The following is a 123,817-nucleotide window of genomic DNA, read 5'->3' on the forward strand; positions in this document are numbered from 1 at the left end:
CGTTTGGCCCGTCCGAATAATGATGTCTGTGATAAATGTGTTGTTCACTTTAGGTCTAAGTGGAAACTCAAAACATGCTGGCTAAAGTGGCCGTGGGAGAAACACATCGGGAGCATAACATCTCCTGCTCTCTGTGCATTGATTTATGAGTCAGGGATCGGCTGCTTCTCCAGAAAACTTTGATTAGTATTGACCTGTGGAGCAGACAAGTTCGAGGGGAGACATGGAGACTGTGGAGTCTTGTGATTGGCACGAAACCCTGGGGGCAGCTGCACGAGTGTTTTGGCAAGTTTACCGAGATTTGCTGAAAAGGGAGGAGTGGAGAAACTGGGTCTGCTCTACAGAGGAGTTCCTGGTGTTGACTCTTGTTATGAATGGGTTCTCTTGGGACACTCGTCCTGACTTCGCACTGGGAAACCTGTGGTAAAGTCTTAGCTGCACAAACCAACGGTTCAGACCTCAGTGATCTCGGACAACTCATTGTTCTGAGGGCAATCTTATTCGTATCAGGTCTCCCGCCTTGGCATTTGATCTTGTACGCATTGCATTATGACTGAGTCTAATTGATCCATGGTATGACTGTTGAAAGGGAGAGTCACACGCTGGAATCTGCTGAGGTTTCAAGGCTCCATCGGAGAGTAATTGCGATCCGTCTAACTCTAACAGATCGCCAGCCGACGACTCTGCATATTTTGCGCCCCTGATAACTAACTACAGGTGGCGCACCAAGGTCGTTGCCTGCAACAGCATTACGCGTCGTGAAAGGTGTTTAGTATTGCTGCTCTGGCTTGTTGAGGCAAACAGAATCAGTCTCGCCACTTTGTAAGGGGTCCGTAGGGCCTTACTATAACTTTGCACTCGGCACAGGTCGATAGGGCGAACAATCGATTGTGACGTTGCGAGAGCGAGTGTCGAGCTGCGCCAGAGTGGTTGGCGGGAATGATGTGTGTGTGGAGGCCATTATTGGAATACAGGGTTTTTAACCGAGAAGGGTGTCACCATCGCCGTGGTTAGACCACTAAATAATAAATAAATAACGGGAAAGTGATGAAGTATCTTTATAAAAGTGATCAGTGACGTTACTAGTGCCGATATTTAGTTTCGCGTCTACCGCGCCGGCCTAACCTTGGGTTGCAGTGTTGGATGCAGTGATGGATGAGCGTGTGACGATAATGGCAAATGAAGAAAGCCTGTGCTTAGATTAGCCGTAATTAGATATGTATGACGAAGGCAGTGGCTGTCTCCTTTTTATGTTTTGAGAAGAGTATAAGTTCGTAATTAGTAAAACTGTGTTGGTGTTCCTTATTACCATACATTCAGTATTATAGTATTGAACAGGACGAACTGGAAAGTAACAACTTCCGTAGCAGTCAATTCCGATTATCAGCCCCATTAGGTTCACGGTCATGTTAATAATAAATATTGGGCTGCTATTCAATCAGATCAGGTTGGGATAAAAACGGAGGTGTTACACCTTGTTCTCAACTGCACCAACGTAGTATAACTTCTGTGTAGAACAAATCCATCAAAGTCTATTCAGCGTTAGATCATGTCAGATTGTGTTATCCTTGTCTTGAGCCAGAGTAAACACATTAAACAGATAAACGTTAGTCTTTGTCACCCAATCGACACCCACTGGAGTGCTGATCATTTGTTATGCCTATTTGCGTTGTCAACAGTTCATGATATATTTGTTATCTCACTTACCTTGTATTGTTTGTCCTGTTTTATGATCAATAAACTTTTGGCATAATTTTTTATAATAGATTAATCCCATGTTGACATATTAAACTCCCATAAATAATTAATTGACTCCAAGAATGACAGGGCCAGCATTTCATTAAATTATTTCTGCATTCGAGTTTTATTTGGTTTCTGATAAAAGTAATAACCCCCAACGCAGGCTAGCAACAATAACCACTGTCAAAGGTCAGAATCAACTTAGCAGACGAGTGGCCAGGTAGACAAGAGGAATGTTTCGAAGTTAAGGTGATTACTGTCAGGACGTAAACTTATAGTCTTCTGTAGCCTTCAAATCAAACTGCAAGATCAGTGTAGGGATAACACCACAGTAAAATTTTCAGAAAATTCATTTAATATCTTAAATGATGAGGCAAAAAAGGATAATCCTGGAAAAAAATTGTTCTGTGGAATTCCGAGCTCCTCTCTAGCGCCTCAGAGGGCCAAAAACGGCCTACTTGCGGCAACTCTATACTCCCTGTAGTGTCTGGGCATAGTGAGAAATATTTCAAAACAATAATACGTTAGCTTGGTGTCAGAAAGCGCCAGTACGTGTACAAAAAAGACAATTCTTTCGCTTCGAATCTGGAATTTTGTGTGCAGTATTAACTTTTGATAGTTTATTTGTGATCTTATAGCATATCTTTATAGCTTTCAAGTAAGAATGTGTGGTAAAAAAATGTACTCTGGCAGAAAATGTAGGAAAACGGCGTATCGAAGGCGAGTGACGAAGTAATATGCCATTAAAGCGTCCAAAGAAAATATATGAAACTAAGAGCAGTTCGGAAGGAGTCAGTGCCTCTTCTAAAAAATTGAAAAAGAATGACCATAATTTGAAGTGAATTAAGGACTGAACTGTAGAATTATAATTGTTCTTTCCGTTCTCTCTTTTATTTCTCAAGACATGATATGTAACACGTGCAAAGCATACATCATGTAGCAAGAACAAAGTTCTCGCAGCACAGCCTTTACAATAATTATTCCTTGTCGAATCTGCCCAAAAGTTGTTATACCAAGTAGTAGGGTAATTCTGGAAGAGGTGGACCACCTTTCCTGTACAGCGATTCCGGGAAACCCCAGCCATTTTATAATAATTAAAAAGAGACGCACAGTTATGTAATAGCAAATATAGTTGTAGTATTCACAGGAACAAACCCTGAAAACTGTCAACTAGGATGCCAGGATAAAAAAAGGTTACTGGTCCATCTAACAAGGACCAGTTGGATGAGATAGACCGGCAATCACTAGGTAACAAAATCAAAACAGTCTGTGAATTTATGAAATGTTTTATTGATTACAACATGAAATAAATTGTAGCAGACGTTCAAAGTAGTTTGGTCGCCGAAAAAAGTCTTATCACTACCCTTTTCCACTCTGAGTGGTAACATTTGAAAATTAAATTTTGTCCCTTCTCAAATTCATCAGATACGTCACAAGTGTTCTCGAACTTTGTGCAGCTATCATGCAACCAGTGGCTGCAGGTAACACATTTCTGCCAGTCAGCCTTGCTGGTTGTGCAATAGTAGTCCTCCCCATAGCCCGCACCAGTGTTGTTGTCACAGTCTTCACTGTTGGGATCAGAGTCTTCTGAGCTAGAAATATCGCTCCTACTCTTCTTCTTCGCTGGTGGAGGTCTTGGCTTCTTCACTTTTTGCCTATTCGCCTTTTTTTCTGTCGGTCCTATTGGTTTTGCCAGTTTGCAGTTTAGTATTTTTCCTTGAAGTTAAAATTGTAGCATTACCTGTAGCAGCACCTCGTCACGTGATTTTTTTTTTCACCTCCTCTATTGGAGAGATTTTATTTAGGACTCTCATTGGTTTTTTATATACTTCCGGATCCGCTAGCTCCTCTAGAATACCTTGAATACTGTTTCAAGAAGCACTGGTAGTGGTGGTGGTGGTGGTGGTGGTTATTGTTTAACGTCCCGTCGACAACGAGGTCATTAGAGACGGAGCGCAAGCTCGGCTTAGGGAAGGATTGGGAAGGAAATCGGCCGTGCCCTTTCAAAGGAACCATCCCGGCATTTGCCTGAAACGATTTAGGGAAATCACGGAAAACCTAAATCTGGATGGCCGGAGATGGGATTGAACCGTCGTCCTCCCGAATGCGAGTCCAGTGTGCTAACCACGCACTGGTGGTAGGAGAGGCTTCATCCAGTGATGATTGTGGTGATTCTATGGTGGTGAGGCAGGAAAGTTCTAGAATAGCTACCATATCGAAAGGTACGATCCCAGTTCCCTAACGCCAGGCACGGCGTTCTCTCCTTTTGCTGCTTTTGCCCAACCGATCCCAGCAATTCACCGAATTTCAGCTGTGTTATTTGTCTGCCAGGGGTATTGTAGATGGAACTGTTACAAGCAGAGCAGTAAAACGTCTTCAGTGACTTGAGGAAACAGCAGTCAAGAGGCTGCTGGAAGTGTGTCATAGGACTTGGCAGACTTAATAATAAAATGTCACTAGCCTCTGAACACTCTAACGTGTCCACCACTGAGCAATGGAAGGCATGTTTATCCAAAATAAGGAGGACTTTCCCAGCTGGTTTTCTCTGAAGAAAATGATCTCTGAGCGAAGCATAAAATATGTCGGAAGTCACATAGGCTATTTTCTCATTCATCACAACTTGTGACCCAGGTGGTATTCCGTCAGTAAACTGTTGGGTCGTATTCTTCACTTTGAAATTCATTAGAGATGAATGTACACTCCTTCAGCACTGAAACAAGCAAAAACTGAAACTGTTTCGCCCTTCTCACCACTAGTAATAGTGCTTACATTTTTTGAGCCTCTCTTCGCTATTTATTGCCCGGGTTTACTGTTCGGTTGTAAACCACTCTCATCTCGTTAAAAATGTGACCGGCTTTCGTGACTAAATCACTGTCACCGAGAATTCTCTCTAACATGGTGAAATACTTCTATACTGTTTCTTCACTCATGCTTGTAGCTCTGTTTATCGACACTCAAAATGGTACAAATGGCTCTGAGCACTATGGGACTTAACATCTGAGGTCATCAGTCCCCTAGACTTAGAACTACTTAAACCTAACTAACCTAAGGACATCACACACATTCGTGCCCGAGGCAGGATTCGAACCTGCGACCGTAGCAGCAGCGCAGTTCCGGACTGAAGCACCTAGAACCGCTAAAAAACCACAACGGCCGGCTATCGACACTCCTTCAGCTTTTCCAACTGATAACTCGGGTTTCCGGTGGAACGCCGGCGGGTGTGGCCGTGCGGTTCTAGGCGCTTCAGTCTGGAACCGCGTGACCGCTACGGTCGCAGGTTCGAATCCTGCATCGGGCATGGATGTGTGTGATGTCCTTAGGTTAGTTAGGTTTAAGTAGTTCTAGGGGACTGATGACCTCAGATGTTAAGTCCCCATAGTGCTCAGAGCCATTTGAACCATTTTTCCGCTGGAACGTCTCCATGTGAGTCGTTCCACTGATCGTGGAAAGCAAACTTCGGTTTCGCTACAATTCTTAACGACCCAGATGTTCGGTACAACTATGCCTGAAGAGAAAGATGGACGAGAGAGTGCGTGATATTACAGCGGCATTTCACAGTGGCATTTCAACGTCAAAGGAGAACGTCTTTTTCAGTTTGAAATTCATAACTATGTTCTGTGTGTATCTGTGTAATCTATTGTTATGCATTCATGTCATATCTTTCTTGTCTCCACTGTCGTCTGCAAGTAAGAATGTGTGGTTTGTCTGAGCTGGCACTTCAGGTTTTCTTAGTTACCAGTTTCCTTGAATGTTAAGGACAGTTTAGCCAACCTTTGCAGAGCTTTGAATACGGCTACATTGGGACAGAAAGGCGTCAGTGGCCGCTGGTCAGCATCCATTGTGAAGTTGGTACAGACAGAAACCGCTTACGCTCTGAACCCTTCCGGGTTGCTGTGTAGGGCCCGACGACGGGACAGGTTAGTTTTACTCTTCCCTAGGGCGACGGTGAGCGAGGATGCTCTGAGTAGTATATCTAGTTGCTAAATTGAAATGTGTTAATAGTTGGTTTTATTTAAATTTTCGGTAGCCACTCTGGTATGTGGCATTGATAATCATGCCACACCAATTAATTCAGTCAGGAAAAGGTATTAATTTCATTAGTACTCAGTTTATTTTATAAAATCTTTTGTGTAACTGCAACCTGACCTGGACACCGCCAGTTGTTGCATGGTTGAAGTTAGTTTCGTGTGTCATGTATGAATGTGCTGTGTGCTTTGTGGAATGCTTGTGTTAAATTTTATTTAATTTACCGTCCCATTTGTGCTTCTTTCCCGCAGTCTTAGTAGCCCGTACTCTTCTGCACCACGTGCGTTTCTTTGCAAACCATGAGGCTCCAGTTCGACGTAAACATCTCTCGTGTTCGAAGTGAACCCTCAGTTTCATCGCTGAGTAGTAGTAGTAAAAGCAGTAGTAAAAGACGACAGGTACCATTCACCGTGCCAACGAACTTTCAGGCCAGTCATAACCTCCTTTTTGGCGTTCCTTAATAAAATTATGGGGAATTTTCAGGCTTTCAGCTAACATGAAAACCAATGTTCCAACCGTCTCTCTACCGCGAGAAAAAACCGCTATGCAGTTTTATTACACGCTGCACCATTTTTTCCTCAGCATCTCCTGCAAGGACGGCTGATGGCCCAAGACGAACTTTCGACAAGTTGCCAGATTTTAATAATCTTTTTAGTGTGGTTGACGGTACCTGGTAATGTCTGGCAACTGCAGTGACACCCATTGCGGGGTTGTAGGCGTTCTGCAGAGTTTCTTCGCTGCAACATCCCCTAACAGAAACTACCTTTATTTCGGCATTTTGCTTCACAAATATGAACTAAAAAATATTGTAAGAACCTGCATTTACATTTAGGCAGGTACAGTGAGAAGTACAGGAGGACGGTTGTATATTATATATAAAGGCAAAGGTCCCGAGTTCGAGTCTCGGCCGGTGCACACAGTTTTAATCTGCCAGGAAGTTTCATATCAGCGCACACTCCGCTGCAGAGTGAAAATCTCATTCTGGATTATAATACTAGTTTGTACCAGACAATAACAGTGAAATCAACAGTTACATTAACTGCCTAATTTCAAAAATAAGTTTATTTAATATATTCCAACGAAAATAAAAGACTAATTTTAAATAAAACTATTAAGACACAAACAAAATTAAAGGGCTGATTTTAGTTGTACTTTTTTTTAAAATTATAACACTTAAAGATGGTGCTCGAAACCACTGTTTTGCATAACAGCACTGAACAGCTAGACCAGTCTCTTCGAGTTTCCGGGAGAGATGGACCAAGCCGTCGTGGCGGCCCCAATACTAGGAGAGGGAGGCTTCTAACCTCAAAACTATAATGGTGGACGCTAGTGTGAAGCTACGCAACAAGATGCTGAGGTAGAAAACGTTTATGAGAGGTTGAGAGAAAATTTTCACGTACTCGATTGACGTTTACGCAGTTCATCGACGGAGAGCTTGCACAAAACTGTTGTCTCATCCGCCACGTTGCTACAAGACCGCTGGTGGCGCGCACAGGCGGTTTAGTTAAATAATAATGTCGTGTGAGTAGAGCCTTCCGTCGGGTAGACCTTCCGCCGGGTGCAAGTCTTTCGATTTGACGCCACTTAGAAACAAGAAACAAAAGAGCTGACCCATCTCACCAAGTTGTCCATCTCTCCCGCAATTACTGTAAGTTTACACGGAACACATGTGAAATCAACCGTCGAATCGTCCTAATAATGCACCTGCTTGTCCTACCAACCGATCCCTTCTTCTAGTCAAGTTGTGCCACAAACTTCTCTTCTCCCCAATTCTATTCAATACCTCCTCATTAGTTACGTGATCTACCCACCTTATCTTCAGCATTCTTCTGTAGCACCACATTTCGAAAGCTTCTATTCTCTTTTTGTCCAAACTAGTTATCGTCCATGTTTCACTTCCGTACATGGCTACACTCCATACAAATACTTTCAGAAACGACTTCGTGACGCTTAAATCTATACTCGATGATAACAAATTTCTCTTCTTCAGAAACGCTTTCCTTCCCATTGCCAGTCTACATTTTATATCCTCTCTACTTCGACCATCATCAGTTATTTTGCTCCCTAAATAGCTAAACTCCTTTACTACTTTAAGTGTCTCATTTCCTAATCTAATTCCCTCAGCATCACCTGATTTAATTTGATTACATTCCATTATCCTCGTTTTGCTTTTGTTGATGTTCATCTTATATCCTCCTTTCAAGACACTGTCCACTCCCTTCAACTGCTCTTCCAAGTCCTTTGCTGTCTCTGACAGAATTACAATGTCATCGGCGAACCTCAAAGTTTTTACTTCTTCTCCATGAATTTTAATACCTACTCCGAATTTTTCTTTTGTTTCCTTTACTGCTTGCTCAATATACAGATTGAATAACATCGGGGAGAGGCTACAACCCTGTCTCACTCCCTTCCCAACCACTGCTTCCCTTTCATGCCCCTCGACTCTTATAACTGCCATCTGGTTTCTGTACAAATTGTAAATAGTCTTTCGCTCCCTGTATTTTACCCCTGCCACCTTCAGAATTTGAAAGAGAGTATTCCAGTTAACATTGTCAAAAGCTTTCTCTACGTCTACAAATGCTAGAAACGTAGGTTTGCCTTTTCTTAATCTTTCTTCTAAGATAAGTCTTAAGGTTAGTATTGCCTCACATGTTCCAACATTTCTACGGAATCCAAACTGAACTTCCCCAAGGTCCGCTTCTACCAGTTTTTCCATTCGTCTGTAAAGAATTCGCGTTAGTACTTTGCAGCTGTGACTTATTAAACTGATAGTTCGGTAATTTTCACATCTGTCAACACCTGCTTTCTTTGGGATTGGAATTATTATATTCTTCTTGAAGTCTGAGGGTATTTCGCCTGTCTCATACATCTTCCTCACCAGATGGTAGAGTTTTGTCATGAATGGCTCTCCCAAGGCCATCAGTAGTTCCAATGGAATGTTGTCTACTCCCGGGGCCTTGTTTCGACTCAGGTCTTTCAGTGCTCTGTCAAACTCTTCACGCAGTATCTTTTCTCCCATTTCATCTTCATCTACATCCTCTTCCATTTCTATAATATTGTCCTCAAGTACATCGCCCTTGTATAAACCCTCTATATACTCCTTCCACCTTTCTGCCTTCCCTTCTTTGCTTAGAACTGGGTTGCCATCTGAGCTCTTGATATTCATACAAGTGGTTCTCTTCTCTCCAAAGGTCTCTTTAATTTTCCTGTAGGCAGTATCTATCTTACCCCTAGTGACACAAGCCTCTACATCCTTACATTTGTCCTCTAGCCATCCCTGCTTAGCCATTTTGCACTTCCTGTCGATATCATTTTTGAGACGTTTGTATTCCTTTTTGCCTGCCTCATTTACTGCATTTTTATATTTTCTCCTTTCATCCATTAAATTCAATATTTCTTCTGTTACCCAAGGATTTCTATTAGCCCTCGTCTTTTTACCTACTTGATCGTCTGCTGCCTTCACTACTTCATCCATCAGAGCTGCCCATTCTTCTTCTACTGTATTTCTTTCCCCCATTCCTGTCAATTGTTCCCTTATGCTCTCCCTGAAACTCTCTACAACCTCTGGTTCTTTCAGTTTATCCAGGTCCCATCTCCTTAAATTCCCACCTTTTTGCAGTTTCTTCAATTTCAATCTGCAGTTCATAACCAATAGATTGTGGTCAGAATCCACATTGGAATATGATCTTTCAAAATGGCACGCAACGTAACTCCAACAATTTTAAATCTTTTTATTTCAAAATTTAACTAGCATTTCGAAATAACATTTCAAACTGAATCACACAGAGGATTTTCGATTAGTTAATTTAAACAATATTTATTAACAAAAGACTGTCCTTTTTTGTGAAAGCTGGACGACTTTATTCAAGCGCTTGCCACTTACGCAAAAATCAATATTTCTAAAATATCAGAGGTGGTTTACTAGCTACACTCATGTAGATTACAAGGATTTTTTTCTTTTTTTATTCAAACGGGCAGCAGTTATAGTGTGTGCCGCAGATCGCCTCAAATTCAACATGCCGTGGGAGAACTGCCGTAATTTCGCCATTTTTTTATGTTTTCCGACAGTTTTTTTGGTAACATAATTAAATATGAGCTCAATAACTACCCCAAGTGTTATTTATCTAGCACCTTTCCTTCTGCCCAAAAAAATGGTTAAGAAAAGGTTTTTTTAAGCCGTTACAGTGGTGTTACCCCTTAACAGGAGCACGACTGGCCGTTCAAAAAAAAAAAAAAAAATCTTATAACTAAGTTCCTGTAGATTCAAATGTTACCGTGTGCAGTGTTGTTTATTTCAGATATGCAAAATTAATAGTCTGTGTAAATGTACATGAGCGTTCGTCACGCTGGTGGGCGATTGTGATGTGCCAGCTAACATTATCGCTGATCCTCCTACAACCCTAATCTGTTTGTCCTAACTGAACCCGATTGGTTTTAGAAATCAGCGCGAGTTCTCAAGTTTACGCACATCCGGAAAAAAGTCTACTGATGAATTGAATTAAAAACTATACTTACTAATTGTTAACGTCTGGCGAAAGGGTAAATATTAAGAGTGGTGTCTCCCCCGAAATTCTTGACGTCCTCATTTTTAATTTTACGTCAGTCCTTGTGTTTGACAAACGTGACGCAAAATATTTCCGCAGGCTGGAACAGGAACGGGAAAAACCGAGCGGTTAAAATCGATACCAATATTTTAGTTTTGAACAGCCGGTATTTTTCGGTATTCGTTTGGCTCGGTTGAAAAAGCGTATTTTTCATTTTTTGTTGATAATGGAGCAAAGTAACCAAAATTTCAATTAGCCATAGTAGCAGTGCTAAAATTTTTCGTTTCTAAATAGTCCTTGGTTAAAAAAGGAGTAATTTTTACTCGTAAAAATTGCAGTGGTTTGAATTATTATATTATTGTAGAAAATGCGAATAGTGATCAGTACTGTTTTAACAATGCCGAGAGAAGCGAGCAACAGACCGATAACGTAAGAACTGGTACAGTACTGGTGAGAGAATGATGCCCCTGTTGCGACGTGTCGTGGCTTAAGCACGCGTGTACATGTAGTGGGCACGACTTTCCCCCAGCCGGCCCATACGATAGTTTCTCGCTGTTGTTGCCGGTCATCCGCTATACTGCAGAATGGCACCAACCCTAGCCTGGAAATATTTTGACGAAGTGGAGTAGTATTGAAGTACAATGCTTCATTTGCTATAAAATATTGAAGATTTGTCTGACATTTGTTTGAAATAATAAAAGAGCAAGGAAATTAGGTAATAGTGATTAATTAAAAACTTCACAACGATTCGTTCACAATATACAATAAAAATAGAAAGTAGCTGATCTGCTGTTTGTGTCTACATAACGTGCCGCTATCTGCTTGTAGCCCTTGAAAACGAACAAATTAACACGAAAAATAGTTCTTCAACCTCAAAAAATGGTTCAAATGGCTCTGAGCACTATGGGACTTAACTTCTGAGGTCATCAGTCCCTAGAACGTAGAACTACTGAAACCTAACTAACCTAAGGACATCACAAACATCCATGCCCGAGGCAGGATTCGAACCTGCGACCGTAGCAGCAGCGCGGTTCCGGACTGAAGCGCCTAGAACCGCTCGGTCACTCCGGCCGGCCTTCTACCTCAGTTTTCACCCCGTTGCACTGATTATTCGTAATGCCGTGATAGTGGTATGATCCCAGATCACTACCATAATTTTTGAGGAGAGTTTCAAATAATTGGAATCAATAGGAGAATACAAGTGTTTTTAGTAGTATTCAACCACTTATCATTTTACGAGAAAAGCAGCGAACAGTGAATGGATTACGATGGATGGCCTACGTTTTCTGTTTTTTGCTTTTTTATTTAATATTTTGGTACTATGTATCTTGAAACAGAGTGAGTCAAAATTTTCCAGTTTTTGTTCGATTTCTACGTTTAGTACAGGAAATAATAGGAATAAAAACCCCAAAATAGGTTTCTTGTGCGGTTTTGACAGTCAGGTTAAATTGTCTTGGTAAAAAACCGATATAACCGAAAACCTTTCGGTTCAGCAGTAACCGGCCTCCGTAGTCTGGAACTGGTGAGGGCAACAACTTCAAACCTTGCCTGTGCGCAATGAATCATTTGAATGAGGGGGAGACGCGAGCGGAAATCGCACTATGAAAAAATTCTCGTCGAGCCTTGTTCAGCGGTTGATAGCTTCTAACTGGCGGCTGACAAAACAAATCTCCAAGAAAATGGCTTCTTCCCCACCGAGCTGGGAACTCCTTTTTTTATCGGCGAAAGGCCGTACTTAAATGCGCAACGACCCATATGAACTCCAAAGCATTCTCACGACAACAATTGCAGAACGCCAAATGCCTCTCATATCTGTTGTTGAAACGTGGCAGAGAACTTGCGTCTATTTCAACTAAATAATACCGCAGATTCACAGTAAACAATGTTAACAAAATACTTCAGGAGCTGACAATCATGTGTACAAAGGTAAGGCACGGTAGTGACACGAATAAACACAATTTTAAAATGGAAATGAAAAGATACATGATGTAATGTTACCTTTCGCTGTGCTTTTTTGATACATTTGAAATAAATAATCAGAAACTTCAATCAACAGACCGTCCAAACTTTCCGATCATTCTCGACGTTCGTCACTTCAAAATTTTGTCTGCAACAGTCAAGAACAACTATTAACACACAGTAGAAAATAAGACTTCCACAACATGGGAGAAAAATACGACTAAAATCAAGTGTCTACACAGACACACAAACCTCCAAAGATACGTGCAGAACATAGACACACTCCTGTAAAAACACAACAAACGTAATTACATGGTAAGACTACTTCCCAAAAGGCAAAAACGTTTCAAAAACTGGGCATTGGCAACACTGAACTAAAATAACAAGCTAATCTATAACCGATGCTATGTACAACTTATGGGCAAGGAGCATTTTACTATATACTAAACACTGTTTACATCAGACTTAGTATTAAATTACTTCTATTGGACGAAGGCCTTCAGACTGGAGAAGTGGTGCGTTTCAGCAATTGTATTCCCCCGTTGAGTTTCGGCGAGCAATGCTGCATTTGCGGAAACCACACGCTTTACGCGGTTTAAGCCCCAACGTACATGGACAACAGTTGTGTGTTTTATCCTTTATCCAGACAGGCAGTTATTTCTAAGACCTTCTGCCCTGCGAAGAAGAAGCGCTGCTTGGCATTTCTCTTATTTCTTTCCCGCCGTTGTAGTGCCGCTTTTCTGATGTTAGCAATTTCCTCGTCGATCATTTGCCTATGCCGTGCTGGCTGTCGTGGCGGAAATGAAACCGCTTTCCTTATGTAGTCCTCTGGATCTCGATTCTGTACGCTTTGGTTGGTGAGGCTTGCTCTGTTCTAGATGCTGGCACAGAAGGCACAGATTAGATTCCTCCCTAATTACACCTGATGACGCTGAGTCTTTCGACTTTAACCTCCCGCGCGCAACACTGCATTCTTTTCCATATCTGCTTCGGCTTTCTCCTAACGGTAGGAGCGGTTCCGGCAACCGCAGTCGCCCTCTTTCTTTCTTTACCATTTCCGTGGCTTGTTTAAGATTCTACAATTTGAACTGGCGCTGTCTCTTCTGAAATCGGATGCTCCTCTAAATTTTTCAATCTTTGTGCAAGGTCTGAGTTTGAGTTCTCAACCTTTTTAACTTTTTTAGCGGGAGAAAGAAAACTGCTTCCACCTTCTTTATTTTATTTTCGGCCTCGATAAGTCTGTCTACGTCAATCTGAAACGTTTTTGTGACACCCTTTATGCGTTTAGCATAGGTTTTAAATGCGAGTTCTAGATCATCCATCTTCTTCAAACATTCCTTTTTATCTTCCTTCATTTTTTATCCTACCTGCCTTCTTCATATCGGCTTCCGTGTTCCTGCTATCGGCTTCTGATTTCTTCCTATCAACTTCTGCCTTTCCTCACATCGTTCTACCTTACGGTGTGGTGGCATATCTCCCATATCTTCAAACATGGACTGACTTGATGCCACATTGGTTTATCTGTCGTGTGACTGATTGTCCGCATTTTCTTCACGAACCGTAACGTTTGTAAGTAGGCTGTTTAGGTTTTTATGTTGGTAACGCCACGTAGCGCTCTGTATGAAAATCAGACTGTGCTGTGTGCAGTCTGTGGCTGGTTGTCATTGTTGGAATATTCGCTATTGTAGTGTTGGGCAGTTGGATGTGAACAGCGCATACAGCGTTGCCAATTTAGCGACTTTGTCGCTAGAAATGGCGACTTTTGCCTTCGTCTTAGCGTCAGAAAAGAACTTTTTAGCGACAAAAATTATTTAGCGACTTATCTGGCGACTTTTGGAGTACTGACGACTTTTGAAGTACAAATCAAAAACAATTTTGGGCCAGTATTTTCATTAACAAAACTAAGGTTTGAACTATAGAATGGGTACTACGCTGACTTTGTTCTAGATTTACCAAGTTAAATTAAGTTCTTAGCAGATCATGTAGCATTGTTCAGCATTTAGTAAACCTGAATGTGGGAATTGCCTACAGAGTAAGAAAACCTTGACTATAGAACAATTCATTTTTCATTACCCACTAGCCTGTTATCATCGATAGCGTATCGATCTATAATTCTTCAACTTTTTAACTCCCTTTATTTTTCTAATTGACAAAAAACATATGTAATATGAAGTATAATAAAATACATTTCTGTCCAGCAACCTCTAATTTTTCGAAATGTTAACTCGCAGTCAAATTATCACCACATGCACAGTGGTAACGCAAGAACAATTCGGTGTGGGTATCTCAGACATTATTACGTTTTAAACAATGAACAACAGGACTGATATCGTGTTACTGAGTGAGTAGATTGTTTCATGACCTCTAGTTCGCCTGAGTTTTAATGTATTTTCAGTGACTATAAATTGGTGTAACTTATGTTGTGGTGGCTTACATGAGGGATTTACCGCAGGAGAAGAAGCAGTACGCTCAAAAATATCGGGATGCGTGGGAAGCAGAACCTGAATTCAATGGGTGGCTGAAACCAGTCGCTGAAGACTTATCCAAGGCAAGATGTCAAGTATGCGCAACAGAGTTTTATGCTAAATTGTGTGATATTAGAAAGCATTCGAAAACCATTAAGCAAAAACAAAAAATTGATTTAAAAGAAACCACCTTACCTGTGAAAATTGTTCCGAAAACTACAGTTAGAATAGCATATTTTACACAATCATTGGTTGAAGATATAGGTAACCAAAAATACAGTATACTAATAGATGAATCCACAGATGTATCAATATCTAAAATGCTAGGTATCGTTATACAGTACTACACTGTAAACAACCATACCATTAGATCAGCATTTCTCAAACTCGCTGTAGTAGAAACTGCAGATGCAAGAAATCTTGTGAATTCTTTGAAAGATCGCAAACTTCCAAGCGCTAATATGGTAGGAACTGGCACAGATAATGTTTCTGCAATGGTTGGAATAAAGAATGGGCTTTTCGAACAACTCAAGAGAGAATATGGTTTGAAGCATTTGGTATTGATCCTTTGCATTTGTCACTCTCTTCAGCTTGCAGTTTCGCACGCCTCGGTGAATACCATACCTAAAAACATAGAGTTTCTTGTACGGGAAACCTACAATTGGTTCTGCATTCACCCAAAAGACAAGAGGAATATAAAAAGGTTTATGAGACAATAAATTGTGGAAAACAGCCACTAAAAATTTTGAAGGTCTGTGCAACACGTTGGCTTTCAATTGAACAAGCAATACGAGGAATTCTGGAGCAGTGGGAAGGGGTAAAGCTACATTTTTCACTTGCCATGGTTCAAGACAATTGTTAGACTGCCGATCTTTTGTACAAGATGTATTTTGACGACTCAAATCATCTTTACATGTTTTACCTTAAACATGCTTTAAAAGACGTACAAATAGCAATAAAAGCTTTTGAAGGAGAAGATAATGACCCCACTAAATTACTAGATGCACTTTATTTCTCATGCAATCACTCGGACAAAACATAGTTTTTCCAACTGTTGATTTGTTGACAACACTAGTTCCAAGCGAATGTATGTACGCAAATCCAAACCTTGGCTTTATGTTTGAACAGAAATTGTCTGAGTCAAGTTTGTCTGAAGAAAATAAAGTTTATTTGAAGAAGAGATGCATTCAGTTTAGTCTGAAACTCATAAAAGAAATTCAACAAAGACTGCCAAATAACGTTACGAAACTGAAAAAAATGTCAATGCTGAATGTTGAAGAAACGCTAAAAGTGAATACAAATAATGCTGTAGCGGATGTAGCCAAAGAATTGGGTTTTAGTGGCGTTTTCATAGACGGTATGCTGCAAGAATGGCATAATATCAACTTCATTAGGTGGAATAACACTACTAACACTGTTTGATTTTGGAGTGAGGTTTTGCAGTATAAAAATGCCGCAGGGGAGAATCCTTTTTCTTTGATTTCACAGCTAGCAATGACTGTTCTATGCCTACCGCATTCAATTGCAGGCGTGGAAAGAATATTCAGTGCTATGAACATTATAAAAACTAAACAACATAACAGATTATCGTTAAAGACAATTAATGCTTTGATCATATTGAGAGACCAGCTGACAAAACAAAATAAAGATTGTGCATTTGGCATACCGTTAGACGTATTGGAGCTTATTGGAACGAACAAAAGTTACCCTTTTGCGACAAAACAGTCGAACTGCAACATCACCTTTTGAGCGACGTTCGACCCTCTACACCAACTACAGTTCTGTCAGAGCATGAAACGGAAGAGTTATTCGATCTTCTGACTGACGACGATGAATAGCTCACAAACCGGTATGTATATATTTTGTAACCTAATTTGAGTTCTTGGTTTCTTTTATTCCAAATATAGTTGTATATTTCTAGTATATTTGACTACTGTGATTGAAACAACAATTTATTTGTTGTGTCAATTATGATAACATGTTTAATTTAACTTTAACGTATTTTATATGTATGTTGTTGCAAGCGATGCGTCATTTAATTAAGACAATATAGCAATTACGTATGAGACAATTTTTATTAATATTTTATTACCACCACCCACCCCCCCCCCCCCACACACACACACACACTGGCTTATTGCACCATTCACAGCACGAAATTTTCAGTACACCCTTAGTAAAATCAGTTTTAGCGACTTTCTAGTGACTTTTGATATTGAATCTAGCGACTCTGATTTTTTAGAGTTGGCAACACTGAGCGCATAGCGTTGCGCAGTTGGAGGTGAGCCGCCAGCAGTGGTGGATGTGGGAAGAGAGATGGCAGAATTTTGAGAGCGGACGATCTGGACGTGTGTCCATCAGAAAGAGTAAATTTGTAATACTGGATATCCTGAACTGATATATAAATCTTTCATTTGCTAACTATGCCTGTCAGTCGTTAGTGCCTTCAGTAGTTAGAAAATCTTTTATTTAGCTGGCAGCATTGGCGCTTGCTGTATTGCAGTAGTTCGAGTAACGAAGATTTTTGTGAGGTAAGTGATTCATGAAAGGTATAGGTTATTGTTGGTCAGGGCCATTCTTTTGTAGGGATTATTGAAAGTCAGATTGCGTTGCGCTAAAAATATTGTGTGTCAGTTTAGTGTTGATCAGAATAAGTAAAGAGACAAATGTCTGAGTACGTTCAGTACTGCTCAGCTGTTTGAAAATCAAATAAGGTAAGAGGTTTATCAGCACAGTAATTCACCAATTTTTCTAAGGGGACGTTACACGTTCTACTGCGTTTCAGGCGGTTTTTTTTTTTTCAACTGATTCTTCCACGGGATATTCTGCAAAGTTAGTCTTATATTCTAATGGCGTCTAGTACCACGTGGTCTTTCTCTCTTAACGAGAACAAGTTCTATTGGCGCATTCCATGACTCACTGACCAATAAACTGTCCTCTCTCTCATTAAATATTTACTGTCAAACAATTTAATACGCAAACAAAATAATCTAAACATATAGAAACCCTTCACACGGTGGATGTTTACTCACCTAACGTGACGTAAAAGGACATAGACAACTAAAATACCCCAAAAATACACAAATATCTATAACTATTACAGATGCCGCTGCTGAAAGAAAAATTGCATTTTAGCAAGGCGACAAGCACACAGTAGTCACCACAATGCAATAAAATTTACTCCAAAACGCAAACTCGCAAATTCTGAGCTTCACAGAGGAAAGGCGCGCAAACGCTAAACGCGACACCTACACAAAAAACGGCGAAAGAATCGCCAGGCTGGTGGCAGACATTTCTCGAGATCTCTTCGACGAACCGTGAAACGTCCCCTTTCGAAAATTATGAATTACTGTGCTGGTAAACTTCTACGCTATTTGATTTTCAAACAGATGAGCAAAACTGAACGTACTCAGACATTTCTTTCTTTACTTATTCTGATCATCACTAAACTGACACACAATACTTTTAGCGCAACGCAATCTGACTTTGAATAATCCCTACAAAAGAATGGCCCTGACTAACAATAACCCTTTCATGAATCACTGACCTCACAAAAATCTTCGTTACTCGAACTACTGAGATACAGCGAGCGCCAATACTGCCAGCTAAATAAAAGATTCAAGCTACTGAAGGCACTGACTACGGATAGGCATATTTAGCAAATGAAAGATTTTGATAGATAACAAACAATGTATTTACCTTAATAATGTTCAAAAGTCATCATATATATTTATCTATCAATTCATGACATCCATCTTTACAAATTTCCCTTTTCTGGCGGACACACGTCCAGATCGTCCGCTTATAGCAACCTCTCAAAACTCTGGCATCTCTCTCTCCACACCAACCACTGCTGGCGGCTCACCTCCAACTGCACGACACTACGCGCTGTTCACATCCAACTGCCCAACACTACACAAGCGAATATTCCAACAATGCTAACCAGCTACAGACTGCACACAGCACAGTCAACGATTTTCGTAGAGAGAGCTACGTGGCGTTACCAAAAAAATCTAAACAGCCTACTTACAACCGTCGCCCTGCGATCCCAAATACCAAGTGAAGTGTCCTGTCAATGTTCCACCCTATTCCTAAACGTCACCAGTTGAAGGAGAGGATTCGCGATTTTTATCACCGTGACAACTGAGTATTTCTCCGCACAGTCCAAAATGCAGGCAAGCCCGCAGAATTTTCTCAACAGCTGCTGAGTTCACGCTGTGTATCGTAAAATGACAGTGGCACATTATCTGCATATGCATCTAGGGAAGTCTTTGTGTATTTCTGGCATCTCCCAGGGACCTCTCGTAGTTCGCACAGCTCTGAAAAGGTGCTCGCCTTTCTCACCATCTTCCAGAATTGGGGAATTTTACAAGCTCGGATTTCAGACTTCAATAGCCCTGTTACTCCAACCGCCAAATTTAGAATAATACAGCAGCAAAGAATTTATTTATCACCCCTTAACGACGAGTGATTAACTAGTTACGTCACGACAGGTACAGAGAGAAAATTTGGCCAGTATATAAAACTAAATCTAGACTCGAAGAAAATTTCGCAGTTTACAAATCGAACATATTTTCTTCAGTCTTGTACATCAGTGTACTTCCACTGGTATTCCACTAAGGGTGTCGCTTTTCGTGTCTCTGTAACACTCACAGCGTGAGTTTCAACTCCGCTGCTGGACTGGTATCCTCGTCGCCGGGCAGAACTCTTTGGAAGGTGAACTATTTCAGCGTGTACTGTCCGTTAAGTAAGATTGTGCTTGTGTTTCTCAGTAGAAAAACGTATTTGACAGCAAACTAAAACATATACATACATTATACAAGAAGAAAAGAAAAATGCAATTACAATTAATGGTACGTCTAGTCACCCGCAGGGCCGCTAATTGCTTGGCATCTCCGAGGCATGCTTGAATCCAAGTTTTCCGCGTATTCACGTGAAAGAGACCTCCAAATGCGTCGAATTTGCGTTGACAGCTGTTTCAAAGTGATCTCTGCCTTCCCTTGACGCAATGTTAAAAATAGGTATCCCAAAAAAAGGTTAATAAATTTTATTTTTTTTATACTTTTGGAGCCACTTTACCGGCTGAATCACCTTCCTCAAAGTCATCCACGTTTTTAAAAAATTTATTGCGTCTTAACCATTTTTTGTACAAATGACTTTTATTTCCCCCCCCCCCCCCCCCCCCCCCCGCATACGAGGGTTGGAACTTAAATAGTGGCAGCTATTTATTCACAACCGATACAAAAGAGTTACATGTTGGCATCTGTTACTGTCCTTTAGAGTAGTCACCAGCGTTGTGTAGAACCCGTTGCCAGCGATGTGGAAGGCGTAATATACCGTTAGCAGAGCCTGTTCTGTTGAACCGGGCCAAATATCTCACGAAATAAGCGTCAAACGAAAAAACTACATAGAACGAAACCTGTCTAGCTTGAAGGGGGAAACCAGATGGCGCTATGGTTGGCCCGCTAGATGGCGCTGCCATAGGTCAAACGGATAACAACTGGGTTTTTTAAAATAGGAACCCCCCCCCATTTTTTTATTACATATTCGTGTAGTACGTAAAGAAATATGAATGTTTTAGTTGGACCACTTTTTTCGCTTTGTGATAGATGGCGCTGTAATAGTCACAAACATATGGCTCACAATTTTAGACGAACATTTGGTAACAGGTAGGTTTTTGAAATTAAAATACAGAACGTAGGTACGTTTGAACATTTTATTTCGGTTGTTCCAATGTGATACATGTACCTTTGTGAACTTATCATTTCTGAGAACGCATGCTGTTACAGCGTGATTACCTGTAAATACCACATTAATGCAATAAATGCTCAAAATGATGTCCGTCAACCTCAATGCATTTGGCAATACGTGTAACGACATTCCTCTCAACAGCGAGTAGTTCTCCTTCCGTAATGTTCGCACATACATTGACAATGCACTGACGCATGTTGTCAGGCATTGTCGGTGGATCACGATAGCAAATATCCTTCGACTTTCCCCACAGAAAGAAATCCGGGAACGTCAGATTCGGTGAACGTGCTTGGACGACCAATCCACCTGTCATGAAATATGCTATTCAATACCGCTTCAACAGCACGCGAGCTATGTGCCAGACATCCATCATGTTGGAAGTACATCGTCATTCTGTCATGCACTGAAACATCTTGTAGTAACATCGGTAGAACATTACGTAGGAAATCAGCATACATTGCACCATTTAGATTGCATCGATAAAATGGGGGCCAATTATCCTTCCTCCCATAACGCCGCACCATACATTAACCCGCCAAGGTCGCTGATGTTCCACTTGTCGCAGCCACCGTGGATTTTCCGTTGCCCAATAGTGCATATTATGCCGGTTTACGTTACCACTGTTGGTGAATGACGCTTCGTAGCTAAATAGAACGCGTGCAAAAAATCTGTCATCGACCCGTAATTTCTCTTGTGCTCAGTGGCAGAACTGTACAAGACATTCAAAGTCGTCGCCATGCAATTCCTGGTGCATAGAAATATGGTACGGGTGCAGTCGATGTTTATGTAGCATTCTCAACACCGACGTTTTTGAGATTCCCGATTCTCGCGCAATTTGTTTGCTACTGATGTGCGGATTAGCCGCGACAGCAGCTAAAACACCTACTTGGGCATCATAAGTTGTTGCAGGTCGTGGTTGACGTTTCTTATGTGGCTGAACACTTCCTGTTTCCTTAAATAACGTAACTATCCGGCGAACGGTCCGGACACTTGGATGATGTCGTCCAGGATACTGAGCAGAATACCTAGCACACACCCGTTGGGCATTTTCATCATAATAGCCACACATCAACACGATATCGACCTTTTTCGCAATTGGTAAATGGTCCATTTTAACACGGGTGATTTATCACGAAGCAAATACCATCCGCACTGGCGGAATGTTACGTGAGACCACGTACTTATACGTTTGTGACTATTACAGCGCCATCTATCACAGAGCGAAAAAAGTGGTCCAACTAAAACATTCATATTTCTTTACGTACTATACGAATATGTAATAAAAATGGGGGTTCTTATTTAAAAAAACGCAGTTGATATTTGTTTGACCTATGGCAGCACCATCTAGTGGACCAACCATAGCGCCATCTGGTTTCCCCCTTCAAGCTAGACGAGTTTCGTTCTTTGTAGTTTTTTCGTTTGATGCTTATTTCGTGAGATATTTGGCCCGGCCACTATCAATGGACTACCCTGTATATAGCCTCATGTGTCAGTTAACCTCTATGCCGACGACATGGCTTTCCTCACCACTTCGGAAAACATGGACTAACTCATCACATGGATGCAGCGCAAATCGACGTGATGGAGCCTGGTCCCCGACGCAAAAAAATCATTATCAACCCGACGAAGACAGCGGTTATGCTTTTCATGAAACGGAAGCCAATCCTGAACACGCGGCTCACAATCAACACTCAACCTATCCCACGGTCTTTAGTAGTGAAATACTTAGAAATCCATTTTTATTAAAAAAACTTCTCTTCACACGTGGCAGGGAAGAAAAAAGCGGGACTTCCCATGCTTCAACGATTGGTGCCTTTATTCAAGAACACTCATCTGAACAACGGCACGAGGATACGGCTTCACAAAGCAACAGTCGAGCCTACGTTGCTCTATGGTTCGACATCTTAAGGTGTTCAACGAATTTCATGTCACTTCAGGTGATACAAAACAGATGTCTGCGGGAGGCAATGGGAGCCCGCTGATGGACACCCACAACGGAACTTCCCGACGCTTTATGGGAAAATTACATGCAGCAAAAAGTCAAACACAAAGCGTAGGAACTGTTCGACACCATCAACAGCTTACGCGGCACAACATGGCAGCTCAAGACGGTAGGAACAGTCCAGCTGGATAGATGGCAGAAGTATCGGCTGCCACGGTCTATACTTCACACCTAAGGCAACAAACGTGCCATCATCACTATACGCAGCTACATACCACCTTCAGCCCCACCATCAAAGCGGGTGTAAGGGCTCAAATACAAGCCCGAGGCCTGTCTTATAAGAGTAATAAGTAAAATAAGTAAAGAAGTGTCCCCTCTTACCCTACATCCCACACAAGCAAAAAAATCTGCGAGGTCGATAACCCTGGAGCGCTGGAGTAAAAAAAAAAAACTCCCTAGCAGCTGGCGTTCGTTGGATCACAACACCTGCGTCGTTCACTGGCACCACCTATCAGCATGGATATAATTTCTGCGTTGCCTGGTGAAACGTTGTTGTGATGCCTCGTGTAAGGAGGCGAAAAGCGTACCATCACGTTTCCGACTTTGATAAAGGTCTGATTGTAGCCTGTCGCGATTGCGGTTTATGCTATCGCGACATTGCTGCTCGCGTTGGTCGAGATCCAATGACTGTTAGCAGAATATGGAATCGGCGGGTTCAGGAGGGTAATACGGAACGACGTGCTGGATCCCAACGGCCTCGTATCACTAGCAGTCGAGATGACAGGCATCTTATCCGCATGGCTGTAACGGATCGTGCGGCCACGTCTCGATCCATGAGTCATCAGATGGGGATGTTTGCAAGACAACAACCATCTGCACGAACAGTTCGACGACGTTTGCAGCAGCATGGACTATCAGCTCGGAGACCATGGCTGCAGTTACCCTTGACGCTGCGTCACAGACAGGAGCGCCTTCGATGGTGCACTCAACGACGAACCTGGGTGCACGAATGGCAAAACGTCATTTTTTCGGATGAATCCAAGTTCTGTTTACAGCATCATGATGATCGCATCATTGTTTGGCGACATCGCGGTGAACGCACATTGGAAGCGTGTATTCGTCATCGCCATACTGGCGTATCACTCGGCGTGATGGCATGGGGTGCCATTGGTTACTCGTCTTGTTCGCACTGACGGCACTTTGAACAGTGGACGTCACATTTCCGATGTGTCACGACCCGTGGCTCTACCCTTCATTCGATCCCTGCGAAACCCTGCATTTCAGCAGGATAATGCACGACCGCATGTTGCAGGTCCTGTACGGGCCTTTCTGGATACAGAAAATGCTCGACTGCTGCACTGGCCAGTACATTCTCCAGATCTCTTACCAATTGAAAACGTCTAGTCAATGGTGGCCAAGCAACTGGCTCGTCACAATAGGCCAGTCACTACTCTTGATGAACTGTGGTATCGTGTTGAAGCTACATGGACAGTACCTGTACACGCCATCCAAGCTCTGTTTGACTCAATGCCCAGGCGTATCAAGGCAGTTAGTACGGCCTGAGGTGGTTGTTCTGGGTACTTATTTCTCAGGATCTACGCACCCAAATTGAGTGAAAATGAAATCACATGCCAGTTCTAGTATAATATATTTGTGCAATGAATACCCGTTTATTATCTGCATTTCTTCTCGGTGTAGCAATTTTAATGGCCAGTTATGTATGTTATTCCCTCTAAATCCATATTGTATTCATAATTCAGTATAAATGCCCTGAAGATGGTCACATTCTGACTGAAACAAGTAACCATTGGAAATAAATATTTTATTACTGTCAAGGTTGTTTCTAATCCGTTTAAAAAAAGTTATTTCCATGTATATGTATTGAATTTATATGAGAGACTTCATTATGCGAATGCTACAGTACCTTTTTTATGTTTCTCGTAAAAGAGTTTGTTTATAACTATAATATGATCATGGTTAAACAGTTAGTCAAAAATGCAATCGAATAAAGTCTGAGATTAGACAAATAAAGAGTAAATTAAGTAAATTAAAAAAAAAGCAGCTGGCTACAAGAAATAGTTACGAGTAGCTCTTAATATAGAAGGGCAGGAGATAATGGCTACTCGCGGGAATTTCACACACACTATCTCCTTGTCCTGTGACCCTGCAGTGCCAGAGAGAGAAACCGCCCACGCGTTCGCCAGATGCCCGGCCAGCAGAGGTCAACTGCGCGCCAGCCGCTAGGCAACCCACCTGGCAGCGGGCTGGCGCGGCTTGCCTGCGTGGGTGACGGCCGGGTTGACCTCAGCGAAAGTGCTGCACTTCGTACCGGCGATAGCGGGGGCAGGTGAAGAGGTCACGCTGTGGACACACGGCCGTGACATCCTAGCGAAATGAATTCCCGGCGGGCGCGAGCGTCGCAAACACAGCTTGCGTGGGCAGCAGTTCGCTATCTTTTCTCGCGCTACTGCTCACGTGGCTGCAGACGATTGTAATTCGGGCACGCGAATGTCACTAATGCATAACGTAAATTAAGATAAAGGTAATAATTTGAAAAATAGTTTGCAGAGGTAACAGACGTAAGGTTCCTTCGACTGGAACTCAAGCAGTAAAAAAAAAAAAAAAAAAAAAAAAACCATAGTGAAATTTGGAAACGGGATTAAAGTTCAGGGAAAAGAAATAAAGACTTTGAGATTAACGGATGACATTATATTTCTGTCAGAGACGGTATAGGACTTGGAAGATCAGTTAAACATACCGGATACCTTCACGAAAAGTATTAAGATGAATATCAGCCAAAGTAAAACAATGCTAATGTAATGTGGTGGTAAGAATACATGACAAAGAGCGGATGAAAGTGAAAATAACAGACAGTCAAATTGAATAGTTTGCAGAGTACAGATATTTGGGGAGCATGCTGACTGATAACTGGACGGTGAATTAATTACAATAACTGAACAGTGTGTCTTGAAAGGAGGATATAAGATGAACATCAACAAAAGCAAAACGAGGATAATGGAATGTAGTCGAATTAAGTCGGGTGATGCTGAGGGAATTAAATTAGGAAATGAGACACTTAAAGTAGTAAAGGAGTTTTGCTATTTGGGGAGCAAAATAACTGATGATGTTCGAAGTAGAGAGGATATAAAATATAGACTGGTGAAGGCAAGGAAAGCGTTTCTGAAAAAGAGAAATTTGTTAACATCGAGTATAGATTTAAGTGTCAGGAAGTCGTTTCTGAAAGTATTTGTATGGAGTTTAGCTATGTATGGAAGTGAAATATCGACGATAACTAGTTTGGACAAGAAGAAAACAGAAGCTTTCGAAATGTGGTGCTACAGAAGAATGCTGAAGATTAGATGGGTAGATCATATAACTAATGAGGAGGTATTGAATAGGATTGGGGAGAAGAGAAGTTTGTGGAACAACTTGACTAGAAGAAGGGATCGGTTGGTAGGACATGTTCTGAGGCATCAGGGGATCACCAATTTAGTATTGGAGGGCAGCGTGGAGGGCAAAAATTGTGGAGGGAGACCAAGACATGAATACACTAAGCAGATTCAGAAGTATGTAGGTTGCAGTAGGTACTGGGAGATGAAGAAGCTTGCACAGGATAGAGTAGCATGGAGAGCTGCATCAAACCAGTCTCAGGACTGAAGACCACAACAACAGCAACAACTGAACAGTTCAAATTTCTTTGTGTTTAGATAGATTAGTAAGCTGTCGTGGAAAGCCCACGTTCAGGATCTTGTTCAAAGACTTAATACTGCCATTTTTACTATTCGAACGGTATCAAAAGTGAGTGATACTTCGACACGAAAATTTGTCTACTTTGCTTATTTTCATTCACTTATGTCGTATGGTATTACATTTTGGGGTAACTCTTCCCATTCTACAAGGATATTTTAGGCTCAGAAACGGGCGGTTCGGGCAATAAGTGGTGTGATTTCACGAACCTCTTGTAGACCTCTGTTCACGAGTCTGGGTATTTTGACATTAGCCTCTCAATATGTATATTCCTTATTGTCGTTTCTTGTTACCAATATTAGTTTATTCCCAAGAAGAAGCAGCTTTCACTCGGTTAATACTCGGCAGTAATCAAACCTGCATTTGGATCGGACTTCCTTAACTCTTGTGCAAAAAGGTGTGCAGTAAACTGCTGCATCTATTTTCAGTAAGCTGCCACTCGAATCCAAAAATCGTAGCAGTAATCCAGGCGCTTTCAAATCAAAACTGAAGGGTTTCCTCATGGGTCACTCCTTCTGTTCTGTCGAGGAGTTCCTTGAAAAATTAAGCTAATTCTTCTTGTATTGCTGATAGCTTTTACTTAAACTTATGGACTGGCTTTTCTCAGGTTCACGAACATTTTATTTTTATCTGTTATTACTTTTATGTTGTAATTTCATGTACTAACATGTTCCATGACCTTGGAGATTTGCTCCTCAATTTGGTCCTACGGGACTTGACGTGTAAATAAATAACTAAATAAATAAACTACATTACTTCACCAACATTACTCATAGGACAATTTTATTTCCATAATGACAGAACGGTATACATTAACACATGGTTTGACACTTTCAAATACATGCGGAAAAGTCGTTATTTTTTAAAATGTATCCATGTTGTCTACTTTTTAGTAAACTCAGTTAATCAGATAAATACAGTTAGTGTTCCATACCAAAACTGCCATTCTGCTGGAGATAGCGTATAAAATTTTAAATTTATTTGTATATCTCTAAATGTATTTTGCAGCCAAGAAGAAAATTATGTAATATTAAGTTCTGTTAAAAGTACCAGGCTGAGAGACCGTCATGGATGCACCAAGCTGTTTAACAATGTTTTGTCCCCCTTTGCTCGAGAAATCTCAGAGATATAAAACTAGCAATTTCGCCGAAATCCCAAATTATAGGCGTGTTATGAGCTGTATAGAGGCCACCACCATACGTCACGGGTTGCCGGATGCATAATTACCTTTGACAGGAGACATCGTTCTCGATTAACTGTCTTAACAGAAGAAAATCCCTGCCGTGAACGCCTTTACTGCATTTCATAATATTTAATTTAGCAAGAAAGTTATGTAACTGGTGCAAATTTTAAGCAGAACCTCTTCAGACCGTTAGCTGGCTCTGAGACCTTTTACAAAAAACGTGTCTCAGTTTTGCAGTGTGCTAGGGAAGATGTTTAGCGGATTCAGTTTCGCAACATATCAGCTGGGTTGATCCAGCCGTAATGTAAGCAGTAATGACGAATAGTTCATGTTTATAGAAAAAGTACCCAATATAAAAAAAAATGTTTCTCGTAATCAACTAGTTGCCACCAATCAACCGGGGCCTGTGTTTCCTAAATTGTACCCGGGGACCTATAACCTTGGACTACGCAAACAAAGATAAACATCGACGACTATGTGGTGCCCATAAACTTTAGAGTAAAATTAGACAGACACTTCAGGTTCTGAAACTGGGTTATTTTGAGATAGGAAACTAATGCTCGGAAATGAACATGTACACTTATTAATGTTAGTAAGCGGCCAGGGTGTGAATTAAACTTCCATAGTAGCAAACAAACCCCTGAAGTTGTCCTCTATAGATGGTTTTCTCCAAGAAATTTTTTCAATCACAGTGCAAGCATTACAACGTAATACAACAACCCCAGCCTAGTGGTGTAGAAACAGACTTCCAGATCTTACGTCACGGTAACCATCTGCATCATTTATTAACAAGAGGGAAAAAAAACTGTCACATCCAAAAAGCTATCATACTGGGCAAAAATGTCATCAGTGATAAAACGGTAGTCTGCAATAGATCATTATTCAGCAATCTAAGAGAACTAGCAAACAACGCACAATAAACTCGCCCACATACACGCACGCACACACACACACACACACACACACACACACACACACACACACACACAAAGTGAAAAAAAAAATTGAACAAACTCAAATTTCGCGACCGTTAACTGAAAACAAAACAGTGAAAGGAACGACTATAAACAGCGTATCTGACTATTAATGTGCAATGAAATGTATTTGAAAGCCACATAATGAAGTAACATCAAGAATTCATCAATGAGTACGTGGAGACGAAAGTAAACAATGTTACAAATCCGCAAAGTAATCTATAAATAGCGAATCACACTAAATACTTCCCCAGAAAAAGAGCACACGAAATTTCATCGATGTTCACAGGTCACTTTAAACATAAAAATAATAACAACAACACTTCTGGGAGGCAACTAGTAATGATTTAAAGCTCAGGACAGGTCAACTAGAGCAATGGTAAGCGTAAAAAAAGCACGTGTGCCACTATTTTACCGGAATACATAGCTTAAAAGTTATATTTTAAACAAAAATAAAGTTCAGACGTTACACTACCATATCTGTGTTCCTGATGACATGGTGTATTAATTACACATTTTTGAACACAATTAATACATAAGCTTTTATCGTGGCTGACTATGCACGTCCAGTACACGTACTCTCAACAGCAGTTCAACGTCTAATAAACAGTCACTATTTCGAGTCTCTCCATTTGTTTTTCAACAATACAAAGCTACATTACTCTTTGCAGCCGGCCACGGAGCTTCCGGGCCGTATATGTTTGTTTGTTCTTGGCAGGTGGCGCTGAACACTTGCCAGCGCCGACGAATTATCTCCCTTCCAGTTTCGCCTGCACAAACAATAAATGGGTGCAGTATCCCATGCTCATCCTTACGTCCTGCTTTAAAATAACGTGTGTTCGGAACGGCTGGAACACTAGTGTATCCAGACTTTCGTAAAATTCTGGGGACACTACAATCTCTGTCTGGATCATCAGTTTAATAGGTCATTTAGAAACATGGTTTCATTTCAATGGATAAACTCTTAACATCTCAAAAGCCCATGTGATCTCGTTCCGAACAAAACAGTCAACATCCTATGAAATTAAAATAAACCATAAAAATCAAAATCTAGAAGTGGATTTTTTTAGGATTAAGCCCAGATAAGAATTTAAATTAGAACAAGCATGGGGAGTATCTAGTAAACAAACTATATAGTTTCTCATTTGCAATGAAAATATTGGCAAATGCCACTGAAATGAACACCAGAAAAATTGCATGCCATAACAACTTGAGCAGGATGTAGCTTATCACTTGCCCTGTTATGTGAATATGTAAAGGTATCTTTTCGCAAAAAAGTTACTTAATGATTAAATACAACTCCATCATATTAACTATTGTTTTATATAAGTGAAATTGTATTAAGCGTATTTTGGTGTGTATCCTGTACTCCATTAGCATCTGTACATTATGAGGCCAGTAAATCACAATTCACAACTGTCTTGATCCATGGCCTTCACGTTGTCATGTGAGAAAAATGTGAGTTCCATTTGCCATTAAAATTTTTCTTCTTCTTTTGGGGATGTTAATTAAATCAATTCTTAGAGCTCCGTGCCTTTCTATTAGTCCAGTACTACTTTGTTCTTTCAGATCTTGCTTTCCTTTCTTCTTCAGAGATTTGGTTTGTTCATTTTTTTTCATTTTGATATGGAATCACTGTTTCTTGTCTTTGCTGTTTTTGCAGCTTTATCTATGAGTGTATTTTCTCTGTTTCCTTAAACTAGGTCGGGTTTTTTTGTTGCAGAAGTAATCAAAATTTTGTTGTTGATCTATTTGGGTTCATTCTGAGGATGTAACCATAAAAATCAATTCTTCTTTTCCTCATTGTGTCTGAGACTTTTTCAGTAGTTTGGTAAAGGGTTTCATTTTTATGTGAAGCAGTTTGTTGTTGTGAAATCTGGAACCAAGAATTTTTCTTAGTATCTTCCTTTCTTTGATCTACAGCCTTCCAACTGGGCCACAGTCGGGGATGGAAAATGTTTCATGAATGCTTCCAGTTTCATTATTACATTGTAGAGTCTTATTTTTGCATCCCAAATGGTTCAAATGTCTCCGAGCACTATGGGACTTAACATCTGAGGTCATCAGTCCCCTAGAACTTAGAACTACTTAAACCTAACTAACCTAAGGATATCACACACATTCATGCCCAAGGCAGGATTCAAACCTGCATCCGTAGCTGCAGCCCATCAGAGGGACTTTTTGTTATGTGTTTTGGTGAGCTGGAAGGACAGTCTAACTTCACTTCTTCTAGATTCGATTGGTTTTTTTCTTGAAGGCATTCCAGCTAATCCATTCTCAAAGGTATTTGTATTCTTTGATGATCTCTATTTTTTGTTCTCCCATTTTAATATGTTTTGGTGTTTTTTTATGTTTGTCATTATCTTGGTCTTTTCAAAGAAGATTTTCAGACCTATTTTTTCAGCTTGTTTCTGTAGTTCATGGGTCCACTCTTTGGCTCCTTCTTGGCTAGTAGGGATATATCATCTGCAAAGGCTACACAGTTGACTTTCATGCGTTTGTTTTTTGTCCCCAGTCATATTCAGTTATGGATCTCTGTGTTCTACCCTCTGACTACTTTTTCTAGGGTGCAGTTAAACATCTTCTTGCCTTACACCAGTTTTTATCTCAAAGGGGTCAAAGAATTCTCCCACTGATTTAGCTTTGGTGTATGTGTTTGTAAGGATTTCTCTGATTAAGATTGTGTTTTTGTTGTCTAGGTTTAATTCTTTTTCTCTACAGATGAGAGATTCCCAGTCTGTTGAACTGTATGTTTTCCAAATGTCAATGAATGTGATGACATGTAATTTTGCTCTTGATGTTTGATAGCCTATGAGGTTTTTGAGGTTTAGGATTTGGTCTGGGCAATAATCTTTCTTTCCTGAAACCCACTTGGCATTTTCCAAGTTGATGGTCTAATTGGGGTTCTATGCAACTTAGTTGTACTTAGAGAAAAAGAGAGTCATCTTCCATTCATCTGGGAGTTTTTTCATTTAATCAGATTTCTTCAAAGATGTTTTGGAGAGACTCTATGGCATTTTTGTTCACATTTTTCCACCTAAGTTCAATTGTGATTTTGTTTTCTCTCAAGGCTTATAGTTTTTGAGTTTTCAAATGACTGTCTTTAGTTCCTCGGTGAAGGGTGGTTGAGAGTTAAGGCTGGTTATTGGTGAAGTCTTAAAGTCCTTTTTTATATGTGTTCTTCACAGTTGTGAAGCTTTCTGAAATATTCTGCCATATTTTGCAATTATCCCTGTTTTAGTGGACAGTATTCCTGTTTCTTTTTTGGAGCTATAGGATCAGTGGGCTGTATTTGGTTGTTATTTGTTTAAAAGTGTGTGGCTGTCACAGGAGATTAGTCAAGAGATAACTCACTTTGATATGAAATATACATTTATTGAACACTTGCGCATATGACAACTATGGCTGTTACAGCTATCACATGCAGAAAGTTCACACCAGATTTCCTAGTACAAAGGACAAGGTTCCTAAAGTTAGGGCACTCTGTGCCAGAGACGCCACAGAGCCCCCCCCCCCCCCCCCCCAATCACCCAATAGTGTGGAGCACGGCGGAGGGAAGGCTCACAGAATGAAGTCGTAATGTCAGTGCCAAATGGCGGGTGTAGGTGGCGGCCAGCGTGGGAAGTGGGGGCGGCAGTGTTGGCAGTGCTACAGCCCGAAAGTTCAACAGCTGCATGTGAGAGGTGATGGCGGGCAGAGATGAGTCGGCCGAAGACAGGGCGGCTGCATCAGGAGGATGGTTGTCATTGAGGGATCACACCGGTTTAAGTCTATTAATTGAGACTGTCTGGGGTTGTCCGTGGAGGTGGATGACAAATGTGTTGGTACCGCAGTGTAGCACATGGTGAGGGCCCGAATAGGGCAGCTGAAGGGCTGCCCACACAGTGTTGACCCACAACATAACAAAGTCTCACGTAGCTAGGTCCTTATGGACGAACACAGAGGCGTGGTGTGGGGGTACAGAGGTAAATTACGTGCATGCGGACATGCTAGACGAGGGCAGGGAGATCCTTGGATGCGGCAGGAGGCGAAACCTCGACGAACTCGGTGGGAAGAAGGAGTGGCTCGCCATACAGAACCTCGGTGAGCGAGGCATTAATATCTTCCTTATAAGCTGAACGAATATCTACCAGGACTCATGGGAGAGCCTTCAACTATAGACCTCCTTGGCACATCAGGGTGGCTTTGAGTGTGTGGTGTCACAGCTCAATGAGGCCGTTCGCCTGTGGGTGGTAAGCCGTGGCATGAAACTTGGTGATGCCGCAGAGTTTGCAGACTCATGCGAGGAGTTTGGTCTCAAATTGGCATCCTTGGTCAGTGATGAGAGATAGGGGACAGCCGAAGTGAGCAACCCCCACCAAGATGAGTGAACGGGCGATGGCCTCAGCCGTGATGTCACTAAGGGGGACCGCCTCAACCAAGCAGGTCACACGATCGATGACCAACAAGATAGATCTGTAGCCCTCGGATTGAGAAAGGGGACCAAAGATGTCAATATGGACGTGCCAGAAATGCCCCTTATAGATGTCAGACTTGACCAGAGGAGGTTGGGCGTGCCTGCCGACCTTGCTGAGAAGGCACAGAACATGTGGATGGCTCCAAGTGCAACAGTCGTGCTGGACACCAAGTGAGACAAAGCTTTCCATAACCAACCGTGTTGTGGCTCGTGTCCCAGGGTGAGCTAAGCCATGCAAGGCTGTAAAGACTCTATGGCAGAGAGCGGCTGGGCCCATGGGGGTGAAGTGTGCTCATAGAGGTGTCACGAAGGACAGGAATTGCTGAACCAGGTTGTATATGGGGCTGGACAGAGAGTGATTAACTGTTGCCTGATCTTAGTTTCTGTATATCATCATCATCGGCTTGTAGTTGGGCGAGCTCCTCCAGATTCAGCGGTGCGGTTAGCACATAGATCTGGGAAATGTAGTCTGCCACAAAGTTCTCCATGCCGTGGATATAGCATGCATCGGAAGAATGCTGACAGATGTAGTCCATACGGTGGAAACACCTGGGCAGAAGGTCTTTAGCCAGATTATGAATAGCGTGCACAATTGGTTTGCGAGCAGTATAGATCGTGAAGGGTCACCCCTCGAGGTCACTATGAAAATGTTTAATTGCCTCGTACACTGTGAGCAGCTCACGGTCAAATGCCGACCACTTGTAGTGGCTCTTAGTCAGTTTCTTGGAAAAGAAGTGGAGGGGCTTGGTAGAGTCGGCGGTGTGCTGCTGTAAAATGGCGCCCACAGGTGAATCGCTGGAATCGGTCGTGATTGAGACATGGGCCTCAGGGTCTGGGTGGGCGAATGTAACGGCTTTGGCTAGGGCAGCTTTAAGGCTACCAAATGTGTCGAGCATTGGTTGGATCCACTCCAACTTCCGTTTTCCAGTGGTGTTCTTGCCAGAGAGAGCGTTGGTGAGGGCCATTTGGATGGAGGCAGCTTGAGGAATATGGCGGCGGTAAAAGTTTGCCATACCCAGAAAATGATGGAGCTGAGCGTAATCCTCGGCGAGAGGAAGTTGACGTACGATTTCGACACGAGAATTCATCGGCCGGAGGTCGTCGGCAGAGACGGAATGACTGAGGAAGGTAATGGATGTGGAACATAGTTGAGATTTATCATTGTTGATCACCATGCCGATGGCAGCGACGGCCAAACGGACTGAAACGAGGTGAACTTGATGCTCCTCAGTGGAGGAAGAAAAGATAAGGATATGAGTCTAAGTAAGCATAAGCAGAGGAAGCAAAATGGAATCAATGAACCACTTCCATGTTTGCGCTGCAGTTTTCAGTCCATAAGGCATGTAATAGTATTCAATTAGACCGAAGGGTGTGATAATGGCTGTCTTCGGAATATCTGACGGATGCATAGGACTCTGGTGATACACTTTGGAACAATCTAATATGGAGAAAAAGGTGGATCCATGAAGCAACTGCGTGAAATCTTGGATATGTGTTATGGGGTAATTATCAATAATGGTGAGGGTGTTACATGCATAAGGTGCCGTCCTTTTTGGGAACAAAGTGGACAGGGCAAGACCAGGGGTGGAGGGACAGAGGATGCCTGAAGCCAACGGATCCTGAACGATCTCCATGGCACACAGAAATTTGATAGTGTTAAGGCGCCTGGCCTTATAACCAACAGCTTGGCTGTCGGTGGTGTGAATCTTATGGCAAGTGCCATTGCTGATGGCTATTAATAGCGTAGGGGAGTCGGCATGAGGGGTAAAGAAGGTATTCACAGGCAACATCAGTTCACTGACCTTGATGAACCGGGGCGACGTAGGCGAGGTGTCTGCTGTAGTTGGCGACAGAAGGCATGATGCAGGAGTGAAGCGGCACGAATAATCTTGAAGGCACATGCAGGTGTGTCTTGGAGATTCGTCATCGGCGATGCGAAAAAAACAGCAGTTGCTGGAATGCTCGACACTGGAGCAGGTAGGCGAGAAGACTCTGTAGAGGTGTGTGCTGGGTCACCTCGCTGTAGAGCTGCAGATAGGCAATGTATGGTACACCATGCATGTGACAATTTGGCAGAGGCAGAGGAAGTGTGCGATTTACAGGGGAGGATGGGGGGGATTGCCCCCCCCCCCCTCTCTGCATCAGACCATCCCCTCCTATGGCTTTAGTTTATGCATCCCAACATGGGATGTTTATTTCCCATGCACTGGAGTAAAACTCACATAATTTAAATTTGTGGAGCCGAACACTGAAGGTTTTTAATACAGTCTAATATTAATACTATTAATATGTTTGCTTATTAATTTTGAAAAAGTGTTAGTAGTAGTTAAGCATTTCAAAACATTTAGAACTAAAGCACCATTCTCATGTTGTCACTGTTGCTTTCGTCTAAGGTGCGTCATCCGTTTACTTTCGAGCTTGCGAGGGAAGTAGTGTGGCAGTATTACCGCAGCAGTCGTACTGCAGAGTTGGGTGAGCTGGGGGCTGAAAGTCCCACCCCGGGCCCTGACACAGGGTGGTGACCGGCCAGGTACCTGTGCGAACATTTACCGTTAGGCTACCTTTTGGCAACGGTATGGCGCGGACTAACGCGCCTGGGACGAAAGCACACATTACTAAATAACGCACCATCATGTGCTTCTAGTTCCTAGGATACTATTTCGTGGACCTCCTTTAAATACTCTTCTCTTCCACCATCGTTTTCTTTTCCTTTGGTTTTCATTTCCGTTGCTAGCTGCATGTGCAAGTACCAAGTAGGCCACCGCTGCGATACTTTATCATCCTTTATACTGCAAGACCGACACACGTGTGGCACAAATTCTGTTGCTTTGGTATAAATTAACCTGCCGCATACAACATACGCCGTAAGATGTTGCCTGTTGTAGCATGCTACAAGACGACGCACGACACATTTTCGTAGCATGCCACAATGTTGCAAGACGTCGCCCCAGCGTAAACGAGGTTTTAGAGCCAGGTCTGTATTGTATGGTGGATGTGATGTGTTGCGTACGAAACTAAAACCTGCAGTCAGATCCAAACGTCATGGAAAACTGTGAAGAGGTGTAGTCCTGCAGCAAGATAACGCCCGCCCACATTCTGCCAAACGGACAGCCGACACTAAAAGAAGTTGAGATTCGAGGTGCTGGAACATCCACCATACAGTCCAGACCTGGCTCAAAGCGATTTTCACGTGTTTGGAGCCTTAACGGAAGCACTACAGGGAAGAAGATTTGAAAGTGATGAAGACGTCATTGCTGCGGTGCAAAATTGGTTACAGATGCAACCGAAATACGTATTTTCTGATGAAATAATAATAAAAAAAACTCGTAAAACGTCGGGAAAACTACATTAAGTCCAGGGAGGTTACGTAGAAAAATAACGCATGTTTCAGTTTTCTATCATCAGAAGAAGTACAGCTTTTCACAAATGTGCCTTTACTTTTTGAATTCCCGTCGTATACCTGTATGTAGATGGTTTTGTAAATAAGCTTTACCTATAATGAACTTTTAAAGATATAACAAGGGATGGCTTTTCTGATAGTGCATACGCGTGCATAGTGAGTTTCGGCATTAACATCTATTTATAAATAACTGTTTAACCATGGGTAACGCCGCGGTCCAAGCTAGTAACATATGTAATTATACTAACCCCCTAAGACATCCCCCCCCCCCCCCTACTGATAAAAGCACAAATCGCACCCTGGGCAGAGGCGATGTGGGCACATATGTCATCATTCTGGGTGCGGAGTTCGTCGATCTGGGAGTGCACGTACAACAAATCAGAGAGCCATGAGGCTATGCACTCGACCAGGAAAGCACATGCGAAAAGCACAGACAAGGAGGCAGAGAGCAAAGTGATGCTGAACTTCGGTGTGAACGGAACTGTAGAGCTGGACGCTTGGCAGAGCACAGTGACTTGCAGGTCTGGTGAAAATTTGTAATGGTGTAGGAAATCCAACTCGAACACAGGTTCATCCACGTCAGCAGTATGGAAGGTCCAAGGGAAGGTGTGAACCAGTGAGAGGTGAAGCGACATCTTGATGGAGCCGTGGACCGCAATGGGAGAATGGTTGGCAGCGATTAAGGTGATAGGCGAATAGCACATTGACAGCACACTTGGCTGTGATGACACTAATGTCGGCACCAGTGTCGATGTGAAAGCGGATACCAGTCGAGATATCTGTGACATAGAAGCATTGCTTCGCTTAAGTGGGTGGTACAGCATTGGAAGATAGGCGCTGTGAAGGTATGTGGCGGGATGTGGCGCCTAAATGTGCCAGTCTCATTTGGGTAGGTGCAGGGCATTCAGCAGTTGCGGTTGGCATCCTCGTAAGTAGTGTGGAACCAGCACAACGGGTAGGCTGGGTGGCGGGCTAGTGCGGTGTGGGCGGGGGTAATGGCTGACTGCGGTGGGGCTGGTAGCTGATCAGGCCGCTGCTCGGGTGAGGTCGGGAGCCTGCTGGCAGTACATCCAGTAGGCCGCTAGGTGACAGCTCCTGATGGGCAGCTGAGGCACCGAGGCGAGTGTGCCAGTCTCTGTTGGCTGGGCACACAACCGGAGGTGCAGGTGTGCCAACTGAGTAGGATGTTGTTGGAGATGTTGTTCGTGACAGGTGATGTCGGTGACGAATGATGGCGTAAGCCTGATCCGCCACACGTAATCGAACCTCAAGTGGGTTAGTGATGTGAGACAGGAGATGAAGCTGCAGATCCGAAGGCATTTCGACCATCCACAATGTCCAAAGAGTGGCGTCAGGCAATGCTCGGTTACCCATGTAGACGACGCCAAAATTGTGAGGGGGTGCGGTCATCGAGATGCTCCTCGTGAATAATGTGATGGATAGCCTCCACTGGAGGGTGGGAAAGGTGCTCGATGAGCAGCGATTTGGCCATCAAATATTTGTGGGAGGTAGGCGGTGGGAGGAGCAATTCGCTGATGAGGACTGTATGTGGGTGGAGATGGCTCACCAGGCAGACAAAATGCGTGCTGTCGTTGGAAATACTGTGAATGTCCAGGAGATCGTCCACTAAGGCGAACAAAGTTTTTAGGTTGTCTTTTTGCAATGCAGGTAGCTTAGGGAACCTGCCTGGTAACACATGTTGAGTCTCCGCTGGCAGCTGTAGATCGGTGTGGGCGGAGCAGGACACCTCCAACAAAGAAAGAGCATTAGCGGTGAACAGTATCTAGCCCCTAGGTCTGGGTGGGGTGGTGGGTGCATGCAGCACACGATACAGAGGGAGAGGAGGTGGCAGCGGGCATATAAGCCGGCAAGGTGTGTCCAGTCGGCAAACCTGATGAAGAACGCGGCTTGGGTGTAACGGCCAGTGCCATTGCAACAGCAGGTGGGAGGCAGTCACGGTGGAGCCACGGGTGTTGGACTTGGGGAACTGGCATGGGAGGAACAGCCAGTGCCATTACGAAAGTGAGCAGAAGGTGGTCATGGTGTAACCACGGTGTGACTGTCGTGGAAACCGGTGTGGTTGAGGCAACTGACGTCACCTAAATGGCGTGAAACGCATGTAGGGTGGGGCGGGGGGGGGGGGGGGGGGGAGGGTGCTGTGACCCTATGTAAATGAGAATTTGCTACCCTATGCATTGTAAGTTTCATTCACAGTCCCGGAAATTTGCTGGCACGCCAAGCCGTCCTGAAGGTAACGATGTACATGAAGGATAGACCGCAATGTCTTTAGCTTGAATAGCCTCCATGTTGTGGTTATTAGGCAGTGTGCACTATCTATGTTGTGGCTGTTGTTGTGCTGCCATGCTAGGTGGCAGTCATGTTTAACCAGGTAAAGTTAGGTGGCCGCTGGCATGGCAGTGTGTAAATAACTGTACACTTTTAACCAAGTTCGAATGAGGTACTCTTGTCCTCTCATGGTCACAATCGGCAGAGTTTATGGGGCCTACACATGCACTGAAAGTCACAGGTAGACCCATTGTGGCATAAACAATGCAGTCTGACATGCGATGTGTGTGAATGGTGAAAACAAGCACAAATAATGCTGGATGAGACGCTGATGGTGTAGGGGTCACCACTGTGGTTATCATGGGAGATTAGTCGAGTGATAACTCACTTCGATATGAAATATACACTTATTGAACACTTATGCATATAACAATTATGGCTGTTACACCTATCACAAGCAGAAAGCTCATGCCAGACTTCCTAGTACAATGAAAAAGGTTCCTAAAGATAGGGCGCTAGCGCCAGAGATGCCACAAGTGATATAAAAGGTCCTTGTGTTGTTTTTTTTATGAAGTCTTCATTGATCTGAAAGAGGAGTTGGTCTTCTTGGGCTTTCTTTATTCTTTTGAAATTTTTCCACACTAATATTCTTGTGTTTAAGAAGTTTTGTCTGTTGTGTTCATTTTTCTGTGATTGCCTTTCTTCTTAGTTCAAGGAGTCTGTCACATTTTTCTGTACACGAGGGATGTTTTGTTGGCTTTTGATATGGGAGCTAATTGTTTGGTTTTACTTATTAGGCTTACTTTATTGATCCCAGTTTTTGTTCCGCATGTGTTCAGTTTTGAGGGGAAACTCCTTGGTGTATATTATCTTTTGTGGATTGTATTTTTTTCTTTTAGGTTTGTTGGTCCCATTTTTCCTGTTGGGGATGAGCTTGAGTTTTATTTTAGAAAGGTCATGATCAGAATCTCAGTTGGCTCCTCTGAGGCCACCAGATTCAAAATTGTTTTCATCCATGAACCTGGTTTCCTGTAGGGTCGTTATGAGAATCTTGTGGCTCTTGAGGGTGTATGTAAGATATTTTTATTTTCCTGTTTTTAGAAGAGAATTTACTTAAAAGTAGCTATGTAACCTTGTTTTCTGCACTTCATCTTGCTTGAGGTCCAAGACGTTCAGACTCATCTGCGTAATGCTGCAGACTCCCCAGATTATGATTAACATTTTTGTTATTCGCTACATAGCGGAGATGCTGACTCGCAGAAAGGCACAACAAAAAGACTGTCAGAAAACTAGCTTTCAGCCAAGGACTTTGTCAAAAATAGACAACAGGCACACACACACACACACACACACACACACACACACACATACACACACACACACACAAACACACACAACTCATACACACATGACTACAGTCTCTGGCAGCTGAAGCCAGACTCATTACATTCCATCTTGGATTTTCCATTGTTTAACATTTTTGTTATTTAGATTTAAAAGTTAAAATTAAACATTTGGTTGATGCTAGTTTCTTTGTCCTGACAAACCTTTATGGCATATCTGCTTCTTGCTTACAGTGTTATCCTACTCAGTGGTAGCTACAGTGCTCTTTGTTTGAGTACACATATTATTTGAAAGTTTACCATTACAGGAAATTGAGACCATAAGAGAAGGATGAACTGGATAGAAAAATGGAATGAAGGTGAACATTTGTTACACAGGTGGGTATAAAGATGTTCTGTTGCTTTTGCAATTTTATTCAGCAGAGCTTCCAGCTTTAATAATTCATGGCATAAAACACAAGAATGAGAATTTCAAATGAAACAATGGAAAATCCAGAATGCAATGTAACAATATTAGGGAATACAGAATAATAGAATTTTAAATGAAGCTCATAATATTTGTTAATTATCAACACAAGCTCCAGGTTCTATATACGTGGAGAATTGTTGCCTAGTATAACCAAAATATTGACTCTTCAAAACTAGAGTTTTCACTTTTACCAGTAAAACAAATAGGGCATACATGTTGTAGAACAGTCAATGTATGGAGCTGAATCATAAGATCACATTGTGCTTGCAGACATAATAGACTAACTGTAGGAGACAATCAGTACTTCTGTATCTTACTATATTGATGACCAGCTTCACTGTATAATTTTTTTGTCTGAAACTCCTGCTTCTATACACAGATCTCACCTCTCTTCAAATGTCCTGCAAAATATAAGAAATTTTAATCAACCAAGAAATGACATAGTGTCAGTGCTTCTTAGTCATCCTACACAACTGATCATGAATTGAGGGTGGTCTTTATTATGCTCAACTTCACAATGGGCTGTCCATGTGCTGTTAGCTCATGGCTTGCTGTATAGAGCAGATGTAGATAAAGCATCTTCAGGTGAAATTGGAGGTAGCCAGTGAACAGCTGCTAACTAGGTGCCTTCACACCCATACACATATTACATAATCATATTGTTTGGACAGTCTTTCCACCATATTCTGCATTCACTCCACATTAATGATATTATTATTGATATATTTAATAATGAAATGTTCTTAATAATTTTATCAGAAATATATGAATCTTGTGGTGACAAAATTGTATGAAATACTTGCATTATGTGGACTGCTGTTTGTTCATTTTCTGATTTTGCTTCTTATGGGATTATTATTATTTACTGATAGGTCTATATAGCCTACATTACTCTTGCACTGTGTGTTGAAATGTTATTAACGATTTCATCAGAAAAGCAGAACCTATGTTTGAGTAGCAACATTGTCCAAGGTCTAGGTTAGGTTAGAAGGCGAGAATTTGACTGAGAGTTGGTGAAATCAGTAAATGTGAAAGTGAGATCTTGGATGAGTAGCTGGACTGATATGTAGTGTAGATGCTTGGAAGCTGATAGTTTCATTTTCCGTTGTTTTGTGTTTACTTGCTGAAACAGGTCTTACTTATGAGTTTGTGTTTGCACTTAGTAGGTTGTCATCAGATGCCTGTCGTGTTGCTGATATGTAGTCAACGCTATAATGTAGACAACACAGTACTTGGTTAACTGACTTGTTTCCACATGTATTGTCTCTTATAGCAACATAAGACGTCTCAGATCTCACATAGAATGTTAATAACGAGCAGACACTTTCAGTAACTTACAAATCATTCTGACAGTGGCAAAATGTTTACAGCGCACTTTCTCATATGGATTCTGGTTGATGAGTACCACGAGGTTGGTTTTTGAATCCACAGCCACTGAACATAATAACCTTTCTGATCACCAATAGAAATAAACAGATGCTCATGTTGTTAACATGAAAATACAAACATAATGGAAGAGTTTCATACACTGACTTTTATCAAAGAATTTCACAAAGATAAATGATTACATAGTGATTAACGAGTAAGTGATGAAGAGATGGTAGTGCCGTGATTGCTGTGCACAGACTTGTTACGTATACCTTAGTTGTGTGATTACTGGCATGGGCTCATTAATAATACTGTGTCTACATTATGCTACTGCCCAGATTGACCTAGTGACATTGGTAGATAATCTTCTGGTCACAAAAAAAGAGAAGCACAAGTTATCACAATGACTGCCAAACCCAGAGAGGGAAAATTGGCATACTGATATTTTTGTGGTCTTGGATAATACATATTAGTTTCTGTATATGCATGGTGAAAATTTACTAGTGTAGATGATCTATAGGTTCCAGCAATGGTTTTCTTTAGTTAAAAGATAGCTGGTTAGAAAAGTATAAAAGCTTACAGCACTATTTAATTACCCCACTGTATGCCTCCACAGTGAGTTCTCTATTTGCATGTAAAGTTGCCATATTCAAAATTTTGTTAATTTACGTAAATTCTTAGAGGCTTAATTGAGTAATGAATAGTAGTATCAGGTTTAGAAAAATTAGAGTAAAAAAGTATAATGTCAGATCCTGGAAACTAACCAACATAATGTCTCAGACATCAAAAGTAATTTTGGGTGTGACCAACTTTAATTGTGAATATTATTTAAGTTAATTTGTTTCCAGAAAAATAAAACAGCTTATTGGAAAGCATGAAATCAGGGATTTCCAGTGAGGAGAGGTGTCAACCTTCCAAAACTACTGATTAGGTCACACTAATTTTCATGTAGCATTCTGTTGTAAAGACACTGATTACTAATTTCTCTTAATGAACAAGGTTTTAATCAAAACTAAATACACCAGAATAATGAGAAGAGTGTGAACTATCAAATGACAGTGAAATAATATGAAATATTGTATGAATAGTGTTATTGCATTTTTAGGTACACACTACAAAGTGTTTTTCTGAAAATTCAGTTTGATCACACTGTAGCAACTGTTGTTACATTAAAGGTTCCTCTGTGATTGAAACAAAATATCATTAAATCATTGGCAATACAGATTAGCTGTTCTGTCATCATAGCTGCCAAAGCCTGCTTGTGACATGTGTTACCAACATAAAGTTTGAGGTTTGAATGTGACCCTTCCTTTTCAGCCATATCATTGTTAGAGTATCTTCATCTACTAATTATTTTTCTCAGTACCTCTTGCAGGCAACAGTTCATTTGTTCCAGCTAAACAATTTGTGTGATCTACTGTCACAAGTCTCCTATGTGGGTGAAGTGTTGGTTAATGTTTATCTCTCCTATAAATGAACCACATCTTTAAGCTCTATGCTGCTCCTTGAAATGCTTCCACATTGTCAAAATAAATTGCAAAACAAATGTTCCGAATCCTATCAAAGCTTCTTTGTGCTCATATCTGACAATAGCTCGAGGGAAAGGCTGTTGTCACATTCCTAAAAAGTAGGCTGTAGCAATGCCATGATAAGCTTTGTATTTAAACAAAGAGTGTCACAGAAAAATCAATATTTGTTTGCCCCAGCAAACAGCTTGGTGGGTTAAATAAAATATGATGGCAATAGAGATTCTGTCTCACCTTCCCAGACATTTTTGGCTCTTTTACAATGAAACACCCATGTATTAAACATTTGACTTATCTTTGAGAATTGAACCTCTTTAGATATTTCCAACAGGCTGTAGATACCGGAATTTGAAAATTGATGTGCATCTGCTAAATAAGAAGTCTTGTGAATGGTTGGATGCTTTTTCTGTGCATCTGATTTAAAAACCTGAGGTCTTCACAAAGTCATTTATCTTGTATGAGTGGGTAGTGGATGCCATGTGTAACTTTTGATTTACCTGAAAAGTCAATTTAGTTTGCAGATGAATGATATTCTCCAAGAAATCTGCCTTGTTGCATATCCAGTCAATATCTAACATTGCCGCCCCCCCCCCCCCCCCCCCTCTCATGAACCATGACCCATGGACCTTGCCATTGGTGGGGAGGCTTGCATGCCTCAACGATACAGATAGCCCTACCATAGGTGCAACAATGGAGGCCAGACAAACGTGTGGTTCCTGAAGAGGGGCAGCAGCCTTTTCAGTAGTTACAGGGGCAACAGTCTGGATGATTGACTGATCTGGCCTTGTAACACAAACCAAAACAGCTTTGCTGTACTGGTACTGCAAATGCCTGAAAGCAAGGGGAAACTACAGCCGTAATTTTTCCCAAGGGCATGCAGCTTTATTGTATGTTAAAAAGATGATGGTGTCCTCTTGGGTAAAATATTCCAGAGGTAAAATAGCCCCCATTCGGATCTCCGGGCGGGGACTACTCAGGAGGACGTCGTTATCAGGAGAAAGAAAACTGGTGTTTTACAGGTTGGAGCATGGAATGTCAGATCCCTTAATCAGGCAGGTAGGTTAGAAAATTTAAAAGGGGAAATAGATAGGTTAAAGTTAGATATAGTGGGAATTAGTGAAGTTCGGTGGCAGGAGGAACAAGACTTCTGGTCAGGTGAATACAGGGTTATAAATACAAAATCAAATAGGGGTAATGCAGGAGTAGGTTTAATAATGAATAAAAAAATAGGAATGCAGGTAAGTTACTACAAACAGCATAGTGAATGCATTATTGCGGCAAAGATAGATACGAAGCCCACGCCTACTACAGTAGTACAAGTTTATATGCCGACTAGCTCTGCAGATGACAAAGAGATTGATGAAATGTATGATAAGATAAAAGAAATTATTCAGATAGTGAAGGGAGATGAAAATTTAATAGTCATGGGTGACTGGAATTTGATAGTAAGAAAAGGGAGAGAAGGAAACGTAGCAGGTGAATATGGAATGGGAGTAATGAATGGAAGAGGAAGCTGCCTGATAGAATTTTACACAGAGCATAACTTAATCATAGCTAACACTTGGTTCAAGAATCATAAAAGAAGGTTGTATACATGGAAGAACCCTGGAGATACTGACAGGTTTCAGATAGATTATGGAATGGTAAGACAGAGATTTAGGAACCAGCTTTTAAATTGTAAGACATTTCCAGGGGCAGATGTGGACTCTGACCACAATCTATTGGTTATGGACTGTAGATTAAAACTGAAGAAACTGCAAAAAGGTGGGAATTTAAGGAGATGGGGCCTGGATGAACTGACTAAACCAAAGGTTGTACAGAGTTTCAGGGAGAGCATAAGGGAACAATTGACAGGAATGGGGGAAAGAAATACAGTAGAAGAAGAATGGGTAGTTTTGAGAGACAAAATAGTCAAGGCAGCAGAGGATCAAGTAGGTAAAAAGACGAGGGATAATAGAAATCCTTGGGTAACAGAAGAGATAATGAATTTAATTGATTAAAGGAGAAAATATAAAAATGCAGTAAATGAAGCAGGCAAAAAGCAATACAAACGTCTCTAAAATGAGATCGACAGGAAGTGCAAAATGGCTAAACAGGGATGGCTAGAGGATAAATGTAATGATGTAGAGGTGTATGTCACTAGAGGTAAGATAGATACTGAATACAGGAAAATTAAAGAGACCTTTGGAGAAAAGAGAACCATTTGCACGAATATCAAGAGCTCAAATGGAAACCCAGTTCTAAGCAAAGAAGGGAAAGCAGAAAGGTGGAAGGAGTGTATAGAGGGTCTATACAAGAGCGATGTTCTTGAGGATAGTATTATGGAAATGGAAGAGGATGTAGATGAAGATGAAATGGGAGATACGATACTGCGTGAAGAGTTTGACAGAGCACTGAAAGACCTGAGTCAAAGCAAGGCCCTGGGAGCAGACAACATTTCATTAGAGCTACTGATAGCCTTGGGAAAGCCAACCCTGACAAAACTCTACCATCTGCTGAACAAGATGTATGAGACAGGCAAAATACTCTCAGACTTCAAGAAGAATATAATAATTCCAATCCCAAAGAAAGCAGGTGTTGACAGATGTGAAAATTACTGAACTATCAGTTTAATGAACCACTGCTGCAAAATACTAACACAAATTCTTTACAGATGAATGGAAAAACTGGTAGAAGCTGACCTCAGGTAACATCAATTTGGATACCGTAGAAATGTTGGAACACACGAGGCAATACTGACCGAACGACTTATCTTAGAAAATAGATTAAGGAAAGGCAAACCTACGTTTCCAGCATTTGTGGACATAGAGAAAGCGTTTGACAATGTCAGCTGGAATACTCTCTTTCAAATTCTAAAGGTGGCAGGGGTAAAATACAGGGAGCGAAAGGCTATTTACAATTTGTACAGAAACCAGATGGCAGTTATAAGAGTCGAGGGAAATGAAAGGGAAGCAGTGGTTGGGAAAGGAGTAAGACAGGGTTGTAGCCTCTCCCCGATGTTGTTCAATCTGTATATTGAGCAAGCAGTAAAGGAAACAAAAGAAAAATTCGGAGTAGGTATTAAAATTCATGGAGAAGAAATAAAAACTTTGAGGTTCGCCGATGACATTGTAGTTCTGTTAGAGACAGCAGAGGACCTGGAAGAGCAGCTGAACGGAATAGACAGTGTCTTGAAAGGAGGATATAAGATGAACATCAACAAAAGCAAAATGAAGGTAATGGAATGTAGTCGAATTAAATCAGGTGATGTTGAGTGTATTAGATTAGGAAATGAGACGCTTAAAGTAGTAAATGAGTTTTGCTAGGAAAATAACTAATGATGGTCAAAGTAGAGAGGATATAAAATGTAGACTGGCAGTGGCAAGGAAAGCGTTTCTGAAGAAGAGAAATTTGTTGACATTGAGTATAGATTTAAGTGTCAGGAAGTCGTTTCTGAAAGTATTTGTATGGAGTGTACCCATGTATGGAAGTGAAACATGGACGATAAATAGTTTGGACAAGAAGAGAATAGAAGCTTTCGAAATGTGGTGGTACAGAAGGATGCTGATGATTAGATGGGTGGATCACATAACAAATGAGGAGGTACTGGACAGAATTGGGGAGAAGAGAAATTTGTGGCACAACTTGACTAGAAGAAGGGATCGATTGGTAGGACATATTCTGAGGCATCAGGGGATCACCAGTTTAGTATTGGAGGGCAGTGCAGAGGGTAAAAATCGTAGAGGGAGACCAAGAGATGAATACACTAAACTGATTCAGAAGGATGTAGGTTGCAGTAGGTACTGGGAGATGAAGAATCTTGTACAGGATAGAGTAGCATGGAGAGCTGCATCAAAACAGTCTCTGGACTGAAGACCACAACAAAAACAATCTAACATTATGAGTAAAAGAGAATCTGTGCTTTCTTGCATAATTTTTCCCAGTAAGAACTGAATTTTGAGGGATCGATGGGGTATTCCTGTGCACTAATAGTGGAAGATTTCTGGTGTAGATTGACCTTGTCTCTGGCAAACTCACCAAATAGCAAGCTGTTGTGTAAGCAATGGAGGCCTGTGTCACCATGACATAGAAGACTAGTTTTCCAACAATGTAGGGAAAGATAGATTGCTTCTTACTGTCAAGAAGACACATCAAGTTACCAATAGGCACAATTAAGACACTTACATAAAGCTTTTGACCACAGCCTTCATCAGTAAAAGAGAGACACACACTATTCACACACACAAGCAAGCATACCTCACACACACAATCGCCATCTCCATCATCTGGAGTTGGAGGTTGCATGTGTCTGAGGTGTGCTTGCTTGTGTGTGTGAATGGTGTGTGTCTTTATTTTACTGATGAAGGCTGTGGCTGAAAGCTATAAGTAAGTGTCTTTTAATTGTGCCTGTCTGCAACTTGATGTGTCATCTTTATGGTAATTAGCAATCTGTCTTTTCCTACACTGTTGATATCCCTACCTGGGGTATCCATTGTTTGAAGACTAGTTTTTATGTAGACATTCCATGTGATATGAGGCTATTCACATTTGAACAGTGTAGTCAGTGAGATGGAGTTAAGTTCTCTTGAATTTCTGTTATACTGTTCAAGCCCGGAATTTTCCACTGATTAGGACCACTTCATACACAGCACGTTGTAGGTCTATGATGTTACATTTATAAAAACATATCTACATGACAGGCAGAAATACCTCCCAATTGATGCATGCAGCAAGGCAAGTAACCAAAATTTTGGAAGTGTCACTTTCAAAATAGTAGATGAACCAGATGAAAAAATGTTTTAGCTGTGTTAGTCCTTATACACAGCGCATCTATGGAATCTCTTTTGAAGGAAACACAGTGTATGTGATATTCTCCTGTTTCTGATTTCCTGTACGTAAAGGGTGGTCTTGTGTCTGACAGGTGAGTGAGTGTTAATAACCAAATATCTCATTTGGAGGAAGTATTTTGTCCCATTGAATGTCTCTTCACAATCTACCATGAAAGAAATTTTGTGTTGTTAACAATACTATTATTATTATTACTGTTATTATTATATTAGTGAAGAAAATGGAAAGAGATTCATAGAATAATAACTAGCATTTTCTAGAGGATCTGACATTTCTAAGAACTCTTCAACCAAGTTGTATATTTGTTTCATTATTCTGTAAGCAAGTGATCTTTTAATTAATCAACAGTGCTTTATTACGTCTATAGCCATGTAGAAGTCAAGAAAAATGGGATCAGTCTGAGCTCTGCTACCTACAGCTGTTTAGATCTCACATGTGAAACAGCAAGCTTCGTAATAGATATTTGGACAGAAATACACTCATTGGTACAACAGTGGGTTCCAGGAGGAGCCCAAGTGGATACTATAACACACATATATTAGTTCACTTTATTATAATGTACATAAGAAGAATTACTTAATTTTGTACAATACATGTCAATAGGAATGTCAGGAGCAACTTATTTATAGCTGTCTCTGAACATTAATGTATCACTTGATACAGAAAAAATACAAGTCTCTCACTCAAAATACATTTAACAATAAATTTCACATAGAGTTCTGACTAATGCATTGACCACACTGCTGGCATGCATGAAGATGATGCTGTCATTTTCGTAAATGATCATGGACTGGGCTGAGTGGTACTGTGCTTGGCCATATGACGAAGAGAGCTTGTAACAGTGTAGCGTAACTGTTACGGGTATGGCTATGCTGGTGTCACTCGTTAACTGATGCAGCTTTCAGGGACTCTCTTCTTTTGTGGTTTCACTGCAAGAAACCAACCTTGATCTGGCACATCGCTTTTTGGATGACACTCCAGAATGCATGCTAATTTCTTCAGTGAAGTTGTTCAGTCTGAGAAACACTGGTTTGCAAGAACAAAATGTGTCCCATAATTCCACAAGAAATGGACATAACTGAGATAAGTTTGTTTATGTGGTCATCATCTGCAGCAAGCACAGAAATACTGGAATGAGATTTTCACTCTGCAGCGGAGTGTGCGCTGATATGAAACTTCCTGGCAGATTAAAACTGTGTGCCCGACCGAGACTCGAACTCGGGACCTTTGCCTTTCGCGGGCAAGTGCTCTGCCAACTGAGCTACCGAAGCACGACTCACGTCCGGTACTCACAGCTTTACTTCTGCCAGTACCTCGTCTCCTACCTTCCAAACTTTACAGAAGCTCTCCTGCGAAACATGCAGAACTAGCACTCCTGAAAGAAAGGATATTGCGGAGACATGGCTTAGCCACAGCCTGGGGGATGTTTCCAGAATGAGATTTTCACTCTGCAGCGGAGTGTGCGCTGATATGAAACTTCCTGGCAGATTAAAACTGTGTGCCCGACCGAGACTCGAACTCGGGACCTTTGCCTTTCGCGGGCAAAGGTCCCGAGTTCGAGTCTCGGTCGGGCACACAGTTTTAATCTGCCAGGAAGTTTCACAGAAATACTGATTTTGCAAATAAAAGCCGAATTTTCCTTGCTGTGATGTGTTTTGTTCTTTCCAGACATGTTTTGCCTTTTACTTTAAGGCATCTTCAGTAGTATCTGGAATGATACAGTTTTGGTTTGATATGCATTATTTGTATGTTATGAAACAGTTCACATCTTATTTTATAAGTAAATAAGTGACTGCTTAGGTATTTGCATTTTTGGCTGGCATGTGCATCCCCTCTTATCTGGTCATATGCTGAAGTTGCAATATATTTCAGTTAGATACATAAGCACATTTTTATGTCATGAACATTTTTCTTCACAATTTTCAGGTTTGTTCACTAAGTGCTATGGAGCACTGTTATTCTTCTATCACTAGTTGTTAGTGTACCAAAAACTGTGATTCGGAGTCATACCTACTGTGTGTTCACTTTATGTCTCTTTCAATTATTTTAGGCCTTTCTATTAATGTAAACAGTGAGTTCTTTGTCATGTGTACTTTATCATTCAACAGATTTTTCTTTCCTGCTTTGTTTTTTTGTATGTGGTAATTTTCTGGCAGGTTTGGGAGGTGTTTTTTTATTGTTGTTCTAGTTATTTTCATGTCTGTCTTCTGTAGAGGTTGTCTTGTGATTGTGTCCTCTTTGGGGTTCTGCAAATGTAGAGTGTTTTGTCTGTGCCCTCATGCCTTCTTTGTATCTGACATCAAATGACATTTTCAGAAGACAGGGCATAAACATAGCATACACAACAGACATTTCTATCAAAAAATGCACCCCAAAACTTACAAAATACATATCAATTACAGTATTATAAGCATGATGGGAGATATGTAGGGCAAACAGGCAGAACATTGGATGTCAGATATAAAGAAGGCATGAGGGCCTAGACAAACCACTCTACATTTGCAGTATCCCAAAGAGGACACAATCATAAGTCAACCTCTACAGAAGAAAGTCATGAAAATAATTAAAATTAACTATGAAAATCACCTCCCAAACGTGCCAGAAAATTTCCACACACAAAAAAAGCAGGAAAGAAAACTCTGTTGAATGATTAAGTACACATGACAATCAACTCATTGTTGCATTAATAGATTAATAATAGAGTAACACTCAAACAGAGGATTATTATCATGATCGTACCACCCAACTCCTTTCTGCTCACTCTTCCATGAAATCTTCTCCAAACGTTTCAAACAAAACTCAAATTCGTTGATCACCAATACTTTCATTTGCCCTCTGGCAACAATTACATTCGCTTTCAACTTTCTACAACTTGCCCTGAAGTGGAAATATTGTTGTTATTGATTGGTTTTATGTGCACAGAGGTACTGATGTAGCCATCCTTCAGGTGGAGGTTGACATTGAGAAGATGGCTTCTTGGACTACGCGAAGCAAATGGTGAGAACAAGTTGAGGTTCTGGGGGAATGCGGATAGCATGTCCACACCATTGTTCCAGATCATGATGGTTCCATCAATGGTGTGAACCAGGAGAGGAGTTATGGATTCTGGGTGGGTAGGAAGGATTCCTCCAGATCAGTAGTAGTGAACCTGGTTCCTACAACCCACTAGTGGGCATAGCAGCTTTTGTGGAAGACTGCAGGCTTTTTAAAAACATTTTCATTAGGTTTTCATAAAATTTCTGAAAAAAGTATTTGCTAAGTAATTATTATTACATGCTTTAACTTGCTGTAACTATAAATTTACAAATGTATAACCTCATAAATTTTATAAGGTAAAATTACTTCCTCACTTCATAAATCACCACTACTATGGAACAAGTAGGCAATTAGAAAATTTTACTTCTAACAGTTATAAAAAAAAGTGGGCAGTAGGGTGTAAAAGGTTGATTACAGCTGCTCTAGACAGCCTATGAGAAATTAGCATAGGGTGGTGCCATGCTGATGCCCATTGATGTATCACAGATTTGTTTGCAGGTAGGAGAAGCACTTAAAATCTACATTCCCATAAGTTTTTCCCTCAAATTATGGCCCATGCTTGATACTGTTGGACTTATTTTAAGAGCAACAGCCTCATTGCCTGTGATAGTTTGCTTCTTACTCCCACTTTCTTTCAACAGTCATGTTATTTTGGTTGATGACACACCCATTCAGACCGATAGTCAAAAGAGTGCTTGTAAAATATACAAAAATGAAGAAATTCAAGAGTAGATCCTTTCTGATTTCTCTAGACTAAATATTGATAGCAAGCCCAGAGTTTGCTATTCATATGATCACATCTGTTTATGAGGAAGAGGCAACCAAGCTGACATATACAGTTATTTGCAGTCAGTTATATTCTGAGGTAATCAACCTCAAACAAAGGGAATTTTTACAATTGAAAAGAGGATGTGTCCCTGATGGTCCTACAAGATGTTTTTCAAAGAGTTGGGAATCCTCGTCGTGCCATGACAGAATATTCTGTCACTGGTATTAACTAGAAAAATGAAAAAAAAAAAAAACCCACATACATGTAAGCATGTAAGCAAGCTCACATCACATCACACACACACACACACACACACACACACACACACACACACACACATTTAACAGTGTACAAGGTTTACAGAGAGAGAGAGAGAGAGAGAGAGAGAGAGAAAGTATCAGCATGGGACAGAAAGTATTACATTGCTCATGATTAGAACTCATGTTGTTTCTTTTACTGGTTACTTTAAAAAAATGGTTATAAAATACTAGTAATGATTTACACGCTAAAACTGTGAGTACTGTTAGCATAATAATGAGCAGCTGTACACATTATGATGTGATGTACCACTTCCTGTCACTGTAATTTTCTGCAGATGTTGTTAATATAAAATCATAGCATTTTTATTGTATGTAATGAATCTCCATAGTGGTAAGTGAAAGTTTTTAAAATTGTTAGGATAATGCCTGATCATTAGTAGTGCATTATTCATGTAAATGTTGCTGCATAACTGTCTCTAAAATCATAGTTTTACATGCATGATCATTAGTATTGCATTATTCATGTAAATGTTGCTGCATAACTGTCTCTAAAATCATAGTTTTACTTTATAACATATAATATATCTTTAACATTTGAAACATTCTGCATCCATGCTGAAGGCTTCATGAAACCTCTAGCTCACGCAAAACTCATAAATCACCAAAACTATCTGTAATGCCATTTCGCACAATGCATCTAAGGTGTTCTGCAGCAGAGTCGAAGTGAATATGTTTGGAACTGCAGACCTGTTCACATTGCCCGCTTTCAGGATAAGTTTGGGATGTTCATGGTGCACATCTGCACATGCACACTAGATGGCAAAATGTAAGAAATGCAAAAGGGAATTTCTGACTTCTTGTAAAGCACTCATTCAGAATAAAAATTTCTGATAGCACAAGATCCCTATCTATTAAGTTATTGTTCTTTCACATAGCTGTCATGGAGTCATGTTATTACCATTCTTAATTGTGGATTCAACTGTTGTTTTTTTTTCACAGGTCATGAACATCATTAGTATGTTCTGCAGAAATGATTAGCATTTAAGTCACCTTGGTTCAGCATGTGTCCTGTTGCCTAGTAGGCACAGGGTCTACCATGGGCCCTGATAAGCTGGTCCATGCATCATGGCATTGAGGCATATAATGTGCAAATGGCATCCAGTGTATAGCCATCCATGTGGCATTCACCTGGTCCCAAAGTTCATGTGTAGTAGTTAGCATTGGGTCACAGCATGCATCTGTTGTTTCATCATAACCCACACGTTTTTGATTGGTGACAGGTCTGGTAACCTTTCAGGCCAAACAGCAATATGTGGTCATGCATTGTCTTGCTGAAAAATGGTGTCTGGGATGTTGTGCAATAAGGGTATGGCTGTGGGTCGCAAAATGTCATTCATGTAGGTAACACTGGTCACAATGCCCCGGACACACACCAACTGCGATTTGTGATTGTACCCAATAACACCCCACACCATAAGACCTTGAGTCGGCACTGTATGTCTTGTGCGAGTGCAGTTACTGGGATGCCAATCCCCCTGTCCATGGTGACCCAAAATGTAGCCATCATTTTTAAACAAACAGAACCTGGGTTGATCCACAAACAGTATCTGTCCCCAGTGACGTCATAGCATACACAATTACCATCCTGGATGTTTCTACACATTCATCAAAGATAGGTTGAGAACTGGATTAGGCACACGTAACCCATGCAGTAATAAACAGCGGCTATTGTTCCACTATTGTGCGAGAGCTGAGGAGGATGTAGATCTGTCTTGCAATGCCATTCAGATGCGGTATCGATGTTCTTGGGAGGGGGGGAGTCTGGGTGGTGCGACTTAACACATCTCGTCATTTGAATATGAACATCCTACCTCAAGTCATTCAGTGTGTTCTGTTTTTTCTGAACATGAGTGTAGCTTCCCTGTTATGCTGCAGGCAGGTGTCACAATATGATTCCTGGCAACTGCTGAATCTTTTAAGAGTCTGGCTTTCAGCCACAGAATATATCAATCTACCATTTCAAAGATGTATATGTTAAGATTTGCAATACTTTAGAGGACCAATACAGAAAGGTGCACTAGTGTTATATTTTTGAGTGTGGAATATGGACAAGTGACACTCAGACACTAATTCCATATAAAAGGTTGTAGTCACCACAAACAGGAGAAGAACTGAACAAAATTGCTAATAATTTGATAGCTGTGGCAGTTCCCAAACTGCATTGGTAGGCCACATAATTAAGTTATGTAAAACAACAATTAAAAATACTTAAAGTACTTTTAGTAGAACATACCAGACTGAGGGAATCGGTTGGTAGGACATGTTCTGAGGCATCAAGGGATCACCAATTTAGTATTTGAGGGCAGCGTGGAGAGTAAAAATCATAAAGGGAGACCAAGAGATGAATACACTAAGCAGATTCAGAAGGATGTAGGCTGCAGTACGTACTGGGAGATGAAGAAGCTTGCACAGGATAGAGTAGCATGGAGAGCTGCATCAAACCAGTCTCAGGACTGAAGACCACAACAACAGCAACCAGAATGAGTTTTATGCAGTTTCCTACCTTTTGCACCACAACTGTATGCAGTATTATATAAATGTTCTCAGTTTTATTTTCAGGTGCAATGGATGGGAAACACAGCATATTCCCCACCATGACCTGCTGGATTTGTGTACTTCGATCACAAACAATTTCACAGCATTTTATTCTAGCTATTGTAGATGCTATATACCATTTCACATTGATTGACGTTGGTTGCAAGGGGAGAATGACTATTGGTGGGATATACGCGAACAGCCAGATCAATACAACAAAGGAAAAACTGGCTGGAAGTACAACAGCAAAAATCACTTCTTGGGAGTAACATCACAATGCCACATGTGATAACTGCCAATGATGCTTTTCAACAGAAACTATATGTCATTATGTCCTAGAGAGACTGCTAGCTGAAACAGATTTGAACTATAGAACGTCAGTGGGGAGGTGTGTTGTGGAAAACACATTTGGTGTTCTGACCAACCACTTTAGAATCATCCTGAATACTATTCGGTTACTTATTGAGAAAGTGAGTCAATTGTATGGATTTTGTTCATATTGCACAACTACTTAATTGAAGAAGTTTACAGCACATACCCAACAAATGTTGGTGCAGAGGAACTGACTTGTGCACCACAAACAGTGGTTCTTGGTGTACAAACTAATATCATCCAAGCATACCTCAACAGAATGGAAACTGCACAGTTATTGTGTGCCAGGAATACTGTGAATGTGTGCGAGAAATATTGTGAATATTTCACTTTTACAGGCTATGTTCAGTGCTTGTGGGAAGCAATAAAGAAGTAAAATTTTTAACATTAATAACTTAGAAAATACAATCTTTTATTTTAAAATCAGCGTTAATGTTTCTGAAAAATGCCATCCATGATGATGTTCATACATTGACTTTTGTGTCTACCTTAATTGCTGGGTTTGCCATCTTTCTCAACTGTGCAGTACTGTATTCCAACTCATTATCTTTGTTGCTTCTACTAATTTCCATTTACATACCTTTCATTTCATCTTCACTGTCATTCCTGTGCATTTTGCTTGTTGAAACATAGGGCCCCCTCTGTGGTGAATAGGGTGACCTCTGATGTATAGACAGGGGTGTACTTCCCTCTATACACTAGTGTAAATATTTTTTGTGAGTATTGGAAACAGGAAATCAACATAATATAATACCATATACATGTTAAATATTGTAACATTAATGTGATTATGTAAATTACAGTAGTCTGTTTAAAGTTGTCTACATACAGGGTGAGGCAGCTAAGTCATAACACCCCTTGTATCTCCCCAATCGTAATACACTCCTGGAAATTGAAATAAGAACACCGTGAATTCATTGTCCCAGGAAGGGGAAACTTTATTGACACATTCCTGGGGTCAGATACATCACATGATCACACTGACAGAACCACAGGCACATAGACACAGGCAACAGAGCATGCACAATGTCGGCACTAGTACAGTGTATATCCACCTTTCGCAGCAATGCAGGCTGCTATTCTCCCATGGAGACGATCGTAGAGATGCTGGATGTAGTCCTGTGGAACGGCTTGCCATGCCATTTCCACCTGGCGCCTCAGTTGGACCAGCGTTCGTGCTGGACATGCAGACCGCGTGAGACGACGCTTCATCCAGTCCCAAACATGCTCAATGGGGGACAGATCCGGAGATCTTGCTGGCCAGGGTAGTTGACTTACACCTTCCAGAGCACGTTGGGTGGCACGGGATACATGCGGACGTGCATTGTCCTGTTGGAACAGCAAGTTCCCTTGCCGGTCTAGGAATGCTAGAACGATGGGTTCGATGACGGTTTGGATGTACCGTGCACTATTCAGTGTCCCCTCGACGATCACCAGTGGTGTACGGCCAGTGTAGGAGATTGCTCCCCACACCATGATGCCGGGTGTTGGCCCTGTGTGCCTCGGTCGTATGCAGCCCTGATTGTGGCGCTCACCTGCACGGCGCCGAATACGCATACGACCATCATTGGCACCAAGGCAGAAGCGACTCTCATCGCTGAAGACGACACGTCTCCATTCGTCCCTCCATTCACGCCTGTTGCGACACCACTGGAGGCGGGCTGCACGATGTTGGGGCGTGAGCGGAAGACAGCCTAACGGTGTGCGGGACCGTAGCCCAGCTTCATGGAGACGGTTGCGAATGGTCCTCGCTGATACCCCAGGAGCAACAGTGTCCCTAATTTGCTGGGAAGTGGCGGTGCGGTCCCCTACGGCACTGCGTAGGATCCTACGGTCTTGGCGTGCATCCGTGCATCTCTGCGGTCCGGTCCCAGGTCGACGGGCATGTGCACCTTCCGCCGACCGCTGGCGACAACATCGATGTACTGTGGAGACCTCACGCCCCACGTGTTGAGCAATTCGGCGGTACGTCCACCCGGCCTCCCGCATGCCCACTATACGCCCTCGCTCAGTCCGTCAACTGCACATACGGTTCACGTCCACGCTGTCGCGGCATGCTACCAGTGTTAAAGACTGCGATGGAGCTCCGTATGCCACGGCAAACTGGCTGACACTGACGGCGGCGGTGCACAAATGCTGCGCAGCTAGCGCCATTTGACGGCCAACACCGCGGTTCCTGGTGTGTCTGCTGTGCCGTGCGTGTGATCATTGCTTGTACAGCCCTCTCGCAGTGTCCGGAGCAAGTATGGTGGGTCTGACACACCGGTGTCAATGTGTTCTTTTTTCCATTTCCAGGAGTGTAGATACAAAGATACCATTTGGACAGCGAATTGCAGGGACAGGGGCTACTTGTATGTTCTCGTATCATATTTGTCCTTCAAAGTGGCGTTGTCCAATGCGACCATTCCTGTTGTGTAGAGTACATGGTAAATGTCCCGAGTCCGTCATTAAACAAACACACCCATTTATCCAACAACAGTAATACATACTGCGATATTTTGTGCAAAAATTAATTGATGATGTTGGGCAAATATCATTCAGTTATTTGATAACTGTGATACCAAAATAGCAGACAAAATACAGTATTAAAATAATACAATACGTTAATATATTTTAAGCAACAAAAACAGAAATGTAAATGAGGAGGCCCTTATTGGTCACAATTATTTCATATGTATTTGTTTTTATTTGAAAATATTTACTATTGATCACAATGTGAAGCAAATACACATAAAGATGCAAGATACATACTGTACATGATATGGAACTTCATTGGAGCATTTGCTCAAAATGCTTCCGCTCTGCTGCAAGGTACATTTCTAGTCACCATTTAAATGATTTGTGAATGGCTGCAAGGGTGTCATGTGAGATATCAGTGAGTGCTTCGTCTGGCATAGTTGGTATTTGAGCATACCCTTTATGTTTGATTGCTCCCCACAGAAAAAAACCAAGAGGGTTCAAATCATGAGACCGGGCTGGCCACTTCACTTCAGCATGTTGTCCTATCCAACAATCCAGGAACTTTTCATTTAACAGCTCTGTAGCCACATGGGAAGAGTGAGCAGGACAGCCGTCATGTTGGAAACACGTGCACTGATGCGTAGTTAGTGGTACCTCTTCCAGCAAAATGGGCAGAATGTTTTGCAGGAACTGTGCATAGTTATTGCCACTTAGTATACCTGGAATGACGCACAGCCCCACAATGACATTTCCTATGATGCAGCACCACACGTTAACACTCTGATGCTATACCTGCCAGAGCTAATGAGGGTTCTCTATTGCACAGTAATGCATATTATGCAGATTCACATTACCGTGGTTGGTGAAAGTTGCTTCATCAGTAAAAAGCACCCACTGAAAAAACGTTGGATCATCTTGTAGCCGCTGCAGAGCAAACTGGCAAAATTCCAGGCACCGTTTGAAATCCACACCGGAGAATGCTTGATGTAATGAGAGGTGAAATGGTTGAAATCTGTCGGTGCAATATGCGTAGAACACTTCTCTGCCTTATGTAACATTATGAGACGATACATCATGACAAAACAGTAGAGTTGTTATGCGCCAATGCTAGAACACCCTCTTCATGTACCCGGCCAGTTGCAGTTTTCTGCCTTGTCCTTTGTATGGTGTTCCATGATCCTGATTCAAGTAGTTTCTTGCACATACGTGCAAGAAGCTGATGCATAGGACCCTCACGATCAGGATACAGCTCTCCATATCACTTTATTGCTCTAACAGCACTTCTTCTGCTTTCACGATACACTAGAAGCATATCTAACTTTTCTTCATTGGTGTACATGTCTGCTCCAAGAAACTGTGATGGAAATGCAATATCTCATTACCCCAGCAGCCCATTTATACCCCCCTCTCCAGCTACCTCATGCGTCACCTTGCAGCGTTATCGAGAAGCAGGAAAACAACACCTTCCCTGTTAAGTTCCTCAGTGGTAAACAGGAAAGGTTGCATCAGACAGCGCCACTTCAGAGGACGAATATGATATGAGAACACATCTCTGTCTCAAAAACTATTTGCCAAAATATTATGATATACACATATTTGAAACTGTCTTTTTAAGCCCATCATGTTATGCTAAAATTTAACATAGTGTTCCATTAAAGAAAAAAAAAAAAAGAAAAAAAATGGCCTCATATCTCTGTAATAAAAAATAGCACAAACATGAAATGCGACATATTCAAGTAGCCTCTGTCCCTGCAATTCACTGTTCAAACGGCATCTTTGTAAGTATTATGGTTGGGAAGATACAAGGGGTGTTATAACCTAGCTGCCTCACCCTGTATATTATTGAAACTAGACACACACACACACACACACAGTGGTGGTGTACACTGCATCTGGCAGCTATTGTGGCCTCTTCAGTATTTTGCAACAGTTGATGTGTTATTCACTTGTATCTTGCAATACAATATTTACACAAGTGTCAATAATGTTGCTGCCACAAGACCACTTGACAAAAGTGATTGTAGAATCTGAAAAAATTATGTTAATCAGTTACAAATTGTTCATTTGTGAAGCATTAATGATACTGAAAACTGTCTGTGTACATGTAAAAATGAAAGTGTGACTTGCTTTCCTAATTACAGTTAACTAATAATAACAAATTTACTAGATGAAATGGAATGCTGGAATATTCATCTACATTTGTACATCAGAATTTGTTGTCTTTCATGAAGAATTCCTTTGATGGAAGAACAACAAAATTTTAGTACTCACAGTACACCTTGGAACCTTTCTTACACCTTTCCTCAGTGTGAAATGATCCCTTAAGAATCTCATGTATGGGAACCATCACACAACAGGTCAGTAAGCACCAGATAAGTGTCACTCATCTGTTCACCAAACTTTTCACTTATTCAACTCTTTTTCAGTTTTTCACAATAGTGTGACTGCAGGGACATAAAGGCCACTGTAATCCTCATTTGTTGCCCCAGAAAAACACTGCTCAGATTCTCTCATCTGCTGCTGACAATTTTTCCTTCTTAGTATGCTAAAATAAAGCAAAAGATGCAATCAGACTGGATGTGGACTTTTTTGTCAGTTAAGCTGTTACAAACAGAAACATGTAAGGCAATCAACGCAAAGAATGAATTTCACAGACAGTTTGTATAAAAGAAACTCTGTGGTCAAAAATATTACTTTTGTTTATCTACTACATTCATTACAGATTTACTCACTGAAAAATGCAAAAAAGCTCCAATATGAAACAATGGTCAGTTCAGGGTGGAATGTCAATGAAGTTATGAAAAGAAGAGATGTTAGTTACGGTAAAGATGACATGCTTAGTTGGAGACAGGTACAATAAAATGACTATTACAAATGAGATTTGGCCAAAGCCTTCTTCAGAAAATAAAACACACACACATTAACACAAGCAAGCACACTTCACACACACATACGACCATTATTTTCAGTCAAAATACAACTGTCTTGATAAATAAAAGCAGCAATCCAGAGAGGTATGGGGAAGGAGGATGGACAGCAGGGTACGACTGTGAGGAGAGAAGAGTGCTGTCTGGCAAAGCGTACAGAGACTAGGTAGTGGCAGGATAAGGCTGCCAGACCTTGATAGGACAGAGGCTGTGGGGACAGTAGGTTACCAGAGGGTGATGCCAGGATAATTTCGGGGCAGAGAATGTGTTGGTTGGATAATTCCTATCTGCACAGCTAGGAAAAGCTGGTGGTGGGTGGGAGGTTCCAGATGGCTTGGGTTATAAAGTAGGCATTGGACTCAAGCATTTTATGTTCAACTGCATGTTTTCCACAGTGTGGTATGCTTTGCTCTTTGTCAGAACTTGGCTGTGCCATTCATCTTGATTACAAATCAACTGTCCACCAGGGTGAATGGCCACTGTCAAATTGTGGCAAGAGCAAAGTCAACCACCCTGTGGCACAACATGCAGCTAAACATAATTCTTGATTTCAGTGGCTGCTTCACAACCCAGGCCATCTGGATCCTCCCCTCCACCACCAGCTTTTCTGAACTTCACAGATGGGAAGTATCCTTACAATGCATTCTCTGTTCCCAAAATTATCCCAGAATTACCCTCTAGTAACATATTGTCCCCACACCCTCTGTCCTGTCACCTTCTCCCAGTTCATGTCCCTTCACCCTCATTGTGAGCCACTCTCTGCCAACGCCCCCACCCGTCTTTTCTCCTTCTCTGCTCCTCATCTTTTCTGTTCCCCATTTCTCCCCCCTCTCCCTCCCACAGCCTCCCAATGCTGCATCTGACAGTCTTTCCTGCCACTACCTAGTCCCTGCACACTTTTCCAGACAACACTCCTCTCTCCTTCCACCCATACCCTGCTATTCCTCCCCCTTTCCCATCCCACTCTGGATTGCTGCTTTCGTTCACCAAGACAGTTGCATTCTGGCCCAAGATAATGGTCATGTGTGTGTGAAGTGCATTTGCTTGTGCTTTGGCCGAGAGCTTATGTGTAATGTCTTTTCATTGTGCCTGTCTATAACTCAACGTGTCATCTTTATAGTGAGTAACAAGCTCCGATATGAAAACATGAAGTTAGTTGCTGGCCATAGATATAAACAAAAACAATAAACCATAGATTAGATTAGATTAGATTTACTTTCATTCCAATTGATCCGTAGTGAGGAGGTCCTCCAGGATGTGGAACATGTCAGAAAAACAACAATACATGACAAATATTTAAACTAAAACAAATAAGCTAATGTACCATTCCACAGGTCCCAAGTGGAATGATCGTCATTTTTTAATGAACACTAAGAGTCATTTTACAAATACTATTGCACTGAATTTAAAATAAAAAAGTTTTATATTTATTTATAAGGTAAGAAACATGTAATACAACTACTGTAATACTTATTTACAATGAACACATTACTGCACTGAAATGGTGCAGAAGTTAGATTATACTTACACACACACACACACACACACACACACAAATTTTCAGTGAACACATTACTGCACTGAAATTGTGCAGAAGTTATGTTGTACTTATATACAAATCAGTTGGTTTTCCTCAGAAATTCATCAATGGAGTAGAAGGAGTTGGCCACCAATAAATCCTTTAGGCTTCTCTTAAACTGAATTTCATTGGTTGTTAAGCTTTTTATGGCTGCTGGCAAGTTATTGAAAATGTGTGTTCCTGAATAATGCACACCTTTTTGTACAAGACTAAGTGACTTTAAATCCTTGTGAAGATTATTCTTATTTCTAGTATTGATTCCATGAATTGAGCTGTTGGTTTGAAAAAGTGATATATTTTTAATGACAAATTTCATTAAGGAATAAATATATTGGGAAGCTGTAGTTAGTATCCCTAGTTCCCTAAACAGGCTTCTGCAGGATGTTCTTGAGTTCACACCACATATAATTCTTACTGCACGTTTTTGTGCCCGGAAAACTTTAGCTTGGCTTGATGAATTACCCCAGAAAATAATCCCATATGACATTATGGAATGAAAGTAAGCATAGTATGCCAGCTTTTTCATTTTTATATCCCCTATGTCTGACAAAATTCGCATTGCAAACAGAGATTTGTTAAGACGCTTCAGCAGTTCTGTGGTGTGCTCCTCCCAGTTGAATTTATTATCAAGCTGTAATCCCAAGAATTTAACACCGTCCACTTCTTCTATCTTCTTGTCATCATATGTTAGACATATACTCTTGGGACACCCCTTACAAGTTCTGAACTGCATGTAGTGTGTTTTTTCAAAGTTTAGTGACAAAGAATTGGCTAGGAACCAGTGATTAATGTCTACAAATATTTTATTGGCTGATCTTTCTAAGACTACACTTGATTTGCTATTTATTGCAATGTTTGTATCATCAGCAAACAAAACAAACTTGGCATCTGGCAATGTTACTGATGAAAGGTCATTGATATACACAAGAAAAAGTAAGGGCCCCAAAATGGAACCTTGTGGGACCCCACATGTAATTAGTTCCCAGTTGGATGATGCCTGATAGCTTGATACATGTCTCTTTCCTAATAACACCCTTTGTTTCCTGCCAGAGATATAAGATTTGAACCATTTTGCAGCATTTCCTGTTACACTATAATATTCTAGTTTACTTAAAAGGATATTGTGATTTACACAGTCAAATGCCTTTGACAGATCACAATATATACCAGTTGCCTGCAATTTTTTGTCTAATGAATTAAGTACATTTTCACTGTAAGTGTAGATAGCCTTCTCAATATCAGAACCTTTTAGAAATCCAAACTGTGACTTTGACAGTATGTTATTTGAGATAAGATGGTTATAAAGACGACTGTACATTACTTTTTCGAAAATTTTTGAGAATGCTGGCAACAGTGAAATTGGACGGAAATTTGATGCTATTTCTTTATCTCCCTTCTTAAACAGTGGCTTAACTTCAGCATATTTCAGCCATTCGGGAAATATTCCACTGATAAACGACTGGTTACACAGATAGCTTAATTTGTTACTTAGCTCAGAATCACATTCTTTAATTAACTTTGTTGATATTTCATCATACCCACTAGATGTTTTTGATTTTAAAGATTTTATGATGGATATTATTTCTGTTGGGGTAGTGAGGGTCAAATTCATATTATGGAAGTTACTTGAAATGTCTGGTCTAAGGTAATCCATAGCATAAATAATAACAAGCAGAAAGTACACTCGAAGTACCCTCTTCTGTGCGTGCGTGCCTATTCCCAACACACATGCACAGATTCAAGGAAGTTTAGAACTGTTGTCTATTTCTATGTGCCAACAATGTCTGCTAATTCTCATAGTTCCACTTTTTCTACCACCAGATAGCAGCCATGCTAGACCTGCTTTGTTTGAGTTGGATCATTGTGTAATATCCTCTTTACTCCAACTGTTGTCACCTGTTCCCAGTAACACACACACACACACACACACACACACACACACACACACACACACACACACACAGAGAGAGAGAGAGAGAGAGAGAGAGAGAGAGAGAGGGGGGGGGGGGGGGGGGGCATGCAAGCACGTATGTTTGCATCCCTTGCACATGTGCTGATTAGCTTCAGAAGAATACCACTTTAATCGCTCAATAAATGTAGTCATTTCTTATCAATGGTTTTGATTTTTAAAGCTATTTTTAATTTCTCTTTGCCACTTAATCTTGATCTTCTTTAACTATCTTAAATAGTTTTCAAAGCAGTAAGGTGCTCCTTCTATGAATATATCTTTTCATTTTTGAAGATCCTTTGCCTCATCTAGTGCATAGTCCCCAATTTTCATGTTAAATTTTTACTGCTTTTCAATGCTTTCTTCACTCTTTGATTTACTCTCAGTCTCTATTCTGTGCTCATTAGACTGTTCATTCCATTCAACAGGCCCTGTCACTCTCCATCACTTTTACAGAGGATAGCAATTACTTATATACTTCAGCCTGAATTTTAATTCAACTCTTGAACTTTTCTTTTGTTTCCAGCATGGCTTCTTCAATATAATGATTGAACAGTAGGTGAGAAAGACAGAATCAGTCCCTTATGTTCTTTTCAATCTGACCATTTCCCTTTGTCCACCATTTTGGTAGTTCCATCTTGGTTCTTGTATGTATTGTATACTGCACACATTTCCTGTATAGTGTGTAACTGTTTTACTTGAAAATGTCAAGTTACTTACATCACTGTGTGTTACTGAATGCTTTTTCTAGACTGAAAACTTCTGTGAAAGTGTCTTGATTTTGCTGAAGTTATGCTGTCATTATCAATGTCAAAACTGCTTCCCTGATGCCTTTCCTGTGTCCGAACTCATTGTTTAGTTTAGCTACGAGGGTTATTCCAAAAGTAAGGTCCGGTTATAAAAAAAAAATCAAAACTAAATTGTTTTTTCAAAACAATTGTTTTATTTACATTCCTTACATCTTTATCTATTTTTCTACATAACTTCCATACTTATTTAAACATTTGTCACATCGTTCAACAAGCTTTTGAATGCCCATGTTATAGAAATCGGCCGCCTGTGACGATAACCAGTCCTTAACTGCTTCTTTCACTTCATCATCTGTGTCGAAGCGCTTGCCGCCGAGAAACTCCTTTAAGTAACGGAACAGGTGGAAATCACTTGGCGCCAGGTCCGGACTGTAAGGAGGATGGTCCATCTGTTCCCATCCAAATTTCTTGATCAGAGCTTGCGTTTCATTTGCAGTGTGGGGTCTGGCATTGTCATGCAACAACAAGATTCCAGACGACAAAAGACCACGTCGCTTATTCTGGATTGCACGTCGAAGTTTAGTCAGGGTAGCGCAGTAGGCGGCTTTATTAATCGTTGTTCCTCTCTCCATAAAGTCGACTAACAATACTCCACGTCTATCCCAGAACACAGTCGCCATAACCTTACGTGTTGAGATTGTCTGCTTTGCCTTGACCTTGACTGGCGATGACGTGTGACGCCATTGCATTGACTGACGTTTAGACTCTGGAGTGATGTGAGAAACCCATGTCTCATCCCCTGTGACAACATTGTCTAAAAGACTGTCACCTTCCTTATGATATCGCTCCAAAAAATCAAGAGCAAAAGCCATTCATTTCATTCGTTGGGGCTCAGTAAGCAGCCTGGGAACCCAACGGGCACACAATTTGTGAAACTTCAAATGTTCAGACACAATTCTGTACAAAGTTGTTCTACTCACATTCGGAAAATGCATGTCTACATCTGTAATAGTGAATCGGCGATCTTCACGAATTTTTTTGTCAACCGCATGCGTGTTTTGTCATTGGCGCCAAATTTCAATAGTTACGGCGAATCGGACCTTACTTTTGGAATAACCCTCGTATTTATGTATGCCATGGATCATAAATGTGACCTCTTTCTGTCACATAATGTGAAAGAAGGCAGTTTTATAATTATAGTACAATTTTTCAGTGAAAAATATGGCAAGATGCTGACCATAACATTGCCTTCACCTACTTTATTTTTACATTCAGTGATTTATAGTTAACAGTTTTAAATATCTATCTCTCTTATATAACTAAACATCCTTAATTTTGTTACTCATTCTTCTGTATTTCCATTTGTAATCTTTCACTATTAAAATTCTCATTCTTTGCACAAATTTTGAAAGCTTCAAGAGGCATAAGATACACAAAAGAATAACTTTTTACTTATCTTCATTATCTCGTTGTTGTTTTCGATGGCTCAAAGTCTTGTCTAGGTGTACATTCTTGCATATAAATTTTTGTATTGTAGGTTCTTGATGACTAAATAACTGATGAAGATTTGCCTCTATTATTCTTGAATTTTATTGTTTGTCACATCTTTCAACATCACACCATTTTTACATTTTCCACATGAAAAGAAACAGTAATTACATTGTTGGTGAAAAACTTAGAAAATGTCTACTTCCATCAGAGGCATGCCCACCACTACTTACATTCTGCGGTATTCACATTTTTCCAAAGAGTTTACAAAGCAAAAAGAGTTTATAAAGTTTCATTACCAAAGAAGAATCTTCACCAAATTATATAATTATTTTATAAATAAATCCAGAAATAAATTTAATATTTAGTGTTAGATTGTAAAATTAAGAATATGAATTTTAAGTACACCAAAAATTTCATAATTTCAAATATTTTTAAAAGGAGAATAATTTTAACCGTACATACAGAGTGTACCAAATTATTTTCTTTTTATGCGTTTTAGCCTGAAACATAACACATCATATACAAAATCATATGTAATTCTTTTAGTGAGACAGCCGAGATAATGTTCACCTATACAAATATTGATAGCATACATGCTATCGGTTATCTCTATAAAAGAAAAGGTAATGTTAGGGGAGGGTGATTCATTACAATATCCCCCTCACAAAATTTGGAAACAGGGTGTTTACAATATTTTGTCACAGACTATAAGGTTTGTCAAATGGTGTACAAAATGTTGCCCAGGACAGCAGAAGTACCTGATACATACCATATTACAGAGAACATAAGAAAATGATCTACAGCCAAACTCATAATCTATGCATATATCAGGATATGACATTCAGATTTTCAGATCTGTGGAACATACTCTCACAAGACAAATAACACAAGGTCAAAACTACAACATTAGACCACAAAACTGTAGAAATAATTACAGAGACAATGTTAATTACTGGAATTTATAAATTTTAAGTTAAGATCTATACAATCAAACCTTCAAAATCTTCAAAAGAAGAGAGAAAAAATTTCAGAGCTCAAGTGTACGACGAGAGAGCTCACTCAAAAAACTCACAATGGTGGGTACAGACCAGAAGAATATACTCAGTCATGAGTAGGAATCATTCAGCCATATAAACCACAGTATTTACGGATATGTTGACTCATGAAAGAACAAAATAATGGAAAAATAGTAGGGCCCAAGTTTACGATGTGGGGATCGACCCATGAATCCAAACCTTGCTGGGTACAAACCAGCAAAAACTGTTTCAACACAATAACATTAATAAAGTTCAAAATTGTATCACTAAGTTCACTCATATGCAATGAGTAATTGTGAGATGCATCTAGCTTCAATCAAAGCTTTGAATGATGACACAATCGAGTAAGCTGACAACCAAAGTCACAGTATGAAAGCAGATGTGTATACGTCTCATTATATTGCCCATACTAGTAAATGTCTTCCACACTAAGCTACTTACACAAAGACCTAGAAGATTCATTTACAATTAATAATAAACATACATACTGATTTAAAGTTACATAATGATTGGAAAGTCAAACCTCCAATTAAAAAAATGCATTTATGCTGAATGACACTGCGTTTAGCAGTCTTGGTTAACAATTCACAAATATCAGACACAACACACATTCCAGTCGACAGATGCTAGAGTAAATTACCCAGCACCCACGATCTCTTGCAAGATGATTGGTCCAGCACGGTACAGTCAAACAGCAGTGTGAGGAGTGGATCTGTCCACATCTTTCAGCTTCCTCCTTAGAGTTATCATCACATGCTCCAACGGATAGGTAACTTCTTGTTTAGCATTTGCATCAAATCCTGAAGCATTGTTTTGTGTAATAAATATGTTGTTTAGTACCTCCTTCACATCACACAACTTATGTTCTCTTTGGTAACTTTTCAAAATCAATTATATGGTATTTATGTCAGCTGAAATTAAAAAGTGTGCATGTAAGAAACATTGGTAAGTAAAGTTAAATGCAATGAAAAGAATTGACTAGTAAGTTAATACACACAGATATGCTCCTATACTATTCCTAATCTTTACAGTACAGATTATGGATATTGTCCCTTTTCAAAACTGTAAAAAAAAGATCTTCTCATTTAGTCTCATGGCATATATGTATTAAATTCTAGAGCACAAATATATGACAGAACATAATTATATAGTGTATTATAGATGTTAACCCAGTCAACAGATAAGAAAAAAATTTTAAAAATCACATCTTACATACTAAATTCCAGACAAACAAAACACAGTTATGTAGTCTTTTGAATCAACAGTAAATTTAAACTCAGTCAATGGATAAAACAGAACTCTAGAAATCATGTCATCTTACATACTAACTTCATGACAATGGAAAAAGAACAGACAAAAATTAGATACTTACAGATCATGTCTATCAACACATTAGATTTCTCTTTGTCTTTCACCAACACAAGATCTCCTACTTCAGACTCAGAAAATCTACCTTTATCATCATGTCTCTGCTTTCTCCTATCCCCCTGTTTTTTCATCATCTGCCTCAGTCAATAGGTAAGACTTTAAAACTACATTATCTGACATACTACATTCATGGCAAACACAACACAATCAAATAGTCTTATAAATCTACAGACATAGAGAATATTTTCTTCTAGACTAGGTGTCATTATGCATTGATATTCATATACACTCCTGGAAATGGAAAAAAGAACACATGACACCGGTGTGTCAGACCCACCATACTTGCTCCGGACACTGCGAGAGGGCTGTACAAGCAATGATCACACGCACGGCACAGCGGACACACCAGGAACCGCGGTGTTGGCCGTCGAATGGCGCTAGCTGCGCAGCATTTGTGCACCGCCGCCGTCAGTGTCAGCCAGTTTGCCGTGGCAGTCTTTAACACTGGTAACATGCCGCGACAGCGTGGACGTGAGCCGTATGTGCAGTTGACGGACTTTGAGCGAGGGCGTATAGTGGGCATGCGGGAGGCCGGGTGGACGTACCGCCGAATTGCTCAACACGTGGGGCGTGAGGTCTCCACAGTACATCGATGTTGTCGCCAGTGGTCGGCGGAAGGTGCACGTGCCCGTCGACTTGGGACCAGACCGCAGCGACGCACGGATGCACGCCAAGACCGTAGGATCCTACGCAGTGCCGTAGGGGACCGCACCGCCACTTCCCAGCAAATTAGGGACACTGTTGCTCCTGGGGTATCGGCGAGGACCATTCGCAACCGTCTCCATGAAGCTGGGCTACGGTCCCGCACACCGTTAGGCCGTCTTCCGCTCACGCCCCAACATCGTGCAGCCCGCCTCCAGTGGTGTCGCGACAGGCGTGAATGGAGGGACAAATGGAGACGTGTCATCTTCAGCGATGAGAGTCGCTTCTGCCTTGGTGCCAATGATGATCGTATGCGTGTTTGGCGCCGTGCAGGTGAGCGCCACAATCAGGACTGCATACGACCGAGGCACACAGGGCCAACACCCGGCTTCATGGTGTGGGGAGCGATCTCCTACACTGGCCGTACACCACTGGTGATCGTCGAGGGGACACTGAATAGTGCACGGTACATCCAAACCGTCATCGAACCCATCGTTCTACCATTCCTAGACCGGCAAGGGAACTTGCTGTTCCAACAGGACAATGCACGTCCGCATGTATCCCGTGCCACCCAACGTGCTCTAGAAGGTGTAAGTCAACTACCCTGGCCAGCAAGATCTCCGGATCTGTCCCCCATTGAGCATGTTTGGGACTGGATGAAGCGTCGTCTCACGCGGTCTGCACGTCCAGCACGAACGCTGGTCCAACTGAGGCGCCAGGTGGAAATGGCATGGCAAGCCGTTCCACAGGACTACATCCAGCATCTCTACGATCGTTTCCATGGGAGAATAGCAGCCTGCATTGCTGCGAAAGGTGGATATACACTGTACTAGTGCCGACATTGTGCATGCTCTGTTGCCTGTGTCTATGTGCCTGTGGTTCTGTCAGTGTGATCATGTGATGTATCTGACCCCAGGAATGTGTCAATAAAGTTTCCCCTTCCTGGGACAATGAATTCACGGTGTTCTTATTTCAATTTCCAGGAGTGTATTTTGACCTCTATACTAAACATTAACAGCCCTTGGCACCTTACATATACTTCTGCTTACCAGTAGCATGTCTTATCTTTAAACATACAACAGGCATTTACTATATTGGAATATGTCTCTAAATTGTTCAGATTGTGAGTTAATGAGGATTGCACTCTCATTTAAATATATGGCCAAAATAGTTAGCCTACAGGAATTATGAAATGAACCCTGTCATCCAGGACCATGTGCCACAAAGGGCACAGATTCAGCACGAAGGGGGAAACTCACAGGCATCTATTGTCCATTGAGGCCAAAGCACTGAAGTGTGTGAGTGAGACAGACAAGAACCTACGTCATAGGGAAACCCAGTAGAAGGCTTTTGTTGGGGGTTGTTTTTGGGAAGGAGACCAGACAGCGAGGTCATCGGTCTCAATGGATTAGGGAAGGACGAGGAAGGAAGTCGGCCGTGCCCTTTGAAAGGAACCATCCCGGCATTTGCCTGGAGCGATTTAGGGAAATCACGGAAAACCTAAATCAGGATGGCCAGACGCGGGATTGAACCGTCGTCCTCCCGAATGCGAGTCCAGTGTCTAACCACTGCGCCCCCTTGCTCAGTGAAGGCTTTTGTGGCCAAGGAGATGTAGCAGTGTTAAATGCGCCGGACCTAAGATTGGTCATAAAGGGAAACATTTAAGAAAAATATTTAATTCTGTAATAGCACAGGGAATGAAGCCACAGTAATTTTAATCTGCCATCCTCCATAAAATTTCATGGTGATCTCAATAAAACTTGAATATTGATCATATCTAGGATTTACTGTTAAAGTGAAATTAACAAGTTTTGTAACAAAGATCTGAATGCTAAAATCTGAATGCTTTGGTCGATTTTAACAATTGAGATTTCATATAGAAGCGCATCATTAAAATGACAAACATTGTAAATATCAACTCTGCAACTTTATTTGTTTAAAATATATTGTAAATTTAAATTCTCAGTATTTTTAGTTAAGAATCAGATCATCATTTCCTCCCCACAAAACACATGGAATGATGTCAGCATGACATCTTATTGAATCGTTAGGTAATAGAGTATCTGTTGTAAGGTTTAGTGAATAGTACTTATTTTTGTTCTTTATTTATTTATCAGAAAGCACATTGGTGCAAGGCTACTGCCCGTGACATCCAAAGTTAAGAAGGAAACTGTATTGGTTCTATGTAAAAGAATTTAACATTTATTATGTAATGGCTATTATTGTTACTTTATTTAGAACATGAAAGTGGTCAAGCTTCGATTATTTGAATATGTTAAAACGTAAAGTAATGTAGAATAAGGTGTAGCAATCAGCTGAATGGCTTTAGGAAAGGCAACTGCACTAGACCACAACAACAACAACATTCCTAATATTTACAGTACACGTAAATAAAATAAGTCTTCACCCAATTTACCACAACACCCATGACTGTACCCAAAAGGGTTCCGGACAGTTAAATTAAATCACTTTCTGCAGAATACACAAGAATAATATTAACCTCTTAACATATGTATTATTTACAACACGATGGTTCTTTTTTCAACTAATTTTTTATTGCCAAAATGAAATATTCAGTGAAGCACAATAATGACAGTAACAATTAAATTATTTTTTAGGTGATTAACAATGGACATTTTCATCTCTAAATAGCCCCTGGTTTAAAATCATGAGTATACTCATGATAGGCTTAGCCTTTTTTTTCTTCTTAAAGTTATAGTAATTCTGTGCATCGAAGCACTAAAAGTGAGCTGTAACACATGTGTAAACATGTATCTTGATTCCTTCCATGCCTTCTCCCCTCTGGCATCACGCACACTACTGCACATCCTACACATTCTTGTTGGATTCTGCTTCTTCTTGGTCGGAGGAATCATAGATGGAAAATGACATCCAACAAGTCACGTTGGGGTTGATTTTGCTGATGGACGGCCCACTGCTATGGTTGAACATTCCTCCCCCAGATGTTTGGCAATGAGCTGTTCAGCAACAGCCATGTGAAAGTCAAGGGCAGTGAGCTTTCCTCCATGATTTTATATAGAACAAAGGCATTCCATTCTGCTAATTCCAACAGATGAAAAAATATCTTCTTGTAATACTTTTTACCCCTCTTGCATGGCAATGGATTGTTTGCGACGTGCTGATCAACTTTATCCACCCCCCCCCCCCCCACATTGTGTCATTATAAGCAAATACAGCCACTGGTTTGGCAATATATTTGTTTCTTACTTTCCGTGTTTGTGTTTCTGCATTTTAGATAGTGGACAGCATGCAGACATCTCTCTTTTCTTTCCATTTCAGCGCAGTCGGTTTACCTCACTGGAATGCTGCAACCTCCCCTTTCTTCAGTTTCTTGGTCCGGAAAGAAGGCGACATTTCTTTTCTTGTAGGACGCACGGTGCCATACATATCTGTACTTTTTGTTAGCAGAAAGTCAGCAAGCTGGGGAGAACTATAATAATTATCTAGAGTCAAGCAGTATCCCATATTTAACAAGGGTTGCATTAGTGTCATTACAGTTTGTGACAACATTGGCAGATCCTTGTATTCTTCCTCAAATGTAGTGCCCTTGCCAACATAAATAATTAGGGACAAAACATATCCAGTCTGTGACTCACACAACATGAATGTTTTTATGCCAAACCTAGCTCTCTTGAGCAGCAAATACTGGATCCATCCCTGTTGCCCTTTATATAACAGCAGGCTTTCATCTATGGTGACATCTCTTTCTGGAACACAGCTGTTTCTAAATTTAGCCGACAGGTAGCTCTCAATAGGCCATACTTTATTCAGTTTGGGTTGTGGATGGCTTTCAGCGTTATTGGTTGCATTGTCCGAAAAATGTAAGTTCTTCTTCAAATTGACAAACCTCTTGAATGGTAGAACCTCTCTAAAAATTGATGTGGCTAATTTAGCTCTTTTTGTCCAGTACATCTGATATGTGGGTTTATTCACAATGCTTTGTAATAATATTACAGCAACAGATACGTACATCTCATCAATTGTTGTTGGCTTCCACACCGGGACGTTTGTTTGTGTTGCATATTTGTAGGTCTCGGTAACCAAAATTTGCATGTATCCATCATCAATGAACTGTCTAAAATAATGCAAGACATAGGGTTCACAATTAATTTTACCTGTAAAAGGAAAACGTGGTGGAGCAGGTGGCAGTGGCTTAGATGGATCTATCTCATACCACACTCTGGCGCTCGGAATGTCACACTCAGAAGAAACTGATTCATCGCTTCCTTCTTCTGAACTCTCTTCATAGCTATCTTCAGAACTCTCAGATCCACTAAATTCAATATCAAACTCATCTTCACTCTCCATTTTGATAAAACGCGAGGAAATAACAGGCAAACTGCAAGAACAGATTGTAGAGTGACCGCTAATACAACTGCCTGATTCAGAGACATCTCTTGCCAGAAATATACACTTCAGAGTAATACACCACAGTGACATCTACCGAAAATATCAAGGAACTGCCAAAACACGAGAGAGAACGAATAAATTCGGCCTTTTATAACGTGTGCCAGTCGGAAATGATAAGCCCAAGTATACTCGGCGTTTTATTATTTCGTCAGAATTAAAAAAACCAGTATAATCAGGATTTTATGTTAAGCGGTTAATGTTTAACACTAATAATATTCTAAAATCAGAAATCTGTCACTAAATATTTAATAGCATTGTCACATTTCAAAATTGCAAAAGGATCTACCCATTTAGTCACATGGCCTACATGTATCAAAATTTAAAGCACAAATCTATTACATAACAGGACTATATAGTTGTATGAACCTAAAAATACAGTGTGGCATAGATTTAAACTCAGTCAATAGACAAGACAGAATTTTAGAAATCACATCATCTTACATACTACTTTCCTGACGGAGATGAAGTAAAGAATTAGGTACTTATGGATCAGGTCTATAAGCTTTCAGTTCAGTGATACTGCATAATATAAACAACTTCTGAGATTTAGGATGCACAAGTCCATAAGCATTAGGATGCAGATTTTCAAGAATTTGGAATGGTCCTATTTAAACATCAAAGAATTTCTTTATCTCAGATGTCAACACTTTAGATTTCTCTTTGGTTGTCACCAACACAAGATCTCCTACCTCAGACTTAGAAAATCTGCCTTTACCATCATGTCTCTGCTTTTTTCTATTCCCCTGTTTTTTCATAATCTCCCTGACACACTCTTCTCTGTCTTGCGTTGACAGAATTTTACATGGTGGAAACTCAACATTCTCAGAAATAAAGTTGGCTGGTCTGCAATTAAATGTGATTTCAAATGGTGAAAAAACCTGTTGAAGAATGTTATAAGCTGTTCATAATATGCTCAAAATCACTGACATAATCTATCCAACTGGTATGGTTCTTACTATAATATGTTCTAAAGGGTCTCCCAATTTCTCTCATATATCTTGCTGCAGGATTACTTGATGGATGATACACAGAAGTTAGAATATGTCTTATTTTTGCATGATCAACAAAGTATTTCCAAACATGTAATGTAAACTGAGAACCCTTGTCAGATAAAATTGTTTTAGGAATACCCACCTGCTGAAAATATGTGTTTTAAAACTTAGAAATGATTTGCTTACTGGTAGCTTTCTTAAGAGAAAACAGCATTATGAACTTCGAAAATACATCAACCGCCACAAAAATAACAAAATCCATTCTTAGACTTTGGCAAATGTCCACAGACATGAGGTCTATATCACTATTAAGTAGTATGTTTCGCATTTGATCTCTACTTATTTGGTTGCTTACCTTCATTCTTTGACATCTGTCATAGCTGGCATTCTTCTTCTTGACTCTCCTTCCTATGTTATAAAAATGGATGTTTTCTTGAATCTTCTGTGTACATTTGGTTGATTCACAATGACCAAAACACTCAATATATAAGTAATTTAAGTATCAATACACTGTTCCTGCCAACATAGTTTCCAATCATCTGAACCAGTCTTAAGTCTCCTGAATAAAATACCCATGTGTACCTTATGATATTGTTAAGTCTTTTCTCCTCCTTTCTTAACCAACATACTCACAGCCAATTTCCTTTGCTTAGCTGTAGCTTCTCTTATCTTTACACCTACAGTAGGCATTTCTATAAAATTCTTAATATACTTGATCTTGTATCTAAATTGCTCAGATATACCCCTTACTGGGCTACATGCAACAATAAAAAAGTTGCCTTCCCACTGATCAATCTTAATTTTAATGTATGGATACCTAAAATCTGAATCATCCTCTCTGTTGTCAGACACTTCATGCAAAAGGTCACTTTCAGTTTCATCAAGTGCTCCATCTACGTTGCCTTCACAAGGTTTTATCATCTTTACAGGTATAATAACATTACTTTGATTACTCACATTATCAGGTAAAGACTGAACACAATGAATAGATTCCATGGCACAACTAACATCACTTGTTTCAGAAGGAACACAAAACACGTTGCTGTCAAAATTAAACTCCCTGCTTACATTCTCTTTCACTTCATTCCACCAATTGAGATACAAATTCTGAATGACCATAGCTAACTTATTCCAGAATGCATCTTTAACTAAGTTATCATCAATCTGGTCCCAAACAAACATCAAAAACTTTTCATCTTTATTCTCCAGGCTCACAGGTACCTCACATTCACTGTTTGGATCATTACACTACACAACATTAATGAAAGTCTGTTTTGACTGGACTGGTATTCCATGACCCTCATTTACAACATAATATACATCACTTACCATACCCATATTGCCAATATCATTTACAAATAACTCTTAAACTTCATTATTCTTAAACTCCACAAATACCTGATACTCATCACCATCATATTCCTCCAGAAGTACTCCACCAACATCACTGACAGTACAAGTCACTTACCTCACCTACATTCATTTACCATAAGCCACCAGCCTCAGAGTTATCAACCTCAGTAGTACAATCATCACAATCATCACCTGATTTAAATACGTCAACAACACTGTTTTCCACCCAAGAGAAGTCATTAGTACATACTACACCAAAATTCTCACTACTCTCACATTCTGGTTTGTGATTTGTACTTACACCACCATAAATATAGTATCCCAAAATTTTGATCAAAATATAAATGAGTAATCTGAGATTCCTTCTGTTCAGTTTCAGGTACATGTGCTATATCATTATCACTGTTGTTACTGTCTAGTTGCAAGAGTAACTTACGGGTCCTGAGCTTGTTAGGCTTCCTCGCCCCAAAACTGTGGACCTTCATTGAGGCAAGCTGCTGTTTCCTGAGTAGTTACTTCAGTGATTGTTTCTTCTATTAAAATGCCCATGGTTATTCCCATTATTCCTATCCTGCACTGTTCAGAATTTCTCTCTCTGTTGTCCCTTTGATCCTGATAGAAATTACCATTATCTCTGTTCTGTGATTACTTCCATTGTGATTTCTGTCATTCATATTATTATGGTACATACTTCTTCCTACTGCTCTATCCAGCCAGTCAACATATTGTAAAAACTGTTCAAGACAATCGTCAAGTCCGTGTACTAAATCCCACTGCAATCTTTCTCGTAATCTCCTTTCAAGTGTATCAGTCAAGGTCATTTTGCTCATTGGTTTGCCGAGGTGTGCTAATTTTTTGACTTGGTTCTTACAAAACTCTTTCAAAGTGCCATGCCTTTTCCCATAATCAGGACCATTCAAAAATTCACTTTTGATTCTCCCCTGTTCTGCTTCCGACCAAAATTTATTTAAAAAACTTTTCTCGAAACTCTGATATGTTTCCCTCTGACTTAAATTTAAATTTACTCATGACAGAGCTTCGTCTTCAAGAATTCTTTTAACAGATTTTATTTTTTGATAGTCATTCGTGGGTGACACAAAGCTATCTCTGTAGTGGTGCAGATAATCCACTGGATGTAAATTATCTGATGGAAAACATTTGACAGGAGTGTTGGACCACACAGTACCATTGTTTGCACACAGATTTTTGTTAATATAACTTTTCTGAACTTGTGATGTTTGCTTGCTTTATTTCTTCATTGACAGTCCTCAGTATTGACATACGGCATTGTTATACTGGCTGAAAAATGTGGTGTGGAAGTTCAACACTGACTACTGTAAATAATAATAGCTGACAGCTGCACAGTTGCGTTTCTCAGTTCTTTACTCTCATGGTTCCCCCCCCCCCCCCCTCCCCCCTCCCCCTACTCCACCCCTCCTCCACCCATATTACACAAGTAATAAGGGCAGTTCACTATTCGTTGACTTTGGCCTCATTAATAGCTTGCAGGCAAACATCAGCATACTGGTACAATAGTTTGCTGTTGAACTATGATCAATAAATACCTAACCACATGGTTCACAGTTGCTGAAGAATAATAAGGTGCATGAGACACTATTTTTCAGATAAATTGAACAGACACTGTCATTGTTTTAACACATGATCTATTGGTGTTACACTAATTCCACTGTTAAGTTAATGCATTATTGTTACACTAACTGATACAGACTTCCTGTCTGAGAGTTGGCCATGTTCTGACTGTCTTGGGACCAAAAACCAGGTCTTTATATATCCTCACAATAACAGGTACTGAAACTATACATTGTTCTATGTCTAATTTTCAAAAATTACAATTAAAACATAACTCATTCAATTAACTGAATACATTAAAAATGCCTTCTTTCTAACAGTTTCCTCTGCCACAAATGTTAGCCTGAATTATTTGTTTAAATAGTGAAATTAACAGATGTAATTATACAAACAATATTTTTGACAAATCTGGTAACTATTTTGGAATTAATTAAGGGCTGGCTTGCTAAAATGTTTTCGAATAGAGCCAAATATATACTTTAAGAATCCTAGTAGTTCTTCTTCCAAATGTTTATAATTAGTACAGTATGTTTATAAGTCAGCAATAGAATCTAAGTCATGAAACAATTACTGATTTCACCCCATTTGTTGTTGTTGTGGTCTTCAGTCCTGAGACTGGTTTGATGCAGCTCTCCATGTTACTCTATCCTGTGCAAGCTTCTTCATCTCCCAGGACCTACTGCAACCTACATCCTTCTGAATCTGCTTAGTGTATTCATCTCTTGGTCTCCCTCTACGATTTTTACCCTCCACGCTGCCCTCCAATACTAAATTGGTGATACCTTGATGCCTCAGAACATGTCCTACCAACCGATCCCTTCTTCTGGTCAAGTTGTGCCACAAATTTCTCTTCTCCCCAATCCTGTTCAATACTTCCTCATTAGTTATGTGACCTACCCATCTAATCTTCAGCATTCTTCTGTAGCACCACATTTCGAAAGCTTCTATTCTCTTCTTGTCCAAACTATTTATCGTCCATGTTTCACTCCCATACATGGCTACACTCCATACGAATACTTTCAGAAATGACTTCCTGACACTTAAATCAATACTGGATGTTAACAAATTTCTCTTCTTCAGAAACGCTTTCCTTGCCATTGCCAGCCTACAATTTATATCCTCTCTACTTCGACCATCATCAGTTATTTTGCTCCCCAAATAGCAAAACTCGTTTACCACTTTAAGTGCCTCATTTCCTAATCTAATTCCCTCAGCATCACCCGACTTAATTCGACTACATTCCATTATCCTTGTTTTGCTTTTGTTGATGTTCATCTTATATCCTCCTTTCAAGACACTGTCCATTCTGTTCAACTGCTCTTCCAAGTCCTTTGCTGTCTCTGACAGAATTACAATGTCATCGGCGAACCTCAAAGTTTTTATTTCTTCTCCATGAATTTTAATACCTACTCCGAATTTTTCTTTTGTTTCCTTTACTGCTTGCTCAATATACAGATTGAACAACATCGGGGAGAGGCTACAACCCTGTCTTACTCCTTTCCCAACCACTGCTTCCCTTTCATTTCCCTCGACTCTTATAACTGCCATCTGGTTTCTGTACAAATTGTAAATAGCCTTTCGCTCCCTGTATTTTACCCCTGCCACCTTTAGAATTTGAAAGAGAGTATTCCAGTCAACACTGTCAAAAGCTTTCTCTAAGTCTACAAATGCTAGAAACGTAGGTTTGCCTTTCCTTAATCTTTCTTCTAAGATAAGTCGTAAGGTCAATATTGCCTCACGTGTTCCAGTGTTTCTACGGAATCCAAACTGATCTTCCCCGAGGTTGGCTTCTACTAGTTTTTCCATTCGTCTGTAAAGAATTCATGTTAGTATTTTGCAGCTGTGACTTATTAAACTGATAGTTCGGTAATTTTCACATCTGTCAACACCTGCTTTCTTTGGGATTGGAATTATTATATTCTTCTTGAAGTCTGAGGGTATTTCGCCTGTTTCATACATCTTGCTCACCGGATGGTAGAGTTTTGTCAGGACTGGCCCTCCCAAGGCCGTCAGTAGTTCCAATGGAATGTTGTCTACTCCGGGGGCCTTGCTTCGACTCAGGTCTTTCAGTGCTATGTCAAACTCTTCACGCAGTATCATATCTCCCATTTCATCTTCATCTACATCCTCTTCCATTTCCATAATATTGTCCTCAAGTACATCGCCCTTGTATAGACCCTCTATATACTCCTTCCACCTTTCCGCTTTCCCTTCTTTGCTTAGAACTGGGTTTCCATCTGAGCTTTTGATATTCATATAAGTCGTTCTCTTATCTCCAAAGGTCTCTTTAATTTTCCTGTAGGCAGTATCTATCTTACCCCTAGTGAGGTAGGCCTCTACATCCTTACATTTGTCCTCTAGACTCCCTGCTTAACCATTTTGCACTTCCTGTCGATCTCATTTTTGAGACGTTTGTATCCCTTTTTGCCTGCTTCATTTACTGCATTTTTATATTTTCTCCTTTCATCAATTAAATTCAGTATTTCTTCTGTTACCCAAGGATTTCTACTAGCCCTCGTCTTTTTACCTACTTGATCCTCTGCTGCCTTTGCTACTTCATCCCTCAAAGCTACCCATTCTTCTTCTACTGTATTTCTTTCCCCCATTCCTGTCAATTGTTCCCTTATGCTCTCCCTGAAAATCTGTACAACCTCTGGTTCTTTCAGTTTATCCAGGTCCCATCTCCTTAAATTCCCACCTTTTTGCAGTTTCTTCAGTTTTAATCTACAGGTCATAACCAATAGATTGTGGTCAGAGTCCACATCTGCCCCTGGAAATGTCTTACAATTTAAAACCTGGTTCCTAAATCTCTGTCTTACCATTATATAATCTATCTGATACCTTTTAGTATCTCCAGGGTTCTTCCATGTATACAACCTTCTTTCATGATTCTTAAACCAAGTGTTAGTTATGATTATGTTGTGCTCTGTGCAAAATTCTACCAGGCGGCTTCCTCTTTCATTTCATAGCCCCAATCCATATTCATCTACTATGTTTCCTTCTCTCCCTTTTCCTACACTCGAATTCCAGTCACCCATGACTATTAAATTTTCGTCTCCCTTCACTACCTGAATAATTTCTTTTATTTCATCATACATTTCTTCAATTTCTTCATCATCTGCAGAGCTAGTTGGCATATAAACTTGTACTACTGTAGTAGGTGTGGGCTTCGTATCTATCTTGGCCACAATAATGCGTTCACTATGCTGTTTGTAGTAGCTTACCCGCATTCCTATTTTCCTATTCATTATTAAACCTACTCCTGCATTACCCCATAACAAAAGATATTAACAAGGAATAGTCAAAATAATTTAGGAAATTGATTACATACACAAAACTTGGCACAAAATTTGATCTGGTGCTACATTTCTTAAGGGCCAACCTTTCCCTTTTATGGAAATATAGATTATACTCATGTATGTCAATGGTAATTAGGCAACAAGTGAAATAAAATGAATTTAAGGAGGCAGATGGGAAAACAAGAGGGGAAGTAAAAAGATCCCAGCTTGCTACATCACAAACTGCTGAAATTTTTGTTCTAAAACAGTTATATTAGTTTGCATATTGTTCTCTGTATTTAAAATTTTTTGGCGTAAATTGGCGACATTTTGTTGGATGAGAGCTCCCAACTCACTCAATTTTTCTGCTATGACCTTCTGTTCAACTCTGACATCATCAACATTCTTTAATTGTTTTGCTGACTCATCTACAATTTTATTTTCTAAAGCAACAGATTATTTTCTAAAACATCAACTATTCATTCACACTTTTTAACCCCTCTGACAACCCATTTTTTAACTCGGGAATTTGATTACTAAGTTGACCTATCTGATCTTGTACCCTGTACCCAGTCATTTATCAACCAGCACAATTGCAACAACATGAGTCATTTTACCATGCCATACTACAAGAGACAATCAACAACAATAAATATTATTAGTGACATAACTATATTAGTAATTATTATTTGAAACAATAAACGCAATTTTCAGTTAAAAAGAGCATTATTCATTTATTAATAATTTTCCCTATAAGTAGCTTTGTCCTTTTTAAAACAACAAATTTATATATAATTACAATACAATGTTGTCCACTTTCTCACCTGTATGCTACCTGCTTTGTGATGAAGAAGGGCCAGCACTTTTCAGAGATAACTTTCCAAACAGGTTAATTGCACAGCTAAATTTCATGTCTCCATGACCAGCCTGTAGCCAGAGATAGTAATATCATGATTAGTCTGTCTTCAAACAGTGACATTTAGTCAGTCTTTGAGCAGTGATGGTAGTGGTGTTCATTTTTTTGCAACAGATTTACACAAGAAAACTTAGATTTATCTTAAATGATTTCATCCCATCTTTAACTGTTGGATCTTAGGTTACTTATGCACTACTGCACAATTTTATCCTATGGCCATTTCCAAGTTCCATTTGCTGGCTGTTTGGCCTTCCAATTTTGTGATGGCAAATAATGCCACAGTGGTCTGCTGTATGTGTGGTACAAGAACCATGTCACTTAACATAGTACTTTCAAGTCCAAACAAACTGCAGCACTGGCATAGTAGCCCATCACTTGATTAAACTTGCATGTAATGGTACAGCACTTGAGGTATAGACTAGACTGAACAACAGTTTGTGTGAACTGCTGGTATGACTATATACACCCACACTGGGTCTGTTTATAGTGTACCCCATCATCTGCACAAAAGTGTGCCTGTGTTGTGAATCACTGACAATTTGGGATAGCATGCTGCACTGTTCACCATTTGCCAATAGAAATGCCAACATTCTCAATTGCTCCATTCGCATTAGTATGAGTTTTTCAGGGATGGTGTATAACTTCAGAGTGAAATTCACGAAGACGTAGTGCCCATCATATCAGGTGGCTAGTTGAATTGTTCAGATCCACATGCCATTTTAATGGTAGGTGATCAGTTACGATGTTGAAGCACTTGGAACATGAGTAGCAATGGGAATATGTGGTACCACAAATCAGGTTCACATCTTATTTTTGTGCAGTGGAACAGTTATTTTCAGCCTTGTTTAGTTGCCTAAAGGCATGAGCTATTGGGTGTTTCATTCTGTCTACCTGTTGACTTATAACAGGGGAAAAACTTCCTAATTTATTTTATGACCATTAAATGGAATCACAGGGGCAAGGATTATATGGCACAATGTAATACTAAAGAAACATCCATAAAATACTTGAAAATGGCCTAAGATAAAAATTGTATGATCGTACATGAAATAAAGAGAATGGCAGCTGAAAGCATCACAAAATCACTAAAATAAATAAATAATAATAATAATCCCCAGAAAATATTTGAAGGGTCTTGATGTTTCCACAAAGTTTTGCATAAGTTTTTTGGTAATAATTAGCCAAATCTAAACAGCACTGCAGCTCTGTCTCTGAATAGGACTAGGAGGTGGACCGAGATTTCTTACTCCAAATACATCTTTGCTTACTACACATACCAGTGACACCATACCCAATAAAAACCTCAATATACATCCTCTTACAGAGCCATACAATAATCTGCCATGGATCCTGCACACAGATTTCCTATGACTACATTTATGGGGAATGGTGCACAATGGTTGCAGCTTTCCTGTTTTCATTTAATGGTGGAGTACAAAATTCATCTTGTGTTCCTCTGCCTTTCCCATGCTTAGGCTCTATGCACGTGTCAAATGTGACCAGGCCAACCACAACAATGATATTTAACTTCAGTGTTAAATACCACCAATTTCTATTTAGGTTGGGTTACTGTTTCTGTTTTTGTCATAGTCATTATAGTCGCCACAACTTCATTACATGATTTTTGAAACCCTGCTCACACCTTATGCGAATCTTGTGCAGGCAAATCCCACAGGAATGCATCTAGTGCCCTTTATGCTTTATTTAAAAGTGCTTTATTTATGTCTGCATGTACACTCTACATGTGCACCTTCATATTTAGGACACCTAAAATTTTTGAAGCTTTTTTCCTCACCATGTATTAAACTTATCACTGATGTAGTACCTCCAGAAGTTCAGAACTGTGTACATTGTGCCTTTTTGAAATTTACAGAAAATCAATCAATAATGCTTTTAAGAACATTATTTACCATTTCTTCTGTTGGTTTATGTATGTGTGGATTGAGTACAATACTAGTCACCATCAAAATTCTGCTTGTATTAGATGAGTTGTCACTTCTATATATGGGAGACAATAGTGAACCTGATTGAACAATGTGGAATCCTATAAGTAACTTTTCTGCAAGAAGAAGAAACTCGCCTGCTTTTGCATTCTTTGGTTAGATATGATATTATTCATATAGTTGGCTAGATGATCAGTGCCATAATACTTCAGTTTATCAAGGTGAATATTGTGATTCAGTCAGTTAGATGCCTTAGGCAAGTCATGGAAAATATCAGCAAGTGCTATTTTGTTATTTAATGCTTGTAAAATTTTGGAGTCAATGTATAAATGCTTTTCTCATTTCTGTAACTCCTCTGAAATCCAAATTATAATTTACTGAGGGTATTATTGTTGCTCATGTGAGATACTATTCTAGAATACATCACCTTCTAAAAAACTTTTAAAAATCATCTGTAGTGAAGATTGGCAGTTACTGGTATCTACTCTATTACATTTTTTTTATAGAATGGGTAACCTAACCAATGGCATATTTCAGTCCCTCTGGAAAAAAATGCCCTGAGTTTATGACACATTACATATTTAAGAAAAGACAGCACTTATTATATGGAAACAAGTATTTAGTACCCATTCTGTTGAAAACACCATCAAATCCAGAACAGTTTTGATTTTTGAGAGACTATGTAAATTTCTTAATTTCAGAAGAAGTGGGTGAGATACCCTTTTTGTGTCTGTTGCTCTCTCTCTCTCTCTCTCTCTCTCTCTCTCTCTCTCTGTCTGTCTCTCTCTCTCTCTATCTATCTATCACTGTCTAATTTTTTCCCCAATATACTGCTCTGACAATCCCTTGAGCAGTTTGTGACTATATTTTCCACTCCATTTAAAAATTGTCATTAAACATACCTGCTAGTGGTAACTGAACCTTCTCGTCCTGCCCTTGAAATCAGTAGTGATCTTATCTTGTTCTGTGGCCTGTTGTCCTCTGTCCTGGCTCACATCAAACTGCAAAGGAGAATTTTTATAGCTCTGATATAAAATAGGTTACTCTAATCACTGAACAGGAGAACTGCTTTTTACCTAAGTTTCTTAAAATAGCGAACACTGATGTCAGTGCATGATTTTCCTGCTGTTTACAGTATGTTGTTATGAAATGCCAAAATCAGTTTCAGGCAAATTTAATTATGTCCACATTGTATCGTTAAGGTGCAGAAGTGCTGTAACAAATATGTTTGAGAAGCATGCATGTAGAATGTCAATTTGGGGGGGGGGGGGGCTCTTGGTGCTCATTTCCTATTTGAGCTAGTAGTATGGGGTAAAAAGCTTTTGGCTTGTACTGCCATTCGAATATCAGTTGTACTGTAGCTATGTAAGAAGTATATTAAGCAAGGTTTGAGTGACAAACTAGAGCTGGTGCATAGGCAAATTGTGCAAATTGATGAATTCCATTTGCAAAGGATATTAATTAGGCTGAATTTAATGATCAGCTAATGGCACCTTCTGTATGTGCACTGTTCAGATTTTATGTGCAAAAAACATGTTTTTCTGGAGGTTTCTGAAGTGTGCCACTTCCATACTTTAAACTCTTATGAATTGGTTCAAACTTTGCATTAAGGTAGATAAATGGATAAAATCAGAATGAAATTTATTTTATCCAATAATCTTTATCCATTCTTGAGGTACGATGGTTTTAAGTTGAGGTAAATGTAGCACATAAAAAAATTTTCTCTGCAATGCAAAAAGGAAGTCTCTTACAACAAAAATGGAGAGTATGGTAATATCAAAAACACCTGTAAGATGTAAACTAGAAGTGGATGGTTTGTTAATTGAACAAGTGATGGGCTTTAATTATCTAGGGACTGTTATCATCAGCTATACAGACTTAACTGTGGGAGTGACCTGATTGCACAGAAACAGTTTAAAGTGATTCATATAAATAAAAAAATGCATTCTTACAGTAAAATTGAAAATTTGCTTTCAAAAATCTAGCTCCATTGGGGTTTCATATGCAAAATTCACGTTTTTTGTGAGGTTTTTTTATGCAAGTCACTTATGTTTAAAACTAGTCCGAATTGATTCAAATTTTGTAAGGAGGTAGATGAACACGTGTAATTACTGGTCATCATGTTGTTTTCATGAAAGTTTATCCAGTGTCATGATGTAAGCAACTTGGTTTGAAAGACAATAAAAAAAACTATACTAGATTAGTCATCACACGAGTTAACAAAAATTTACATCAATTGCCGTGCTGTGGTGGTCTAATGTCATAATTATGGTAGTACAAAAGTTTAAAACCAGAATGGAAACTGCTCCTATCATAGGGCAACAAAAAAGGAAAATATTTCCTGGGCAAAGTTAGGGATGTAAAAGAAGGGAACTAGTTTGTTGACTGATGTGGCCGCTTCAATCAAAACATATTGACATGTTCACACTTTTTTGAGTTAACCCTTCTTCCATGGCACAGTGAGCTATCTTAGCTGCAAGGTGTTGACACACCTGCATCTTGCAATTTGTAGGCTAAATTCCTGGGTCTTATGCCCAAAATCAAAAAGATCTGCCAGACATAGTAAACATTATATAACATCTTATGTCTGAAGAGCATACATGCAACAGCTAAAAAAGCTTTTCTGGCGAATAAATTTTCAGGGAATGGATTTTCTCTTTGAGGATGGAATCATCTATCATGTTGCTTGAATCAATGCATTATATTACATGACAAGGATACTAATACTAACAAGTAACAAAGCATGAATATGCCAAGATCTTTTGACTTAAATGTCTTTGAAGCAGCCAAATAAGGTGAAAAGCTGAGTCCCTTCTTTTACATCCCTAACTCATCCCAGGACATAGTCATCTTTTTGTGCTATGATAGGAGCATTTTTCATTCTGGGATGACACTGTAAATAATTAATTCAATTCTTAAGTGTATATCACACTGTATATGCAACATAAGAGTTATTGTTGGCACTGGATTGTTCAACACCTTGATAAATAAATTACCTATCAAACTACATAAACTGACTCATCAGTTTTGTGGCCTGTTATTTACATTACTAAAGCTGTTAAAATTTCATTGGTCAGGTGTACATCCCTTAGACACTATTTTCAAGGAAAACATTATTACATACTCTTATTATAGAATAGAAAATCTGCATCAAGCAGATTTAGCTCATGCAAATAGAGAATAGGAGAAAGTTAATTCAAAAGATGCGAAATTTGAAGACTGTCTGTTAATTAAAAAAATTTAAAGCAGGAGGGGGCTTCCTGTTTCATTAAAATGTACATACAGTTGTCAAAATTTGTCATGTGTTTTTAAAAAAGTCTCCAAAGTTCTCAAAAGGTTTAGCCACACATACTGTAAGTAAGATGGGGAAAAATGAGTATACCAGCATTAATTGCCCATCTTGAAAATCTGTCTGGCATTATTTCATTATCTGTAACTATTGGAAAGATTGTTAAAACAGCAAAAAATGAGAGAGGACTCTTAGAAGAAGAAGAAAACATAAAGCTACTGTCATTAGGAAGAGCCTCTATCTGACTATATTCCTTAGTCATGGGAAGACGTTTGCACTGATGCGGATATCTGAAATGTTTTTTACCCAGGACTTTCCTGTTTTGATATACAGGGTGAGTCGCGTAAGACGTAACATCCCCTTTATTCCGGGGGTGATTGCACGTATCGGCATGCGGTTTTCGGTGATTCATAGTGGACTATGGGGCACATATGTTGGTACATGCACAATAATCACAACGTTTATATTGGCCGATATAATGACGCAAGTACATGTTTTTTAAATGGGTTGCTATACTTTTTTTACCATCATTCGAACGCTCTGGGAAAGATGCGTATAGTGATGTAACACATGTTGCTATTGTGATTCAAACTTTGTTTAAAAGAGGGTGGATGAGGATTTCCCTAGGTAGTGTAGGCTGGGCATGCTGCATAGAGCATGGCAACTCGGCCTGCGGGTCGTGTTTACAGTCTGCAGCCGCTTCTGACCACCTCGACCTTCAATCGCACAATATTTCCCAGCGTCTTTTAAGCAAAGTTTGAATCACAATAGCAACATGCGTTACATCACTATACGCATATTTTCCAGAGCATTTGAATTAATGGTAAAAAAAGTATAGCATCCCATTTAAAAAACATGTACTTGCCTCATTATCTCGGTCAATATAAATGTAATGATTATTGTGCATGTACCAAAGTATGTGCCCCATAGTCGGCTATGATTCACCGAACACTGCTTGTTGATACGTGCAATCGCCCCAGGAATAATGGGGGTGTTACATCTCATGCAACTCACCCTGTATAATCAGCACATAGACAAAATTTATAAACAAGCCTATTTGACATGCTGTGCCCATACAAACCTATGCCATCACGTTGACTTGACTGTAAGGATATTAACTTGTTTTGCACAATTTCATTCTTTATTTCTTTCAGAATTATTGTCTAGAGCAACAAAACAAAACAAGGACTGCAACAACCACTAAAGAAGACACAAAAACTATTTACAAATAGATTGAGCATTCTAGTTGAAGGTTGCAAATATTCAGTATTTGTTAAAATACCTTTAATTCTATGCAGACTGGAATAAAGTAAGAAATCCCTTCTTCTTCTTCTTCTCCTGCTGCTGCTGTTGTTGCTGCTGATGAGTAGGGTTTCCTTCATTTGTCAACCTCATTCCAGGTGTGTATTGGACCAACTGCTGTCCCATCACGTGGGTGTCTGAGCAGTTGTTTCCCTTATGTTGCCCATGCATACAAATTTTAACTACTCATGTGGGGTCCATCCTTTCCACATGAGCCTTCCAATTTCTTTTTCTTATCTTCATCCACTTCTTTATACATTGTATTCCACTCTCTTCCACTGCTGATGCATTTGTTCTCTTGTCCCACATGGTTATGCCTTGGATCTGTCTTAGTACCTTCACTTCCACTGATATTAACTTTTGTTTTATCTTTTTTCTTTCTGCTGCATTGTTTTATAAATTTTTAGTCTCCCCTCAGCTGTCACACATTTGTTTCTCCATCCGGTACGTTGCAGACATCCGACTACCCTTACTGCCTTTGTCATTTGGTTTTATTCTCTTCCATGATTAAGTCTGTATAACTGATGGTAACAGTCACTAGATAATGAAAGCTCATCACTTTTTCAATTGACACACCATCTAATTCTAGTTTACAACTTACAGGTGTTTTTGGTATTACCATACTCTTTATTTTCTCAAATGAGGTTTCCTTGTGGTATTACACAGCAGTTCTATTACACTGGGTCAGATTCAGATTCTTTATTGGTCATTCAGCATTATTACATGCAATAGACTTTGTCAGTTCACTTAACCTATTAATTTTACAAAATAAATTTTTACATATTTAAGTTGATATTGGGCATTTCTAAAAAAATTCTTCTAATGAATAGAATGGATTAGTTAACAAGTAGTTATTTACATTTTCTTTAAATAATTTGTCTGGCTTGACTGATGCATTCTTAGACAATTTGTTATATATTTCATTGTCATATACTTATGACTACTGTTAGTTTTAGCTAACCTATTTTGTGGCAACAGCAGGGAAGTACAGGTTCTTGTATAGTAGTCATGCCTTTGATTTGTTACACTTAAATTAGGTAGTTCAGCAAGTATGTAGTTAGTGCTGTCTAGAATATAAAAATTAATAATTGTTAAAATTCTATATTTAATGAACAATGGTTTACAATGTGTCCTATTACCTACCTTAGCCATTACTCTGATTGCTTTCATCTGAATCACCATAATTTCATTCATTTTTCTGCTGTTTCCCCAGAGTATTAACCCATACCTTAAAACAGATTGAAAAAAGGCAAAGTACATTTTCCTAACATACTCAAATGTCACACAACACATCAGTCTCTTCAACAAATATTTAACTCTTGACAACCTAACCACTATGTGATCAATATGAGAGTTCCATGTTATACTGTTGTCAAGTATGATACCTAAAAACTTTGCCTTTTGTTTTTCTATTTTTGTGGTCTTTGTTAGACTGAACCACATATTCTGGGTCTTTTCCTCATTTAACAGTAGACCATTTGCATTAAACCATGATGTTGCATTTTCTTTTGCCAATTTCATACCACTTAAAAGGTTATCAAATACATGGTTTACAGATAGAAAAGTTGTATCATCTGCATACATATACATCTTTACATCTATCTTTCCTGGTAAGTCATTTATGTGTACAAAGAAGATAAGTGGTCCCAATTTAGATCCCTGCAGCACTCCGTGTTGAATCTCGAGTGTGTTTGACAGATGACTTCCTAAACTCCCCACCTGTTTCCTTTTATTGAGGTATGATTTGATGAGTTTTAAACTTTTATCACATATTCCATAGTACTTAAGTTTAGAGAGCAAAAGTGAGTGGTCAACACAGTCAAAGGCTTTGCTCAGATCACATAAGATTACATGTGTGTGAGCATGGTCCTCAAATGCTGCTAAAATGTCTCTAAGAGCTCTATAGCATGTATAGCTGACCTTCCTTTTCTGTAGCCAAACTGTGATGCACTTAAAATATCATCTGGTATTAGTGAAATTGGTCTGTAGTTTGCAGGATCTGATTTGATACCCTTCTTAAAGACTGGAGTCACCTTGGATAGTTTGAGAGGACCAGGAAAAACCCCTTCTATGAGACACAGGTTTATAGAATATGTTAATGTAATGTATGATTTCTTTCAATAGATTGTTTGACATATTAAAAATATCTGTACTGTATGAATTTTTCATTTCTTTGACTATTTTATGAACTTCCTGTTGGCATACCTCTTTAAAGTGTTTCAATGATGATCTGACCCTATTATGATTTAGGTTTGCACTCTTAAGATAACCTATATATGTTACATTGGATTTACTGATCAACTTTTTGATACCATCAGCACAGCTTACAAAATATTTGTTGAATGTATCTGCTGGTATTCGGACTGTCTTGTCAAAGTTTTGACTTCACCTTTAACAGTACTATTTACTGATCATTTTGCATCGGTTTTTACTATTTTTTATGAGATTTGTGTTGTATCTTTGTTTCACCAATTGTAACTCTTTCTTATACAGTTTCTTAGTGGGTTTTTGAGATCCTTAATTTCATTAGAATTATTTACTTTGCCAAGGTACTTCAACAGCAGTAGCTTATTTTTTAGATTCTCCAGTTCTTTTGTGTACCACAATTTACCCTTTCTTGTTTTATGATATTTCTTTTGAACAAGATGGGCTTTTAAAATACCTATTACGTAATTGTGGAATGTTTCATAAACTGTTTGGGCACTGGAATCACAGTTTTGAAATAATTTGTCCCAGTTAATTATGCTCAGCTGGTGTGTTAGTTTTCTGAGATTGTGCTTTGTTAACATTAAAGTATTAGATCTTGTTAACATTTGTGCAGCATTGCTCTCATCCCCTTTTATAAAATGTCTTAACTCTACTGTTAACATGGAGTGGTCTGAGAAAACAAATTCCTTTACCTTGGTGGAGTGCATATCATGAGCAGAATAACCTTTCAAATTATCTGCATTATTTGCTATAAGCACAGCATAAACAGCATAAAATATAATATTTACCACTTTATTTACCATTACATATCCTAGTTTCTTTCTTCCTGCAATAAAGATGGACACGACAGGAGTGGTCTTAATGAGTCTCCTTGTCTAATTCCTTTATTTGTTACTTTCACCTGTGAATCCTTCCTAAGCTTTAATTCTTGTTTTATTAACTGTATATATACATCTTCCATGATTTTCACTAAACCAATTGGCACTCTCTTTTTAAATAAAACTGAAATTATATACTCTTTTTAATCCTATCAAATGCTTTTGACAAGTCAACGAAACACAGGTAGACTAGGTTATTACACTTTATGAATTTCTACACAATCCATTTTAGAGCAAACATTTCTATATCATTCTGTCTCTGATTACTAATGTTGACAGTTTTAAGGCAGTATCAGCAGGGTAATTCCTCAATAATTATCAAACACTTATTTATCTCCTTTGCTGTACACTGGAATTCTAGTACCTTCTTTCCATTCTCTTGGCATTCTGTCTTTAAATATGATACTGCTAAATGAAGCATAAAGCTGGCAATGTAACACTTCCCCCCTCCTCCCCCCCATATTTTATAAATTCATTATACATGCCATCTGGCCATGGGGATTTCAAATTTTTAAGTCTTTTTACAGTGGTGCAATTTCCTCCAGTGAGAGATGTATTTGGTTTTCATTATCTATGCTTTTGTGTCTAGTTAAATTTTCACATTTGTTACCCCCTACTACTGTAATTTAAAATAATTTTCCCACTGTAGTTTTCTTTGCCTTCTGTACCTGAATGTGTTCATTAATACTCTACTTTTGCTTTTGAAGCATATGCCATACTTTCTTTCATGTCCCATAAAACTCTTGTTTGTATCTTTCGTACATTCAAAGAACAAAAGAAAAATGACACACCACAAAGGAATTATCAGAATGGAATGGAAATATGTTGTGAATAGGAAAATAGAGCAAAGAGTGAATTATTTTGACAAGTTGAGAAGAAGGATTATTCCCACCAGAATAACAGAAAACCAGTAACCACAACAAAGCTTCAGGTATACCTGCCATTGTCACAAATGTGTGTGTGTGTGTGTGTGTGTGTGTGTGTGTGTGTGTGTGTGAGAGAGAGAGAGAGAGAGAGAGAGAGAGAGAGAGAGAGTTCAGTTGAAGAGGGATGGAGATATTTAAAAAGGGCAGCCACAGAAGCTGGGCAGCCATGGCAAGGTACTGTGAAAAAATCTGGGGTAACAGAAAGAATACTTCAATTGATTGATAAAACAAGAAAAGGAAGAAATACAACAAGGCAATTCATTTAGGATTGAAAATGAAATGGACATTGGAAGGACAAATTCTGCATACAGATAAACAAAACTAAAAGGAAAAGTGTCAATTTAAAGGGTTCAAAAGCGAATCCTCTGTTAAAGGTAGTAGAGACAGCAGAAAGATGGAAAGAGCACACTGAGGGCCTCAAGAGGAGTAACCTCATCAGCAGACAGTTCTTCCCATTTGTTGAGGCTCTCAATGTAATCTTTACACCTATCCACTCTCACTTTGGCATTTAACAGTTCTTTTGTGCTCTTAATGTTGATGCCCATGTGTATATTTTTTTACTAAAATACAATTTCAATTAAGTACATGTTAAATCTGACTTTGTGATATCCAATCTTTTGATTTTTTTCACATTTTTCCTACAGCTGTAACCTTCCTGAATTTGATGTTTATTTCATCCTTAAGTGTCACATTGGTGTATTCCTTTCTTTTGCTGCACTTTTTTTTATTTACTTTTTTTGTCAGTTGATTCCTTCTTGTACCCTAAGATTTCTTCACAGTTACTTTCCTTGTACCTATATTTATCTGTCCAACCTCTATGATAGCTCTTATTACATATAACAATTCCTCTTCAACTCAACTGCCTAATGTGGCGTTGTGAATGGCAGAGTCTGCACCTTGGAGAACTTCAAATGTAAATTAATATTCGTTACTACTTCACTATTCCACTTCTTTGCGTATTGACACTTCCTGATCTCATAAACTGCAGCCTATTGTTCAACATCACTACATCATAATGTGAATATACTGTATATCTGCCTTACATCCAGTATCTAATTTGTAATTTCTGCCCCACCATGGTGCTGTGGGAGATATCAGACTATGGGCTGGTGGGATACCACCAGTAATACACAGAACAGTGTGTAGTATGACACATATTTATGAGAGTTACAAAACACGCATTCATTGATTAGCATCATCAGCTATGCACTGCTACCCTATTGTTAGTCAAATTGTTCCTCACTGCCTCCTGAGAGAGGTTCCCGTCACAGTTGAGGGACTACAGAGTACTGTGGTGGATAAAGACAGGGAGTGTGCAAGTGCACAGGTGCACATGACCAGCCAAGTTGTGGCTGGTGTGAATGTGGGATGCAGCCAGACTGTTTCTCGGTGAAAGCTTGGTCAGCTTCCTGGGGAAAGGTATGGTCATCCTGAAGTATCCATGCCATTTTCGTGTTGATGACAGAAATGGTAATTGGTGTACCATGCAATAGAGTGTTATAGGTCTGTGGCCCTTGGCTGACAACTTCTTGTGGCCCTGAGTATAGAGGCTGCAAGGCGGGCCCATATGGAGTTGCCTCACAACAAAACATAATCGCACTGTGCCAGATCCTTATGTTGGTGATGGGACACAAATTGTGCAAACATGCTGGCGTACCTGATGAACCAGTGATGATGGGAGGAGTGCCTGAATGGGATCTGTAGAAAGCTGTGCAAAGTCTCATGGCAGGACAAGAGGTTCACTGTATTGTTGTCCACAGAAATCAGTGTGGTGGACGAATTTATGTGGGGTGGCCACATTGTTACAACACGATAGTCAGTACTAGCAAATGCCACATGGGTGCGTGTTCTGGGGCAGATGTCGGGGTCATCAAAGTTGGAGGTATGGAGCTACCATCATTAATGCATGGAGTGCTATGTGGCATGACATTTTATTTACAAGAGCTACAACACACACATCCATCCATCATCATCTGCGTACTGCCATCCCACCATTAGCCAAAGATCTTCTTCACTGCCTTGTCAGAGAGGTTCCCACACTGGTTGATGTTGATATCCCCACAATGTAATTTAATGAGTATCTTTTAAGGTCCCCAGGCATTTTCCAAGTATACCTCTTTTCCTTGTAATTCTTGACAGCTGTATATGCTATTTCAAAATCAAATTTATTGCAGAACTCAAGAAGTATTTCTTCTCTTGGAAGAATACCCACCTGCAAAATAAATATACTGCACTTTGTTCTCTTTGAAGAAAGTTTGTTGAACTGCTGCAAACTTGGTTTCAGGAACTGCTCTAAAGATGTTCACTGTCCACCAGTTCTTTAATTTTGACTGTTTCCACATTTATTGTCTCTATCAAATTCCAGTTCTCTCAAAAAATACCCGTCACAGGTAGTTTCTTTTCTTTTTGTTTTTTTTTTTTCATCACCTCGTTCATCAGGATGACATACAACAAAATTATAGAACGCTCTCACTACCCAGTTCTAACCTTGTAACATCACAACAGTGCCTTCTGTTTATGAAAAACAGTGAACACATTATAGTCCTTGATAAACAACACAAACAATAAAATTCAGTTACTAGTTCCAATAATGCCTAAAGTGGACTTAATTCTCACATGGTCTCAAAAGAGGAATACATGAAAGATAATGGAAGTCGTGACGGAGCAAGCTGGGATAATTTTAATTCCCCTCTTGACTTGCCATCTGTCTCCTTAGAATTCATTTTTTTCAATTTTAACTAATTATCATTAACATACATGAATATCATCTGCATTTCCAAAAAAGAGAAAGGTTGGCTCTCAGTTTTAAAGAATATAACACCAGATCTAAATTTGTGCTTAGTTTTATGTATCTAATTGATTTTCTAATTTATATTGACTAGTCCTAGTTAGTATCTTTTATTATATAGCGAAATCAGTAACTGTTTCGTAACTTAAATTCTATTGTTGACATATAAACAAATATAAAATCTGTATAATTGTAAACATTTGGGAGACGAAACACTAGTAATCTTAAAGTATTTATTTGGCTCTAATCAAAAACATGTTAGCAAAGCCAGCCCTTAATTAATTCCAAAGTAATTAACAGTTTTGTCAAAAGTATTGTTTATGTAACTATATTTGTTAATTTCATGATTTAAACAATTAAGTCGGCTTAACCCTCGTAGTGGAAGAAATTGTAAAAAGACAGAATTTTTTGGTGTAGTCAGTTAATTTCATAAGTTAAGTTTTAATTGTAATTTCTGTAAATTAAACTTCGAACAATGTGTAGTTTCAACACCTATTATTGTGATGGCATATAAGAGCCCAATTTTTGGTCATGAGATAGTCAGTCTACAGCCAGGTTTCAGATGAGTAACCTGTGCTGGTTAGAACGAGAATAATGCTTCAACTTAACAGTGTAATAAGTGTTAAACGATTAGGCAGTGTGTTAAAACAGTAACAGTGCCTGTTCCATACATACCTATTTATTCTTCAAGAACTGTGAACTTTGTGGTTAGGTTTTTACTGCTCGTAGATGTTTGATACTAAACTGTAGCAGTATATGGAGGTTTGTCTGTTAACCTATTAATGAGGCTTATTGAAAGTTAAACAATAGTGCACTGGTCATAGAAATGTGTATATGGGGGGTTTGTGAAAAAGTAAAAGACAGTGAAATGCAACTGTACGGCACACCTGTTGGCTACATTATTTACAGTAGTCAGTGTCCAAATTACAAACCTCATTTTTCAGCCAGCATAGCAACACAGTACTCTGACACAGAGGACAACAAATGAAGAGATAAATAAAAGCAAGTGGAACCACTACAAAGTCACTTGTTCCCATGATAATTGAGTCATATGGATATAATGAGTGTGCAAGTACTGGCAACAGCCTTTCCCAGGGAAGTTAACTGAATACTGACTTTAAGACATCATTGATGATACTGACAGAGATGCTGATCATTTACTAGTTCACTTGGGACTCATTAAACAGATCTTACTCATATGAGTGCCAGCCATGAATTTTTACTAGTGTGAGTGATATGGAGATGTTAGCATGTTATGAGCAGTAAGCTCATGTAACTTTGCAGACAGAAAATTCTGGGATGGTGTTGGCCTTATAAAAACTGGCGTATGAACATTTTGTGGTTTTGGAAACTAAATTTTGATTTGGAAAACAGCTAGGTTAGATTTTGTTGATTTGGATGGCTATATGCCATGACAGTAGTTTGGTTTACAATGTATTAATGGATTAATAAAATGTAAAAGTCCATGGATCCATGTTGTATGCCAGCGTTGTGAATAACCCATTTATGAATACAGGTGCCATCTTTAGATTGATAATCAATTATGCAAATTTATGCCATTTCTTAATTAATGGGTTAATGAATTAGTGATAGATGTTATTTGGTTTGTAAGAAATAAGGCAATAGAAGTACAGTGGTAAAAGCTAGAATCTAACAAGTACTTCAACTAAATCTGCACTGGAAAATCTAGGTGCTTCTGAACTTTAATATTAATTCTCTGGTAAATTAATTTGTTCCAGGAAAATCAGTGTTGCTACAAAGTATTGACACCAGTCTTTCTAATGAATGGTGTCAACATGTCTAATACGGCTGATTAGCTCAGTCAAAATTCCTCCTAATTTTCAGTTGCTCATAATTTGAATTACTAAAGTTTTCAGTAAAATTAGATTTACTATTGCAATCAGTGGATCAAGAATTAGCATAAGAATAATTAATTAGCAGGAAATATAATGTGAATAATGTTTGGATGGCCTTGTGCATATACTACTAGTGGGCAATTCCATTTCAAATCAACACAAAAAAGTCAATCAATGGAAAATCCAGGATGGAATGTAACACAACATCTGACTGGTCAGTCCTCACTCCAGAGTGGGTGGCAAACAGTGGTGGGCTCACGTGTCACTGGGCGGGAGGCGAAAGAGGGGGGCAGGCCATGCAGCTGGCTCCCTACGTCTTAGCAACAGGTACGAGGTGCTTCCAAGTGTTGATAACAACTCTGAGCCAACACGGGATGTGTCTCCTGTTGAGCCAGCAGTCGATTTTTCTGCCCAGTCTGGACAAGCACAGAGGGTGGGTATGCTAGTCATTGGGAGCTCCAATGTTAGACAGGTGATGGAGCCCCTCAGGGAGGCAGCAGGCAAGACGAGAAAGAATTCCATGGTGCATTCGGCATGTTTGCCGGGAGGTCTCATCTGTGATGTAGAGGAGGCCCTGCCGGCAGCTATCGAGTGCACTGGGTGCAACCGGCAGCATGTAGTGGCACATGTCGGCACGTATAGTGCCTGCCGCTTGGGTTCTGAGACCATCCTCGGCTCCTTTTGGCGGCTGGCTGATATGGAGAAGGCAACTAGCAATGCATGCGGGGTGCAGGGTAAGCTGTGTACTTGTAGCATCATACCCAGTGCTGATCACCGTCCTCTGGTTTGGGGCAGAGTGGGAGGTCTACACCAGAGGCTCAGACGGCTCTGCAACGGTATCGGATGCGAATCTCTCTACGTCCGCTATCGGGTGCAGAACTGTAGGGTTCACCTTAATAGGTCAGGCGTGCACTACACGCAGGAAGCGGCTAGTAGGGTAGCGGAGTACGTGTGTCGTGCACATGGGGCTTTCTTAGGTTAGAGGACCCCTCCCTTTGGAGCAAACACGATTTGCCTGTTAAATCAGCCACAGCGACCTTAGAGAATCTAGGTCCTCGAAGATCAGAAATAGAAAAGATTAATAAGATTTTAGTACATTGCATGAGCATCCAAGGAAAGGTCCCTGAATTAGTATCACTTATTGAAAGTTATAATGCACAGATAGTATTGGGAATAGAACGCTGGTTGAAGCCAGACGTCAATGACAACGAAATCCTAAGTTCAGACTGGAATATTTATTGTAAGGATAGGTTAGTCGCGAATGGTGGCGGCGTGTTTATTGCAGTAAAAAATTCCATAAAATCTCTCGAGGTGGTCACGGATCCCCAACGTGAATTAATCTGGGTGAAATTGAATATCAAAGAACGGTCAAAAACGGTGATAGGATACTTTTACAGACCACCTGGATCAGAATCTGTAGTTGTAGAGCGCTCCAGACAGAGCTTGCAGAATATCATTAGTAATTTTCCTGATCATGCCATTGTAATAGGGGGTGACTTCAATTTGCCAGGTATAGATTGGGAGTGTTATGCCATCAAAACTGGTGCCAGAGACAGGAAACCGTGTGGCATTGTTCTGGATGTTTTGTCCGAAAATTACCTTGAGCAGATAATTAGAGAACCTATTCGTGAGGGTAACTCTTTGACCTCCTAGCAACAAACAGACCTGAACTTATCGAATCAGTTAACGTAGAGGAAGGTATCAGCGATCATAAGGCAATGACAGCATCTATGACGACGGGTCCTACAAGGAATGTTAAGAAAGGTGGAAAGATATATTTGCTCAGCAAGGGTGACAGGATACAAATTTCAGAGTATCTCAGCAGTCAGCATCAATTCTGTGATGAGGACGAAGATATGGAGAACAAATGGAAAAAAATTCAAAGGTATCGTTCAATATACCCCAGACAAGTATGTTCCGAGGAAGGTTTTAAGGGATGGGAAATATCCACCATGGATTAATAGCCGTGTTAGAAAAGCGCTACGTAAACAAAGAGCACTTCATCTCAGTTTCAAGAGAAGTAAAAACCTAGCTGACAAACAAAAGCTGCACGAAGCGAAAATGAGCGTAAGGAGAGCAATGAGAGAAGCGTTCAATGATTTCGAAAGTAAGACGTTGTCAACTGAACTGAGTAAAAACCCTAAGATTTTGGTCGTATGTAAAATCAGTAAGTCGGCCAAAATCATCTATTCATTCTCTCAGCGACCACACCGGCACAGAAACGGAAGAGAACAGAAAGAAGGACGAAATACTGAATTCGGTCTTCCCAAGTTGTTTCACTGCGGAAGATCATAACACTGTCCCTCCTTTCAATCGTCGTGCGAACGTCGAAATAGCAGGTATTGAGATAACTGATCGCGGAATTGAAAAGCAGCTACAATCGCTAAGTAGTGGAAAGGCTTCAGGATCAGGTGAAATACCTATAAGGTTCTATAAAGATTATTCGAAAGAACTTGCTCCCCTTCTAGCAGTAATTTATCATAGATCGCTTGAGCAACGAAAGGTACCTAACGACTGGGAAAAAGCATAAATCATTCCCATTTTGAAGAAACGCCATAAGACAGATCCACACAATTATATACCTATATCGTTGACGTCAATCTGTTGTAGAATTATGGAACATGTTTTACGCTCAAGGATTATGACGTTCTTGGAAAATGAACAGCTTCCCTATAAAAATCAACATGAATCCCGCAAACAGAGATCCTGCAAAACTCAGCTCCCTCTGTTCCTAAATGAGATCCACAGCGCAGTGGACAACGGCGCTCAGGCTGATGCCGCGTTCCTTGATTTCAGTAAGGCATTTGACACAGTCCCGCATTGCCGTTTAATGCAAAAAATATGAGTTTACGGAGTATCGGAGCAGACGTGCGATTGGATTCAAGACTTTCTTGCAGATAGAATTCAACACATCGCTCTTAACGGAACTAGATCGACAGATGTAAAGGTAATATCCACAGATGATGCAGTTGTTTATACCAAAGTAGCAACGCCAGAATATAGTAAGAATTTGCAGAACGACCTGCAGAGAAATGATGAATGGTGCAGACTCTGGCAGTTGACCCTGACCGTAAATAAATGTAACATATTGAGCACACAAAGGAAAAGAAATCCACTACTGTACAGCTACACTATTGATGACAAACAGCTGGAGACATCGTCTGCCGTAAAATATCTAGGCGTAACAATCCAGAGCGACCTTAAGCGGAATGACCATATAAAACAAATAGTGGGGAAAGCAGACACAAGAGTCAAATTCATCGGAAGAATATTAAGGAAATGTAACTCATCCACGAAGGAAGTGGCTTATAAGGCGCTTGTTCGCCCGATTCTTGAGTGTTGTTCATCTGTCTGCGATCCCTACCAGGTAGGGCTGATAGAGGAGATAGAGAAGATCCAACGAAGAGCGGGGAGTTTCGTCACGGGATCGTTTAGCTGGCGAGAGAGCGTTACGGAGGTGCTAAACAAACTTCACTGGCAGACGATACAAGAGAGGCGTTGTGCATCACGGAGAGATTTACTATTGAAATTTCGGGACAGCGCTTTTCAGGAGGAGTCAAACAACATATTACTTCCCCCCACACACATCTCGCGCATTGAACACGAGGACAAAATTCGAGAAATTAGAGCCAATACAGAGGCTTACCGACAATCATTCTTCCCACGCACTATTCGCGAATGGAACAGGGTTGGAGGGATCAGATAGTGGTACCGAAAGTACCCTCCGCCACACACCATTAGGTGGTTTGCGGAGTATAATGTAGATGTAGGTGAATATTGTGAAAAGGGAAGTTGCTACTCACCATATAGCGAAGATGCTGAGTCGCAGGTAGGCACAACAAAAGACTGTCACAATTATAGCTTTCAGCCAGTAAGGCCTTCGTCGAAATTAGGCGCGCACACACACACACACACACACACACACACACACACACACACATGACTGCAGTCTCACAGGCAAGCCTGAGACTGCAGTAAAATTATCCTGCAATCAGCTGGAAATTCTGGTTCTCTAAATCTTCTCAATAGTTGCGCATGAAATGTATTCGCAGTTGCGAATACGAACAACTATCAGCTGTATAAGGGAATGACGTCAATGAAAATCTGTGCCGACCGGGACTCTAAGCCGGATTTCCAGTTTCACGTGGGCGGTCGCCTTAAGCGATTTGGCTATCCGTGTATCTACATCTACATCCATACTCCGCAAGCCACCTGACGGTGTGTGGCGGAGGGTACCTTGAGTACCTCTATCGGTTCTCCCTTCTATTCCAGTCTCGTATTGCTTGTGGAAAGAAAGATTGTCGGTATGCCTCTGTGTGGGCTCTATCTCTTTGACTTTATCCTCATGGTCTCTTCGTGAGATATACGTAGGAGGGAGCAATATACTGCTTGACTCCTCAGTGTGGGTATTTTCTCGAAACTTCAACAAAAGCCCGTACCGAGCTACTGAGAGTCTCTCTTGCAGAGTCTTCCACTGGAGTTTATCTATCATCTCTGTTAACACTTTCGCTGTTACTAAATGATCCTGTAACGAAGTGTTGGATTTTCTCTCTCTCTTCTGTCAACCCTATCTGGTACGGATCCCACTCTGGTGAGCAATATTCAAGCAGTGGGCGAACAAGTGCACTGTAACCTACTTCCTTTGTTTTCAGACTGTATTTCCTTAGAATTCTTCCAATGAATCTCAGTCTGGCATATGCTTTACCGACGATTAATTTTATATGGTCATTCCATTTTAAATCACTCCTAAGGCCTACTCCCAGATAATTTACGGAATTAACTGCTTCCAGTTGCTGACCTGCTGTATTGTAGCTAAATGATAAAGGATCTTTCTTCCTGTGTATCCGCAGCACATTACACTTGTCTACATTGAGATTCAATTGACATTCCCTGCACCATGCGTCAATTCGTTGCAGATTCTCCTGCATTTCAGTACAATTTTCCATTGTTACAACCTCTCGACATACTATAGCATCATCCGCAAAAAGCCTCAGTGAACTTCCGATGTTATCCACAAGGTCATTTATATATATTGTGAATAGCAACGGTCCTACGACACTCTCCTGCGGCGCACCTGAAATCACTCTTACTTCGGAAGACTCCTCTCCATTGAGAATGACATGCTGCGTTCTGTTATCTAGGAACTCTTCAATCCAATCACACAATTGATCTGATAGTCCATATGCTCTTACTTTGTTCATTAAACGACTGTGGGGAACTGTATCAAACGCCTTGCGGAAGTCAAGAAACACGGCATCTAGCTAGGAACCGTTCGCCCCCGGTAGCTGAGTGGGCAGCGCGACAGACTGTCAATCCTAAGGGCCCAGGTTCGATTCCCGGCTGCGTCGGAGATTTTCTCCGCTCAGGGACTGGGTGTTGTGTTGTCCCAATCACCATCATTTCTTCCCCATCGACGCGCAAGTCGCCGAAGTGGCGTCAAATCGGAAGACCTGCACCAGGTGAACGGTCTACCCGACGGGAGACCCTCGTCACACGACATTATTATATTATTACCTGGGAACCCGTGTCTATGGCCCTATGAGTCTCGTGGGCGAATAGCACGACCAGCTGCAAACGTCCATATGGCGTCGTTCCTGCGTCATAACCTGTACTCGACACGTATTATGGAATTCTCTTGCAGGGGAGAACATTTTAAATGAAAGTCGCTGCCTAGCATCGGCGGATAAAAACGATATTGTAGTGCCTGGTTTATTATGAATAATTATGCAATCTTCCTACACTCGCGTGTCGATTAAATCTGCAGGTAACAAATCTGGCAGCACGGTTTTAAATTGCTTCTATGTCGTCCTTTACTCCGACTTGGTGGGAATGCCAAACATTCAAGCAGTCCAATGCCGGTAGTGTTCAAGAATGGATTGCAGTAGTGTTCTATATGCAGTCTCCTTCGTAGATGAGCTATTCTTTCCTAGAACCAATAAACCAAAGTCGACCATTCGTCTTCCCTACTACCATTCTTACGTGCTCGTTCCATTTCATATCGTTTTTGTTCTCGTTCCATTTCATATCGTTTTGCGTTACGCCTAAATATTTAATAGACATGACTTTGTCAAGCTGCACACCACTAGTACTGTATTCGTTCTTTGTAGGAATGGTTTTCCTACTCATCTGCATTAAATTACATTTTTCTCCATTTAGAGCAAGCTACCATTCATTACACCAGAAAGAAATTCTAAGTTATGCTGTATACTTTTAAAGTCACTCGACGATACTTTCCCGCGTACCACAGCGTCGTCAGCAAACAGTTGCAGACTGACGCTAACCCTATGCGTCTGATGTTTACGTATATAGAGAACAAGAACGGTCCTAATGCACTTCCCTGAGGCACTGCTGACGATACGTCTCTGTCAGGGATCAAATCCCAGAACATTGAATCCATAATGTGGCACGTAAGCACTAAGTCACCGAGCCACACAAATAGTCCTTTGTACGTATAAAAAGTAATTTAAAATAGTTACGTATTTTTGCCTCGTGTCTGCTCTGGGAAAACTATTTTTTTTATAGCGTTAGTCATTTCGTTAAGGAATGTACCTGGAATGATTTGCATTTCCATGTTTTCACGGTATGCTGAAAAAATGGAATTTCTGAGTTGCCTGTCCGAAATTAAATGGATCATGGGACTTTTGTTTGCAATACCAGTGACCTGCATTTTACCTAACTGAAGTTAGTTCTGGTGTGCTGTTGTGGAGTAACTTCCTGCCGCCGGGGGGAGTTACTGTGGTGATGCCTGTGTTGGTGCTGTTGTATTTTCACGAATCAGATAGTGGCGTCGTCATTGGTTCATTGTTTTCCGAGACATACTGCATTTCTGTTAATTCCGTCGTCTTGATAGATGCATTAGAAGAGCAGCTTATATTTTCCCCCGTCACTCAACATCGAGTTGAAAATACCATGGAGGTAAGAATAGAGGGAGACGCCGTGACGTCACAGCTGTGAAGCTATGTGAAGCCGAGGGTAGCCATCTCAATCCGACCAAAACATTGCTGCTGTAAGCTTGTGTGCATAGGCTTGTCGCTCGCTTTTGGAAGGATTTTGCGCTATTATGGTGACTTGTGTGGTGTTCGGATGTACGAATCGTTCTGATTGTGATGCGAAATCGAAGGGAATAACATTTCATGTGTAAGTTGTCTCGTTAACTGTGATTTTACAACTTCATAGTGAATGAACGTGTGCTACATCGGTACTTGTACTATAGCGTGTTTTTCTCCCGTATGATTTTAGATTCCCTAAAAATGAAAGTCGGAAAGCTCTGTGGGAGAATGCCATGAGGAGGAAGAACTGGCGTGCGTCTAAATGGAGCACTATATGTTCTCAGCATTTCCGAGAAGAGGACATAGACCGAACTTCCCTTTTAACAGTAAGGCTCCGAGAAAATGCTGTACCATCAGTTTTCCCTACACACCCAAAACATTTGCAAAAGGTATGTTAATTCAAAGAATTAAATTCTTAGTTTTCAAGTTCACGTTTCAGTATAATACGTACATATCGTCGATAATTGAAGTGTTGAGTAACTCACTTTGTCTTTATCATGTACCAAATTAAAAGCTAACACTACATTAACTGGCGTAAAGTATAGGCCTAAACAGGACACTGTGTAGATTTGCCATTCTATGTACCGTATTTCAGTAAATATTGGTGGTAATGAACAGTGTTTCCCAGTAGCGTAACGTAACTGAAATGTCCCAGTACGTATTACAAACAAGATTTATTTATGGGGCTTTGTAGGGAGGGTATAGCTAACTTAGTTTTCAGTTTCTATTATTTAGTTTGTGATACACGTTTATTACTGAATTAACAAAATTGTATCGTTTACATTGAAGGCTAGCTTTTCGTAATATTACATTAAAAACTATTTTTAGTCAGAAGAAACGCGGAATTTCGCCTTACGAGATTTTATTTTAAACAAAAACTTTGAAACAACCCATCTGATGACGTTACATGCGTATATGGTGCAATTAGCGACTGTAATACACGCAGCGCTATAGCACACTGGCAATGTTTTGGTCAGAGTGTCATGGCAGCGAGCCACGCCCCCATGGTTTCAAAACGTAGTACGGCTGGGATACGTAGCGCCATCTCCCCTTATTCTTACCTCCATGGAAAATACACAGTCGGTGCCATTACTATGTCTCGGTCCGTCAGGGCATCAGCATGTCGTACTGGTATTGGCTGTTCCCATCAGATACGTCAGGGACGGGACTTGTACAGGAAACAAATTTACGGCGGCTGTGATATTCGCTGTTTGTGTCGAATACCTTGGCGGTGCTTTCAAACATTCCACACTCGACATCAGTATCAGTGTGCGATTTGTGCTTTTACCAGTGAGGGGGATGTCGCAGGGCGTTACTATAATTACATATGTTACTAGCTTGGACCATGGCGTTACCCATGGTCAAACATTTAAAAAAAATGGTTCAAATGGCTCTGAGCACTATGGGACTCAACTGCTGAGGTCATTAGTCCCCTAGAACTTAGAACCAGTTAAACCTAACTAACCTAAGGACATCACAAACATCCATGCCCGAGGCAGGATTCGAACCTGCGACCGTAGCGGTCTTGCGGTTCCAGACTGCAGCGCCTTAAACCGCACGGCCACTTCGGCCGGCGTCAAACATTTATCTATAAATAGATGCTAATGCCGAAACTCACTACTCACGCGTATGCACTATCAGAAAAGCCATCCCTTGTTAAAAAAGTACATTACAGGTAAAGCTTATTTACAAAATCATCTACGTACAGGTATACGACGGGAATTCAAAAAGTAAAAGGCATATTTGTGAAAAGCTGCACTTATTCTGATGATAGAAAACTGAAACATGCGTTATTTTTCTACGTAACCTCCCTGGACTTCAATGCAGTTTTCCCGACGTTTTACGAGTTTTTTTTATGTCATCATAAAATACGTTTTTCGGTCGCATCTGTAACCAATTTTGCACCGCAACAATGACGTCTTCATCACTTTCAAATCCTCTTCCCTGTAGTGCTTCCGTTAAGGGTCCAAACATGTGAAAATCGCTTGGAGCCAGGTCTGGACTGTATGGTGGACGTTGCAGCACCTCGAATCTCAACTCCTTTATTGCGTCGGCTGTCCGTTTGGCAGAATGTGGGCGAGCGTTATCTTGCTGCAGGATGACACCTCTTCACAGTTTTCCACGACGTCTGGATCTGATTGCAGGTTTTAGTTTCGTGCGCAACACATCACATCCACCATACAATGCAGACCTGGCTCTAAAGCCTCGTTTACGCTGGGGCGACGTCTTGCAAGATTGTGGCATGCTACGGAAATGTGTCGTGCGTCGTCTTGTAGCATGCTACAACAGGCAACATCTTGCGGCGTATGTTGCATGCGGCAGGTTAATTTATACCAAAGCCACAGAATTTGTGCCACACGTGTGTCGGTCTTGCAGTATAAAGGACGATAAAGTATCACAGCGGCGGCCTACTTGGTACTTGCACATGCAGCTAACAACGGAAACGAAAACCAAAGGAAAAGAAAACGACGGTGGAAGAGAAGAGTATTTAAAGGAGGTCCACGAAATAGTATCCTAGGAACTAGAAGCAGACGATGGTGCGTTATTTAGTAATATGTGGTTTCGTCCCAGGCGCGTTAGTCCGCTCCATACCGTTGCCAAAAGGTAGCCTAACGGTAAATGTTCGCACAGGTACCTGGCCGGTCACCACACTGTGTCAGGGCCCGGGGTGGGACTTTCAGCCCCCAGTTCACCCAACTCTGCAGTACGACTGCTGCGGTAATACTGCCACACTACTTCTCTCGCAAGCTCGCAAGTAAACGGATGACGCACCTTAGACGAAAGCAACAATGAGTACATGAGAACGATGTTTTGAAATGCTTAACTATTACATAACACTTTTTCAAAATTAATAAGCAAACATATTAACAGTAAGACTGTGTTAAAAACTTTCAGTGTTCGGCTTCACAAATTTAAATTACATGTAAAGTTTTACTCCAGTGCGTGGGAAATAAACATCCCAGGTTGGGATGCATAAACTAAAGCCAGAGGAGGGGATGGTCTGATGCAGAGGGGGGGAAATCCCCCCCCCCATCTCCCCCTGAAAAATCGCACACTGATCAGTATTGACATAAAGGCAAAAATAGACGAAACATGTACGATGATGTTTGGGTATGTGATGCTGGGAGAAGAATTTGACAGAGCGCTGACGGACCAACGGCACATGGAGTAAACAGAATTCCCTCTAAATTATTAAGATTATTGAGGGGGATAATCATAACAAAACTATTCTACTCTTTATGCAGACTGTATGAGAGAGCGGAAATAATTTCATATTTTAGAAGAATGCAAAAGAAGATTGGTATTAGGTTAATAAGTTATGTTTGCTAAATAGTAATGTGAATTATTTACGGGCAAGTGGAACTGATGATGAAAGCCGATCTGGAGGATCACTTTGGGTTCTGAACATAGGAAATACTGTCGTTAGATTCCTCACAGAGTTAGGTTGAAGAAGACAAGCCACATCCATAGCATTAGGAGATTTAGAAACGGTGTTTTAGAAGTATTTACCGGTATACATACAACAAAGTTGAGAAATTATCAGTGATAAAATACAGGGAGCTGAAGGTTACGTACAATTTGTACAGAGATATGTTAACAGTTATACGGGTCGGAGGACTTGAATGAGGCGGTATGTTTTTTTCTTTATTTGGTATTTAGTTCACCACATAGCCATCTTTACTGCAGAACACATTATTAAGAAAATCAGTTGTATACAAAATACGCACATAAATTATCTTTGTAGTTAACATCACACATTTACAATTTCTGATTATGTTTCTAGTAAAGTAAGCAGAATAGCCAACGATCGAATGCCAAATAGTAGCTTTGAAGTTGCCTAATTAATTCTAATCAGATGCTTTCGGAAATCATTGCAAGTTACAGCAAACAATTCTTAAATAATTTACTAATGTTTTACACCGGACACAGTGACATCATTTCAGAAGTGCTTTCCCAGTACATGATGTTTTCCCAGAGGGTGGTGGAATATGCGGCATTAACTTGCAGTAGTCGCAAGGCCCGAATTACCTTAGTGCATTTCATTTGTATCACGTTTTTCTATTGTTACATACTATTGCCACTTATATGCGATAATCGTAGAGTCACATAGTGCTTTCCCAGTACTGATGCTTTCCCAGAGGGTGGTGGAATATGCGGCATTAACTTGCAGTAGTCGCAAGGCCCGAATTACCTTAGAGCATTTCATTTGTATCACGTTTTTCTATTGTTACATACTATTGCCACTTATATGCGATAATCGTAGAGTCACATAACATGCCACGCATAATATTTTCATCTTATTTTACTATTGTTATACACTGTTTTTATTCCAGTTCACCATCAACGGTAGTTTTTTTTTCTTTTTTTGTAATGGACTTGTAGTCCGGGGTGATATGCTACAATGCAGCGTCACCGGTCTATTGCGGTCTAACTGTGTTGGTGAGGCAGTAAGTTTCCACAGGGCAGTGACTCCGTCACTGCAATTCGCTTTGGAGGTGAGGCGGTGGGACTTGTAGTCACGTACCACCCTCTGACGGTGATGGTACTGCATGAGTCAGGCAGAAAAGCTTTGCTTAACATAGGCGGGTGAAGGTGTGGCGGTGGGGCTTGTGGTCCCGTACGCCAGGGCAGGGGTGGGATGCAACGGTAGTTTTTTTTTTTTTTTTTTTTTTTTTTTTTTTTTTTTTTGTTGGACTTGTAGTCCGGGGTGATAAGTTACAATACAGCATCACCGGTCTATTGCGGTCTAACTGTGTTGGTGAGGCAGTAAATTTCCACAGGGCAGTGACTGCGTCACTGCAATTCACTTTGGAGGTGTGGCGGTGGGACTTGTAGTCCCGTACCACCCTCTCACGGTGATAGTACTACATGAGTCGGGCAGAAAATACGATAAGATGTAAATATATTAGTAGACGCAATCTTGCGCCTGCGAGATTCACCACAAACGAGATCGCTCAGTAACTGAAATGAAATGGGAAATAAAGAAGCTGTTTTCGCCCGCAATCCGAAGACTGGTTCGGGGCAGCTCTCCGTGCTCGTTTATCCTGTGCAAGTCTCTTCTCTTCTCATGTTTATTATACGTAATATACGCTTGATCTTCCTGTGTAATTCCCTTTCCATATCATACACACACATCCCTCCACTGTCGTATTAACTATTTCTTTCACTCGACCGAGTGGAATGGCTCAGTGGTTTTCTTTAGTTACTCGATCTACAAATCTAACCTTCAGCATGTACCCAGTCACAAAACGAAACGCTGCGACCTGTATCAAAGGACATACAATATATTACATTCTAAAAGAAGAAAATAAAAGTAGAGAAGGTTTCTGGCTGTATCTACTAGACACCATCGCAACCTAAGAAAAACCGAAAATATAAGGAAAAGTTCGCAAATTTCTTAAAATTTACGATTATATAACAAAAAATAACTCGCTGAAATCGACCAGAAAAAAGAAAACGGAACAAAAGTTAATATGGAAAGTTTCAACAAATATCCACAAATTTGACAGTTCATCGCCAATGGACATACATTAAAAGTTGATGACATATTACAATCATAGACCATGATGTAATACACAGAAAATAAATAATACTCAAGACTCAAGCGTCGTATGTTACAATGTGCATAACAATTCGTAAACTGATTATTTTGTTTATATGTTACTTTAATGGCAGCTGTCTAACGTTAATTTATTAAATAACTTTTGAAAAAAAAGGTGGTTAGCATACAAGACTCGCATTTGGGAGGACAATGGTTTTAAATCCCTGTTCAGTTATCCAGATTTAGATTTTCCACGATGTCCCTAAATCGCTCCAGGCAAATTCTGGGATGGATCCTTAGAAAAGGGCACGGCCGATTTCCCTCCCTATCCTTCCGTAATAAGAACTTGTGCTCTGTCTCTGCTGACTTCGCTGTCGACAGGAAGTTAAACTCTAATCTTCCTTCTTTCTTTTACTGGACCTCTTTTCTACCCGATTCAATTCACCACTTCTTCTTTAGTTGCCCGTTATACACATCTAATTTTCACCATTCGTCTGTAGCACCACGTTTCAAAAACTTGTATTCTTGTCTATATGATTTATCGCCCACTTTTCATTTGTATCAAATGCTACACACCAAACTAATTTTTAAATTTACATTTTATTTTAATAAATCTGTCCTTGCTGTCCGTAGTCGGCATTTTATATCCACTTTATCTCTACCATCGTCAGTTTCCTTGCTGTCCAAATGTCAAAACTTATCCCATATTTCTAGTGTCTCATTTCCTAACCAAATATAACCAGCATTTCATGATCTAATTTGACCACATTCTATTACCCTTGTTTAAATTTTGTTGATGGGCATCTAATAACCTGAAAACATGATCCATTCTGTTCAACTGATCTTCCAAGGCGTTTCGCGTCTCTGGCAGAAGTACAACGTCATCGGCAAGTATTTTTAACGCTTTCCTAAGCTTTACTTCCTTTTCAAAATTTCTCCTTGGTTTCTTTTACTGTATGCTCAGTGTGGAGAATGAATGGGGAGGGACTATAATTGCGGTATCAGGGGTGTTTTCTCGACCGTGCCCGGTGCTCCACACGCAGCTACATGGGAGACGGCAGCCCACCGCCTGTGAGTTACTTTGAGAATTTTTTTCTCGGGATGTGTTACAGATATCAATGTCAAATTTGGTCAAAATGTTAATTGATATTTCCTCTACAAACTGGAATTTTTTCGACCGGAAAAGTCGAAGAGCAAAGGCGGAAGTGCCGTCGAAACGAAACAAAATTTCCGTCTACCACAACACGCGGTATATCACAGGTCAGCCTGCAAGTCTGAAATCAAAATTGAGTTGACGTTAGTAAAGCATATAAGATTCTTTAGGAGTTGTAGGTCGCTTAAGTTATTTGGACCATAGGAAACAAAATGGCGGCCATTTGAAAAAAATAGGGTTTTTTTCATCGATTTTTCTACTTCGGCAGCCAAGTAAAAATATTTATAGTTGATGAATCGGAATAAAGGTGGTACAACTCCTAAACAATTTAGTTAGCTTCGTCGGAAACAAAGAATCATGCCAATCGGTTCAGTAGATTTGAAGTTACCATACCGCGCGATAAAAAAAAAATTCGAGAAAAACGCGTTTGAAGTTTTGACTACATATAAATGCAATATTATGCAACGTATGTTCAATCTGCTAATCCGGATTCATAAACTAGTCCTTCCTCTTCCTCATAGAGGGCGTTCTGCTCGATCTGGGCCATCCTGCGCTCCCCCGGAGCCGCCCGGCGGCTTTCGGCCGCTTGAATCCGGTGGTCGTCCGAATGCTTGGCGAACTGCGTCGAATAGGGTCCCAGAGTGACGTCCATCGTTGTCATGGTCTTCAGAACTGCCGAATACCCTTCGTTGAAGCTGCTCACTGCCAGGAAAGTCGCAATCTCCACAGTCTTCGCACCAGAATGCAAATGCTTGGGGGCTAACTTCCAAACACACGCTTTCAAACTTACATTTGAATTTTGTGTGTTTCCTCCCAAGCACCGGTACAATAACTCGTCCTCCGAAAGAAAAAAAAACTAGTACGTGAAAAAGGCCGATTTCAGGCAGGTGCATTTTTTTCAATCGCGAATAACAAACATTTCCGTTTCGTATTCGGAAAAACCGTTTCAGGAGTGGATTCTAAACACTTTTATGGATCAAAAAAGCAATTAAAAAATAAATTTTTTTTTGAACCAAAAGATAGTAAACCTCCCCTTAGGTAGCCACAGTTCAGAGCTTTGCCACAGCAACTGCTAGCTCAACTGCTATTTCCCAGAAAAATGGCGGCTGGCATACGTCATTCCTATTCCAGAATGAGGGGAAGACTCAACCGATCAGTTTACTGAACAGCCCTCGAGAAAGCTTCGAATGGATCACTGAGGACAGACTACAGGACACTTTAATTGAAGCTGAGACGATCCGACCAGGCAGTGTGGGTTCCAGTGGAAGATTTCGACGGAACTCCAAGTGTTGAGATTTATGGAACATGTCACGAAGAATTTCAACATGACAACCTACCCCGCCGTTGTTTTTCTAAACGGGGAACGATCCTGCGACAAAGTCTTGCTTGAGAACTTGTTACGGCAGATGAGAGACCAAAGAACCATCCCAGACAACTTTATTAAACTTACAGCGAGCTTGCTCCCCAGCACAGAAATGCAAGTGCAAACTGAAGGCATAAGATCAGAGACCAAACTCGTAGAGGCCGGAATTTCGCAAGGCACGGTCGTGTCACCAGTCTTCTTGACAATCTACGCCAACGACATGCTGACGATTGCAAACGTTCAACTGGCACAGTTCCCTGATGACAGCCGGCCGGAGTGGCCGTGCGGTTCTAGGCGTTGCAGTCTGGAGCCGAGCGACCGCTACGGTCGCAGGTTCGAATCCATGCATATGTTGCACATGGACTACTCAGTTTGTATATTTTGCTTATTTTTTTATAGCTCCACACCACTTTTTCCTGTTTTCTCGATAGATCTGTGTTCAGTTTTTCGACGCCTATCCACTGTGCCAACTTATAACTAAATCTGAGGGGGGTGCGATGGGGAGGTTCCCTTGTCAGCAGATACTGTGTGTCAGTGCCCTATGAGACTGTATCAGCATTTAAGACTATTTGTCACTGTCAAGAAAATTACTCTCATTGTATATAACTCAGCACCACAGAAGAACCTGCTACAGCTATTCAATGTTAAGCACAGGGTGTCCATAATTAAAGTTCCAGTTTCAAAATGGTGTATAAACAGAACCACTGCTCGGAACAACATATTGTTAACTCAGGGGGAAACGTCAAGAAAAAATTACCGAAAATTTGAGCAATAGATAGCGCTGTAAGCGTCAGAATATGCTCACCAACAGACGCGAAGTACACGACTGTTCATTAGTTTGCGTTCGAGATGCCTAACATGATTGTCTCCATGAAAGATCACGTGCTGCTGGTAAGGCTCTTTTACAAGAACGGTGACTGCGTCAGTAGCTTTGCAGAAGTTCTGCGCAATCAAGTGAACTGAAAAAAGGTATTGGTCCGATGTCTGTCAAGGGTCTAGAGAAATTGATTACACAATTCGAAATGACAGGTTCTTTTGAAGTGCAATGTGACAGAAGGAGGAAAGCAGTTGATCCGACATCTGTCGAAGATTTGGCCGCAGCCTGCTGGAGGGGTCGAGCGGTTGTGCGCAAACATCTAGTGCACGGGGAATTGCCCGAATGTTGATATGCCTGCGAACACGGTGCATAAAATCGTACGAAACATCCTGCATTGTTATCCGTACAAAATCATCCATGTTCAGGAGTTGCTTCCTGCTGATCTGCCGGCAAGACTGCAATTTCTGGGGCGCGAGTGGAAGTGGACAACGAATGACCATGGAATATTCTGTAGACAGACGAAGTGTATTTCCATCTCCAACAGGCAGAATTGTAGAATATTGACAACAGAAAATCCGCACGCACATCAACCGCTACCACTTCATTCCGCAAATGTGGCTGTGTGGTGCGGCTTGACGGCATCGTTTATCACAGTGCCGCGTTTTTTCGAGGACGTAAGTCCTGGGGATCTAGTTCCTATGCCGTCGCTGGTAAACGCTGCGAGTGAATTCTGCGCACAATCGTCATTTTAACCCTTCAACGCATGGATGTGTGCAAGATGGCGTTCATACGCACACTGCACTGTCAGTGAAGCTGCTGCTGCAGAGGCATTTCGGAAGTGCTAGAATTATCAACCGCCATTTCCCTACAGCCCGGCCGTCCAGATCATGCGACCTTAATCCGTGTTACTCATGATTGTAAGGTTATCTGAAAGTTGTATTCAGTGCCCCAATTACCAACGTAACTGAGTTGAAGGCACGCATTGCGCAACACATAATGAACGTGACCCCCGAGACATTCTGATCTATTGCGGAACATGTTTCTCGATTTAAACTTGTGGCGGAAAACGAGGAGCAGCATACTGAAAATGATTAGAAACCCATGTCATTTTGCTTCTTATGCGATTTTTGGCCCCAGGACAAAAAGCGATGCCATTTTCCTTTCTATGCGATTTTTGGCCCCAGGACAAATTGTTGTTGTTGTTGTTGTGGTGGTCTTCAGTCCTGAGACTGGTTTGATGCAGCTCTCCATGCAACTCTATCCTGTGCAAGCTTCTTCATCTCCCAGTACCTGCTACAACCTACATCCTTCTGAATCTGCTTAGTATATTCATCTCTTGATCTCCCTCTACAATTTTTGCCATCCATGCTGCCCTCCAATACTAAATTGGTGATCCCTTGATGCCTCAGAACATGTCCTACCAACCGATCCCTTCTTCTAATCAAGTTGTGCCACAAACTCCTCCCCAATTCTATTCAGTACCTCCTCATTAGTTATGTGATCTCCCCATCTAATCTTCAGCATTCTTCTGTAGCACCAAATTTCGAAAGCTTCTATTCTCTTCTTGTCCAAATCATTTATCATCCGCGTTTAACTTCCATACATGTCCACACTTCATACAAATACTTTCAGAAACGACTTCCTGACACTTAAATCTATACTCGATGTTAACAAATTTCTCTTCTTCAGAAACGCTTTCCTAGTCACTGCGAGTCTACATTTTGTATCCTCTCTACTTCGACGGCCGGCTGGTGTGGCCGAGCGGTTCTAGGCACTTCCGTCTGGAACCGCGCGACCGCTACGGTCGGAGGTTAGAATCCTGCCTCGGGCTAGATGTGTGTGATGTCCTTAGGTTAGTTAGGTATAAGTAGTTCTAAGTTCTAGGGGACTGATGATCTTAGATGTTAAGTCCCATAGTGCTCAGAGCCATTTGAACCATTTCTACTTCGACCATAGTCAGTTAGTTTGCTCTCCAAACAGTAAAACTCATTTACTACTTTAAGCGTCTCATTTCCTAATCTAATACCCTCGGCATCACCCGATTTAATTCGACTACATTCCATTATCCTCGTTTTGCTTTTGTTGATGTTCATCTTATGTCCTCCTTTCAAGACATTGTCCATTCCTTTCAACTGCTCTTCCAAGTCCTTTGCTGTCTCTGACTGAATGACAATGTCATCGGCGAACCTCAAAGTTTTTATTTCTTCTCTATGGATTTTAATTCCTACTCCGAATTTTTCTTTTGTTTCCTTTACTGCTTGCTCAATATACAGATTGAATAACATCGGGGAGAGGCTACAACCCTGTCTCACTTCCTTCCCAACCACTGCTTCCCTTTCGTGTCCCTCGACTCTTACAACTGCCATCTGGTTTCTGTACAAATTGTAAATAGCCTTTCGCTCCCTGTATTTTACCCCTGCCATCTTCAGAATTTGAAAGAGAGTATTCTAGTCAACATTGTCAAAACCTAAGTCTACAAATGCTAGAAACGTAGGTTTGCCTTTCCTTAATCTAGCTTCTAAGATAAGTCGTAGGGTCAGTATTGCCTCACGTGTTCCAATATTTCTATGGAATCCAAACTGATCTTCCTGGAGGTTGGCTTCTACCAGTTTTTCCATTCGTCTGTAAAGAATTCGCGTTAGTATTTTGCATCCGTGACTTATTAAACTGATTGTTTGGTAATTTTCACATCTGTCCATCTAAAGATTTAATAGAGAATTGTGAAAAATTACAACTAAATTGGTCAAGAACTCTTCCCACATACATTACAGACATTGTTGTAAATTATAAATAGAAAGAATATGTAAAGAGTACGGCATCGTCTAAAGATTTAGTAGAGTTTCGTGAAAAATTTGATCAATGAAGAACTCTTCCTCATACATTACATACTCTGTTATAAATATGAAAAATATTCCAAACTTCAGTAGAATATCGTGATAAATTTGAACTAAATCGGTCAAGAACTCTCCCCCCTTATATATTACAAAACTATATCGATCAAGAACTCTTCCTCCGTATGGACTACATACATTTATATTAATTATAAATATAAAAAATATGTAAACGCTAATAGAGTATTATGATAAATTTGAACTAAATCAGTCAAGAACTCTGCCCTCTTATGTATTACAAAAATCGTTATAATTTATAAATATGAAGAATATGTAGCCTATATCAGTCAAGAACTCTTCCTTCTTATATATAACATACACAGCTATAAATTATAAATATGAGGAATATATCAAGAAATCTTTGCCCTTATTACATACGTTGCTAAAAGTTATAAATATAAAGAACATGTAGCATTAATCAGTCAAGAAATCTTTCCTCTTATGTACTGCATACATTGGTATAAATTATAGATGTGAAGAATATGTAGCCTATGTCTGTCCAAAAATTTATTAGGGGATCACATAAAAATTTGACGCAAATGGGTCAAGAACTATTCGGGATTTTTTTAGTGACAAAGTTTCCTCTTTATCTATTAGTTCTCTCTTTATCTACTACATACATAGTGGTATATAAATTAAAACAAATATAGCCTGTATCTGTCCAAATGTTCATAAGAGTATCGTGTAAAATTTGAAGTAAATCAGTTTAGAACTATTCGACATTTTTGGAAACAACTATTATATTTTATATATTACATAGATATTTATATAAGATACATGTTAAAGATATAGCCTATTTCCCTTAAAAATATAGCCTATGTCCGTTGATTGTTCGTTAGCGTATCACATAAAAATTTGAAGTAAATTGGTCAAGTACTTTTCGAGACATTTTATAACAACGTTGAGGAACGACTTGTCTTTATAGAGAAGTACAGTTTAATGATAATCATGTGATAGGGTATTGGTTCCTACTACTGACACATGCAGTTATTTGAAAAGATAACTCGAAGCACCAAGTTTTGCTAGAAAGATAAGCTTACTTACTGTATTTACTCTGACCATCTGGCACAGCACTGATCAACAAACACAACCCTCAATGGATTTTGTTAAGCTTTTATCCTTTTTGGCTGTATTTCTGTACACTTCTCACTATGATTTTGCCACCATAACGAAAAAAAGCGTACGTAATTTTAATAATACTGAAGGGTCACAAATTCTATGATGAATTAATGAGGTCATTCATTGTCTTGTTCTGTAACCATGAAAGAATCTGGATGCTAAGAAAAGAAACAGACAGTTTTACAACACAAAACGAATTTCACGAACCGATCTGTTTGCAAACGGATCTTTTTTTTTAAGACTAATTTTCATGTGTAGAAGTTTTCATTTTCAGCGATATCCGCCTCGGTAATGGTGTAATCTAAACTGGAAGACAACATCTTTAACCCTTTCAGATGCAAGATAAATAAAACCATTTTAAACTTTTTTGTTTTATTAGGATATAACTCATACAATATTATGGGAAAATGTGAAAAATAATTTTTCGTGCAGTATTTCAGCAGGTACAGTGTGGTTTCTGTGGTGTCACCGCCAGACACCACACTTGCTAGGTGGTAGCCTTTAAATCGGCCGCGGTCCGGTAGTATACGTCGGACCCGCGTGTCGCCACTATCAGTGATTGCAGACCGAGCGCCGCCACACGGCAGGTCTAGAGAGACTTCCTAGCACTCGCCCCAGTTGTACAGCCGACTTTGGTAGCGATGGTTCACTGACTATTTACGTTCTCATTTGCCGAGACGATAGTTTAGCATAGCCTTCAGCTACGTCATTTGCTACGACCTAGCAAGGCGCCTTATCAGTTACTATTGATATTGCAAATCATGTACCGTCAAAACCGTCGTTCATCATTAATGGATTAAAGTTAAGTATTCCACCAGCTACGTCCGTTTTTCTAAATTCTAATTTCCTTGTCCTGTTCCAGACCTCACGCCAGCCTGCGTGAGCTAAAACGCGTGCATTTCGGCCTCCTCTAGTAACACGGTGTTGGCTCTCCTGCCAACCACAACAGTTTCAAATGAGACCACCACCATAAACTTCATTACTTTCCGTGATAGGGCACAAAACAGTTCCTTTCTGCTGATAAACACAACGCAACTTGGCAGGAAGAACATGTACATCTGCTTCTATGTGGATTACCTTTTGTGCTGGAGTGTACACATTGCCTCGATGTGCCTTGTACTGGCAGATGTTTTGATTCTGTTGTGCGTTTTTCCAATGGAACAACAGTTTTACACTTTTTGGCGCATGGTTCAGATGACGCGCTTGGGCGGCCAGGACTGTCTTTGAAAACACTGGATCCTACAAGGCCAGCTACAATACACCGCCGAAATTCCTTTAGCTTTTTCTTTTCATTTGGCTTGGTTAGTCGAAACAATATAAATGCATTTCCAATAGAAATATCAGTCATATACCAAAACAGTCCGAGCCACCAGCGTCTAGATTATCTGTCAATTGCAAAGAAAGTATTCATCATGTCTGCTTTATCTACACATCCCATGTTCGAATTATAAGATTTCACTATCGGTGGGCGAGGTATTTTTGTAATTGTGCCATCGTTTTCTTTCCTACCGACTCCTTTCAAAGTTACAGGTTGATAGTAACGTAACAACACTTTTATCTTTCCATTTCATGCATGCAATCCCATCGCAGCGAACTGACCAGTCACTTTCTCCTCTTCGCGATGATGTAATGATCTCTGAGTTCGTTGTGTGATGACCATCAATCGTGATATGTGCAAGGTTGTTTGATACAAATTAGAATATTTATAACCGAAAACACCTTGAGTTGATCTTTTTCAAGAGGTCTGTAATTCTTACCTTTCTGAGTCGCATAAAGATAAGTCTGGAACTGTGTGTTCCAACATATTGTCCGCAAATATATATAAAAAGAAGTCAACTGGCAGAATACCTTCACCTTCAGTTTTCAGTTTTCCTTTGACACCAACTTCCTCTAAAAAATCGACAGAATACATTGTACTGTCATCCCTTGCCCATGTAAAATTCACGGACCTTACTAGTGGCATGTTATCTTCAGAAGTGAAACTGTAATCACTGTCATTCTCAGAACGATTATCACTTTCACTTTCAGAAACAACATTAGATGTCACTGGTCTTGGCACTTGTGAATCAAGATCAATGTCTTCAGCCACAATATCACTTTCATTATCACTGGTACTGTCAGTCTGAGTCCACATCAGAAGGAATTTCTTCTAAAAGACACGCCAGAACTTCCTCATTCTTTAATTTGCGAGAAAACATTTCGCGAAACTGAAATAAAAAAAAAAAGATGAGCTTCTAATACTCCCCCTGCAGCCGCAGTGGTTTCTAACGAAACCACTAGAGTAAATATGGGAAAAGTACATGATTTTCATTATTGTTGCAATACATATAGCATGTACTTATATAAGAAAGTATTATGAATTTGTTCCATGTGTGAAACTTACATTTCAAAGACAAATTCAACCACAAATCAAGAAAAAGAGAACCAGCACATCACAAACAATAATGGCACTTACACTTGAATCGCTAACTGCAACCATGTGAGAAATATTGACGTAGTTCAAATTTTCATCGCTAGATGGCAGCACCATCTATGTCCAGAAGCGTGGTTACGAATGCAGCCTCTGTGCTCTTGCCACAAAATCAAAATATCATGGGTGGCTTCAAATAAAACCACATCGTCACAAAGCGTTAAATGGGATTCCGAACAACAGTCGAGCCCTGCGTTCTTCACTTGGCTTTTCCATAGGAACGGAGCGTCTTTTGGGGCGTGTAAAAATTTGCTGCTCAGGTGAGAATCAATCACGAGGTCTTCAGATAATGTTCAAGACCCAACCCACTAGAGATTCGAGGGTTGGATTCCCTCTCTTCTTCATCGAAGAGTTTCACTGCCTGGGCTACTCTCAGGGTGCGCCTTCGACGTGGAAGATCCTTGCCGTGTCGTCTGTTTGCCGCCGCCGCCGCTTGGTCGCCGCCTTCCGGTCCTTGCCGCCGCCGCCGCCGCCGCCGCCGCCTGTCGGGGCTCGTCGCCCGTCGCCGCCTGCCGGGGCTCGCCGCCCCCGCCTGGTCGCCGCCTGCCGGTGCTCGCCGGTGCCCGCCGCCTGCCGGTGCTCGCCGCCGCCGCCGCCGCCGCCGCCGCCGCCGCCATCCGGTGCCGCCTGGTCGCCACCATCGCCGCCGTCCTGACCCTGGTCTACGGCCGTCTTCGTCTTCATCCGTCTTCGTCTTCGTCTGTCCCCGGTTTCTGTCCTCTCCTCTTCGTTCTGTTCGTTCTTGTTTCTCTCTCCCGTCATGTCCGCCCCCACCACCACTGTCACTACTACCACCACCGCCATTGTCTATACCTCCCCTTCCGCCGCCTCCACCACTATAACTTGGTGTGCCCAGTCCCACCTCCCTCCTTCCATTCCACCTCTCCTCACTGTCCCTTCACCCTCTATCTTTGTCGCCCCCTCTCCCGCTTCTTCCTCCCGCTCCTCTCGTTCTGATCCCTTCCCCCCACTCCCCCAGCCTGTCACTGCAGCTCCAGCTCGGGTGGTGGCCCGTCGGGCCACTGCCCACGCCCAGCTCTCCCCGTCACCTTCGCCATCACCGCCGCCTCTGCCGCCGTCATCGTCATCGTCGCCTTCACCGTCACCGTCACCATCTCCGGCGCCGACTCCGGCCCCAGGACCTGCCCCTCCCCGCCACATTCCCGTTGTTCCCATCCCCCACACCTCCTCCACCGCCGTCAAGCGCCCCGGTGGCACCCCTGCTTCCTCTGCTTCCAAAAAGGCTGCACCTCGTCCTCCTTCCCCCACCCTTGATGCCATGGAAGTCTCCCCGCCTGTCCCTGCCCCCTCATCCTCCTCCTCTCTCCCTTCCTCCTACCGCTACCTCCTCTCCCGTCCTGATCCCTCTCTCCTTGAAGCCCGGAACCTCACCCTCTTCGTTCGCCAGCATTGTCCTGGTGCCCCCATCTCCCTCCTCACTCCTTGCCGAGATTCTGTTCTCATCTCCTCCCCCAGCCCAACCCTCGATACTGACATCCTCTCCCGTCTCCCCATCACCCGTTTTGGTCCCAACGCCTCCCTTACCCCTGCTCCTTCTCCATCTCCTACCCGCCAACCCCAACCCCCGCGTCGCCCGCCGACCCTCACCGCCGTGATCACGCGGCTCAGTCCGTCGATCACGGAGGAGGAGGTGTTGGCGGAGCTCCAGGCCCATCCCACGCTGGAGGTGCGGGCGGTCCGCCGCATTTTCAACTCGGCCGGCCCCACCCGCCTTATGCGGGTTTTCTCTGAGGACGCCCCCTCCATTGACCGTCTCCTGAAGGAGGGTGCCCTCCTCTTCCACCAGCGGTACAAGGTCGACCCTTCCCGTTCCCCTCCTCAATCCCTGCGCTGCCAGAGGTGTCTGCGCTATAATGCACACCCCACAGCTGAGTGCCGCGAGGCCCCCACCTGCCCGCATTGTCGGCAGGCGCACTTCCTCCGGCAGTGCCCTAACCTCCAATCCCCTCCCTCCTGTAATACCTGCAATCTCCCTCATCCCACCTACTCCCAAAAGTGTAAAGCCCGACCCCCTCCAACCACTCCTGAACTCACCGTACCTGTCCGTCCTCTGGACGCCCCCACCCCCCTGGCAATTCCCTTCGTCCCCCACCCACCGCTGAGGACATCATCAGGTTCCTCACCATCGTCCTCCAGAATGTTCATCCCTTTCAGCGCCCTCACACCCTCCAGCAGATCTCCCTTGCTGCCCGTTCCATCTTCCAACTCAAGATGTACGCCACCTACTCCAACAACCAGGCCCATTTCACCTTCTCCCGTCTTGACACCCTCGTTTAAATCCCAGTCATGGCGCGACAGCAACGTATCCTTTTCAACAACATACGCTCCCTTCCTGCCAACAAAAACCTGTTCCTGCACACCCTTGCCACCCACCGCGTGGATGCCTTCCTCCTCAATGAAACCTTCCTGCAACCCCAACACACAGTCCACACTTCGCCCTACCTCCTCCACCGCTCCGATAATCCCCTCCCGATTGCGCGTGGCGGAGTTGCCATTGGTCACCACCGCCAGATCCCCGTTCGGCTCCAACCTCTCCTTCCCGACCCCACCGAACACCTGATCCTTAGTCTCTTCTTCCCCGGCCTTACCGTTACCTGCGCCACCATCTATGTCCGCCCCAACGCTCCTATTCCCTTAGACTTCCTCTCCCACGTCGATCGTACCTTTTCCTCCTACGTGATCGCCGCCGACCTCAACATCCATAGTCGTTCCGCTGCCCAGTTACGGCGATGGCATCGGTTCCTCTCCACCCTTCAAGGTGACCTCGTCCCCATCCCCCGGCATACCCGTCCTGAATCCAACTCCACTCCTGCTGTTATCCTCTCCTCCCCCAACCTCCTTGGCCCCATCACGGTGGATGTCCTGGAGCCTATTGGTAGCGACCATCTCCCTGTCCTCCTCACCGTTTCAGACGGTCGTCGCCCTCGCCCCGACCCTCGTACTGACCCTCCCCCTAAGTATGTCCACGACTATTCCCGAGCCGACTGGAATGCCTACTGGGATACCCTTTCCACCCAGGTCGATAGCCACCCTCTCACCTACCACCACCCTGACGATGTCACCCATGCCGCCTCCTTTCTCCAGCGGACCTTGTCTGAGGCCGTGGAGGCCCACGTTCCTACTGTCGCCATCCAACCCCACCGTCCTCCCTTACCCCCACAGGCCGTTCTCCTCCTCCGTGAATCCCGTCGTCTCTACCGTGCCTTCCTCCGCACGCGTGACCCGGACACACTACGACGCCACCGGCAACTCCAGCGACACGTTCGTAATTTGCTCGCGGCTAAGAAACGCCGGGACTGGCGACAGACATGCACCCTTTTAAATGCAACCCTACCAATCAACTCGTCCAAGTTCTGGTCGGCCTTCCGTCGCCTTACCGGAACTAAACCCTCCCCCTATTATCCTCTTCTCCATGATGATCACCCTTTCCCTGACTCCCTTAGTAAGGCCAATCACTTTGCCTCCTACCTCTCCGATGTATTTTCCGTCCCCGATGATCCCCAGTTCGATTACTCCCTCTTCCCAGATGTCTGCGATCGAACTGACACCTCTTCCCCTCCCCTCGCTCCTGGCTTCCAGTACTTGGACAACATTACACACACGGAACTCAATGCCCCTATCACTACACGGGATCTCATTGATACACTCCGCACAAAACGCAACACCGCTCCTGGTCACGATCGTGCCACCTACCGTCACCTTCGTGAAGCTCCTGTCTCTTTCCTCTCCACCCTGGCCAGGCTCTACAATGTAGTCCTGTCCACCGGTTACTACCCCGACCTGTGGAAAACCTCCCGTATCCTCATGTTCCTAAAACCTGGCAAACCGCCGTCCGCAGTCTCCTCCTACCGTCCCATCAGCCTTACCTCGGTCTTCAGCAAGGTCCTAGAATCTATTCTCACCCGCCGCATCCACCAGCATCTCCGCCAGCACCGCCTCCTTCCCGTCACCCAGTGTGGCTTTCGGCCATCCTTCTCTTCCGACGATCTTCTCCTTCACCTCACTCATCTCCTTTCCGAACAGCTTAATTCCCGTCGCTCCGCCATCTTCCTCTCACTTGACCTCGAACGCGCTTATGACCGCGTCTGGCATTCCGGTCTCCTCTTCAAGCTCCAAACCTTTGCCCTTCCCCTTAACTACGTCCGTCTGATCGGTTCCTTTCTCTCCCGCCGTCCTTCCTATGTCACCATCCATAACACCGATTCCTACACCTTTTTCCCCTCCGCCGGTGTGCCCCAAGGCTCCGTCCTCTCCCCCCTTCTGTACCTTTTGTACACGGCGGACATGCCGCCGCCGTCGCCCCCCGTCCACCTCCTCCAGTTTGCCGATGACACCGCCTTCCT

The 123,817-nt window shown here is 40.9% G+C and overlaps 1 protein-coding gene across 1 annotated transcript; it reads right to left on the reverse strand.

The window, feature by feature from the left end:
- Window positions 1-72,614: 72,614 nt before the first annotated feature.
- Window positions 72,615-119,117, reverse strand: LOC126456568 (piggyBac transposable element-derived protein 4-like). The gene is made up of 2 exons (XM_050092313.1): window positions 118,933-119,117; window positions 72,615-73,395 (listed from the first exon to the last, which is right to left on the reverse strand). Exons 1-2 carry the CDS (start codon window positions 119,115-119,117, stop codon window positions 72,615-72,617), a joined length of 966 nt encoding a protein of 321 aa, XP_049948270.1.
- Window positions 119,118-123,817: the final 4,700 nt, after the last annotated feature.

This window comes from Schistocerca serialis, chromosome 2 (assembly GCF_023864345.2).
Source record: "Schistocerca serialis cubense isolate TAMUIC-IGC-003099 chromosome 2, iqSchSeri2.2, whole genome shotgun sequence".
Lineage (NCBI taxonomy): Eukaryota > Metazoa > Arthropoda > Insecta > Orthoptera > Acrididae > Schistocerca > Schistocerca serialis.

Coding starts and splice junctions, on each gene's coding strand:
- LOC126456568 (XM_050092313.1), bottom strand. CDS start 119,117: ATGTGGACTCAGACTGACAGTACCAGTGATAATGAAAGTGATATTGTG. Junction 73,396..118,932: donor GATAACATGCCACTAGTAAG/GTCCGTGAATTT, acceptor GCATTATTTTAG/ACAGTTCATTGATGATGGAT.